This window comes from Gorilla gorilla, chromosome X, assembly GCF_029281585.2.
Source record: "Gorilla gorilla gorilla isolate KB3781 chromosome X, NHGRI_mGorGor1-v2.1_pri, whole genome shotgun sequence".
Classification (NCBI taxonomy): domain Eukaryota; kingdom Metazoa; phylum Chordata; class Mammalia; order Primates; family Hominidae; genus Gorilla; species Gorilla gorilla.
The window spans coordinates 170,828,300-170,972,478 of NC_073247.2; positions in this window are offsets into that span (position 1 = coordinate 170,828,300).

Consider the following 144,179-nt stretch of genomic DNA (forward strand, 5'->3'; position numbering starts at 1 on the left):
ATATATTTCCATCTTCAAACAGATAGCGGTGTAGATATTTCCGTGTTCATACAGATAGCGGTGTAGATATTTCCATGTTTATACAGATAGCGGTGAAGATTTATGCATGTTTACACAGATAGCGGTGTGGATATTTCCATGTTCATCCAGAGGGCTGTGTAGATATATCCATCTTCATACAGATAGCGGTGTAGATATTTCCATGTTCATACAGATAGCGGTGTAGATATTTCCATGTTCATACAGATTGCGGTGCTGATATTTCCATGTTCCCACAGATAGCGGTGTAGATATTTCAATGTGTAAAGAGATAGCTGTGTAGATATTTCCATTTATATGCAGATAGCTGTGTAGATATTTCCATTTCCATGCAGATAGCTGTGTATAAATTTCCATCTTCAAACACATAGCGGTGTAGATATTTCCATGTTCATAGAGATAGCGGTGTAGATATTTCCATGTTTATACAGATAGCGGTGAAGATGTATGCATGTTTTCACAGATAGCGGTGTAGAGATTTCCATGTTCATCCACAGGGCTGTGTAGATATATCCATGTTCATACAGGTAGCGGTGTAGATATTTCCATGTTCATACAGATAGCGGTGTAGATATTTCCATGTTCATACAGATAGCGGTGCTGATATTTCCATGTTTATACAGGTAGCGGTGTAGATATTTCCATGTTTATACAGATATCGGTGTAGATATTTCCATGTTTATACAGAGAGCGGTGTTGATATTTCCATGTTTATACAGATAGCGGTGTAGATATCTCCATCTTAATACAGATGGCGGTGTAGATATTTATATGTTCATACAGATGGCGGTGTAGATATTTCCATGTTCATCCAGATGGCTCTGTAGATATATCCATGTTCGTACAGATGGCGGTGAAGTTATTTCCATGTTCATACAGATAGCGGTGTAGATATTTCCATGTTCATACAGATAGCGGTGTAGATATTTCCATGTTCATACAGATAGCGGTGTAGCTATTTCCATGTTCATACAGATAGCCGTATGGATATTTCCATGTTCATCCAGATGGCTGTGTAGATATATCCATGTTCATACAGGTGGCGGTGTAGATATCTCCATGTTCATACAGATAGAGGGGCTGATATTTCCATGTTCATACAGATAGCGGTGCTGATATTTCCATGTTTATACAGATAGCGGTGTAGATATTTCCATGTTTATTCAGATAGCGGTGTAGATATCTCCATCTTAATACAGATGGCGGTGTAGATATTTATATGTTCATACAGATGGCGGTGCAGGTATTTCATGTTCATACAGATAGCGGTGTAGATATTTCCATGTTCATACAGATAGCGGTGCTGATATTTCCATGTTTATACAGGTAGCGGTGTAGATATTTCCATGTTTATACAGATAGCGGTGTAGATATTTCCATGCTTATACAGATAGCGGTGTAGATATTTCCATGTTTATACAGATAGCGGTGTGGATATCTCCATCTTAATACAGATGGCGGTGTAGATATTTACATGTTCATACAGATGGCGGTGCAGATATTTCCATCTTCATACAGATGGCGGTGTAGATATTTCCATGTTCATACAGATAGCGGTGTAGTTATTTCCATGTGTAAAGGGATAGCTGTGTAGATATTTCCATGTTTATACAGGTAGTGGTGTAGATATTTCCATGTATATACAGATAGCGGTGTAGATATTTCCATGTTTATACAGATAGCGGTGTAGATATTTCCATGTTTATACAGATAGCAGTGGAGATATCTCTATCTTAATACAGATGGCAGTGTAGATATTTATATTTTCATACAGATGGCGGTGCAGATATTTCCATGTTCATACAGATGGCGGTGTAGATATCTCCATGTTCATACAGATAACGGTGTAGTTATTTCCATGTGTAAAGAGATAGCTGTGTAGATATTTAAATGTATATGCAGATAGCAGTGTAGATATTTCCATTTTCATGTAGATAGCGGTGTAGATATCTCCATCTTAATATAGATGGTGGTGTAGATATTTATATGTTCATACAGATGGCATTGCAGATATTTCCATGTTCATACAGATGGCGGTGTAGATATTTGTATGTTTATAGATATAGCACTGTAGTTATTTCCATGTGTAAAGAGATAGTTTTGTAGATATTTCCATGTATATGCAGATCGCTGTGTAGATATTTCCATTTTCATGCAGATAGCGGTGTAGATATTTCCATGTTTGCACAGATAGCGGTGTAGATATTCCCATGTTCATACAGATCACGGTGTAGATTTTTCCATGTTCATCCAGATGGATGTGTAGACATATCCATGTTCATACAGATGGCGGTGAAGATATTTCCATGTTCATACAGATAGCGGTGTAGTTATTTCCACGTGTAAAGTGATAGCTGTGTAGATATTTCCATGTACATGCAGATAGCTGTGTAGATATTTCCATTTTCATGCAGATAGCGGTTTAGATATTTCCATGTTCAAACAGATAGCGGTGTAGATATTTCCATGTTCATACAGATAGCGGTGTAGATATTTCCATGGATATACAGATAGCGGTGAAGGTGTATGCATGTTTACACAGATGGCGGTGAAGATATTTCCATGTTCATACAGATAGCGGTGTAGATATTTCCATGTTCATACAGATAGCGGTGTAGATATTTCCATGTTCATACATATGGCTGTGTAGATATATCCATGTTCATACAGATGGCGGTGAAGATATTTCCATGTTCATACAGGTAGCGGTGTAGATATTTCCATGTTTATACAGATACCGGTGTAGATATTTCCATGTTTACACAGATATCGGTGTAGATATTTCCATCTTTATACAGATAGCGGTGTAGATATCTCCTTCTTAATACAGATGGCTTTGTAGACATTTATATGTTCATACAGATGGCGGTGCAGATATTTCCATGTCCATACAGATGGCGGTGTAGATATTTGTATGTTTATAGATATAGCACTGTAGTTATTTCCATGTGTAAAGAGATAGCTTTGTAGATATTTCCATGTATATGCAGATCGCTGTGTAGATATTTCCATTTTCATGCAGATAGCGGTGTAGATATTTCCATGTTTGCACAGATAGCGGTGTAGATATTCCCATGTTCATACAGATCACGGTGTAGATTTTTCCATGTTCATCCAGATGGATGTGTAGACATATCCATGTTCATACAGATGGCGGTGAAGATATTTCCATGTTCATACAGATAGCGGTGTAGTTATTTCCACGTGTAAAGAGATAGCTGTGTAGATATTTCCATGTACATGCAGATAGCTGTGTAGATATTTCCATTTTCATGCAGATAGCGGTTTAGATATTTCCATGTTCAAACAGATAGCGGTGTAGATATTTCCATGTTCATACAGATAGCGGTGTAGATATTTCCATGGATATACAGATAGCGGTGAAGGTGTATGCATGTTTACACAGATGGCGGTGAAGATATTTCCATGTTCATACAGATAGCGGTGTAGATATTTCCATGTTCATACAGATAGCGGTGTAGATATTTCCATGTTCATACAGATGGCTGTGTAGATATATCCATGTTCATACAGATGGCGGTGAAGATATTTCCATGTTCATACAGGTAGCGGTGTAGATATTTCCATGTTTATACAGATACCGGTGTAGATATTTCCATGTTTATACAGATATCGGTGTAGATATTTCCATCTTTATACAGATAGCGGTGTAGATATCTCCTTCTTAATACAGATGGCTTTGTAGATATTTATATGTACATACAGATGGCGGTGCAGATATTTCCATGTCCATACAGATGGCGGTGTAGATATTTCCATGTTTATAGAGATAGCGGTGTAGTTTTTTCCATGTGTAAAGGGATAGCTGTGTAGATATTTCCATGTATATGCAGATAGCTGTGTAGATATTTCCATTTTCATGCAGACAGCAGTGTACATATTTCCATGTTCAAACAGATAGCGGTGTAGATATTTCCATGTTCATACAGATAGCGGTGTAGATATTTCCATGTTCATACAGATAGCGGTGTAGGTATTTCCATGTTCATACAGATAGCGGTGTAGATATTTCCATGTTCATATAGATATCGGTGCTGATATTTCCATGTTTATACAGGTAGTGGTGTAGATATTTCCATGTATATACAGATAGCGGTGTAGATATTTCCATGTTTATACAGATAGCGGTGTAGATATTTCCATGTTTATACAGATAGCAGTGGAGATATCTCTATCTTAATACAGATGGCAGTGTAGATATTTATATTTTCATACAGATGGCGGTGCAGATATTTCCATGTTCATACAGATGGCGGTGTAGATATATCCATGTTCATACAGATGGCGGTGAAGATATTTCCATGTTCATACAGGTAGCGGTGTAGATATTTCCATGTTTATACAGATACCGGTGTAGATATTTCCATGTTTATACAGATATCGGTGTAGATATTTCCATCTTTATACAGATAGCGGTGTAGATATCTCCTTCTTAATACAGATGGCTTTGTAGATATTTATATGTTCATACAGATGGCGGTGCAGATATTTCCATGTCCATACAGATGGCGGTGTAGATATTTCCATGTTTATAGAGATAGTGGTGTAGTTATTTCCATGTGTAAAGGGATAGCTGTGTAGATATTTCCATGTATATGCAGATAGCTGTGTAGATATTTCCATTTTCATGCAGACAGCGGTGTACATATTTCCATGTTCAAACAGATAGCGGTGTAGATATTTCCATGTTCATACAGATAGCGGTGTAGATATTTCCATGTTCATACAGATAGCGGTGTAGATATTTCCATGTTCATACAGATAGCGGTGTAGATATTTCCATGTTCATATAGATATCGGTGCTGATATTTCCATGTTTATACAGGTAGTGGTGTAGATATTTCCATGTATATACAGATAGCGGTGTAGATATTTCCATGTTTATACAGATAGCGGTGTAGATATTTCCATGTTTATACAGATAGCAGTGGAGATATCTCTATCTTAATACAGATGGCAGTGTAGATATTTATATTTTCATACAGATGGCGGTGCAGATATTTCCATGTTCATACAGATGGCGGTGTAGATATCTCTATGTTCATACAGATATCGGTGTAGTTATTTCCATGTGTAAAGAGATAGCTGTGTAGATATTTAAATGTATATGCAGATAGCAGTGTAGACATTTCCATTTTCATGTAGATAGCGGTGTAGATATCTCCATCTTAATATAGATGGCGGTGTAGATATTTATATGTTCATACAGATGGCATTGCAGATATTTCCATGTTCATACAGATGGCGGTGTAGATATTTGTATGTTTACAGATATAGCACTGTAGTTATTTCCATGTGTAAAGAGATAGCTTTGTAGATATTTCCATGTATATGCAGATCGCTGTGTAGATATTTCCATTTTCATGCAGATAGCGGTGTAGATATTTCCATGTTTGCACAGATAGCGGTGTAGATATTCCCATGTTCATACAGATCACGGTGTAGATTTTTCCATGTTCATCCAGATGGATGTGTAGACATATACATGTTCATACAGATGGCGGTGAAGATATTTCCATGTTCATACAGATAGCGGTGTAGATATTTCCATGTTCATACAGATACCGGTGCTGATATTTCCATGTTTATACATTTAGCGGTGTAGATATTTCCATGTTCATACAGATAGCGGTGTAGATATTTCCATGTTCATCCAGATGGCTGTGTAGATATATCCATGTTCATACAGATAGCGGTGAAGATATTTCCATGTTCATACAGATAGCTGTGTAACTATTTCCATGTTCATACAGATAACGGTGTAGCTATTTCCATGTTCATACAGATAGCAGTGTAGATATTTCCATGTTAATACAGATAGCGGTGTAGATATCTCCATTTTCATACAGAGAGCGGTGCTGATATTTCCATGTTTATACAGGCAGCGGTGTAGATATTTCCACGTTTATACAGATAGCGGTTTTGATATTTCCTTCTTAATACAGATGGTGGTGTAGATATTTATATGTTCATACAGATGGCGGTGCAGATATTTCCATGTTCATACAGATGGCGGTGTAGATATTTATATGTTCATACTGATGGTCATGCAGATATTTCCATGTTCATACAGATGGAGGTGTAGATATGTCCATATTCATACAGATAGCGGTGTAGTTATTTCCATGTGTAAAGAGATTGCTGTGTAGATAATTCCATCTATATGCAGATAGCTGTGTACATATTTCCATTTTTATGCAGATAGCGATGTATATATTTCCATCTTCAAACAGATAGCGGTGTAGATGTTTCCATGTTCATACAGATAGCGGTGTAGATATTTCCATGTTTATACAGATAGCTGTGAAGATGTATGCATCTTTACACAGATAGCGGTGTGGATATTTCCATGTTCATCCAGAGGGCTGTGTAGATATATCCATGTTCATACAGATGGCGGTGAAGATATTTCCATGTTCATACAGGTAGCGGTGTAGATATTTCCATGTTTATACAGATACCGGTGTAGATATTTCCATGTTTATACAGATATCGGTGTAGATATTTCCATCTTTATACAGATAGCGGTGTAGATATCTCCTTCTTAATACAGATGGCTTTGTAGATATTTATATGTTCATACAGATGGCGGTTCAGATATTTCCATGTCCATACAGATGGCGGTGTAGATATTTCCATGTTTATAGAGATAGCGGTGTAGTTATTTCCATGTGTAAAGGGATAGCTGTGTAGATATTTCCATGTATATGCAGATAGCTGTGTAGATATTTCCATTTTCATGCAGACAGCGGTGTACATATTTCCATGTTCATACAGATAGCGGTGTAGTTATTTCCTTGTGTAAAGAGATAGCTCTGTAGATATTTCCATGTATATGCAGATAGCTGTGTAGATATTTCCATTTTCGTGCAGATAGCGGTGTAGATATTTCCATGTTCAAACAGATAGCGGTGTAGATATTTCCATGTTCATACAGATAGCGGTGTAGATATTTCCATGTTTATACAGATAGCGGTGAAGATGTATGCATGTTTACACAGATAGCGGTGTATATATTTCCATGTTCATACAGATAGCTGTGTAGATATTTCCATGTTCATCCCGATGGCTCTGTAGTTATATCCATGTTCATACAGATGGCGGTGAAGATATTTCCATGTTCATACAGATAGCGGTGTAGATATTTCCATGTTCATACAGATAGCGGTGTTGATATTTCCATGTTCATATAGATAGCGGTGTAGCTATTTCCATGTTCATACAGATAGCGGTGAAGATATTTCCATGTTCATCCAGATGGCTGTGTAGATATATCCATGTTCATACAGATGGCGGTGAAGATATTTCCATGTTCATACAGATAGCGGTGTAGATATCTCCATGTTCATACAGATAGAGGGGCAGATATTTCCATGTTCAAACAGATACCGGTGCTGATATTTCCTTGTTTATACAGGTAGCGGTGTAGATATATCCATGTTTATACAGATAGCGTTGTAGATATTTCCATGTTTATACAGATAGCGGTGTTGATATTTCCATGCTTATACAGATTGCGGTGAAGATATCTCCATCTTAATACAGTTGGCCGTCTAGATATGTATATGTTCATACTGATGTCGGTGCAGATATTTCCATGTTCATACAGATGGCGGTGTAGATATTTCCATGTTTATAGATATAGCGGTGTAGTTATTTCCATGTGTAAAGAGATAGCTGTGTAGATATTTCCATGTATATGCAGATAGTGTACATATGTCCATTTTCATGCAGATAGCGGTGTAGATATTTCCATGTTCAAACAGATAGCGGGGTAGATATTTCCATGTTTATACAGATAGCGGTGAAGATGTATGCAAGTTTACACAGAAAGCGGTGTAGATATTTCCATGTTCATACAGATGGCTGTGTAGATATATCCATGTTCATACAGATAGCGGTGTAGATATTTCCATGTTCATACAGATGGCGGTGAAGATATTTCCATGTTCATACAGGTAGCGGTGTAGATATTTCCATGTTTATACAGATAACGGTGTAGATATTTCAATGTTTATACAGATATCGGAGTAGATATTTCCATCTTTATACAGATAGCGGTGTAGATATATCCTTCTTAATACAGTTGGCTTTGTAGATATTTATATGTTCATACAGATGGCGGTGCAGATATTTCCATGTCCATACAGATGGCGGTGTAGATATTTCCATGTTTATAGAGATAGCGGTGTAGTTATTTCCCTTTGTAAAGGGATAGCTGTGTAGATATTTCCATGTATATGCAGATAGCTGTGTAGATATTTCCATTTTCATGCAGACAGCGGTGTACATATTTCCATGTTCAAACAGATAGCGGTGTAGATATTTCCATGTTCATACAGATAGCGGTGTAGATATTTCCGTGTTCATACAGATAGCGGTGTAGATATTTCCATGCTCATACAGATAGCGGTGTAGATATTTCCATGTTCATATAGATATCGGTGCTGATATTTCCATGTTTATAGAGGTAGCGGTGTAGATATTTCCATGTATATACAGATAGCGGTGTAGATATTTCCATGTTTATACAGATAGCGGTGTAGATATTTCCATGTTTATACAGATAGCAGTGGAGATATCTCTATCTTAAAACAGATGGCAGTGTAGATATTTATATTTTCATACAGATGGCGGTGTAGATATTTATATTTTCATACAGATGGCGGTGTAGATATTTCCATGTTCATACAGATAGCGGTGTAGTTATTTCCACGTGTAAAGAGATAGCTGTGTAGATATTTAAATGTATATGCAGATAGCAGTGTAGATATTTCCGTTTTCATGTAGATAGCGGTGTAGATATCTCCATCTTAATATAGATGGCGGTTTATATATTTATATGTTCATACAGATGGCATTGCAGATATTTCCATGTTCATACAGATGGCGGTGTAGATATTTGTATGTTTATAGAGATAGCGCTGTAGTTATTTCCATGTGTAAGGAGATAGCTTTGTAGATATTTCCATGTATATGCAGATCGCTGTGTAGATATTTCCATTTTCATGCAGATAGCGGTGTAGATATTTCCATGTTCAAACAGCGGTGTAGATATTTCCATTTTCATACAGATAGCAGTGTAGATATTTCCATGTTTATACAGATAGCGGTGAAGATGTATGCATATTTACACAGATAGCAGTGTAGATATTTCCATCTTCATACAGATAGCGGTGTAGATATTTCCATGTTCATCCAGATGGCTGTGTAGATATATCCATGTTCATACAGATGGCGGTGAAGATATTTCCATGTTCATACAGATAGCGATGTAGTTATTTCCATGTGTAAAGAGACAGCTGTGTAGATATTTCCATGTATATGCAGATAGCTGTGTAGATACATCCATTTCCATGCAGATAGCGGTTTAGATATTTCCATGTTCAAACAGATAGCGGTGTAGATATTTCCATGATCATACAGATAGCGGTGTAGATATTTCCATGTTTATCCAGATAGCGGTGAAGGTGTATGCATGTTTACACAGATAGCGGTGTAGATATTCCCATGTTCATACAGATTGCGGTGTAGATTTTTCCATGTTCATCCAGATGGATGTGTAGACATATCCATGTTCATACAGATGGCGGTGAAGATATTTCCATGTTCATACAGATAGCGGTGTAGATATATCCATGTTCATACAGATAGCGGTGTAGATATTTCCATGTTCATACAGATAGCGGTGTAGATATTTCCATGTTTATACAGATAGCGGTGAAGATATATGCATGTTTACACAGATAGCGGTGTGGATATTTCCATGTTCATCCAGAGGGCTGTGTAGATATATCCATGTTCATACAGATAGCGGTGTAGATATTTCCATGTTCATACAGATAGCGGTGTAGATATTTCCATGTTCATACAGATAGCGGTGTAGATATTTCCATGTTCATACAGATAGCGGTGCCGGTATTTCCATGTTTATACAGGTAGCGGTGTAGATATTTCCATGTTTATACAGATAGCGGTGTAGATATTTCCATGTTTATACAGATAGCGGTGTAGATATCTCCATCTTAATACAGATGGTGGTGTAGATATTTATATGTTCATACAGATGGCGGTGCAGGTATTTCCATGTTCATACAGATGCTGGTGTGGATATTTCCATGTTCATACAGATAGCGGTGTAGTTATTTCCATGTGTAATGATATAGCTGTGTAGATATTTCCATGTATATGCAGACAGCAGTGTAGATATTTCCATTTTCATGCAGATAGCGGTGTAGATATTTCCATGTTCAAACAGATAGCGGTGTAGATATTTCCATGTTCATACAGATAGCGGTGTAGATATTTCCATGTTCATACAGATAGCGGTGTAGATATTTCCATGTTTATACAGATAGCGGTGAAGATGTATGCATGTTTACACAGATAGCGGTGTAGATATTTCCATGTTCATACAGATAGTGGTGTATTTATTTCCATGTTCATCCAGATGGCTGTGTAGATATATCCATGTTCATACAGATAGTGGTGTAGATATTTCCGTGTTCATACAGATAGCGGTGCTGATATTTCCATGTTTATACAGGCAGCGGTGTAGCTATTTCCATGTTCCTACAGATAGCGGTGTAGATATTTCCATGTTCATACAGAGAGCGGTGCTGATATTTCCATGTTTATACAGGCAGCGGTGTAGATATTTCCATGTTTATACAGATAGCGGTTTATATATTTCCTTCTTAATACAGATGGCGGTGTATTTATATGTTCATACAGATGGCGGTGTAGATATTTCCATGTTTATACAGATAGCAGTGTAGATATCTCCATCTTAAAAGAGATTGCGGTGTAGATATTTATATGTTCATACAGATGGCGGTACAGATATTTCCATGTTCATACAGATGGCGGTGTAGATATTTCCATGTTCATACAGATAGCGGTGTAGTTATTTCCATGTGTAAAGAGATAGTTGTGTAGATATTTCCATCTATATGCAGATAGCTGTGTAGATATTTCCATTTCCATGCAGATAGCGGTGTATATATTTCCATCTTCAAACAGATAGCGGTGTAGATATCTCCATGATCATAGAGATAGCGGTGTAGATATTTCCATGTTTATACAGATAGCGGTGAAGATGTATGCATGTTTACACAGATAGCGGTGTGGATATTTCCATGTTCATCCAGAGGGCTGTGTAGGTATATCCATGTTCATACAGATAGCTGTGTAGATATTTCCATGTTCATACAGATAGCAGTGTAGATATTTCCATGTTCATAGAGATAGCGGTGCTGATATTTCCATGTTTATACAGGTAGCGGTGAAGATATTTCCATGTTTATACAGATAGCGGTGTAGATATTTCCATGTTTATAGAGGTAGCGGTGTAGATATTTCCATGTTTATACAGATAGCGGTGTAGATATCTCCATCTTAATACAGATGGCAGTGTAGATATTTATATGTTCATACAGATGGCGGTGCAGATATTTCCATGTTCAAACAGATGGCGGTGTAGATATATCCATGTTCATACAGATAGTGGTGTAGATATTTCCGTGTTCATACAGATAGCGGTGCTGATATTTCCATGTTTATACAGGCAGCGGTGTAGCTATTTCCATGTTCCTACAGATAGCGGTGTAGATATTTCCATGTTCATACAGAGAGCGGTGCTGATATTTCCATGTTTATACAGGCAGCGGTGTAGATATTTCCATGTTTATACAGATAGCGGTTTAGATATTTCCTTCTTAATACAGATGGCGGTGTATTTATATGTTCATACAGATGGCGGTGTAGATATTTCCATGTTTATACAGATAGCAGTGTAGATATCTCCATCTTAAAAGAGATGGCGGTGTAGATATTTATATGTTCATACAGATGGCGGTACAGATATTTCCATGTTCATACAGATGGCGGTGTAGATATTTCCATGTTCATACAGATAGCGGTGTAGTTATTTCCATGTGTAAAGAGATAGCTGTGTAGATATTTCCATCTATATGCAGATAGCTGTGTAGATATTTCCATTTCCATGCAGATAGCGGTGTATATATTTCCATCTTCAAACAGATAGCGGTGTAGATATCTCCATGATCATAGAGATAGCGGTGTAGATATTTCCATGTTTATACAGATAGCGGTGAAGATGTATGCATGTTTACACAGATAGCGGTGTGGATATTTCCATGTTCATCCAGAGGGCTGTGTAGGTATATCCATGTTCATACAGATAGCGGTGTAGATATTTCCATGTTCATACAGATAGCAGTGTAGATATTTCCATGTTCATAGAGATAGCGGTGCTGATATTTCCATGTTTATACAGGTAGCGGTGAAGATATTTCCATGTTTATACAGATAGCGGTGTAGATATTTCCATGTTTATAGAGGTAGCGGTGTAGATATTTCCATGTTTATACAGATAGCGGTGTAGATATCTCCATCTTAATACAGATGGCAGTGTAGATATTTATATGTTCATACAGATGGCGGTGCAGATATTTCCATGTTCAAACAGATGGCGGTGTAGATATTTCCATGTTCATACAGATAGCGGTGTAGTAATTTCTATGTGTAAAGAGATAGCTGTGTAGATATTTCCATGTATATGCAGATAGCTGTGTAGATATTTCCATTTTCATGCAGACAGCGGTGTACATATTTCCATGTTCAAACAGATAGCGGTGTAGATATTTCCATGTTCATACAGATAGCGGTGTAGATATTTCCATGTTCATACAGATAGCGGTGTAGATATTTCCATGTTCATACAGATAGCGGTGTAGATATTTCCATGTTCATATAGATATCGGTGCTGATATTTCCATGTTTATACAGGTAGTGGTGTAGATTTTTCCATGTATATACAGATAGCGGTGTAGATATTTCCATGTTTATACAGATAGCGGTGTAGATATTTCCATGTTTATACAGATAGCAGTGGAGATATCTCTATCTTAATACAGATGGCAGTGTAGATATTTATATTTTCATACAGATGGCGGTGCAGATATTTCCATGTTCATACAGATGGCGGTGTAGATATCTCCATGTTCATACAGATAACGGTGTAGTTATTTCCATGTGTAAAGAGATAGCTGTGTAGATATTTAAATGTATATGCAGATAGCAGTGTACATATTTCCATTTTCATGTAGATAGCGGTGTAGATATCTCCATCTTAATATAGATGGCGGTGTAGATATTTATATGTTCATACAGATGGCATTGCAGATATTTCCATGTTCATACAGATGGCGGTGTAGATATTTGTATGTTTATAGATATAGCACTGTAGTTATTTCCATGTGTAAAGAGATAGCTTTGTAGATATTTCCATGTATATGCAGATCGCTGTGTAGATATTTCCATTTTCATGCAGATAGCGGTGTAGATATTTCCATGTTTGCACAGATAGCGGTGTAGATATTCCCATGTTCATACAGATCACGGTGTAGATTTTTCCATGTTCATCCAGATGGATGTGTAGACATATCCATGTTCATACAGATGGCGGTGAAGATATTTCCATGTTCATACAGATAGCGGTGTAGTTATTTCCACGTGTAAAGTGATAGCTGTGTAGATATTTCCATGTACATGCAGATAGCTGTGTAGATATTTCCATTTTCATGCAGATAGCGGTTTAGATATTTCCATGTTCAAACAGATAGCGGTGTAGATATTTCCATGTTCATACAGATAGCGGTGTAGATATTTCCATGGATATACAGATAGCGGTGAAGGTGTATGCATGTTTACACATATGGCGGTGAAGATATTTCCATGTTCATACAGATAGCGGTGTAGATATTTCCATGTGCATACAGATAGCGGTGTAGATATTTCCATGTTCATACAGATGGCAGTGTAGATATATCCATGTTCATACAGATGGCGGTGAAGATATTTCCATGTTCATACAGGTAGCGGTGTAGATATTTCCATGTTTATACAGATACCGGTGTAGATATTTCCATGTTTATACAGATATCGGTGTAGATATTTCCATCTTTATACAGATAGCGGTGTAGATATCTCCTTCTTAATACAGATGGCTTTGTAGACATTTATATGTTCATACAGATGGCGGTGCAGATATTTCCATGTCCATACAGATGGCGGTGTAGATATTTGTATGTTTATAGATATAGCACTGTAGTTATTTCCATGTGTAAAGAGATAGCTTTGTAGATATTTCCATGTATATGCAGATAGCTGTGTAGATATTTCCATTTTCATGCAGACAGCGGTGTACATATTTCCATGTTCAAACAGATAGCGGTGTAGATATTTCCATGTTCATACAGATAGCGGTGTAGATATTTCCATGTTCATACAGATAGCGGTGTAGATATTTCCATGTTCATACAGATAGCGGTGTAGATATTTCCATGTTCATACAGATAGCGGTGTAGATATTTCCATGTTCATATAGATATCGGTGCTGATATTTCCATGTTTATACAGGTAGTGGTGTAGATATTTCCATGTATATACAGATAGCGGTGTAGATATTTCCATGTTTATACAGATAGCGGTGTAGTTATTTCCATGTTTATACAGATAGCAGTGGAGATATCTCTATCTTAATACAGATGGCAGTGTAGATATTTATATTTTCATACAGATGGCGGTGCAGATATTTCCATGTTCATACAGATGGCGGTGTAGATATATCCATGTTCATACAGATGGCGGTGAAGATATTTCCATGTTCATACAGGTAGCGGTGTAGATATTTCCATGTTTATACAGATACCGGTGTAGATATTTCCATGTTTATACAGATATCGGTGTAGATATTTCCATATTAATACAGATAGCGGTGTAGATATCTCCTTCTTAATTCAGATGGCTTTGTAGATATTTATATGTTCATACAGATGGCGGTGCAGATATTTCCATGTCCATACAGATGGCGGTGTAGATATTTCCATGTTTATAGAGATAGCGGTGTAGTTATTTCCATGTTTATACAGATAGCGGTGTAGATATTTCCATGTTTATACAGATAGCAGTGGAGATATCTCTATCTTAATACAGATGGCAGTGTAGATATTTATATTTTCATACAGATGGCGGTGCAGATATTTCCATGTTCATACAGATGGCGGTGTAGATATCTCCATGTTCATACAGATATCGGTGTAGTTATTTCCATGTGTAAAGAGATAGCTGTGTAGATATTTAAATGTATATGCAGATAGCAGTGTAGACATTTCCATTTTCATGTAGATAGCGGTGTAGATATCTCCATCTTAATATAGATGGCGGTGTAGATATTTATATGTTCATACAGATGGCATTGCAGATATTTCCATGTTCATACAGATGGCGGTGTAGATATTTGTATGTTTACAGATATAGCACTGTAGTTATTTCCATGTGTAAAGAGATAGCTTTGTAGATATTTCCATGTATATGCAGATCGCTGTGTAGATATTTCCATTTTCATGCAGATAGCGGTGTAGATATTTCCATGTTTGCACAGATAGCGGTGTAGATATTCCCATGTTCATACAGATCACGGTGTAGATTTTTCCATGTTCATCCAGATGGATGTGTAGACATATACATGTTCATACAGATGGCGGTGAAGATATTTCCATGTTCATACACATAGCGGTGTAGCTATTTCCATGTTCATACAGATAGCGGTGTAGATATTTCCATGTTCATACCGATAGCGGTGCTGATATTTCCATGTTTATACAGGTAGCGGTGAAGATGTATGCATGTTTACACAGATAGCTGTGTAGAGATTTCCATGTTCATCCAGAGGGCTGTGTAGATATATCCATGTTCATACAGATAGCGGTGTAGATATTTCCATGTTCATACAGATAGCGATGTAGATATTTCCATGTTCATACAGATAGCGGTGCTGATATTTCCATGTTTATACAGGTAGCGTTGTAGATATTTCCATGTTTATACAGATAGCGGTGTAGATATTTCCATGTTTATACAGATAGCCGTGTTGATATTTCCATGTTTATACAGATAGTGGTGTAGATATTTCCATGTTTATACAGATAGCCGTGTTGATATTTCCATGTTTATACAGATAGTGGTGTAGATATTTCCATGTTTATACAGATAGCGGTGTAGATATTTCCATGTTTATTCAGATAGCGGTGTAGATAACTCCATTTTAATACAGATGGCGGTGTAGATATTTATATGTTCATACAGATGGCGGTGCAGATATTTCCATGTTCATACAGATGGCGGTGTAGATATGTCCATGTTCATACAGATAGCGGTGTAGTTATTTCCATGTGTAAAGAGATTGCTGTGTAGATATTTCCATCTATATGCAGATAGCTGTGTAGATATTTCCATTTTCATGCAGATAGCGATGTATATATTTCCATCTTCAAACAGATAGCGGTGTAGATATTTCCGTGTTCATACAGATAGCGGTGTAGATATTTCCATGTTTATACAGATAGCGGTGAAGATTTATGCATGTTTACACAGATAGCGGTGTGGATATTTCCATGTTCATCCAGAGGGCTGTGTAGATATATCCATGTTCATACAGATAGCGGTGTAGATATTTCCATGTTCATACAGATAGCGGTGTAGATATTTCCATGTTCATACAGATTGCGGTGCTGATATTTCCATGTTCCCACAGATAGCGGTGTAGATATTTCAATGTGTAAAGAGATAGCTGTGTAGATATTTCCGTCTATATGCAGATAGCTGTGTAGATATTTCCATTTCCATGCAGATAGCTGGGTATAAATTTCCATCTTCAAACACATAGCGGTGTAGATATTTCCATGTTCATAGAGAGAGCGGTGTAGATATTTCCATGTTTATACAGATAGCGGTGAAGATGTATGCATGTTTTCACAGATAGCGGTGTAGAGATTTCCATGTTCATACAGATAGCGGTGCTGATATTTCCATGTTTATACAGGTAGCGGTGTAGATATTTCCATGTTTATACAGATAGCGGTGTAGATATTTCCATGTTTATACAGAGAGCGGTGTTGATATTTCCATGTTTATACAGATAGCGGTGTAGATATCTCCATCTTAATACAGATGGCGGTGTAGATATTTATATGTTCATACAGATGGCGTTGTAGATATTTCCATGTTCATCCAGATGGCTCTGTAGATATATCCATGTTCGTACAGATGGCGGTGAAGATATTTCCATGTTCATACAGATAGCGGTGTAGATATTTCCATGTTCATACAGATAGCGGTGTAGATATTTCCATGTTCATACAGATAGCGGTGTAGCTATTTCCATGTTCATACAGATAGCCGTGTGGATATTTCCATGTTCATCCAGATGGCTGTGTAGATATATCCATGTTCATACAGGTGGCGGTGTAGATATCTCCATGTTCATACAGATAGAGGGGCTGATATTTCCATGTTAATACAGATAGCGGTGCTGATATTTCCATGTTTATACAGATAGCGGTGTAGATATTTCCATGTTTATTCAGATAGCGGTGTAGATATCTCCCTCTTAATACAGATGGCGGTGTAGATATTTATATGTTCATACAGATGGCGGTGCAGGTATTTCATGTTCATACAGATAGCGGTGTAGATATTTCCATGTTCATACAGATAGCGGTGTAGATATTTCCATGTTCATACAGATAGCGGTGCTGATATTTCCATGTTTATACAGGTAGCGGTGTAGATATTTCCATGTTTATACAGATAGCGGTGTAGATATTTCCATGCTTATACAGATAGCGGTGTAGATATTTCCATGTTTATACAGATAGCGGTGTGGATATCTCCATCTTAATACAGATGGCGGTGTAGATATTTATATGTTCATACAGATGGCGGTGCAGATATTTCCATGTTCATACAGATGGCGGTGTAGATATTTCCATGTTCATACAGATAGCGGTGTAGTTATTTCCATGTGTAAAGAGATAGCTGTGTAGATATTTCCATGTATATGCAGATAGCAGTGTAGATATTTCCATTTTCATGCAGATAGCCGTGTAGATATTTCCATGTTCAAACAGATAGCGGTGTAGATATTTCCATGTTCATACAGATAGCGGTGCAGATATTTCCATTTTCATACAGATATCGGTGTAGATATTTCCATGTTTATACAGAAAGCGGTGAAGATGTATGCATGTTTACACAGATAGCGGTGTAGATATTTCCATGTTCATCCAGATGGCTGTGTAGATATATCTATGTTCATACAGATAGCGGTGTAGATATTTCCATGTTCATTCAGATAGTGGTGTAGATATTACCATGTTCATACAGATAGCGGTGTAGCTTTTTCCATGTTCATACAGATAGCGGTGTAGATATTTCCATGTTCGTACAGAGACCGTTGTAGATATTTCCATGTTCCTCCAGATGGCTGTGTAGATATATCCATGTTCATACAGATGGCGGTGTAGATATCTCCATGTTCCTACAGATAGCGGTGCTGATATTTCCATGTTTATACAGGTAGCAGTGTAGAAATTTCCATGTTTATCCAGATAGCGGTGAAGATATTTCCATGTTTATACAGATAGCGGAGTAGATATTTCCAGGTTTATACAGATAGCGGTGTAGATATCTCCATCTTAATACAGATGGCGGTGTAGATATTTATATGTTCATACAGATGGCGATGTAGATATTTCCATGTTCATCCAGATGGCTCTGTAGATATATCCATGTTCGTACAGATGGCGGTGAAGATATTTCCTTGTTCATACAGATAGCGGTGTAGATAATTCCATGTTCATACAGATAGCGGTGTAGATATTTCCATGTTCTTACAGATAGCGGTGTAGCTATTTCCATGTTCATACAGATAGCGGTGTAGATATTTCCATGTTCCTCCAGATGGCTGTGTAGATATATCCATGTTCATACAGATGGCGGTGTAGATATCTCCATGTTCATACAGATAGAGGGGCTGATATTTCCATGTTCATACAGATAGCAGTGCCGATATTTCCATGTTTATACAGATAGCGGTGTAGATATTTCCATGTTTATTCAGATAGCGGTGTAGATCTCTCCATCTTAATACAGATGGCAGTGTAGATGTTTATATGTTCATAAAGATTGTGGAGCAGATATTTCCATGTTCATACAGATGGCAGTGTAGATATTTCCATGTTCATACAGATAGCGGTGTAGTTATTTACATGTGTAAAGAGATAGCTGTGTAGATATTTCCATGTATATGCAGATAGCTGTGTAGATATTTCCATTTTCATGCAGATAGCTGTGTAGATATTTCCATTTTCATGCAGATAGCGGTGTATATATTTAAATCTTCAAACAGATAGCGGTGTAGATATTTCCATGTTCATACAGATATCGGTGTAGATATTTCCATGTTCATACAGATAGCGGTGCTGATATTTCCATGTTTATACAGGTAGCGGTGTAGATATTTCCATGTTTATACAGATAGCGGTGTAGATATTTCCATGTTTATACAGATAGCGGTGTAGATATTTCCATGTTTATACACATAGCGGTGTAGATAACTCCATCTTAATACAGATGGCGGTGTAGATATTTCCATGTTCATACAGATGGCGGTGTAGATATTTCCATGTTCATACAGATAGCGGTGTAGTTATTTCCTTGTGTAAAGAGATAGCTGTGTAGATATTTCCATGTATATGCAGATAGCTGTGTAGATATTTCCATTTTCGTGCAGATAGCGGTGTAGATATTTCCATGTTCAAACAGATAGCGGTGTAGATATTTCCATCTTCATACAGATAGCGGTGTAGATATTTCCATGTTTATACAGATAGCGGTGAAGATGTATGCATGTTTACACAGATAGCGGTGTATATATTTCCATGTTCATACAGATAGCTGTGTAGATATTTCCATGTTCATCCCGATGGCTCTGTAGTTATATCCATGTTCATACAGATGGCGGTGAAGATATTTCCATGTTCATACAGATAGCGGTGTAGATATTTCCATGTTCATACAGATAGCGGTGTTGATATTTCCATGTTCATATAGATAGCGGTGTTGCTATTTCCATGTTCATACAGATAGCGGTGAAGATATTTCCATGTTCTTCCAGATGGCTGTGTAGATATATCCATGTTCATACAGATGGCGGTGAAGATATTTCCATGTTCATACAGATAGCGGTGTAGATATCTCCATGTTCATTCAGATAGAGGGGCAGATATTTCCATGTTCAAACAGATACCGGTGCTGATATTTCCTTGTTTATACAGGTAGCGGTGTAGATATATCCATGTTTATACAGATAGCGTTGTAGATATTTCCATGTTTATACAGATAGCGGTGTTGATATTTCCATGCTTATACAGATTGCGGTGAAGATATCTCCATCTTAATACAGATGGCCGTCTAGATATGTATATGTTCATACTGATGTCGGTGCAGATATTTCCATGTTCATACAGATGGCGGTGTAGATATTTCCATGTTTATAGATATAGCGGTGTAGTTATTTCCATGTGTAAAGAGATAGCTGTGTAGATATTTCCATGTATATGCAGATAGTGTACATATTTCCATTTTCATGCAGATAGCGGTGTAGATATTTCCATGTTCACACAGATAGCGGGGTAGATATTTCCATGTTCATACAGATAGCGGTGTAGATATTTCCATGTTTATACAGATAGCGGTGAAGATGTATGCATGTTTACACAGATAGCGGTGTGGATATTTCCATGTTCATCCAGAGGGCTGTGTAGATATATCCATGTTCATACAGATAGCGGTGTAGATATTTCCATGTTCATACAGATAGCGGTGTAGATATTTCCATGTTCATACAGATAGCGGTGCTGATATTTCCATGTTCATACAGATAGCGGTGTAGATATTTCAAGGTGTATAGAGATAGCTGTGTAGATATTTCCATCTATAGGCAGATAGCTGTGTAAATATTTCCATTTTCATGCAGGTAGCTGTGTATATATTTCCATCTTCAAACAGATAGCGGTGTAGATATTTCCATGTTCATAGAGATAGCGGTGTAGATATTTCCATGTTTATTCAGATAGCGGTGAAGGTGCATGCATGTTTACACAGATAGCGGTGTAGATATTTCCATGTTCATCCAGATGGCTGTGTAGATATATCCATGTTCATACAGATAGCGGTGTAGATATTTCCATGTTCATACAGATAGCGGTGTAGATATTTCCATGTTCATCCAGATGGCTGTGTAGATATATCCATGTTCATACAGATAGCGGTGAAGATATTTCCATGTTCATACAGATAGCGGTGTAACTATTTCCATGTTCATACAGATAACGGTGTAGCTATTTCCATGTTCATACAGATAGCAGTGTAGATATTTCCATGTTCATACAGATAGCGGTGTAGATATCTCCATTTTCATACAGAGATCGGTGCTGATATTTCCATGTTTATACAGGCAGCGGTGTAGATATTTCCACGTTTATACAGATAGCGGTTTTGATATTTCCTTCTTAATACAGATGGCGGTGTAGATATTTATATGTTCATACAGATGGCGGTGCAGATATTTCCATGTTCATACAGATGGCGGTGTAGATATTTATATGTTCATACTGATGGTCATGCAGATATTTCCATGTTCATACAGATGGAGGTGTAGATATGTCCATGTTCATACAGATAGCGGTGTAGTTATTTCCATGTGTAAAGAGATTGCTGTGTAGATAATTCCATCTATATGCAGATAGCTGTGTAGATATTTCCATTTTTATGCAGATAGCGATGTATATATTTCCATCTTCAAACAGATAGCGGTGTAGATGTTTCCATGTTCATACCGATAGCGGTGTAGATATTTCCATGTTTATACAGATAGCTGTGAAGATGTATGCATGTTTACACAGATAGCGGTGTGGATATTTCCATGTTCATCCAGAGGGCTGTGTAGATATATCCATGTTCATACAGATAGCGGTGTAGATATTTCCATGTTCATACAGATAGCGGTGCTGATATTTCCATGTTTATACAGGCAGCGGTGTAGATATTTCCATGTTTATGCAGATAGCGGTGTAGATATTTCCATGTTTATACAGATAGCGGTGTTGATATTTCCATGTTTATACAGATAGCGGTGTAGATATCTCCATCTTAATACAGATGGCGGTGTAGATATTTATATGTTCATACAGATGGCATTGTAGATATTTCCATGTTCATCCAGATGGCTCTGTAGATATATCCATGTTCATACAGATGGCGGTGAAGATATTTCCATGTTCATACAGATAGCGGTGTAGATATTTCCATGTTCATACAGATAGCGGTGTAGATATTTCCATGTTCATACAGATAGCGGTGTAGCTATTTCCATGTTCATTCAGATAGCGGTGTAGATATTTCCATGTTCATCCAGATGGCTGTGAAGATATATCCATGTTCATACAGGTGGCGGTGTAGATATCTCCATGTTCATACAGATAGAGGGGCTGATATTTCCATGTTCATACAGATAGCGGTGCTGATATTTCCATGTTTATACAGATAGCGGTGTAGATATTTCCATGTTTATTCAGATAGCGGTGTAGATATCTCCATCTTAATACAGATGGCGGTGTAGATATTTATATGTTCATACAGATGGCGGTGCAGATATTTCCTTGTTCATACAGATGGCAGTGTAGATATTTCCATGTTCCTACAGATAGCGGTGTAGATATTACATGTTCATACAGATAGCGGTGCTGATATTTCCATGTTTATACAGGTAGCGGTGTAGATATTTCCATGTTTATACAGATAGCGGTGTAGATATTTCCATGTTTATACAGATAGCGGTGTAGATATTTCCATGTTTATACAGATAGCGGTGTAGATATCTCCATCTTAATACAGATGGCGGTGTAGATATTTATATGTTCATACAGATGGCGGTGCAGATATTTCCAGGTTCATACAGATGGCGGTGTAGATATTTCCATGTTCATACAGATAGCGGTGTAGTTATTTCCATGTGTAAAGAGATAGCTGTGTAGATATTTCCATGTATATGCAGATAGCTGTATAGATATTTCCATGTTCATACAGATAGCGGTGTAGATATTTCCATGTTCATACAGATAGCGGTGTTGATATTTCCATGTTCATATAGATAGCGGTGTTGCTATTTCCATGTTCATACAGATAGCGGTGAAGATATTTCCATGTTCTTCCAGATGGCTGTGTAGATATATCCATGTTCATACAGATGGCGGTGAAGATATTTCCATGTTCATACAGATAGCGGTGTAGATATCTCCATGTTCATTCAGATAGAGGGGCAGATATTTCCATGTTCAAACAGACACCGGTGCTGATATTTCCTTGTTTATACAGGTAGCGGTGTAGATATATCCATGTTTATACAGATAGCGTTGTAGATATTTCCATGTTTATACAGATAGCGGTGTTGATATTTCCATGCTTATACAGATTGCGGTGAAGATATCTCCATCTTAATACAGATGGCCGTCTAGATATGTATATGTTCATACTGATGTCGGTGCAGATATTTCCATGTTCATACAGATGGCGGTGTAGATATTTCCATGTTTATAGATATAGCGGTGTAGTTATTTCCATGTGTAAAGAGATAGCTGTGTAGATATTTCCATGTATATGCAGATAGTGTACATATTTCCATTTTCATGCAGATAGCGGTGTAGATATTTCCATGTTCACACAGATAGCGGGGTAGATATTTCCATGTTCATACAGATAGCGGTGTAGATATTTCCATGTTTATACAGATAGCGGTGAAGATGTATGCATGTTTACACAGATAGCGGTGTGGATATTTCCATGTTCATCCAGAGGGCTGTGTAGATATATCCATGTTCATACAGATAGCGGTGTAGATATTTCCATGTTCATACAGATAGCGGTGTAGATATTTCCATGTTCATACAGATAGCGGTGCTGATATTTCCATGTTCATACAGATAGCGGTGTAGATATTTCAAGGTGTATAGAGATAGCTGTGTAGATATTTCCATCTATAGGCAGATAGCTGTGTAAATATTTCCATTTTCATGCAGGTAGCTGTGTATATATTTCCATCTTCAAACAGATAGCGGTGTAGATATTTCCATGTTCATAGAGATAGCGGTGTAGATATTTCCATGTTTATTCAGATAGCGGTGAAGGTGCATGCATGTTTACACAGATAGCGGTGTAGATATTTCCATGTTCATCCAGATGGCTGTGTAGATATATCCATGTTCATACAGATAGCGGTGTAGATATTTCCATGTTCATACAGATAGCGGTGTAGATATTTCCATGTTCATCCAGATGGCTGTGTAGATATATCCATGTTCATACAGATAGCGGTGAAGATATTTCCATGTTCATACAGATAGCGGTGTAACTATTTCCATGTTCATACAGATAACGGTGTAGCTATTTCCATGTTCATACAGATAGCAGTGTAGATATTTCCATGTTCATACAGATAGCGGTGTAGATATCTCCATTTTCATACAGAGATCGGTGCTGATATTTCCATGTTTATACAGGCAGCGGTGTAGATATTTCCACGTTTATACAGATAGCGGTTTTGATATTTCCTTCTTAATACAGATGGCGGTGTAGATATTTATATGTTCATACAGATGGCGGTGCAGATATTTCCATGTTCATACAGATGGCGGTGTAGATATTTATATGTTCATACTGATGGTCATGCAGATATTTCCATGTTCATACAGATGGAGGTGTAGATATGTCCATGTTCATACAGATAGCGGTGTAGTTATTTCCATGTGTAAAGAGATTGCTGTGTAGATAATTCCATCTATATGCAGATAGCTGTGTAGATATTTCCATTTTTATGCAGATAGCGATGTATATATTTCCATCTTCAAACAGATAGCGGTGTAGATGTTTCCATGTTCATACCGATAGCGGTGTAGATATTTCCATGTTTATACAGATAGCTGTGAAGATGTATGCATGTTTACACAGATAGCGGTGTGGATATTTCCATGTTCATCCAGAGGGCTGTGTAGATATATCCATGTTCATACAGATAGCGGTGTAGATATTTCCATGTTCATACAGATAGCGGTGCTGATATTTCCATGTTTATACAGGCAGCGGTGTAGATATTTCCATGTTTATGCAGATAGCGGTGTAGATATTTCCATGTTTATACAGATAGCGGTGTTGATATTTCCATGTTTATACAGATAGCGGTGTAGATATCTCCATCTTAATACAGATGGCGGTGTAGATATTTATATGTTCATACAGATGGCATTGTAGATATTTCCATGTTCATCCAGATGGCTCTGTAGATATATCCATGTTCATACAGATGGCGGTGAAGATATTTCCATGTTCATACAGATAGCGGTGTAGATATTTCCATGTTCATACAGATAGCGGTGTAGATATTTCCATGTTCATACAGATAGCGGTGTAGCTATTTCCATGTTCATTCAGATAGCGGTGTAGATATTTCCATGTTCATCCAGATGGCTGTGAAGATATATCCATGTTCATACAGGTGGCGGTGTAGATATCTCCATGTTCATACAGATAGAGGGGCTGATATTTCCATGTTCATACAGATAGCGGTGCTGATATTTCCATGTTTATACAGATAGCGGTGTAGATATTTCCATGTTTATTCAGATAGCGGTGTAGATATCTCCATCTTAATACAGATGGCGGTGTAGATATTTATATGTTCATACAGATGGCGGTGCAGATATTTCCTTGTTCATACAGATGGCAGTGTAGATATTTCCATGTTCCTACAGATAGCGGTGTAGATATTACATGTTCATACAGATAGCGGTGCTGATATTTCCATGTTTATACAGGTAGCGGTGTAGATATTTCCATGTTTATACAGATAGCGGTGTAGATATTTCCATGTTTATACAGATAGCGGTGTAGATATTTCCATGTTTATACAGATAGCGGTGTAGATATCTCCATCTTAATACAGATGGCGGTGTAGATATTTATATGTTCATACAGATGGCGGTGCAGATATTTCCAGGTTCATACAGATGGCGGTGTAGATATTTCCATGTTCATACAGATAGCGGTGTAGTTATTTCCATGTGTAAAGAGATAGCTGTGTAGATATTTCCATGTATATGCAGATAGCTGTATAGATATTTCCATTTTCATGCAGATAGCCGTGTAGATATTTCCATGTTCAAACAGATAGCGGTGTAGATATTTCCATGTTCATACAGATAGCGGTTCAGATATTTCCATGTTCATACAGATAGCGGTGTAGATATTTCCATGTTTATACAGATAGCGGTGAAAATGTATGCATGTTTACACAGATAGCGGTGTAGATATTTCCATGTTCATCCAGATGGCGGTGTAGATATATCCATGTTCATACAGATAGCGGTGTAGATATTTCCATGTTCATACAGATAGCGGTGTAGCTATTTCCATGTTCATACAGATAGCGGAATAGATATTTCCATGTTTATACAGATAGCGGTGAAGATGTATGCATGTTTACACAGATAGCGGTGTAGATATTTCCATTTTCATACAGATAGCGGTGTAGATATTTCCAAGTTCATCCAGATGGCTGTGTAGAAATATCCATGTTCATACAGACAAGCGGTGTAGATATTTCCATGTTCATTCAGATAGTGGTGTAGATATTTCCATGTTCATACAGATAGCGGTGTAGCTATTTCCATGTTCATACAGATAGCGGTGTAGATATTTCCATGTTCGTACAGATAGCGTTGTAGATATTTCCATGTTCCTCCAGATGGCTGTGTAGATATATCCATGTTCATACAGATGGTGGTGTAGATATCTCCATGTTCCTACAGATAGCGGTGCTGATATTTCCATGTTTATACAGGTAGCGGTGTAGAAATTTCCATGTTTATCCAGATAGCGGTGTAGATATTTCCATGTTTATACAGATAGCGGTGTAGATATTTCCAGGTTTATACAGATAGTGGTGTAGATATCTCCATCTTAATACAGATGGCGGTGTAGATATTTATATGTTCATACAGATGGCGGTGTAGATATTTCCATGTTCATCCAGATGGCTCTGTAGATATATCCATGTTCGTACAGATGGCGGTGAAGATATTTCCTTGTTCATACAGATAGCGGTGTAGATATTTCCATGATCATACAGACAGCGGTGTAGATATTTCCATGTTCATACAGATAGCAGTGTAGCTATTTCCATGTTCATACAGATAGCGGTGTAGATATTTCCATGTTCCTCCAGATGGCTGTGTAGATATATCCATATTCATACAGATGGCGGTGTAGATATCTCCATGTTCATACAGATAGAGGGGCTGATATTTCCATGTTTATACAGATAGCGGTGTAGATATTCCCATGTTTATTCAGATAGCGGTGTAGATATCTCCATCTTAATACCGATGGCAGTGTAGATATTTATATGTTCATACAGATGGCGGAGCAGATATTTCCATGTACATACAGATGGCGGTGTAGATATTTCCATGTTCATACAGATAGCGGTGTAGTTATTTACATGTGTAAAGAGATAGCTGTGTAGATATTTCCATGTATATGCAGATAGCTGTGTAGATATTTCCATTTTCATGCAGATAGCTGTGTAGATATTTCCATTTTCATGCAGATAGCGGTGTATATATTTCCATCTTCAAACAGATGGCGGTGTAGATATTTCCATGTTCATACAGATAGCGGTGTAGATATTTCCATGTTTATACAGATAGCGGTGAAGATGTATGCATGTTTACACAGATAGAGGTGTGGATATTTCCATGTTCATCCAGAGGGCTGTGTAGAAATATCCATGTTCATCCACATGGCTGTGTAGATATATCCATGTTCATACAGATGGCGGTGAAGGTATTTCCATGTTCATTCAGATAGCGGTCCAGATATTTCCATGTTCATACAGATAGCGGTGTAGATATTTCCATGTTCATAGAGATAGTGGTGTAGATACTTCCATGTTCATACAGATAGCGGTGTAGTTATTTCCATGTGTAAAGAGATAGCTGTGTAGATATTTCCATGTATATGCAGATAGCAGTGTAGATATTTCCATTTTCATGCAGATAGCCGTGTAGATATTTCCATGTTCAAACAGATAGCAGTGTAGATATTTCCATGTTCATACAGATAGCGGTGCAGATATTTCCATGTTCATACAGATAGCGGTGTAGCTATTTCCATGTTCATACAGATAGCGGTGTAGATATTTCCATGTTCGTACAGATAGCGTTGTAGATATTTCCATGTTCCTCCAGATGGCTGTGTAGACATATCCATGTTCATACAGATGGCGGTGTAGATATCTCCATGTTCCTACTGATAGCGGTGCTGATATTTCCATGTTTATACAGGTAGCGGTGTAGAAATTTCCATGTTTATCCAGATAGCGGTGTAAATATTTCCATGTTTATACAGATAGCGGTGTAGATATTTCCAGGTTTATACAGATAGCGGTGTAGATATCTCCATCTTAATACAGATGGCGGTGTAGATATTTATATGTTCATACAGATGGCGGTGTAGATATTTCCATGTTCATCCAGATGGCTCTGTAGATATATCCATGTTCGTACAGATGGCGGTGAAGATATTTCCTTGTTCATACAGATTGCGGTGTAGATATTTCCATGTTCATACAGATAGCGGTGTAGATATTTCCATGTTCATACAGATAGCAGTGTAGCTATTTCCATTTTCATACAGATAGCGTTGTAGATATTTCCATGTTCCTCAGATGGCTGTGTAGATATATCCATGTTCATTCAGATGGCGGTGTAGATATCTCCATGTTCATACAGATAGAGGGGCTGATATTTCCATGTTCATACAGATAGCGGTGCTGATATTTCCATGTTTATACAGATAGCGGTGTAGATATTTCCATGTTTATTCAGATAGCAGTGTAGATATCTCCATCTTAATACCGATGGCAGTGTAGATATTTATATGTTCATACAGATGGCGGAGCAGATATTTCCATGTTCTTACAGATGGCGGTGTAGATATTTCCATGTTCATACAGATAGCGGTGTAGTTATTTACATGTGTAAAGAGATAGCTGTGTAGATATTTCCATGTATATGCAGATAGCTGTGTAGATATTTCCATTTTCATGCAGATAGCTGTGTAGATATTTCCATTTTCATGCAGATAGCGGTGTATATATTTCCATCTTCAAACAGATGGCGGTGTAGATATTTCCATGTTCATACAGATAGCGGTGTAGATATTTCCATGTTTATACAGATAGCGGTGAAGATGTATGCATGTTTACACAGATAGCGGTGTGGATATTTCCATGTTCATCCAGAGGGCTGTGTAGAAATATCCATGTTCATCCACATGGCTGTGTAGATATATCCATGTTCATACAGATGGCGGTGAAGGTATTTCCATGTTCATTCAGATAGTGGTCCAGATATTTCCATGTTCATACAGATAGCAGTGTAGATATTTCCATGTTCATAGAGATAGTGGTATAGACACTTCCATGTTCATACAGATAGCGGTGTAGTTATTTCCATGTGTAAAGAGATATCTGTGTAGATATTTCCATGTATATGCAGATAGCAGTGTAGATATTTCCATTTTCATGCAGATAGCCGTGTAGATATTTCCATGTTCAAACAGATAGCGGTGTAGATATTTCCATGTTCATACAGATAGCGGTGCAGATATTTCCATGTTCATACAGATAGCGGTGTAGATATTTCCATGTTTATACAGATAGCGGTGAAGATGTATGCATGTTTACACAGATAGCGGTGTAGATATATCCATGTTCATACAGATAGCGGTGTAGATATTTCCATGTTCATCCAGATGGCTGTGTAGAAATATCCATGTTCATACAGATAGCGGTGTAGATATTTCCATGTTCATTCAGATAGTGGTGTAGATATTTCCATGTTCTTACAGATAGCGGTGTAGCTATTTCCATGTTCCTACAGATAGCGGTGTAGATATTTCCATGTTCGTACAGATAGCGTTGTAGATATTTCCATGTTCCTCCAGATGGCTGTGTATACATATCCATGTTCATACAGATGGCGGTGAAGATATCTCCATGTTCCTACAGATAGCGGTGCTGATATTTCCATGTTTATACAGGTAGCGGTGTAGAAATTTCCATGTTTATCCAGATAGCGGTGTAGATATTTCCATGTTTATACAGATAGCGGTGCAGATATTTCCAGGTTTATACAGATAGCGGTGTAGATATCTCCATCTTAATACAGATGGCGGTGTAGATATTTATATGTTCATACAGATGGCGGTGTAGATATTTCCATGTTCATCCAGATGGCTCTGTAGATATATCCATGTTCGTACAGATGGCGGTGAAGATATTTCCTTGTTCATACAGATAGCGGTGTAGATATTTCCATGATCATACAGACAGCGGTGTAGATATTTCCATGTTCATACAGATAGCAGTGTAGCTATTTCCATGTTCATACAGATAGCGGTGTAGATATTTCCATGTTCCTCCAGATGGCTGTGTAGATATATCCATGTTCATACAGATGGCGGTGTAGATATCTCCATGTTCATACAGATAGAGGGGCTGATATTTCCATGTTCATACAGATAGCGGTGCTGATATTTCCATGTTTATACAGATAGCGGTGTAGATATTTCCATGTTTATTCAGATAGCGGTGTAGATATCTCCATCTTAATACCGATGGCAGTGTAGATATTTATATGTTCATACAGATGGCGGAGCAGATATTTCCATGTTCTTACAGATGGCGGTGTAGATATTTCCATGTTCATACAGATAGCGGTGTAGTTATTTACATGTGTAAAGAGATAGCTGTGTAGATATTTCCATGTATATGCAGATAGCTGTGTAGATATTTCCATTTTCATGCAGATAGCTGTGTAGATATTTCCATTTTCATGCAGATAGCGGTGTATATATTTCCATCTTCAAACAGATGGCGGTGTAGATATTTCCATGTTCATACAGATAGCGGTGTAGATATTTCCATGTTTATACAGATAGCGGTGAAGATGTATGCATGTTTACACAGATAGCGGTGTGGATATTTCCATGTTCATCCAGAGGGCTGTGTAGAAATATCCATGTTCATCCACATGGCTGTGTAGATATATCCATGTTCATACAGATGGCTGTGAAGGTATTTCAATGTTCATTCAGATAGCGGTCCAGATATTTCCATGTTCATACAGATAGCGGTGTAGATATTTCCATGTTCATAGAGATAGTGGTGTAGACACTTCCATGTTCATACAGATAGCGGTGTAGTTATTTCCATGTGTAAAGAGATAGCTGTGTAGATATTTCCATGTATATGCAGATAGCAGTGTAGATATTTCCATTTTCATGCAGATAGCCGTGTAGATATTTCCATGTTCAAACAGATAGCGGTGTAGATATTTCCATGTTCATACAGATAGCGGTGCAGATATTTCCATGTTCATACAGATAGCGGTGTAGATATTTCCATGTTTATACAGATAGCGGTGAAGATGTATGCATGTTTACACAGATACCGGTGTAGATATTTCCATGTTCATCCAGATGGCTGTGTAGATATATCCATGTTCATACAGATAGCGGTGTAGATATTTCCATGTTCATACAGATAGCGGTGTAGCTATTTCCATGTTCATACAGATAGCGGTGTAGATATTTCCATGTTTATACAGATAGCGGTGAAGATGTATGCATGTTTACACAGATAGCGGTGTAGATATTTCCATGTTCATACGGATAGCGGTGTAGATATTTCCATGTTCATCCAGATGGCTGTGTAGATATATCCATGTTCATACAGATAGCGGTGTAGATATTTCCATGTTCATTCAGATAGTGGTGTAGATATTTCCATGTTCTTACAGATAGCGGTGTAGCTATTTCCATGTTCCTACAGATAGCGGTGTAGATATTTCCATGTTCGTACAGATAGCGTTGTAGATATTTCCATGTTCCTCCAGATGGCTGTGTAGACATATCCATGTTCATACAGATGGCGGTGTAGATATCTCCATGTTCCTACAGATAGCGGTGCTGATATTTCCATGTTTATACAGGTAGCGGTTTAGAAATTTCCATGTTTATCCAGATAGCGGTGTAGATATTTCCATGTTTATACAGATAGCGGTGCAGATATTTCCAGGTTTATACAGATAGCAGTGTAGATATCTCCATCTTAATACAGATGGCGGTGTAGATATTTATATGTTCATACAGATGGCGGTGTAGATATTTCCATGTTCATCCAGATGGCTCTGTAGATATATCCATGTTCGTACAGATGGCGGTGAAGATATTTCCTTGTTCATACAGATTGCGGTGTAGATATTTCCATGTTCATACAGATAGCGGTGTAGATATTTCCATGTTCATACAGATAGCAGTGTAGCTATTTCCATGTTCATACAGATAGCGTTGTAGATATTTCCATGTTCCTCAGATGGCTGTGTAGATATATCCATGTTCATTCAGATGGCGGTGTAGATATCTCCATGTTCATACAGATAGAGGGGCTGATATTTCCATGTTCATACAGATAGCGGTGTAGATATCTCCATGTTCATACAGATAGAGGGGCTGATATTTCCATGTTTATACAGATAGCGGTGTAGATATTTCCATGTTTATTCAGATAGCAGTGTAGATATCTCCTTCTTAATACAGATGGCAGTGTAGATATTTATATGTTCATATAGATGGCGGTGCAGATATTTCCATGTTCATACAGATGGCGGTGTAGAGATTTCCATGTTCATACAGATAGCGGTGTAGTTATTTACATGTGTAAAGAGATAGCTGTGTAGATATTTCCATGTATATGCAGATAGCTGTGTAGATATTTCCATTTTCATGCAGATAGCTGTGTAGATATTTCCATTTTCATGCAGATAGCGGTGTATATATTTCCATCTTCAAACAGATGGCGGTGTAGATATTTCCATGTTCATACAGATAGCGGTGTAGATATTTCCATGTTTATACAGATAGCGGTGAAGATGTATGCATGTTTACACAGATAGCGGTGTGGATATTTCCATGTTCATCCAGAGGGCTTTGTAGAAATATCCATGTTCATCCACATGGCTGTGTAGATATATCCATGTTCATACAGATGGCGGTGAAGGTATTTCCATGTTCATTCAGATAGCGGTCCAGATATTTCCATGTTCATACAGATAGCGGTGTAGATATTTCCATGTTCATAGAGATAGTGGTGTAGATACTTCCATGTTCATACAGATAGCGGTGTAGTTATTTCCATGTGTAAAGAGATAGCAGTGTAGATATTTCCATTTTCATGCAGATAGCCGTGTAGATATTTCCATGTTCTAACCGATAGCGGTGTAGATATTTCCATGTTCATACAGATAGCGATTCAGATATTTCCATGTTCATACAGATAGCGGTGTAGATATTTCCATGTTTATACAGATAGCGGTGTAGATATTTCCATGTTTATACAGATAGCGGTGTAGATATTTCCATGTTTATACAGATAGCGGTGTAGATATCTCCATCTTAATACAGATGGCGGTGTAGATATTTATATGTTCATACAGATGGCGGTGCAGATATTTCCAGGTTCATACAGATGGCGGTGTAGATATTTCCATGTTCATACAGATAGCGGTGTAGTTATTTCCATGTGTAAAGAGATAGCTGTGTAGATATTTCCATGTATATGCAGATAGCAGTATAGATATTTCCATTTTCATGCAGATAGCCGTGTAGATATTTCCATGTTCAAACAGATAGCGGTGTAGATATTTCCATGTTCATACAGATAGCGGTTCAGATATTTCCATGTTCATACAGATAGCGGTGTAGATATTTCCATGTTTATACAGATAGCGGTGAAAATGTATGCATGTTTACACAGATAGCGGTGTAGATATTTCCATGTTCATCCAGATGGCGGTGTAGATATATCCATGTTCATACAGATAGCGGTGTAGATATTTCCATGTTCATACAGATAGCGGTGTAGCTATTTCCATGTTCATACAGATAGCGGAATAGATATTTCCATGTTTTTACAGATAGCGGTGAAGATGTATGCATGTTTACACATATAGCGGTGTAGATATTTCCATTTTCATTCAGATAGCGGTGTAGATATTTCCAAGTTCATCCAGATGGCTGTGTAGAAATATCCATGTTCATACAGATAGCGTTGTAGATATTTCCATGTTCATTCAGATAGTGGTGTAGATATTTCCATGTTCATACAGATAGCGGTGTAGCTATTTCCATGTTCATACAGATAGCGGTGTAGATATTTCCATGTTCGTACAGATAGCGTTGTAGATATTTCCATGTTCCTCCAGATGGCTGTGTAGATATATCCATGTTCATACAGATGGCGGTGTAGATATCTCCATGTTCCTACAGATAGCGGTGCTGATATTTCCATGTTTATACAGGTAGCGGTGTAGAAATTTCCATGTTTATCCAGATAGCGGTGTAGATATTTCCATGTTTATACAGATAGCGGTGTAGATATTTCCAGGTTTATACAGATAGTGGTGTAGATATCTCCATCTTAATACAGATGGCGGTGTAGATATTTATATGTTCATACAGATGGTGGTGTAGATATTTCCATGTTCATCCAGATGGCTCTGTAGATATATCCATGTTCGTACAGATGGCGGTGAAGATATTTCCTTGTTCATACAGATAGCGGTGTAGATATTTCCATGATCATACAGATAGCGGTGTAGATATTTCCATGTTCATACAGATAGCAGTGTAGCTATTTCCATGTTCATACAGATAGCGGTGTAGATATTTCCATGTTCCTCCAGATGGCTGTGTAGATATATCCATGTTCATACAGATGGCGGTGTAGATATCTCCATGTTCATACAGATAGAGGGGCTGATATTTCCATGTTCATACAGATAGCGGTGCTGATATTTCCATGTTTATACAGAGAGCGGTTTAGATATTTCCATGTTTATTCAGATAGCGGTGTAGATATCTCCATCTTAATACCGATGGCAGTGTAGATATTTATATGTTCATACAGATGGCGGAGCAGATATTTCCATGTTCATACAGATGGCGGTGTAGATATTTCCATGTTCATACAGATAGCGGTGTAGTTATTTACATGTGTAAAGAGATAGCTGTGTAGATATTTCCATGTATATGCAGATAGCTGTGTAGATATTTCCATTTTCATGCAGATAGCTGTGTAGATATTTCCATTTTCATGCAGATAGCGGTGTATATATTTCCATCTTCAAACAGATGGCGGTGTAGATATTTCCATGTTCATACAGATAGCGGTGTAGATATTTCCATGTTTATACAGATAGCGGTGAAGATGTATGCATGTTTACACAGATAGCGGTGTGGATATTTCCATGTTCATCCAGAGGGCTGTGTAGAAATATCCATGTTCATCCACATGGCTGTGTAGATATATCCATGTTCATACAGATGGCGGTGAAGGTATTTCCATGTTCATTCAGATAGCGGTCCAGATATTTCCATGTTCATACAGATAGCGGTGTAGATATTTCCATGTTCATAGAGATAGTGGTGTAGATACTTCCATGTTCATACAGATAGCGGTGTAGTTATTTCCATGTGTAAAGAGATAGCTGTGTAGATATTTCCATGTATATGCAGATAGCAGTGTACATATTTCCATTTTCATGCAGATAGCCGTGTAGATATTTCCATGTTCTAACAGATAGCGGTGTAGATATTTCCATGTTCATACAGATAGCGGTTCAGATATTTCCATGTTCATACAGATAGCGGTGTAGATATTTCCATGTTTATACAGATAGCGGTGAAAATGTATGCATGTTTACACAGATAGCGGTGTAGATATTTCCATGTTCATCCAGATGGCGGTGTAGATATATCCATGTTCATACAGATAGCGGTGTAGATATTTCCATGTTCATACAGATAGCGGTGTAGCTATTTCCATGTTCATACAGATAGCGGTGTAGATATTTCCATGTTTATACAGATAGCGGTGAAGATGTATGCATGTTTACACAGATAGCGGTGTAGATATATCCATGTTCATACAGATAGCGGTGTAGATATTTCCAAGTTCATCCAGATGGCTGTGTAGAAATATCCATGTTCATACAGATAGCGGTGTAGATATTTCCATATTCATTCAGATAGTGGTGTAGATATTTCCATGTTCTTACAGATAGCGGTGTAGCTATTTCCATGTTCATACAGATAGCGGTGTAGATATTTCCATGTTCGTACAGATAGCGTTGTAGATATTTCCATGTTCCTCCAGATGGCTGTGTAGACATATCCATGTTCATACAGTTGGCGGTGTAGATATCTCCATGTTTCTACAGATAGCGGTGCTGATATTTCCATGTTTATACAGGTAGCGGTGTAGAAATTTCCATGTTTATCCAGATATTGGTGTAGATATTTCCATGTTTATACAGATAGCGGTGTAGATATTTCCAGGTTTATACAGATAGCGGTGTAGATATCTCCATCTTAATACAGATGGCGGTGTAGATATTTATATGTTCATACAGATGGCGGTGTAGATATTTCCATGTTCATCCAGATGGCTCTGTAGATATATCCATGTTCGTACAGATGGCGGTGAAGATATTTCCCTGTTCATACAGATTGCGGTGTAGATATTTCCATGTTCATACAGATAGCGGTGTAGATATTTCCATGTTCATACAGATAGCAGTGTAGCTATTTCCATGTTCATACAGATAGCGTTGTAGATATTTCCATGTTCCTCAGATGGCTGTGTAGATATATCCATGTTCATTCAGATGGCGGTGTAGATATCTCCATGTTCATACAGATAGACGGGCTGATATTTCCATGTTCATACAGATAGCGGTGCTGATATTTCCATGTTTATACAGATAGCGGTGTAGATATTTCCATGTTTATTCAGATGGCAGTGTAGATATCTCCTTCTTAATACAGATGGCAGTGTAGATATTTATATGTTCATACAGATGGCGGTGCAGATATTTCCATGTTCATACAGATGGCGGTGTAGATATTTCCATGTTCATACAGATAGCGGTGTAGTTATTTACATGTGTAAAGAGATAGCTGTGTAGATATTTCCATGTATATGCAGATAGCTGTGTAGATATTTCCATTTTCATGCAGATAGCTGTGTAGATATTTCCATTTTCATGCAGATAGCGGTGTATATATTTCCATCTTCAAACAGATGGCGGTGTAGATATTTCCATGTTCATACAGATAGCGGTGTAGATATTTCCATGTTTATACAGATAGCGGTGAAGATGTATGCATGTTTACACAGATAGCGGTGTGGATATTTCCATGTTCATCCAGAGGGCTGTGTAGAAATATCCATGTTCATCCACATGGCTGTGTAGATATATTCATGTTCATACAGATGGCGGTGAAGGTATTTCCATGTTCATTCAGATAGCGGTCCAGATATTTCCATGTTCATACAGATAGCGGTGTAGATATTTCCATGTTCATAGAGATAGTGGTGTAGATACTTCCATGTTCATACAGATAGCGGTGTAGTTATTTCCATGTGTAAAGAGATAGCTGTGTAGATATTTCCATGTATATGCAGATAGCAGTGTAGATATTTCCATTTTCATGCAGATAGCCGTGTAGATATTTCCATGTTCTAACAGATAGCGTTGTAGATATTTCCATGTTCATACAGATAGCGGTTCAGATATTTCCATGTTCATACAGATAGCGGTGTAGATATTTCCATGTTTATACAGATAGCGGTGAAAATGTATGCATGTTTACACAGATAGCGGTGTAGATATTTCCATGTTCATCCAGATGGCGGTGTAGATATATCCATGTTCATACAGATAGCGGTGTAGATATTTCCATGTTCATACAGATAGCGGTGTAGCTATTTCCATGTTCATACAGATAGCGGAATAGATATTTCCATATTTATACAGATAGCGGTGAAGATGTATGCATGTTTACACAGATAGCGGTGTAGATATTTCCATTTTCATACAGATAGCGGTGTAGATATTTCCAAGTTCATCCAGATGGCTGTGTAGAAATATCCATGTTCATACAGATAGCGGTGTAGATATTTCCATGTTCATTCAGATAGTGGTGTAGATATTTCCATGTTCATACAGATAGCGGTGTAGCTATTTCCATGTTCATACAGATAGCGGTGTAGATATTTCCATGTTCGTACAGATAGCGTTGTAGATATTTCCATGTTCCTCCAGATGGCTGTGTAGATATATCCATGTTCATACAGATGGCGGTGTAGATATCTCCATGTTCCTACAGATAGCGGTGCTGATATTTCCATGTTTATACAGGTAGCGGTGTAGAAATTTCCATGTTTATCCAGATAGCGGTGTAGATATTTCCATGTTTATACAGATAGCGGTGTAGATATTTCCAGGTTTATACAGATAGTGGTGTAGATATCTCCATCTTAATACAGATGGCGGTGTAGATATTTATATGTTCATACAGATGGCGGTGTAGATATTTCCATGTTCATCCAGATGGCTCTGTAGATATATCCATGTTCGTACAGATGGCGGTGAAGATATTTCCTTGTTCATACAGATAGCGGTGTAGATATTTCCATGATCATACAGATAGCGGTGTAGATATTTCCATGTTCATACAGATAGCAGTGTAGCTATTTCCATGTTCATACAGATAGCGGTGTAGATATTTCCATGTTCCTCCAGATGGCTGTGTAGATATATCCATGTTCATACAGATGGCGGTGTAGATATCTCCATGTTCATACAGATAGAGGGGCTGATATTTCCATGTTCATACAGATAGCGGTGCTGATATTTCCATGTTTATACAGATAGCGGTGTAGATATTTCCATGTTTATTCAGATAGCGGTGTAGATATCTCCATCTTAATACCGATGGCAGTGTAGATATTTATATGTTCATACAGATGGCGGAGCAGATATTTCCATGTTCATACAGATGGCGGTGTAGATATTTCCATGTTCATACAGATAGCGGTGTAGTTATTTACATGTGTAAAGAGATAGCTGTGTAAATATTTCCATGTATATGCAGATAGCTGTGTAGATATTTCCATTTTCATGCAGACAGCGGTGTACATATTTCCATGTTCAAACAGATAGCGGTGTAGATATTTCCATGTTCATACAGATAGCGGTGTAGATATTTCCATGTTCATACAGATAGCGGTGTAGATATTTCCATGTTCATACAGATAGCGGTGTAGATATTTCCATGTTCATATAGATATCGGTGCTGATATTTCCATGTTTATACAGGTAGTGGTGTAGATATTTCCATGTATATACAGATAGCGGTGTAGATATTTCCATGTTTATACAGATAGCGGTGTAGATATTTCCATGTTTATACAGATAGCAGTGGAGATATCTCTATCTTAATACAGATGGCAGTGTAGATATTTATATTTTCATACAGATGGCGGTGCAGATATTTCCATGTTCATACAGATGGCGGTGTAGATATCTCCATGTTCATACAGATAACGGTGTAGTTATTTCCATGTGTAAAGAGATAGCTGTGTAGATATTTAAATGTATATGCAGATAGCAGTGTAGATATTTCCATTTTCATGTAGATAGCGGTGTAGATATCTCCATCTTAATATAGATGGTGGTGTAGATATTTATATGTTCATACAGATGGCATTGCAGATATTTCCATGTTCATACAGATGGCGGTGTAGATATTTGTATGTTTATAGATATAGCACTGTAGTTATTTCCATGTGTAAAGAGATAGTTTTGTAGATATTTCCATGTATATGCAGATCGCTGTGTAGATATTTCCATTTTCATGCAGATAGCTGTGTAGATATTTCCATTTTCATGCAGATAGCGGTATATATATTTCCATCTTCAAACAGATGGCGGTGTAGATATTTCCATGTTCATACAGATAGCGGTGTAGATATTTCCATGTTTATACAGATAGCGGTGAAGATGTATGCATGTTTACACAGATAGCGGTGTGGATATTTCCATGTTCATCCAGAGGGCTGTGTAGAAATATCCATGTTCATCCACATGGCTGTGTAGATATATCCATGTTCATACAGATGGCGGTGAAGGTATTTCCATGTTCATTCAGATAGCGGTCCAGATATTTCCATGTTCATACAGATAGCGGTGTAGATATTTCCATGTTCATAGAGATAGTGGTGTAGATACTTCCATGTTCATACAGATAGCGGTGTAGTTATTTCCATGTGTAAAGAGATAGCTGTGTAGATATTTCCATGTATATGCAGATAGCAGTGTAGATATTTCCATTTTCATGCAGATAGCCGTGTAGATATTTCCATGTTCTAACAGATAGCGGTGTAGATATTTCCATGTTCATACAGATAGCGGTTCAGATATTTCCATGTTCATACAGATAGCGGTGTAGATATTTCCATGTTTATACAGATAGCGGTGAAAATGTATGCATGTTTACACAGATAGCGGTGTAGATATTTCCATGTTCATCCAGATGGCGGTGTAGATATATCCATGTTCATACAGATAGCGGTGTAGATATTTCCATGTTCATACAGATAGCGGTGTAGCTATTTCCATGTTCATACAGATAGCGGAATAGATATTTCCATATTTATACAGATAGCGGTGAAGATGTATGCATGTTTACACAGATAGCGGTGTAGATATTTCCATTTTCATACAGATAGCGGTGTAGATATTTCCAAGTTCATCCAGATGGCTGTGTAGAAATATCCATGTTCATACAGATAGCGGTGTAGATATTTCCATGTTCATTCAGATAGTGGTGTAGATATTTCCATGTTCATACAGATAGTGGTGTAGCTATTTCCATGTTCATACAGATAGCGGTGTAGATATTTCCATGTTCGTACAGATAGCGTTGTGGATATTTCCATGTTCCTCCAGATGGCTGTGTAGATATATCCATGTTCATACAGATGGCGGTGTAGATATCTCCATGTTCCTACAGATAGCGGTGCTGATATTTCCATGTTTATACAGGTAGCGGTGTAGAAATTTCCATGTTTATCCAGATAGCGGTGTAGATATTTCCATGTTTATACAGATAGCGGTGTAGATATTTCCAGGTTTATACAGATAGTGGTGTAGATATCTCCATCTTAATACAGATGGCGGTGTAGATATTTATATGTTCATACAGATGGCGGTGTAGATATTTCCATGTTCATCCAGATGGCTCTGTAGATATATCCATGTTCGTACAGATGGCGGTGAAGATATTTCCTTGTTCATACAGATAGCGGTGTAGATATTTCCATGATCATACAGATAGCGGTGTAGATATTTCCATGTTCATACAGATAGCAGTGTAGCTATTTCCATGTTCATACAGATAGCGGTGTAGATATTTCCATGTTCCTCCAGATGGCTGTGTAGATATATCCATGTTCATACAGATGGCGGTGTAGATATCTCCATGTTCATACAGATAGAGGGGCTGATATTTCCATGTTCATACAGATAGCGGTGCTGATATTTCCATGTTTATACAGATAGCGGTGTAGATATTTCCATGTTTATTCAGATAGCGGTGTAGATATCTCCATCTTAATACCGATGGCAGTGTAGATATTTATATGTTCATACAGATGGCGGAGCAGATATTTCCATGTTCATACAGATGGCGGTGTAGATATTTCCATGTTCATACAGATAGCGGTGTAGTTATTTACATGTGTAAAGAGATAGCTGTGTAAATATTTCCATGTATATGCAGATAGCTGTGTAGATATTTCCATTTTCATGCAGACAGCGGTGTACATATTTCCATGTTCAAACAGATAGCGGTGTAGATATTTCCATGTTCATACAGATAGCGGTGTAGATATTTCCATGTTCATACAGATAGCGGTGTAGATATTTCCATGTTCATACAGATAGCGGTGTAGATATTTCCATGTTCATATAGATATCGGTGCTGATATTTCCATGTTTATACAGGTAGTGGTGTAGATATTTCCATGTATATACAGATAGCGGTGTAGATATTTCCATGTTTATACAGATAGCGGTGTAGATATTTCCATGTTTATACAGATAGCAGTGGAGATATCTCTATCTTAATACAGATGGCAGTGTAGATATTTATATTTTCATACAGATGGCGGTGCAGATATTTCCATGTTCATACAGATGGCGGTGTAGATATCTCCATGTTCATACAGATAACGGTGTAGTTATTTCCATGTGTAAAGAGATAGCTGTGTAGATATTTAAATGTATATGCAGATAGCAGTGTAGATATTTCCATTTTCATGTAGATAGCGGTGTAGATATCTCCATCTTAATATAGATGGTGGTGTAGATATTTATATGTTCATACAGATGGCATTGCAGATATTTCCATGTTCATACAGATGGCGGTGTAGATATTTGTATGTTTATAGATATAGCACTGTAGTTATTTCCATGTGTAAAGAGATAGTTTTGTAGATATTTCCATGTATATGCAGATCGCTGTGTAGATATTTCCATTTTCATGCAGATAGCGGTGTAGATATTTCCATGTTTGCACAGATAGCGGTGTAGATATTCCCATGTTCATACAGATCACGGTGTAGATTTTTCCATGTTCATCCAGATGGATGTGTAGACATATCCATGTTCATACAGATGGCGGTGAAGATATTTCCATGTTCATACAGATAGCGGTGTAGTTATTTCCACGTGTAAAGTGATAGCTGTGTAGATATTTCCATGTACATGCAGATAGCTGTGTAGATATTTCCATTTTCATGCAGATAGCGGTTTAGATATTTCCATGTTCAAACAGATAGCGGTGTAGATATTTCCATGTTCATACAGATAGCGGTGTAGATATTTCCATGGATATACAGATAGCGGTGAAGGTGTATGCATGTTTACACAGATGGCGGTGAAGATATTTCCATGTTCATACAGATAGCGGTGTAGATATTTCCATGTTCATACAAATAGCGGTGTAGATATTTCCATGTTCATACATATGGCTGTGTAGATATATCCATGTTCATACAGATGGCGGTGAAGATATTTCCATGTTCATACAGGTAGCGGTGTAGATACTTCCATGTTTATACAGATACCGGTGTAGATATTTCCATGTTTATACAGATATCGGTGTAGATATTTCCATCTTTATACAGATAGCGGTGTAGATATCTCCTTCTTAATACAGATGGCTTTGTAGACATTTATATGTTCATACAGATGGCGGTGCAGATATTTCCATGTCCATACAGATGGCGGTGTAGATATTTGTATGTTTATAGATATAGCACTGTAGTTATTTCCATGTGTAAAGAGATAGCTTTGTAGATATTTCCATGTATATGCAGATCGCTGTGTAGATATTTCCATTTTCATGCAGATAGCGGTGTAGATATTTCCTTGTTCAAACAGATAGCGGTGTAGATATTTCCATGTTCATACAGATAGCGGTGTAGATATTTCCATGGATATACAGATAGCGGTGAAGGTGTATGCATGTTTACACAGATGGCGGTGAAGATATTTCCATGTTCATACAGATAGCGGTGTAGATATTTCCATGTTCATACAGATAGCGGTGTAGATATTTCCATGTTCATACAGATGGCTGTGTAGATATATCCATGTTCATACAGATGGCGGTGAAGATATTTCCATGTTCATACAGGTAGCGGTGTAGATATTTCCATGTTTATACAGATACCGGTGTAGATATTTCCATGTTTATACAGATATCGGTGTAGATATTTCCATCTTTATACAGATAGCGGTGTAGATATCTCCTTCTTAATACAGATGGCTTTGTAGATATTTATATGTACATACAGATGGCGGTGCAGATATTTCCATGTCCATACAGATGGCGGTGTAGATATTTCCATGTTTATAGAGATAGCGGTGTAGTTATTTCCATGTGTAAAGGGATAGCTGTGTAGATATTTCCATGTATATGCAGATAGCTGTGTAGATATTTCCATTTTCATGCAGACAGCGGTGTACATATTTCCATGTTCAAACAGATAGCGGTGTAGATATTTCCATGTTCATACAGATAGCGGTGTAGATATTTCCATGTTCATACAGATAGCGGTGTAGATATTTCCATGTTCATACAGATAGCGGTGTAGATATTTCCATGTTCATATAGATATCGGTGCTGATATTTCCATGTTTGTACAGGTAGTGGTGTAGATATTTCCATGTATATACAGATAGCGGTGTAGATATTTCCATGTTTATACAGATAGCGGTGTAGATATTTCCATGTTTATACAGATAGCAGTGGAGATATCTCTATCTTAATACAGATGGCAGTGTAGATATTTATATTTTCATACAGATGGCGGTGCAGATATTTCCATGTTCATACAGATGGCGGTGTAGATATATCCATGTTCATACAGATGGCGGTGAAGATATTTCCATGTTCATACAGGTAGCGGTTTAGATATTTCCATGTTTATACAGATACCGGTATAGATATTTCCATGTTTATACAGATATCGGTGTAGATATTTCCATCTTTATACAGATAGCGGTGTAGATATCTCCTTCTTAATACAGATGGCTTTGTAGATATTTATATGTTCATACAGATGGCGGTGCAGATATTTCCATGTCCATACAGATGGCGGTGTAGATATTTCCATGTTTATAGAGATAGCGGTGTAGTTATTTCCATGTGTAAAGGGATAGCTGTGTAGATATTTCCATGTATATGCAGATAGCTGTGTAGATATTTCCATTTTCATGCAGACAGCGGTGTACATATTTCCATGTTCAAACAGATAGCGGTGTAGATATTTCCATGTTCATACAGATAGCGGTGTAGATATTTCCATGTTCATACAGATAGCGGTGTAGATATTTCCATGTTCATACAGATAGCGGTGTAGATATTTCCATGTTCATATAGATATCGGTGCTGATATTTCCATGTTTATACAGGTAGTGGTGTAGATATTTCCATGTATATACAGATAGCGGTGTAGATATTTCCATGTTTATACAGATAGCGGTGTAGATATTTCCATGTTTATACAGATAGCAGTGGAGATATCTCTATCTTAATACAGATGGCAGTGTAGATATTTATATTTTCATAAAGATGTCGGTGCAGATATTTCCATGTTCATACAGATGGCGGTGTAGATATCTCTATGTTCATACAGATATCGGTGTAGTTATTTCCATGTGTAAAGAGATAGCTGTGTAGATATTTAAATGTATATGCAGATACCAGTGTAGACATTTCCATTTTCATGTAGATAGCGGTGTAGATATCTCCATCTTAATATAGATGGCGGTGTAGATATTTATATGTTCATACAGATGGCATTGCAGATATTTCCATGTTCATACAGATGGCGGTGTAGATATTTGTATGTTTACAGATATAGCACTGTAGTTATTTCCATGTGTAAAGAGATAGCTTTGTAGATATTTCCATGTATATGCAGATCGCTGTGTAGATATTTCCATTTTCATGCAGATAGCGGTGTAGATATTTCCATGTTTGCACAGATAGCGGTGTAGATATTCCCATGTTCATACAGATCACGGTGTAGATTTTTCCATGTTCATCCAGATGGATGTGTAGACATATACATGTTCATACAGATGGCGGTGAAGATATTTCCATGTTCATACAGATAGCGGTGTAGATATTTCCATGTTCATACAGATACCGGTGCTGATATTTCCATGTTTATACATTTAGCGGTGTAGATATTTCCATGTTCATACAGATAGCGGTGTAGATATTTCCATGTTCATCCAGATGGCTGTGTAGATATATCCATGTTCATACAGATAGCGGTGAAGATATTTCCATGTTCATACAGATAGCTGTGTAACTATTTCCATGTTCATACAGATAACGGTGTAGCTATTTCCATGTTCATACAGATAGCAGTGTAGATATTTCCATGTTAATACAGATAGCGGTGTAGATATCTCCATTTTCATACAGAGAGCGGTGCTGATATTTCCATGTTTATACAGGCAGCGGTGTAGATATTTCCACGTTTATACAGATAGCGGTTTTGATATTTCCTTCTTAATACAGATGGTGGTGTAGATATTTATATGTTCATACAGATGGCGGTGCAGATATTTCCATGTTCATACAGATGGCGGTGTAGATATTTATATGTTCATACTGATGGTCATGCAGATATTTCCATGTTCATACAGATGGAGGTGTAGATATGTCCATGTTCATACAGATAGCGGTGTAGTTATTTCCATGTGTAAAGAGATTGCTGTGTAGATAATTCCATCTATATGCAGATAGCTGTGTAGATATTTCCATTTTTATGCAGATAGCGATGTATATATTTCCATCTTCAAACAGATAGCGGTGTAGATGTTTCCATGTTCATACAGATAGCGGTGTAGATATTTCCATGTTTATACAGATAGCTGTGAAGATGTATGCATGTTTACACAGATAGCGGTGTGGATATTTCCATGTTCATCCAGAGGGCTGTGTAGATATATCCATGTTCATACAGATGGCGGTGAAGATATTTCCATGTTCATACAGGTAGCGGTGTAGATATTTCCATGTTTATACAGATACCGGTGTAGATATTTCCATGTTTATACAGATATCGGTGTAGATATTTCCATCTTTATACAGATAGCGGTGTAGATATCTCCTTCTTAATACAGATGGCTTTGTAGATATTTATATGTTCATACAGATGGCGGTGCAGATATTTCCATGTCCATACAGATGGCGGTGTAGATATTTCCATGTTTATAGAGATAGCGGTGTAGTTATTTCCATGTGTAAAGGGATAGCTGTGTAGATATTTCCATGTATATGCAGATAGCTGTGTAGATATTTCCATTTTCATGCAGACAGCGGTGTACATATTTCCATGTTCATACAGATAGCGGTGTAGTTATTTCCTTGTGTAAAGAGATAGCTGTGTAGATATTTCCATGTATGTGCAGATAGCTGTGTAGATATTTCCATTTTCGTGCAGATAGCGGTGTAGATATTTCCATGTTCAAACAGATAGCGGTGAAGATATTTCCATGTTCATACAGATAGCGGTGTAGATATTTCCATGTTTATACAGATAGCGGTGAAGATGTATGCATGTTTACACAGATAGCGGTGTATATATTTCCATGTTCATACAGATAGCTGTGTAGATATTTCCATGTTCATCCCGATGGCTCTGTAGTTATATCCATGTTCATAGAGATGGCGGTGAAGATATTTCCATGTTCATACAGATAGCGGTGTAGATATTTCCATGTTCATACAGATAGCGGTGTTGATATTTCCATGTTCATATAGATAGCGGTGTAGCTATTTCCATGTTCATACAGATAGCGGTGAAGATATTTCCATGTTCATCCAGATGGCTGTGTAGATATATCCATGTTCATACAGATGGCGGTGAAGATATTTCCATGTTCATACAGATAGCGGTGTAGATATCTCCATGTTCATACAGATAGAGGGGCAGATATTTCCATGTTCAAACAGATACCGGTGCTGATATTTCCTTGTTTATACAGGTAGCGGTGTAGATATATCCATGTTTATACAGATAGCGTTGTAGATATTTCCATGTTTATACAGATAGCGGTGTTGATATTTCCATGCTTATACAGATTGCGGTGAAGATATCTCCATCTTAATACAGATGGCCGTCTAGATATGTATATGTTCATACTGATGTCGGTGCAGATATTTCCATGTTCATACAGATGGCGGTGTAGATATTTCCATGTTTATAGATATAGCGGTGTAGTTATTTCCATGTGTAAAGAGATAGCTGTGTAGATATTTCCATGTATATGCAGATAGTGTACATATTTCCATTTTCATGCAGATAGCGGTGTAGATATTTCCATGTTCAAACAGATAGCGGGGTAGATATTTCCATGTTTATACAGATAGCGGTGAAGATGTATGCAAGTTTACACAGATAGCGGTGTAGATATTTCCATGTTCATACAGATGGCTGTGTAGATATATCCATGTTCATACAGATAGCGGTGTAGATATTTCCATGTTCATACAGATGGCGGTGAAGATATTTCCATGTTCATACAGGTAGCGGTGTAGATATTTCCATGTTTATACAGATAACGGTGTAGATATTTCAATGTTTATACAGATATCGGTGTAGATATTTCCATCTTTATACAGATAGCGGTGTAGATATATCCTTCTTAATACAGTTGGCTTTGTAGATATTTATATGTTCATACAGATGGCGGTGCAGATATTTCCATGTCCATACAGATGGCGGTGTAGATATTTCCATGTTTATAGAGATAGCGGTGTAGTTATTTCCCTGTGTAAAGGGATAGCTGTGTAGATATTTCCATGTATATGCAGATAGCTGTGTATATATTTCCATTTTCATGCAGACAGCGGTGTACATATTTCCATGTTCAAACAGATAGCGGTGTAGATATTTCCATGTTCATACAGATAGCAGTGTAGATATTTCCATGTTCATACAGATAGCGGTGTAGATATTTCCATGCTCATACAGATAGCGGTGTAGATATTTCCATGTTCATATAGATATCGGTGCTAATATTTCCATGTTTATAGAGGTAGCGGTGTAGATATTTCCATGTATATACAGATAGCGGTGTAGATATTTCCATGTTTATACAGATAGCGGTGTAGATATTTCCATGTTTATACAGATAGCAGTGGAGATATCTCTATCTTAATACAGATGGCAGTGTAGATATTTATATTTTCATACAGATGGCGGTGTAGATATTTATATTTTCATACAGATGGCGGAGTAGATATTTCCATGTTCATACAGATAGCGGTGTAGTTATTTCCACGTGTAAAGAGATAGCTGTGTAGATATTTAAATGTATATGCAGATAGCAGTGTAGATATTTCCGTTTTCATGTAGATAGCGGTGTAGATATCTCCATCTTAATCTAGATGGCGGTTTATATATTTATATGTTCATACAGATGGCATTGCAGATATTTCCATGTTCATACAGATGGCGGTGTAGATATTTGTATGTTTATAGAGATAGCGCTGTAGTTATTTCCATGTGTAAGGAGATAGCTTTGTAGATATTTCCATGTATATGCAGATCGCTGTGTAGATATTTCCATTTTCATGCAGATAGCGGTGTAGATATTTCCATGTTCAAACAGATAGCGGTGTAGATATTTCCATTTTCATACAGATAGCAGTGTAGATATTTCCATGTTTATACAGATAGCGGTGAAGATGTATGCATGTTTACACAGATAGCAGTGTAGATATTTCCATCTTCATACAGATAGCGGTGTAGATATTTCCATGTTCATCCAGATGGCTGTGTAGATATATCCATGTTCATACAGATGGCGGTGAAGATATTTCCATGTTCATACAGATAGCGATGTAGTTATTTCCATGTGTAAAGAGACAGCTGTGTAGATATTTCCATGTATATGCAGATAGCTGTGTAGATACATCCATTTCCATGCAGATAGCGGTTTAGATATTTCCATGTTCAAACAGATAGCGGTGTAGATATTTCCATGTTCATACAGATAGCGGTGTAGATATTTCCATGTTTATCCAGATAGCGGTGAAGGTGTATGCATGTTTACACAGATAGCGGTGTAGATATTCCCATGTTCATACAGATTGCGGTGTAGATTTTTCCATGTTCATCCAGATGGATGTGTAGACATATCCATGTTCATACAGATGGCGGTGAAGATATTTCCATGTTCATACAGATAGCGGTGTAGATATATCCATGTTCATACAGATAGCGGTGTAGATATTTCCATGTTCATACAGATAGCGGTGTAGATATTTCCATGTTTATACAGATAGCGGTGAAGATGTATGCATGTTTACACAGATAGCGGTGTGGATATTTCCATGTTCATCCAGAGGGCTGTGTAGATATATCCAAGTTCATACAGATAGCGGTGTAGATATTTCCATGTTCATACAGATAGCGGTGTAGATATTTCCATGTTCATACAGATAGCGGTGTAGATATTTCCATGTTCATACAGATAGCGGTGCCGATATTTCCATGTTTATACAGGTAGCGGTGTAGATATTTCCATGTTTATACAGATAGCGGTGTAGATATTTCCATGTTTATACACATAGCGGTGTAGATATTTCCATGTTTATACAGATAGCGGTGTAGATATCTCCATCTTAATACAGATGGTGGTGTAGATATTTATATGTTCATACAGATGGCGGTGCAGGTATTTCCATGTTCATACAGATGCTGGTGTGGATATTTCCATGTTCATACAGATAGCGGTGTAGTTATTTCCATGTGTAATGATATAGCTGTGTAGATATTTCCATGTATATGCAGACAGCAGTGTAGATATTTCCATTTTCATGCAGATAGCGGTGTAGATATTTCCATGTTCAAACATATAGCGGTGTAGATATTTCCATGTTCATACAGATAGCGGTGTAGATATTTCCATGTTCATACAGATAGCGGTGTAGATATTTCCATGTTTATACAGATAGCGGTGAAGATGTATGCATGTTTACACAGATAGCGGTGTGGATATTTCCATGTTCATCCAGAGGGCTGTGTAGGTATATCCATGTTCATACAGATAGCGGTGTAGATATTTCCATGTTCATACAGATAGCAGTGTAGATATTTCCATGTTCATAGAGATAGCGGTGCTGATATTTCCATGTTTATACAGGTAGCGGTGAAGATATTTCCATGTTTATACAGATAGCGGTGTAGATATTTCCATGTTTATAGAGGTAGCGGTGTAGATATTTCCATGTTTATACAGATAGCGGTGTAGATATCTCCATCTTAATACAGATGGCAGTGTAGATATTTATATGTTCATACAGATGGCGGTGCAGATATTTCCATGTTCAAACAGATGGCGGTGTAGATATATCCATGTTCATACAGATAGTGGTGTAGATATTTCCGTGTTCATACAGATAGCGGTGCTGATATTTCCATGTTTATACAGGCAGCGGTGTTGCTATTTCCATGTTCCTACAGATAGCGGTGTAGATATTTCCATGTTCATACAGAGAGCGGTGCTGATATTTCCATGTTTATACAGGCAGCGGTGTAGATATTTCCATGTTTATTCAGATAGCGGTTTAGATATTTCCTTCTTAATACAGATGGCGGTGTATTTATATGTTCATACAGATGGCGGTGTAGATATTTCCATGTTTATAGAGATAGCAGTGTAGATATCTCCATCTTAAAAGAGATGGCGGTGTAGATATTTATATGTTCATACAGATGGCGGTACAGATATTTCCATGTTCATACAGATGGCGGTGTAGATATTTCCATGTTCATACAGATAGCAGTGTAGTTATTTCCATGTGTAAAGAGATAGCTGTGTAGATATTTCCATCTATATGCAGATAGCTGTGTAGATATTTCCATTTCCATGCAGATAGCGGTGTATATATTTCCATCTTCAAACAGATAGCGGTGTAGATATCTCCATGATCATAGAGATAGCGGTGTAGATATTTCCATGTTTATACAGATAGCGGTGAAGATGTATGCATGTTTACACAGATAGCGGTGTGGATATTTCCATGTTCATCCAGAGGGCTGTGTAGGTATATCCATGTTCATACAGATAGCGGTGTAGATATTTCCATGTTCATACAGATAGCAGTGTAGATATTTCCATGTTCATAGAGATAGCGGCGCTGATATTTCCATGTTTATACAGGTAGCGGTGAAGATATTTCCATGTTTATACAGATAGCGGTGTAGATATTTCCATCTTTATAGAGGTAGCGGTGTAGATATTTCCATGTTTATACAGATAGCGGTGTAGATATCTCCATCTTAATACAGATGGCAGTGTAGATATTTATATGTTCATACAGATGGCGGTGCAGATATTTCCATGTTCAAACAGATGGCGGTGTAGATATTTCCATGTTCATACAGATAGCGGTGTAGTAATTTCTATGTGTAAAGAGATAGCTGTGTAGATATTTCCATGTATATGCAGATAGCAGAGTAGATATTTCCATTTTCATGCAGATAGCGGTGTAGATATTTCCATGTTCAAACAGATAGCGGTGTAGATATTTCCATGTTCATACAGATAGCGGTGCAGATATTTCCATGTTCATACAGATAGCAGTGTAGATATTTCCATGTTTATACAGATAGCGGTGAAGATGTATGCATGTTTACACAGATAGTGGTGTAGATATTTCCATGTTCATCCAGATGGCTGTGTAGATATATCCATGTTCATACAGATAGCGGTGTAGATATTTCCATGTTCATACAGATAGCGGTGTAGATATTTCCATGTTCATCCAGATGGCTGTGTAGATATATCCATGTTCATACAGATAGCGGTGAAGATATTTCCATGTTCATACAGATAGCGGCGTAGCTATTTCCATGTTCATACAGATAACGGTGTAGCTATTTCCATGTTCATACAGATAGCAGTGTAGATATTTCCATGATCATACAGATAGCGGTGTAGATATCTCCATTTTCATACAGAGAGCGGTGCTGATATTTCCATGTTTATACAGGCAGCGGTGTAGATATTTCCACGTTTATACAGATAGCGGTTTTGATATTTCCTTCTTAATACAGATGGCGGTGTAGATATTTATATGTTCATAAAGATGGCGGTGCAGATATTTCCATGTTCATACAGATGGCAGTGTAGATATTTATAAGTTCATACAGATGGCCGTGCAGATATTTCCATGTTCATACAGATGGCGGTGTAGATATGTCCATGTTCATACAGATAGCGGTGTAGTTATTTCCATGTGTAAAGAGATTGCTGTGTAGATATTTCCATCTATATGCAGATTGCTGTGTAGATATATCCATTTTCATGCAGATAGCGATGTATATATTTCCATCTTCAAACAGATAGCTGTGTAGATATTTCCATGTTCATACAGATAGCGGTGTAGATATTTCCATGTTTATACAGATAGCGGTGAAGATGTATGCATGTTTACACAGATAGCGGTGTGGATATTTCCATGTTCATCCAGAGGGCTGTGTAGATATATCCATGTTCATACAGATAGCGGTGTAGATATTTCCATGTTCATACAGATAGCGGTGTAGATATTTCCATGTTCATAGAGATAGCGGTGCTGATATTTCCATGTTTATACAGGTAGCGGTGAAGATATTTCCATGTTTATACAGATAGCGGTGTAGATATTTCCATGTTTATAGAGGTAGCGGTGTAGCTATTTCCATGTTCATACAGATAGCGGTGTAGATATCTCCATCTTAATACAGATGGCAGTGTAGATATTTATATGTTCATACAGATGGCGGTGCAGATATTTCCATGTTCAAACAGATGGCGGTGTAGATATATCCATGTTCATACAGATAGTGGTGTAGATATTTCCGTGTTCATACAGATAGCGGTGCTGATATTTCCATGTTTATACAGGCAGCGGTGTAGCTATTTCCATGTTCCTACAGATAGCGGTGTAGATATTTCCATGTTCATACAGAGAGCGGTGCTGATATTTCCATGTTTATACAGGCAGCGGTGTAGATATTTCCATGTTTATACAGATAGCGGTTTAGATATTTCCTTCTTAATACAGATGGCGGTGTATTTATATGTTCATACAGATGGCGGTGTAGATATTTCCATGTTTATACAGATAGCAGTGTAGATATCTCCATCTTAAAAGAGATGGCGGTGTAGATATTTATATGTTCATACAGATGGCGGTACAGATATTTCCATGTTCATACAGATGGCGGTGTAGATATTTCCATGTTCATACAGATAGCGGTGTAGTTATTTCCATGTGTAAAGAGATAGCTGTGTAGATATTTCCATCTATATGCAGATAGCTGTGTAGATATTTCCATTTCCATGCAGATAGCGGTGTATATATTTCCATCTTCAAACAGATAGCGGTGTAGATATCTCCATGATCATAGAGATAGCGGTGTAGATATTTCCATGTTTATACAGATAGCGGTGAAGATGTATGCATGTTTACACAGATAGCGGTGTGGATATTTCCATGTTCATCCAGAGGGCTGTGAAGGTATATCCATGTTCATACAGATAGCGGTGTAGATATTTCCATGTTCATACAGATAGCAGTGTAGATATTTCCATGTTCATAGAGATAGCGGTGCTGATATTTCCATGTTTATACAGGTAGCGGTGAAGATATTTCCATGTTTATACAGATAGCGGTGTAGATATTTCCATGTTTATAGAGGTAGCGGTGTAGATATTTCCATGTTTATACAGATAGCGGTGTAGATATCTCCATCTTAATACAGATGGCAGTGTAGATATTTATATGTTCATACAGATGGCGGTGCAGATATTTCCATGTTCAAACAGATGGCGGTGTAGATATTTCCATGTTCATACAGATAGCGGTGTAGTAATTTCTATGTGTAAAGAGATAGCTGTGTAGATATTTCCATGTATATGCAGATAGCAGAGTAGATATTTCCATTTTCATGCAGATAGCGGTGTAGATATTTCCATGTTCAAACAGATAGCGGTGTAGATATTTCCATGTTCATACAGATAGCGGTGCAGATATTTCCATGTTCATACAGATAGCAGTGTAGATATTTCCATGTTTATACAGATAGCGGTGAAGATGTATGCATGTTTACACAGATAGTGGTGTAGATATTTCCATGTTCATCCAGATGGCTGTGTAGATATATCCATGTTCATACAGATAGCGGTGTAGATATTTCCCTGTTCATACAGATAGCGGTGTAGATATTTCCATGTTCATCCAGATGGCTGTGTAGATATATCCATGTTCATACAGATAGCGGTGAAGATATTTCCATGTTCATACAGATAGCGGCGTAGCTATTTCCATGTTCATACAGATAACGGTGTAGCTATTTCCATGTTCATACAGATAGCAGTGTAGATATTTCCATGATCATACAGATAGCGGTGTAGATATCTCCATTTTCATACAGAGAGCGGTGCTGATATTTCCATGTTTATACAGGCAGCGGTGTAGATATTTCCACGTTTATACAGATAGCGGTTTTGATATTTCCTTCTTAATACAGATGGCGGTGTAGATATTTATATGTTCATACAGATGGCGGTGCAGATATTTCCATGTTCATACAGATGGCGGTGTAGATATTTATAAGTTCATACAGATGGCCGTGCAGATATTTCCATGTTCATACAGATGGCGGTGTAGATATGTCCATGTTCATACAGATAGCGGTGTAGTTATTTCCATGTGTAAAGAGATTGCTGTGTAGATATTTCCATCTATATGCAGATTGCTGTGTAGATATATCCATTTTCATGCAGATAGCGATGTATATATTTCCATCTTCAAACAGATAGCTGTGTAGATATTTCCATGTTCATACAGATAGCGGTGTAGATATTTCCATGTTTATACAGATAGCGGTGAAGATGTATGCATGTTTACACAGATAGCGGTGTGGATATTTCCATGTTCATCCAGAGGGCTGTGTAGATATATCCATGTTCATACAGATAGCGGTGTAGATATTTCCATGTTCATACAGATAGCGGTGAAGATGTATGCATGTTTACACAGATAGCGGTGTGGATATTTCCATGTTCATCCAGAGGGCTGTGTAGGTATATCCATGTTCATACAGATAGCGGTGTAGATATTTCCATGTTCATACAGATAGCAGTGTAGATATTTCCATGTTCATAGAGATAGCGGTGCTGATATTTCCATGTTTATACAGGTAGCGGTGAAGATATTTCCATGTTTATACAGATAGCGGTGTAGATATTTCCATGTTTATAGAGGTAGCGGTGTAGATATTTCCATGTTTATACAGATAGCGGTGTAGATATCTCCATCTTAATACAGATGGCAGTGTAGATATTTATATGTTCATACAGATGGCGGTGCAGATATTTCCATGTTCAAACAGATGGCGGTGTAGATATTTCCATGTTCATACAGATAGCGGTGTAGTAATTTCTATGTGTAAAGAGATAGCTGTGTAGATATTTCCATGTATATGCAGATAGCAGAGTAGATATTTCCATTTTCATGCAGATAGCGGTGTAGATATTTCCATGTTCAAACAGATAGCGGTGTAGATATTTCCATGTTCATACAGATAGCGGTGCAGATATTTCCATGTTCATACAGATAGCAGTGTAGATATTTCCATGTTTATACAGATAGCGGTGAAGTTGTATGCATGTTTACACAGATAGTGGTGTAGATACTTCCATGTTCATCCAGATGGCTGTGTAGATATATCCATGTTCATACAGATAGCGGTGTAGATATTTCCATGTTCATACAGATAGCGGTGTAGATATTTCCATGTTCATCCAGATGGCTGTGTAGATATATCCATGTTCATACAGATAGCGGTGAAGATATTTCCATGTTCATACAGATAGCGGCGTAGCTATTTCCATGTTCATACAGATAACGGTGTAGCTATTTCCATGTTCATACAGATAGCAGTGTAGATATTTCCATGATCATACAGATAGCGGTGTAGATATCTCCATTTTCATACAGAGAGCGGTGCCGATATTTCCATGTTTATACAGGCAGCGGTGTAGATATTTCCACGTTTATACAGATAGCGGTTTTGATATTTCCTTCTTAATACAGATGGCGGTGTAGATATTTATATGTTCATACAGATGGCGGTGTAGATATGTCCATGTTCATACAGATAGCGGTGTAGTTATTTCCATGTGTAAAGAGATTGCTGTGTAGATATTTCCATCTATATGCAGATTGCTGTGTAGATATATCCATTTTCATGCAGATAGCGATGTATATATTTCCATCTTCAAACAGATAGCTGTGTAGATATTTCCATGTTCATACAGATAGCGGTGTAGATATTTCCATGTTTATACAGATAGCGGTGAAGATGTATGCATGTTTACACAGATAGCGGTGTGGATATTTCCATGTTCATCCAGAGGGCTGTGTAGATATATCCATGTTCATACAGATAGCGGTGTAGATATTTCCATGTTCATACAGATAGCGGTGTAGATATTTCCATGTTCATAGAGATAGCGGTGCTGATATTTCCATGTTTATACAGGTAGCGGTGAAGATATTTCCATGTTTATACAGATAGCGGTGTAGATATTTCCATGTTTATAGAGGTAGCGGTGTAGCTATTTCCATGTTCATACAGATAGCGGTGTAGATATCTCCATCTTAATACAGATGGCAGTGTAGATATTTATATGTTCATACAGATGGCGGTGCAGATATTTCCATGTTCAAACAGATGGCGGTGTAGATATATCCATGTTCATACAGATAGTGGTGTAGATATTTCCGTGTTCATACAGATAGCGGTGCTGATATTTCCATGTTTATACAGGCAGCGGTGTAGCTATTTCCATGTTCCTACAGATAGCGGTGTAGATATTTCCATGTTCATACAGAGAGCGGTGCTGATATTTCCATGTTTATACAGGCAGCGGTGTAGATATTTCCATGTTTATACAGATAGCGGTTTAGATATTTCCTTCTTAATACAGATGGCGGTGTATTTATATGTTCATACAGATGGCGGTGTAGATATTTCCATGTTTATACAGATAGCAGTGTAGATATCTCCATCTTAAAAGAGATGGCGGTGTAGATATTTATATGTTCATACAGATGGCGGTACAGATATTTCCATGTTCATACAGATGGCGGTGTAGATATTTCCATGTTCATACAGATAGCGGTGTAGTTATTTCCATGTGTAAAGAGATAGCTGTGTAGATATTTCCATCTATATGCAGATAGCTGTGTAGATATTTCCATTTCCATGCAGATAGCGGTGTATATATTTCCATCTTCAAACAGATAGCGGTGTAGATATCTCCATGATCATAGAGATAGCGGTGTAGATATTTCCATGTTTATACAGATAGCGGTGAAGATGTATGCATGTTTACACAGATAGCGGTGTGGATATTTCCATGTTCATCCAGAGGGCTGTGAAGGTATATCCATGTTCATACAGATAGCGGTGTAGATATTTCCATGTTCATACAGATAGCAGTGTAGATATTTCCATGTTCATAGAGATAGCGGTGCTGATATTTCCATGTTTATACAGGTAGCGGTGAAGATATTTCCATGTTTATACAGATAGCGGTGTAGATATTTCCATGTTTATAGAGGTAGCGGTGTAGATATTTCCATGTTTATACAGATAGCGGTGTAGATATCTCCATCTTAATACAGATGGCAGTGTAGATATTTATATGTTCATACAGATGGCGGTGCAGATATTTCCATGTTCAAACAGATGGCGGTGTAGATATTTCCATGTTCATACAGATAGCGGTGTAGTAATTTCTATGTGTAAAGAGATAGCTGTGTAGATATTTCCATGTATATGCAGATAGCAGAGTAGATATTTCCATTTTCATGCAGATAGCGGTGTAGATATTTCCATGTTCAAACAGATAGCGGTGTAGATATTTCCATGTTCATACAGATAGCGGTGCAGATATTTCCATGTTCATACAGATAGCAGTGTAGATATTTCCATGTTTATACAGATAGCGGTGAAGATGTATGCATGTTTACACAGATAGTGGTGTAGATATTTCCATGTTCATCCAGATGGCTGTGTAGATATATCCATGTTCATACAGATAGCGGTGTAGATATTTCCCTGTTCATACAGATAGCGGTGTAGATATTTCCATGTTCATCCAGATGGCTGTGTAGATATATCCATGTTCATACAGATAGCGGTGAAGATATTTCCATGTTCATACAGATAGCGGCGTAGCTATTTCCATGTTCATACAGATAACGGTGTAGCTATTTCCATGTTCATACAGATAGCAGTGTAGATATTTCCATGATCATACAGATAGCGGTGTAGATATCTCCATTTTCATACAGAGAGCGGTGCTGATATTTCCATGTTTATACAGGCAGCGGTGTAGATATTTCCACGTTTATACAGATAGCGGTTTTGATATTTCCTTCTTAATACAGATGGCGGTGTAGATATTTATATGTTCATACAGATGGCGGTGCAGATATTTCCATGTTCATACAGATGGCGGTGTAGATATTTATAAGTTCATACAGATGGCCGTGCAGATATTTCCATGTTCATACAGATGGCGGTGTAGATATGTCCATGTTCATACAGATAGCGGTGTAGTTATTTCCATGTGTAAAGAGATTGCTGTGTAGATATTTCCATCTATATGCAGATTGCTGTGTAGATATATCCATTTTCATGCAGATAGCGATGTATATATTTCCATCTTCAAACAGATAGCTGTGTAGATATTTCCATGTTCATACAGATAGCGGTGTAGATATTTCCATGTTTATACAGATAGCGGTGAAGATGTATGCATGTTTACACAGATAGCGGTGTGGATATTTCCATGTTCATCCAGAGGGCTGTGTAGATATATCCATGTTCATACAGATAGCGGTGTAGATATTTCCATGTTCATACAGATAGCGGTGAAGATGTATGCATGTTTACACAGATAGCGGTGTGGATATTTCCATGTTCATCCAGAGGGCTGTGTAGGTATATCCATGTTCATACAGATAGCGGTGTAGATATTTCCATGTTCATACAGATAGCAGTGTAGATATTTCCATGTTCATAGAGATAGCGGTGCTGATATTTCCATGTTTATACAGGTAGCGGTGAAGATATTTCCATGTTTATACAGATAGCGGTGTAGATATTTCCATGTTTATAGAGGTAGCGGTGTAGATATTTCCATGTTTATACAGATAGCGGTGTAGATATCTCCATCTTAATACAGATGGCAGTGTAGATATTTATATGTTCATACAGATGGCGGTGCAGATATTTCCATGTTCAAACAGATGGCGGTGTAGATATTTCCATGTTCATACAGATAGCGGTGTAGTAATTTCTATGTGTAAAGAGATAGCTGTGTAGATATTTCCATGTATATGCAGATAGCAGAGTAGATATTTCCATTTTCATGCAGATAGCGGTGTAGATATTTCCATGTTCAAACAGATAGCGGTGTAGATATTTCCATGTTCATACAGATAGCGGTGCAGATATTTCCATGTTCATACAGATAGCAGTGTAGATATTTCCATGTTTATACAGATAGCGGTGAAGTTGTATGCATGTTTACACAGATAGTGGTGTAGATATTTCCATGTTCATCCAGATGGCTGTGTAGATATATCCATGTTCATACAGATAGCGGTGTAGATATTTCCATGTTCATACAGATAGCGGTGTAGATATTTCCATGTTCATCCAGATGGCTGTGTAGATATATCCATGTTCATACAGATAGCGGTGAAGATATTTCCATGTTCATACAGATAGCGGCGTAGCTATTTCCATGTTCATACAGATAACGGTGTAGCTATTTCCATGTTCATACAGATAGCAGTGTAGATATTTCCATGATCATACAGATAGCGGTGTAGATATCTCCATTTTCATACAGAGAGCGGTGCCGATATTTCCATGTTTATACAGGCAGCGGTGTAGATATTTCCACGTTTATACAGATAGTGGTTTTGATATTTCCTTCTTAATACAGATGGCGGTGTAGATATTTATATGTTCATACAGATGGCGGTGCAGATATTTCCATGTTCATACAGATGGCGGTGTAGATATTTATAAGTTCATACAGATGGCCGTGCAGATATTTCCATGTTCATACAGATGGCGGTGTAGATATGTCCATGTTCATACAGATAGCGGTGTAGTTATTTCCATGTGTAAAGAGATTGCTGTGTAGATATTTCCATCTATATGCAGATTGCTGTGTAGATATATCCATTTTCATGCAGATAGCGATGTATATATTTCCATCTTCAAACAGATAGCTGTGTAGATATTTCCATGTTCATACAGATAGCGGTGTAGATATTTCCATGTTTATACAGATAGCGGTGAAGATGTATGCATGTTTACACAGATAGCGGTGTGGATATTTCCATGTTCATCCAGAGGGCTGTGTAGATATATCCATGTTCATACAGATAGCGGTGTAGATATTTCCATGTTCATACAGATAGCGGTGTAGATATTTCCATGTTCATAGAGATAGCGGTGCTGATATTTCCATGTTTATACAGGTAGCGGTGAAGATATTTCCATGTTTATACAGATAGCGGTGTAGATATTTCCATGTTTATAGAGGTAGCGGTGTAGATATTTCCATGTTTATACAGATAGCGGTGTAGATATCTCCATCTTAATACAGATGGCAGTGTAGATATTTATATGTTCATACAGATGGCGGTGCAGATATTTCCATGTTCAAACAGATGGCGGTGTAGATATATCCATGTTCATACAGATAGTGGTGTAGATATTTCCGTGTTCATACAGATAGCGGTGCTGATATTTCCATGTTTATACAGGCAGCGGTGTAGCTATTTCCATGTTCCTACAGATAGCGGTGTAGATATTTCCATGTTCATACAGAGAGCGGTGCTGATATTTCCATGTTTATACAGGCAGCGGTGTAGATATTTCCATGTTTATACAGATAGCGGTTTAGATATTTCCTTCTTAATACAGATGGCGGTGTATTTATATGTTCATACAGATGGCGGTGTAGATATTTCCATGTTTATACAGATAGCAGTGTAGATATCTCCATCTTAAAAGAGATGGCGGTGTAGATATTTATATGTTCATACAGATGGCGGTACAGATATTTCCATATTCATACAGATGGCGGTGTAGATATTTCCATGTTCATACAGATAGCGGTGTAGTTATTTCCATGTGTAAAGAGATTGCTGTGTAGATATTTCCATCTATATGCAGATTGCTGTGTAGATATATCCATTTTCATGCAGATAGCGATGTATATATTTCCATCTTCAAACAGATAGCTGTGTAGATATTTCCATGTTCATACAGATAGCGGTGTAGATATTTCCATGTTTATACAGATAGCGGTGAAGATGTATGCATGTTTACACAGATAGCGGTGTGGATATTTCCATGTTCATCCAGAGGGCTGTGTAGATATATCCATGTTCATACAGATAGCGGTGTAGATATTTCCATGTTCATACAGATAGCGGTGAAGATGTATGCATGTTTACACAGATAGCGGTGTGGATATTTCCATGTTCATCCAGAGGGCTGTGTAGGTATATCCATGTTCATACAGATAGCGGTGTAGATATTTCCATGTTCATACAGATAGCAGTGTAGATATTTCCATGTTCATAGAGATAGCGGTGCTGATATTTCCATGTTTATACAGGTAGCGGTGAAGATATTTCCATGTTTATACAGATAGCGGTGTAGATATTTCCATGTTTATAGAGGTAGCGGTGTAGATATTTCCATGTTTATACAGATAGCGGTGTAGATATCTCCATCTTAATACAGATGGCAGTGTAGATATTTATATGTTCATACAGATGGCGGTGCAGATATTTCCATGTTCAAACAGATGGCGGTGTAGATATTTCCATGTTCATACAGATAGCGGTGTAGTAATTTCTATGTGTAAAGAGATAGCTGTGTAGATATTTCCATGTATATGCAGATAGCAGAGTAGATATTTCCATTTTCATGCAGATAGCGGTGTAGATATTTCCATGTTCAAACAGATAGCGGTGTAGATATTTCCATGTTCATACAGATAGCGGTGCAGATATTTCCATGTTCATACAGATAGCAGTGTAGATATTTCCATGTTTATACAGATAGCGGTGAAGTTGTATGCATGTTTACACAGATAGTGGTGTAGATATTTCCATGTTCATCCAGATGGCTGTGTAGATATATCCATGTTCATACAGATAGCGGTGTAGATATTTCCATGTTCATACAGATAGCGGTGTAGATATTTCCATGTTCATCCAGATGGCTGTGTAGATATATCCATGTTCATACAGATAGCGGTGAAGATATTTCCATGTTCATACAGATAGCGGCGTAGCTATTTCCATGTTCATACAGATAACGGTGTAGCTATTTCCATGTTCATACAGATAGCAGTGTAGATATTTCCATGATCATACAGATAGCGGTGTAGATATCTCCATTTTCATACAGAGAGCGGTGCCGATATTTCCATGTTTATACAGGCAGCGGTGTAGATATTTCCACGTTTATACAGATAGTGGTTTTGATATTTCCTTCTTAATACAGATGGCGGTGTAGATATTTATATGTTCATACAGATGGCGGTGCAGATATTTCCATGTTCATACAGATGGCGGTGTAGATATTTATAAGTTCATACAGATGGCCGTGCAGATATTTCCATGTTCATACAGATGGCGGTGTAGATATGTCCATGTTCATACAGATAGCGGTGTAGTTATTTCCATGTGTAAAGAGATTGCTGTGTAGATATTTCCATCTATATGCAGATTGCTGTGTAGATATATCCATTTTCATGCAGATAGCGATGTATATATTTCCATCTTCAAACAGATAGCTGTGTAGATATTTCCATGTTCATACAGATAGCGGTGTAGATATTTCCATGTTTATACAGATAGCGGTGAAGATGTATGCATGTTTACACAGATAGCGGTGTGGATATTTCCATGTTCATCCAGAGGGCTGTGTAGATATATCCATGTTCATACAGATAGCGGTGTAGATATTTCCATGTTCATACAGATAGCGGTGTAGATATTTCCATGTTCATAGAGATAGCGGTGCTGATATTTCCATGTTTATACAGGTAGCGGTGAAGATATTTCCATGTTTATACAGATAGCGGTGTAGATATTTCCATGTTTATAGAGGTAGCGGTGTAGATATTTCCATGTTTATACAGATAGCGGTGTAGATATCTCCATCTTAATACAGATGGCAGTGTAGATATTTATATGTTCATACAGATGGCGGTGCAGATATTTCCATGTTCAAACAGATGGCGGTGTAGATATATCCATGTTCATACAGATAGTGGTGTAGATATTTCCGTGTTCATACAGATAGCGGTGCTGATATTTCCATGTTTATACAGGCAGCGGTGTAGCTATTTCCATGTTCCTACAGATAGCGGTGTAGATATTTCCATGTTCATACAGAGAGCGGTGCTGATATTTCCATGTTTATACAGGCAGCGGTGTAGATATTTCCATGTTTATACAGATAGCGGTTTAGATATTTCCTTCTTAATACAGATGGCGGTGTATTTATATGTTCATACAGATGGCGGTGTAGATATTTCCATGTTTATACAGATAGCAGTGTAGATATCTCCATCTTAAAAGAGATGGCGGTGTAGATATTTATATGTTCATACAGATGGCGGTACAGATATTTCCATGTTCATACAGATGGCGGTGTAGATATTTCCATGTTCATACAGATAGCGGTGTAGTTATTTCCATGTGTAAAGAGATAGCTGTGTAGATATTTCCATCTATATGCAGATAGCTGTGTAGATATTTCCATTTCCATGCAGATAGCGGTGTATATATTTCCATCTTCAAACAGATAGCGGTGTAGATATCTCCATGATCATAGAGATAGCGGTGTAGATATTTCCATGTTTATACAGATAGCGGTGAAGATGTATGCATGTTTACACAGATAGCGGTGTGGATATTTCCATGTTCATCCAGAGGGCTGTGTAGGTATATCCATGTTCATACAGATAGCGGTGTAGATATTTCCATGTTCATACAGATAGCAGTGTAGATATTTCCATGTTCATAGAGATAGCGGTGCTGATATTTCCATGTTTATACAGGTAGCGGTGAAGATATTTCCATGTTTATACAGATAGCGGTGTAGATATTTCCATGTTTATAGAGGTAGCGGTGTAGATATTTCCATGTTTATACAGATAGCGGTGTAGATATCTCCATCTTAATACAGATGGCAGTGTAGATATTTATATGTTCATACAGATGGCGGTGCAGATATTTCCATGTTCAAACAGATAGCGGTGTAGATATTTCCATGTTCATACAGATAGCGGTGTAGTAATTTCTATGTGTAAAGAGATAGCTGTGTAGATATTTCCATGTATATGCAGATAGCAGAGTAGATATTTCCATTTTCATGCAGATAGCGGTGTAGATATTTCCATGTTCAAACAGATAGCGGTGTAGATATTTCCATGTTCATACAGATAGCGGTGCAGATATTTCCATGTTCATACAGATAGCAGTGTAGATATTTCCATGTTTATACAGATAGCGGTGAAGATGTGTGCATGTTTACACAGATAGTGGTGTAGATATTTCCATGTTCATCCAGATGGCTGTGTAGATATATCCATGTTCATACAGATAGCGGTGTAGATATTTCCATGTTCATACAGATAGCGGTGTAGATATTTCCATGTTCATCCAGATGGCTGTGTAGATATATCCATGTTCATACAGATAGCGGTGAAGATATTTCCATGTTCATACAGATAGCGGCGTAGCTATTTCCATGTTCATACAGATAACGGTGTAGCTATTTCCATGTTCATACAGATAGCAGTGTAGATATTTCCATGATCATACAGATAGCGGTGTAGATATCTCCATTTTCATACAGAGAGCGGTGCTGATATTTCCATGTTTATACAGGCAGCGGTGTAGATATTTCCACGTTTATACAGATAGCGGTTTTGATATTTCCTTCTTAATACAGATGGCGGTGTAGATATTTATATGTTCATACAGATGGCGGTGCAGATATTTCCATGTTCATACAGATGGCGGTGTAGATATTTATAAGTTCATACAGATGGCCGTGCAGATATTTCCATGTTCATACAGATGGCGGTGTAGATATGTCCATGTTCATACAGATAGCGGTGTAGTTATTTCCATGTGTAAAGAGATTGCTGTGTAGATATTTCCATCTATATGCAGATTGCTGTGTAGATATATCCATTTTCATGCAGATAGCGATGTATATATTTCCATCTTCAAACAGATAGCTGCGTAGATATTTCCATGTTCATACAGATAGCGGTGTAGATATTTCCATGTTTATACAGATAGCGGTGAAGATGTATGCATGTTTACACAGATAGCGGTGTGGATATTTCCATGTTCATCCAGAGGGCTGTGTAGATATATCCATGTTCATACAGATAGCGGTGTAGATATTTCCATGTTCATACAGATAGCGGTGTAGATATTTCCATGTTCATACAGATAGCGGTGCTGATATTTCCATGTTCATGCAGATAGCGGTGTAGATATTTCAAGGTGTAAAGAGATAGCTGTGTATATATTTCCATCTATAGGCAGATAGCTGTGTAGATATTTCCATTTTCATGCAGGTAGCTGTGTATATATTTCCATCTTCAAACAGATAGCGGTGTAGATATTTCCATGTTCATAGAGATAGCGGTGTAGATATTTCCATGTTTATTCAGATAGCGGTGAAGGTGTATACATGTTTACACAGATAGCGGTGTAGATATTTCCATGTTCATCCAGATGGCTGTGTAGATATATCCATGTTCATACAGATAGCGGTGTAGATATTTCCATGTTCATACAGATAGCGGTGTAGATATTTCCATGTTCATCCAGATGGCTGTGTAGATATATCCATGTTCATACAGATAGCGTTGAAGATATTTCCATGTTCATACAGATAGCGGTGTAACTATTTCCATGTTCATACAGATAACGGTGTAGCTATTTCCATGTTCATACAGATAGCAGTGTAGATATTTCCATGTTCATACAGATAGCGGTGTAGATATCTCCATTTTCATACAGAGATCGGTGCTGATATTTCCATGTTTATACAGGCAGCGGTGCAGATATTTCCACGTTTATACAGATAGCGGTTTTGATATTTCCTTCTTAATACAGATGGCGGTGTAGATATTTCCATGTTCATACAGATGGCGGTGTAGATATTAATATGTTCATACTGATGGTCATGCAGATATTTCCATGTTCATACAGATGGAGGTGTAGATATGTCCATGTTCATACAGATAGCGGTGTAGTTATTTCCATGTGTAAAGAGATTGCTGTGTAGATAATTCCATCTATATGCAGATAGCTGTGTAGATATTTCCATTTTTATGTAGATAGCGATGTATATATTTCCATCTTCAAACAGATAGCGGTGTAGATGTTTCCATGTTCATACAGATAGCGGTGTAGATATTTCCATGTTTATACAGATAGCTGTGAAGATGTATGCATGTTTACACAGATAGCGGTGTGGATATTTCCATGTTCATCCAGAGGGCTGTGTAGATATATCCATGTTCATACAGATAGCGGTGTAGATATTTCCATGTTCATTCAGATAGCGGTGTAGATATTTCCATGTTCATACAGATAGCGGTGCTGATATTTCCATGTTCATACAGATAGCGGTGTAGATATTTCAAGGTGTAAAGAGATAGCTGTGTAGATATTTCCATCAATGTGCAGATAGCTGTGTAGATATTTCCATTTTCATGCAGGTAGCTGTGTATATATTTCCATCTTCAAACAGATAGCGGTGTAGATATTTCCATGTTCATAGAGATAGCGGTGTAGATATTTCCATGTTTATACAGATAGCGGTGAAGATGTATGCATGTTTACACAGATAGCGGTGTAGAGATTTCCATGTTCATCCAGAGGGCTGTGTAGATATATGCATATTCATACAGATAACGGTGTAGATATTTCCATGTTCATACAGATAGCGGTGTAGATATTTCCATGTTCATACAGATAGCGGTGCTGATATTTCCATGTTTATACAGGCAGCGGTGTAGATATTTCCATGTTTATGCAGATAGCGGTGTAGATATTTCCATGTTTATACAGATAGCGGTGTTGATATTTCCATGTTTATACAGATAGCGGTGTAGATATCTCCATCTTAATACAGATGGCGGTGTAGATATTTATATGTTCATACAGATGGCATTGTAGATATTTCCATGTTCATCCAGATGGCTCTGTAGATATATCCATGTTCATACAGATGGCGGTGAAGATATTTCCATGTTCATACAGATAGCGGTGTAGCTATTTCCATGTTCATTCAGATAGCGGTGTAGATATTTCCATGTTCATCCAGATGGCTGTGAAGATATATCCATGTTCATACAGGTGGCGGAGTAGATATCTCCATGTTCATACAGATAGAGGGGCTGATATTTCCATGTTCATACAGATAGCGGTACTGATATTTCCATGTTTATACAGATAGCGGTGTAGATATTTCCATGTTTATTCAGATAGCGGTGTAGATATCTCCATCTTAATACAGATGGCGGTGTAGATATTTATATGTTCATACAGATGGCGGTGCAGATATTTCCTTGTTCATACAGATGGCGGTGTAGATATTTCCATGTTCCTACAGATAGCGGTGTAGATATTCCATGTTCATACAGATAGGGGTGCTGATATTTCCATGTTTATACAGGTAGCGGTGTAGATATTTCCATGTTTATACAGATAGCGGTGTAGATATTTCCATGTTTATACAGATAGCGGTGTAGATATTTCCATGTTTATACAGATAGCGGTGTAGATATCTCCATCTTAATACAGATGGCGGTGTAGATATTTATATGTTCATACAGATGGCGGTGCAGATATTTCCAGGTTCATACAGATAGCGGTGTAGATATTTCCATGTTCATACAGATAGCGGTGTAGTTATTTCCATGTGTAAAGAGATAGCTGTGTAGATATTTCCATGTATATGCAGATAGCTGTATAGATATTTCCATTTTCATGCAGATAGCCGTGTAGATATTTCCATGTTCAAACAGATAGCGGTGTAGATATTTCCATGTTCATACAGATAGCGGTTCAGATATTTCCATGTTCATACAGATAGCAGTGTAGATATTTCCATGTTTATACAGATAGCGGTGAAAATGTATGCATGTTTACACAGATAGCGGTGTAGATATTTCCATGTTCATCCAGATGGCGGTGTAGATATATCCATGTTCATACAGATAGCGGTGTAGATATTTCCATGTTCATACAGATAGCGGTGTAGCTATTTCCATGTTCATACAGATAGCGGAATTGATATTTCCATGTTTATACAGATAGCAGTGAAGATGTATGCATGTTTACACAGATAGCGGTGTAGATATTTCCATTTTCATACAGATAGCGGTGTAGATATTTCCAAGTTCATCCAGATGGCTGTGTAGAAATATCCATGTTCATACAGACAAGCGGTGTAGATATTTCCATGTTCATTCAGATAGTGGTGTAGATATTTCCATGTTCATACAGATAGCGGTGTAGCTATTTCCATGTTCATACAGATAGCGGTGTAGATATTTCCATGTTCGTACAGATAGCGTTGTAGATATTTCCATGTTCCTCCAGATGGCTGTGTAGATATATCCATGTTCATACAGATGGCGGTGTAGATATCTCCATGTTCCTACAGATAGCGGTGCTGATATTTCCATGTTTATACAGGCAGCGGTGTAGAAATTTCCAAGTTTATCCAGATAGCGGTGTAGATATTTCCATGTTTATACAGATAGCGGTGTAGATATTTCCAGGTTTATACAGATAGTGGTGTAGATATCTCCATCTTAATACAGATGGCGGTGTAGATATTTATATGTTCATACAGATGGCGGTGTAGATATTTCCATGTTCATCCAGATGGCTCTGTAGATATATCCATGTTCGTACAGATGGCGGTGAAGATATTTCCTTGTTCATACAGATAGCGGTGTAGATATTTCCATGATCATACAGACAGCGGTGTAGATATTTCCATGTTCATACAGATAGCAGTGTAGCTATTTCCATGTTCATACAGATAGCGGTGTAGATATTTCCATGTTCCTCCAGATGGCTGTGTAGATATATCCATGTTCATACAGATAGAGGGGCTGATATTTCCATGTTCATACAGATAGCGGTGCTGATATTTCCATGTTTATACAGATAGCGGTGTAGATATTCCCATGTTTATTCAGATAGCGGTGTAGATATCTCCATCTTAATACCGATGGCAGTGTAGATATTTATATGTTCATACAGATGGCGGAGCAGATATTTCCATGTTCATACAGATGGCGGTGTAGATATTTCCATGTTCATACAGATAGCGGTGTAGTTATTTACATGTGTAAAGAGATAGCTGTGTAGATATTTCCATGTATATGCAGATAGCTGTGTAGATATTTCCATTTTCATGCAGATAGCTGTGTAGATATTTCCATTTTCATGCAGATAGCGGTGTATATATTTCCATCTTCAAACAGATGGCGGTGTAGATATTTCCATGTTCATACAGATAGCGGTGTAGATATTTCCATGTTTATACAGATAGCGGTGAATATGTATGCATGTTTACACAGATAGCGGTGTGGATATTTCCATGTTCATCCAGAGGGCTGTGTAGAAATATCCATGTTCATCCACATGGCTGTGTAGATATATCCATGTTCATACAGATGGCGGTGAAGGTATTTCCATGTTCATTCAGATAGCGGTCCAGATATTTCCATGTTCATACAGATAGCGGTGTAGATATTTCCATGTTCATAGAGATAGTGGTGTAGATACTTCCATGTTCATACAGATAGCGGTGTAGTTATTTCCATGTGTAAAGAGATAGCTGTGTAGATATTTCCATGTATATGCAGATAGCAGTGTAGATATTTCCATTTTCATGCAGATAGCCGTGTAGATATTTCCATGTTCTAACAGATAGCGGTGTAGATATTTCCATGTTCATACAGATAGCGGTTCAGATATTTCCATGTTCATACAGATAGCGGTGTAGATATTTCCATGTTTATACAGGTAGCGGTGTAGATATTTCCATGTTTATACAGATAGCGGTGTAGATATTTCCATGTTTATACAGATAGCGGTGTAGATATTTCCATGTTTATACAGATAGCCGTGTAGATATCTCCATCTTAATACAGATGGCGGTGTAGATATTTATATGTTCATACAGATGGCGGTGCAGATATTTCCAGGTTCATACAGATGGCGGTGTAGATATTTCCATGTTCATACAGATAGCGGTGTAGTTATTTCCATGTGTAAAGAGATAGCTGTGTAGATATTTCCATGTATATGCAGATAGCTGTATAGATATTTCCATTTTCATGCAGATAGCCGTGTAGATATTTCCATGTTCAAACAGATAGCGGTGTAGATATTTCCATGTTCATACAGATAGCGGTTCAGATATTTCCATGTTCATACAGATAGCGGTGTAGATATTTCCATGTTTATACAGATAGCGGTGAAAATGTATGCATGTTTACACAGATAGCGGTGTAGATATTTCCATGTTCATCCAGATGGCGGTGTAGATATATCCATGTTCATACAGATAGCGGTGTAGATATTTCCATGTTCATACAGATAGCGGTGTAGCTATTTCCATGTTCATACAGATAGCGGTGTAGATATTTCCATGTTTATACAGATAGCGGTGAAGATGTATGCATGTTTACACAGATAGCGGTGTAGATATTTCCATTTTCATACAGATAGCGGTGTAGATATTTCCAAGTTCATCCAGATGGCTGTGTAGAAATATCCATGTTCATACAGACAAGCGGTGTAGATATTTCCATGTTCATTCAGATAGTGGTGTAGATATTTCCATGTTCATACAGATAGCGGTGTAGCTGTTTCCATGTTCATACAGATAGCGGTGTAGATATTTCCATGTTCGTACAGATAGCGTTGTAGATATTTCCATGTTCCTCCAGATGGCTGTGTAGATATATCCATGTTCATACAGATGGCGGTGTAGATATCTCCATGTTCCTACAGATAGCGGTGCTGATATTTCCATGTTTATACAGGTAGCGGTGTAGAAATTTCCATGTTTATCCAGATAGCGGTGTAGATATTTCCATGTTTATACAGATAACGGTGTAGATATTTCCAGGTTTATACAGATAGTGGTGTAGATATCTCCATCTTAATACAGATGGCGGTGTATTTATATGTTCATACAGATGGCGGTGTAGATATTTCCATGTTCATCCAGATGGCTCTGTAGATATATCCATGTTCGTACAGATGGCGGTGAAGATATTTCCTTGTTCATACAGATAGCGGTGTAGATATTTCCATGATCATACAGACAGCGGTGTAGATATTTCCATGTTCATACAGATAGCGGTGTAGATATTTCCATGTTCCTCCAGATGGCTGTGTAGATATATCCATGTTCATACAGATGGCGGTGTAGATATCTCCATGTTCATACAGATAGAGGGGCTGATATTTCCATGTTCATTCAGATAGCGGTGCTGATATTTCCATGTTTATACAGATAGCGGTGTAGATATTCCCATGTTTATTCAGATAGCGGTGTAGATATCTCCATCTTAATACCGATGGCAGTGTAGATATTTATATGTTCATACAGATGGCGGAGCAGATATTTCCATGTTCATACAGATGGCGGTGTAGATATTTCCATGTTCATACAGATAGCGGTGTAGTTATTTACATGTGTAAAGAGATAGCTGTGTAGATATTTCCATGTATATGCAGATAGCTGTGTAGATATTTCCATTTTCATGCAGATAGCTGTGTAGATATTTCCATTTTCATGCAGATAGCGGTGTATATATTTCCATCTTCAAACAGATGGCGGTGTAGATATTTCCATGTTCATACAGATAGCGGTGTAGATATTTCCATGTTTATACAGATAGCGGTGAAGATGTATGCATGTTTACACAGATAGCGGTGTGGATATTTCCATGTTCATCCAGAGGGCTGTGTAGAAATATCCATGTTCATCCACATGGCTGTGTAGATATATCCATGTTCATACAGATGGCGGTGAAGGTATTTCCATGTTCATTCAGATAGTGGTCCAGATATTTCCATGTTCATACAGATAGCGGTGTAGATATTTCCATGTTCATAGAGATAGTGGTGTAGATACTTCCATGTTCATACAGATAGCGGTGTAGTTATTTCCATGTGTAAAGAGATAGCTGTGTAGATATTTCCATGTATATGCAGATAGCAGTGTAGATATTTCCATTTTCATGCAGATAGCCGTGTAGATATTTCCATGTTCAAACAGATAGCGGTGTAGATATTTCCATGTTCATACAGATAGCGGTGCAGATATTTCCATGTTCATACAGAGAGCGGTGTAGATATTTCCATGTTTATACAGATAGCGGTGAAGATGTATGCATGTTTACACAGATAGCGGTGTAGATATTTCCATGTTCATCCAGATGGCTGTGTAGATATATCCATGTTCATACAGATAGCGGTGTAGATATTTCCATGTTCATACAGATAGCGGTGTAGCTATTTCCATGTTCATACAGATAGCGGTGTAGATATTTCCATGTTTATACAGATAGCGGTGAAGATGTATGCATGTTTACACAGATAGCGGTGTAGATATATCCATGTTCATACAGATAGCGGTGTAGATATTTCCATGTTCATCCAGATGGCTGTGTAGAAATATCCATGTTCATACAGATAGCGGTGTAGATATTTCCATGTTCATTCAGATAGTGGTGTAGATATTTCCATGTTCTTACAGATAGCGGTGTAGCTATTTCCATGTTCATACAGATAACGGTGTAGATATTTCCATGTTCGTACAGATAGCGGTGTAGATATTTCCATGTTTATACAGATAGCGGTGTAGATATCTCCATCTTAATACAGATGGCGGTGTAGATATTTATATGTTCATACAGATGGCGGTGCAGATATTTCCAGGTTCATACAGATGGCGGTGTAGATATTTCCATGTTCATACAGATAGCGGTGTAGTTATTTCCATGTGTAAAGAGATAGCTGTGTAGATATTTCCATGTATATGCAGATAGCTGTATAGATATTTCCATTTTCATGCAGATAGCCGTGTAGATATTTCCATGTTCAAACAGATAGCGGTGTAGATATTTCCATGTTCATACAGATAGCGGTTCAGATATTTCCATGTTCATACAGATAGCGGTGTAGATATTTCCATGTTTATACAGATAGCGGTGAAAATGTATGCATGTTTACACAGATAGCGGTGTAGATATTTCCATGTTCATCCAGATGGCGGTGTAGATATATCCATGTTCATACAGATAGCGGTGTAGATATTTCCATGTTCATACAGATAGCGGTGTAGCTATTTCCATGTTCATACAGATAGCGGAATTGATATTTCCATGTTTATACAGATAGCAGTGAAGATGTATGCATGTTTACACAGATAGCGGTGTAGATATTTCCATTTTCATACAGATAGCGGTGTAGATATTTCCAAGTTCATCCAGATGGCTGTGTAGAAATATCCATGTTCATACAGACAAGCGGTGTAGATATTTCCATGTTCATTCAGATAGTGGTGTAGATATTTCCATGTTCATACAGATAGCGGTGTAGCTATTTCCATGTTCATACAGATAGCGGTGTAGATATTTCCATGTTCGTACAGATAGCGTTGTAGATATTTCCATGTTCCTCCAGATGGCTGTGTAGATATATCCATGTTCATACAGATGGCGGTGTAGATATCTCCATGTTCCTACAGATAGCGGTGCTGATATTTCCATGTTTATACAGGCAGCGGTGTAGAAATTTCCATGTTTATCCAGATAGCGGTGTAGATATTTCCATGTTTATACAGATAGCGGTGTAGATATTTCCAGGTTTATACAGATAGTGGTGTAGATATCTCCATCTTAATACAGATGGCGGTGTAGATATTTATATGTTCATACAGATGGCGGTGTAGATATTTCCATGTTCATCCAGATGGCTCTGTAGATATATCCATGTTCGTACAGATGGCGGTGAAGATATTTCCTTGTTCATACAGATAGCGGTGTAGATATTTCCATGATCATACAGACAGCGGTGTAGATATTTCCATGTTCATACAGATAGCAGTGTAGCTATTTCCATGTTCATACAGATAGCGGTGTAGATATTTCCATGTTCCTCCAGATGGCTGTGTAGATATATCCATGTTCATACAGATAGAGGGGCTGATATTTCCATGTTCATACAGATAGCGGTGCTGATATTTCCATGTTTATACAGATAGCGGTGTAGATATTCCCATGTTTATTCAGATAGCGGTGTAGATATCTCCATCTTAATACCGATGGCAGTGTAGATATTTATATGTTCATACAGATGGCGGAGCAGATATTTCCATGTTCATACAGATGGCGGTGTAGATATTTCCATGTTCATACAGATAGCGGTGTAGTTATTTACATGTGTAAAGAGATAGCTGTGTAGATATTTCCATGTATATGCAGATAGCTGTGTAGATATTTCCATTTTCATGCAGATAGCTGTGTAGATATTTCCATTTTCATGCAGATAGCGGTGTATATATTTCCATCTTCAAACAGATGGCGGTGTAGATATTTCCATGTTCATACAGATAGCGGTGTAGATATTTCCATGTTTATACAGATAGCGGTGAATATGTATGCATGTTTACACAGATAGCGGTGTGGATATTTCCATGTTCATCCAGAGGGCTGTGTAGAAATATCCATGTTCATCCACATGGCTGTGTAGATATATCCATGTTCATACAGATGGCGGTGAAGGTATTTCCATGTTCATTCAGATAGCGGTCCAGATATTTCCATGTTCATACAGATAGCGGTGTAGATATTTCCATGTTCATAGAGATAGTGGTGTAGATACTTCCATGTTCATACAGATAGCGGTGTAGTTATTTCCATGTGTAAAGAGATAGCTGTGTAGATATTTCCATGTATATGCAGATAGCAGTGTAGATATTTCCATTTTCATGCAGATAGCCGTGTAGATATTTCCATGTTCTAACAGATAGCGGTGTAGATATTTCCATGTTCATACAGATAGCGGTTCAGATATTTCCATGTTCATACAGATAGCGGTGTAGATATTTCCATGTTTATACAGGTAGCGGTGTAGATATTTCCATGTTTATACAGATAGCGGTGTAGATATTTCCATGTTTATACAGATAGCGGTGTAGATATTTCCATGTTTATACAGATAGCCGTGTAGATATCTCCATCTTAATACAGATGGCGGTGTAGATATTTATATGTTCATACAGATGGCGGTGCAGATATTTCCAGGTTCATACAGATGGCGGTGTAGATATTTCCATGTTCATACAGATAGCGGTGTAGTTATTTCCATGTGTAAAGAGATAGCTGTGTAGATATTTCCATGTATATGCAGATAGCTGTATAGATATTTCCATTTTCATGCAGATAGCCGTGTAGATATTTCCATGTTCAAACAGATAGCGGTGTAGATATTTCCATGTTCATACAGATAGCGGTTCAGATATTTCCATGTTCATACAGATAGCGGTGTAGATATTTCCATGTTTATACAGATAGCGGTGAAAATGTATGCATGTTTACACAGATAGCGGTGTAGATATTTCCATGTTCATCCAGATGGCGGTGTAGATATATCCATGTTCATACAGATAGCGGTGTAGATATTTCCATGTTCATACAGATAGCGGTGTAGCTATTTCCATGTTCATACAGATAGCGGTGTAGATATTTCCATGTTTATACAGATAGCGGTGAAGATGTATGCATGTTTACACAGATAGCGGTGTAGATATTTCCATTTTCATACAGATAGCGGTGTAGATATTTCCAAGTTCATCCAGATGGCTGTGTAGAAATATCCATGTTCATACAGACAAGCAGTGTAGATATTTCCATGTTCATTCAGATAGTGGTGTAGATATTTCCATGTTCATACAGATAGCGGTGTAGCTGTTTCCATGTTCATACAGATAGCGGTGTAGATATTTCCATGTTCGTACAGATAGCGTTGTAGATATTTCCATGTTCCTCCAGATGGCTGTGTAGATATATCCATGTTCATACAGATGGCGGTGTAGATATCTCCATGTTCCTACAGATAGCGGTGCTGATATTTCCATGTTTATACAGGTAGCGGTGTAGAAATTTCCATGTTTATCCAGATAGCGGTGTAGATATTTCCATGTTTATACAGATAACGGTGTAGATATTTCCAGGTTTATACAGATAGTGGTGTAGATATCTCCATCTTAATACAGATGGCGGTGTAGATATTTATATGTTCATACAGATGGCGGTGTAGATATTTCCATGTTCATCCAGATGGCTCTGTAGATATATCCATGTTCGTACAGATGGCGGTGAAGATATTTCCTTGTTCATACAGATAGCGGTGTAGATATTTCCATGATCATACAGACAGCGGTGTAGATATTTCCATGTTCATACAGATAGCGGTGTAGATATTTCCATGTTCCTCCAGATGGCTGTGTAGATATATCCATGTTCATACAGATGGCGGTGTAGATATCTCCATGTTCATACAGATAGAGGGGCTGATATTTCCATGTTCATTCAGATAGCGGTGCTGATATTTCCATGTTTATACAGATAGCGGTGTAGATATTCCCATGTTTATTCAGATAGCGGTGTAGATATCTCCATCTTAATACCTATGGCAGTGTAGATATTTATATGTTCATACAGATGGCGGAGCAGATATTTCCATGTTCATACAGATGGCGGTGTAGATATTTCCATGTTCATACAGATAGCGGTGTAGTTATTTACATGTGTAAAGAGATAGCTTTGTAGATATTTCCATGTATATGCAGATAGCTGTGTAGATATTTCCATTTTCATGCAGATAGCTGTGTAGATATTTCCATTTTCATGCAGATAGCGGTGTATATATTTCCATCTTCAAACAGATGGCGGTGTAGATATTTCCATGTTCATACAGATAGCGGTGTAGATATTTCCATGTTTATACAGATAGCGGTGTAGATGTATGCATGTTTACACAGATAGCGGTGTGGATATTTCCATGTTCCTCCAGAGGGCTGTGTAGAAATATCCATGTTCATCCACATGGCTGTGTAGATATATCCATGTTCATACAGATGGCGGTGAAGGTATTTCCATGTTCATTCAGATAGCGGTCCAGATATTTCCATGTTCATACAGATAGCGGTGTAGATATTTCCATGTTCATAGAGATAGTGGTGTAGATACTTCCATGTTCATACAGATAGCGGTGTAGTTATTTCCATGTGTAAAGAGATAGCTGTGTAGATATTTCCATGTATATGCAGATAGCAGTGTAGATATTTCCATTTTCATGCAGATAGCCGTGTAGATATTTCCATGTTCAAACAGATAGCGGTGTAGATATTTCCATGTTCATACAGATAGCGGTGCAGATATTTCCATGTTCATACAGAGAGCGGTGTAGATATTTCCATGTTTATACAGATAGCGGTGAAGATGTATGCATGTTTACACAGATAGCGGTGTAGATATTTCCATGTTCATCCAGATGGCTGTGTAGATATATCCATGTTCATACAGATAGCGGTGTAGATATTTCCATGTTTATACAGATAGCGGTGTAGCTATTTCCATGTTCATACAGATAGCGGTGTAGATATTTCCATGTTTATACAGATAGCGGTGAAGATGTATGCATGTTTACACAGATAGCGGTGTAGATATATCCATGTTCATACAGATAGCGGTGTAGATATTTCCATGTTCATCCAGATGGCTGTGTAGAAATATCCATGTTCATACAGATAGCGGTGTAGATATTTCCATGTTCATTCAGATAGTGGTGTAGATATTTCCATGTTCTTACAGATAGCGGTGTAGCTATTTCCATGTTCATACAGATAGCGGTGTAGATATTTCCATGTTCGTACAGATAGCGTTGTAGATATTTCCATGTTCCTCCAGATGGCTGTGTAGACATATCCATGTTCATACAGATGGCGGTGTAGATATCTCCATGTTCCTACAGATAGCGGTGCTGATATTTCCATGTTTATACAGGTAGCGGTGTAGAAATTTCCATGTTTATCCAGATAGCGGTGTAGATATTTCCAGGTTTATACAGATAGCGGTGTAGATATCTCCATCTTAATACAGATGGCGGTGTAGATATTTATATGTTCATACAGATGGCGGTGTAGATATTTCCATGTTCATCCAGATGGCTCTGTAGATATATCCATGTTCGTACAGATGGCGGTGAAGATATTTCCTTGTTCATACAGATTGCGGTGTAGATATTTCCATGTTCATACAGATAGCGGTGTAGATATTTCCATGTTCATACAGATAGCAGTGTAGCTATTTCCATTTTCATACAGATAGCGTTGAAGATATTTCCATGTTCATACAGATAGCGGTGTAGATATTTCCATGTTCATACAGATAGCAGTGTAGCTATTTCCATTTTCATACAGATAGCGTTGTAGATATTTCCATGTTCCTCAGATGGCTGTGTAGATATATCCATGTTCATTCAGATGGCGGTGTAGATATCTCCATGTTCATACAGATAGAGGGGCTGATATTTCCATGTTCATACAGATAGCGGTGATGATATTTGCATGTTTATACAGATAGCGGTGTAGATATTTCCATGTTTATTCAGATAGCAGTGTAGATATCTCCTTCTTAATACAGATGGCAGTGTAGATATTTATATGTTCATACAGATGGCGGTGCAGATATTTCCATGTTCATACAAATGGCGGTGTAGATATTTCCATGTTCATACAGATAGCGGTGTAGTTATTTACATGTGTAAAGAGATAGCTGTGTAGATATTTCCATGTATATGCAGATAGCTGTGTAGATATTTCCATTTTCATGCAGATAGCTGTGTAGATATTTCCATTTTCATGCAGATAGCGGTGTATATATTTCCATCTTCAAACAGATGGCGGTGTAGATATTTCCATGTTCATACAGATAGCGGTGTAGATATTTCCATGTTTATACAGATAGCGGTGAAGATGTATGCATGTTTACACAGATAGCGGTGTGGATATTTCCATGTTCATCCAGAGGGCTGTGTAGAAATATCCATGTTCATCCACATGGCTGTGTAGATATATCCATGTTCATACAGATGGCGGTGAAGGTATTTCCATGTTCATTCAGATAGCGGTCCAGATATTTCCATGTTCATACAGATAGCGGTGTAGATATTTACATGTTCATAGAGATAGTGGTGTAGATACTTCCATGTTCATACAGATAGCGGTGTAGTTATTTCCATGTGTAAAGAGATAGCTGTGTAGATATTTCCATGTATATGCAGATAGCAGTGTAGATATTTCCATTTTCATGCAGATAGCCGTGTAGATATTTCCATGTTCTAACAGATAGCGGTGTAGATATTTCCATGTTCATACAGATAGCGGTTCAGATATTTCCATGTTCATACAGATAGCGGTGTAGATATTTCCATGTTTATACAGATAGCGGTGTAGATATTTCCATGTTTATTCAGATAGCGGTGTAGATATTTCCATGTTTATACAGATAGCGGTGTAGATATCTCCATCTTAATACAGATGGCGGTGTAGATATTTATATGTTCATACAGATGGCGGTGCAGATATTTCCAGGTTCATACAGATGGCGGTGTAGATATTTCCATGTCCATACAGATAGCGGTGTAGTTATTTCCATGTGTAAAGAGATAGCTGTGTAGATATTTCCATGTATATGCAGATAGCAGTATAGATATTTCCATTTTCATGCAGATAGCCGTGTAGATATTTCCATGTTCAAACAGATAGCGGTGTAGATATTTCCATGTTCATACAGATAGCGGTTCAGTTATTTCCATGTTCATACAGATAGCGGTGTAGATATTTCCATGTTTATACAGATAGCGGTGAAAATGTATGCATGTTTACACAGATAGCGGTGTAGATATTTCCATGTTCATCCAGATGGCGGTGTAGATATATCCATGTTCATGCAGATAGCGGTGTAGATATTTCCATGTTCATACAGATAGCGGTGTAGCTATTTCCATGTTCATTCAGATAGCGGTGTAGATATTTCCATGTTCATCCAGATGGCTGTGAAGATATATCCATGTTCATACAGGTGGCGGTGTAGATATCTCCATGTTCATACAGATAGAGGGGCTGATATTTCCATGTTCATACAGATAGCGGTGCTGATATTTCCATGTTTATACAGATAGCGGTGTAGATATTTCCATGTTTATTCAGATAGCGGTGTAGATATCTCCATCTTAATACAGATGGCGGTGTAGATATTTATATGTTCATACAGATGGCGGTGCAGATATTTCCTTGTTCATACAGATGGCGGTGTAGATATTTCCATGTTCCTACAGATAGCGGTGTAGATATTCCATGTTCATACAGATAGCGGTGCTGATATTTCCATGTTTATACAGGTAGCGGTGTAGATATTTCCATGTTTATACAGATAGCGGTGTAGATATTTCCATGTTTATACAGATAGCGGTGTAGATATTTCCATGTTTATACAGATAGCGGTGTAGATATCTCCATCTTAATACAGATGGCGGTGTAGATATTTATATGTTCATACAGATGGCGGTGCAGATATTTCCAGGTACATACAGATGGCGGTGTAGATATTTCCATGTTCATACAGATAGCGGTGTAGTTATTTCCATGTGTAAAGAGATTACTGTGTAGATATTTCCATGTATATGCAGATAGCTGTATAGATATTTCCATTTTCATGCAGATAGCCGTGTAGATATTTCCATGTTCAAACAGATAGCGGTGTAGATATTTCCATGTTCATACAGATAGCGGTTCAGATATTTCCATGTTCATACAGATAGCGGTGTAGATATTTCCATGTTTATACAGATAGCGGTGAAAATGTATGCATGTTTACACAGATAGCGGTGTAGATATTTCCATGTTCATCCAGATGGCGGTGTAGATATATCCATGTTCATACAGATAGCGGTGTAGATATTTCCATGTTCATACAGATAGCGGTGTAGCTATTTCCATGTTCATACAGATAGCGGAATAGATATTTCCATGTTTATACAGATAGCGGTGAAGATGTATGCATGTTTACACAGATAGCGGTGTAGATATTTCCATTTTCATACAGATAGCGGTGTAGATATTTCCAAGTTCATCCAGATGGCTGTGTAGAAATATCCATGTTCATACAGATAGCGGTGTAGATATTTCCATGTTCATTCAGATAGTGGTGTAGATATTTCCATGTTCATACAGATAGCGGTGTAGCTATTTCCATGTTCATACAGATAGCGGTGTAGATATTTCCATGTTCGTACAGATAGCGTTGTAGATATTTCCATGTTCCTCCAGATGGCTGTGTAGATATATCCATGTTAATACAGATGGCGGTGTAGATATCTCCATGTTCCTACAGATAGCGGTGCTGATATTTCCATGTTTATACAGGTAGCGGTGTAGAAATTTCCATGTTTATCCAGATAGCGGTGTAGATATTTCCATGTTTATACAGATAGCGGTGTAGATATTTCCAGGTTTATACAGATAGTGGTGTAGATATCTCCATCTTAATACAGATGGCGGTGTAGATATTTATATGTTCATACAGATGGCGGTGTAGATATTTCCATGTTCATCCAGATGGCTCTGTAGATATATCCATGTTCGTACAGATGGCGGTGAAGATATTTCCTTGTTCATACAGATAGCGGTGTAGATATTTCCATGATCATACAGATAGCGGTGTAGATATTTCCATGTTCATACAGATAGCAGTGTAGCTATTTCCATGTTCATACAGATAGCGGTGTAGATATTTCCATGTTCCTCAAGATGGCTGTGTAGATATATCCATGTTTCTACAGATGGCGGTGTAGATATCTCCATGTTCATACAGATAGAGGGGCTGATATTTCCATGTTCATACAGATGGCGGTGCTGATATTTCCATGTTTATACAGATGGCGGTGTAGATATTTCCATGTTTATTCAGATAGCGGTGTAGATATCTCCATCTTAATACCGATGGCAGTGTAGATATTTATATGTTCATACAGATGGCGGAGCAGATATTTCCATGTTCATACAGATGGCGGTGTAGATATTTCCATGTTCATACAGATAGCGGTGTAGTTATTTACATGTGTAAAGAGATAGCTGTGTAGATATTTCCATGTATATGCAGATAGCTGTGTAGATATTTCCATTTTCATGCAGATAGCTGTGTAGATATTTCCATTTTCATGCAGATAGCGGTGTATATATTTCCATCTTCAAACAGATGGCGGTGTAGATATTTCCATGTTCATACAGATAGCCGTGTAGATATTTCCATGTTTATACAGATAGCGGTGAAGATGTATGCATGTTTACACAGATAGCGGTGTGGATATTTCCATGTTCATCCAGAGGGCTGTGTAGAAATATCCATGTTCATCCACATGGCTGTGTAGATATATCCATGTTCATACAGATGGCGGTGAAGGTATTTCCATGTTCATTCAGATAGTGGTCCAGATATTTCCATGTTCATACAGATAGCGGTGTAGATATTTCCATGTTCATAGAGATATTGGTGTAGACACTTCCATGTTCATACAGATAGCGGTGTAGTTATTTCCATGTGTAAAGAGATAGCTGTGTAGATATTTCCATGTATATGCAGATAGCAGTGTAGATATTTCCATTTTCATGCAGATAGCCGTGTAGATATTTCCATGTTCAAACAGATAGCGGTGTAGATATTTCCATGTTCATACAGATAGCGGTGCAGATATTTACATGTTCATACAGATAGCGGTGTAGCTATTTCCATGTTCATACAGATAGCGGTGTAGATATTTCCATGTTTATACAGATAGCGGTGAAGATGTATGCATGTTTACACAGATAGCGGTGTAGATATATCCATGTTAATACAGATAGCGGTGTAGATATTTCCATGTTCATCCAGATGGCTGTGTAGAAATATCCATGTTCATACATATAGCGGTGTAGATATTTCCATGTTCATTCAGATAGTGGTGTAGATATTTCCATGTTCTTACAGATAGCGGTGTAGCTATTTCCATGTTCCTGCAGATAGCGGTGTAGATATTTCCATGTTCGTACAGATAGCGTTGTAGATATTTCCATGTTCCTCCAGATGGCTGTGTAGACATATCCATGTTCATACAGATGGCGGTGTAGATATCTCCATGTTCCTACAGATAGCGGTGCTGATATTTCCATGTTTATACAGGTAGCGGTGTAGAAATTTCCATGTTTATCCAGATAGCGGTGTAGATATTTCCATGTTTATACAGATAGCGGTGCAGATATTTCCAGGTTTATACAGATAGCGGTGTAGATATCTCCATCTTAATACAGATGGCGGTGTAGATATTTGTATGTTCATACAGATGGCGGTGTAGATATTTCCATGTTCATCCAGATGGCTCTGTAGATATATCCATGTTCGTACAGATGGCGGTGAAGATATTTCCTTGTTCATACAGATAGCGGTGTAGATATTTCCATGATCATACAGACAGCGGTGTAGATATTTCCATGTTCATACAGAGAGCAGTGTAGCTATTTCCATGTTCATACAGATAGCGGTGTAGATATTTCCATGTTCCTCCAGATGGCTGTGTAGATATATCCATGTTCATACAGATGGCGGTGTAGATATCTCCATGTTCATACAGATAGAGGGGCTGATATTTCCATGTTCATACAGATAGCGGTGCTGATATTTCCATGTTTATACAGATAGCGGTGTAGATATTTCCATGTTTATTCAGATAGCGGTGTAGATATCTCCATCTTAATACCGATGGCAGTGTAGATATTTATATGTTCATACAGATGGCGGAGCAGATATTTCCATGTTCTTACAGATGGCGGTGTAGATATTTCCATGTTCATACAGATAGCGGTGTAGTTATTTACATGTGTAAAGAGATAGCTGTGTAGATATTTCCATGTATATGCAGATAGCTGTGTAGATATTTCCATTTTCATGCAGATAGCTGTGTAGATATTTCCATTTTCATGCAGATAGCGGTGTATATATTTCCATCTTCAAACAGATGGCGGTGTAGATATTTCCATGTTCATACAGATAGCGGTGTAGATATTTCCATGTTTATACAGATAGCGGTGAAGATGTATGCATGTTTACACAGATAGTGGTGTGGATATTTCCATGTTCATCCAGAGGGCTGTGTAGAAATATCCATGTTCATCCACATGGCTGTGTAGATATATCCATGTTCATACAGATGGCGGTGAAGGTATTTCCATGTTCATTCAGATAGCGGTCCAGATATTTCCATGTTCATACAGATAGCGGTGTAGATATTTCCATGTTCATAGAGATAGTGGTGTAGACACTTCCATGTTCATACAGATAGCGGTGTAGTTATTTCCATGTGTAAAGAGATAGCTGTGTAGATATTTCCATGTATATGCAGATAGCAGTGTAGATATTTCCATTTTCATGCAGATAGCCGTGTAGATATTTCCATGTTCAAACAGATAGCGGTGTAGATATTTCCATGTTCATACAGATAGCGGTGCAGATATTTCCATGTTCATACAGATAGCGGTGTAGATATTTCCATGTTTATACAGATAGCGGTGAAGATGTATGCATGTTTACACAGATACCGGTGTAGATATTTCCATGTTCATCCAGATGGCTGTGTAGATATATCCATGTTCATGCAGATAGCGGTGTAGATATTTCCATGTTCATACAGATAGCGGTGTAGCTATTTCCATGTTCATACAGATAGCGGTGTAGATATTTCCATGTTTATACAGATAGCGGTGAAGATGTATGCATGTTTACACAGATAGCGGTGTAGATATATCCATGTTCATACAGATAGCGGTGTAGATATTTCCATGTTCATCCAGATGGCTGTGTAGAAATATCCATGTTCATACAGATAGCGGTGTAGATATTTCCATGTTCATTCAGATAGTGGTGTAGATATTTCCATGTTCTTACAGATAGCGGTGTAGCTATTTCCATGTTCCTACAGATAGCGGTGTAGATATTTCCATGTTCGTACAGATAGCGTTGTAGATATTTCCATGTTCCTCCAGATGGCTGTGTAGACATATCCATGTTCATACAGATGGCGGTGTAGATATCTCCATGTTCCTACAGATAGCGGTGCTGATATTTCCATGTTTATACAGGTAGCGGTGTAGAAATTTCCATGTTTATCCAGATAGCGGTGTAGATATTTCCATGTTTATACAGATAGCGGTGCAGATATTTCCAGGTTTATACAGATAGCGGTGTAGATATCTCCATCTTAATACAGATGGCGGTGTAGATATTTATATGTTCATACAGATGGCGGCGTAGATATTTCCATGTTCATCCACATGGCTCTGTAGATATATCCATGTTCGTACAGATGGTGGTGAAGATATTTCCTTGTTCATACAGATTGCGGTGTAGATATTTCCATGTTCATACAGATAGCGGTGTAGATATTTCCATGTTCATACAGATAGCAGTGTAGCTATTTCCATGTTCATACAGATAGCGTTGTAGATATTTCCATGTTCCTCAGATGGCTGTGTAGATATATCCATGTTCATTCAGATGGCGGTGTAGATATCTCCATGTTCATACAGATAGAGGGGCTGATATTTCCATGTTCATACAGATAGCGGTGTAGATATCTCCATGTTCATACAGATAGAGGGGCTGATATTTCCATGTTTATACAGATAGCGGTGTAGATATTTCCATGTTTATTCAGATAGCAGTGTAGATATCTCCTTCTTAATACAGATGGCAGTGTAGATATTTATATGTTCATATAGATGGCGGTGCAGATATTTCCATGTTCATACAGATGGCGGTGTAGATATTTCCATGTTCATACAGATAGCGGTGTAGTTATTTACATGTGTAAAGAGATAGCTGTGTAGATATTTCCATGTATATGCAGATAGCTGTGTAGATATTTCCATTTTCATGCAGATAGCTGTGTAGATATTTCCATTTTCATGCAGATAGCGGTGTATATATTTCCATCTTCAAACAGATGGCGGTGTAGATATTTCCATGTTCATACAGATAGCGGTGTAGATATTTCCATGTTTATACAGATAGCGGTGAAGATGTATGCATGTTTACACAGATAGCGGTGTGGATATTTCCATGTTCATCCAGAGGGCTGTGTAGAAATATCCATGTTCATCCACATGGCTGTGTAGATATATCCATGTTCATACAGATGGCGGTGAAGGTATTTCCATGTTCATTCAGATAGCGGTCCAGATATTTCCATGTTCATACAGATAGCGGTGTAGATATTTCCATGTTCATAGAGATAGTGGTGTAGATATTCCATGTTCATACAGATAGCGGTGTAGTTATTTCCATGTGTAAAGAGATAGCTGTGTAGATATTTCCATGTATATGCAGATAGCAGTGTAGATATTTCCATTTTCATGCAGATAGCCGTGTAGATATTTCCATGTTCTAACAGATAGCGGTGTAGATATTTCCATGTTCATACAGATAGCGGTTCAGATATTTCCATGTTCATACAGATAGCGGTGTAGATATTTCCATGTTTATACAGATAGCGGTGTAGATATTTCCATGTTTATACAGATAGCGGTGTAGATATTTCCATGTTTATACAGATAGCGGTGTAGATATCTCCATCTTAATACAGATGGCGGTGTAGATATTTATATGTTCATACAGATGGCGGTGCAGATATTTCCAGGTTCATACAGATGGCGATGTAGATATTTCCATGTTCATACAGATAGCGGTGTAGTTATTTCCATGTGTAAAGAGATAGCTGTGTAGATATTTCCATGTATATGCAGATAGCAGTATAGATATTACCATTTTCATGCAGATAGCCGTGTAGATATTTCCATGTTCAAACAGATGGCGGTGTAGATATCTCCATGTTCCTACAGATAGCGGTGCTGATATTTCCATGTTTATACAGGTAGCGGTGTAGAAATTTCCATGTTTATCCAGATAGCGGTGTAGATATTTCCATGTTTATACAGATAGCGGTGTAGATATTTCCAGGTTTATAAAGATAGTGGTGTAGATATCTCCATCTTAATACAGATGGCGGTGTAGATATTTATATGTTCATACAGATGGCGGTGTAGATATTTCCATGTTCATCCAGATGGCTCTGTAGATATATCCATGTTCGTACAGATGGCGGTGAAGATATTTCCTTGTTCATACAGATAGCGGTGTAGATATTTCCATGATCATACAGATAGCGGTGTAGATATTTCCATGTTCATACAGATAGCAGTGTAGCTATTTCCATGTTCATACAGATAGCGGTGTAGATATTTCCATGTTCCTCCAGATGGCTGTGTAGATATATCCATGTTCATACAGATGGCGGTGTAGATATCTCCATGTTCATACAGATAGAGGGGCTGATATTTCCATGTTCATACAGATAGCGGTGCTGATATTTCCATGTTTATACAGATAGCGGTGTAGATATTTCCATGTTTATTCAGATAGCGGTGTAGATATCTCCATCTTAATACCGATGGCAGTGTAGATATTTATATGTTCATACAGATGGCGGAGCAGATATTTCCATGTTCATACAGATGGCGGTGTAGATATTTCCATGTTCATACAGATAGCGGTGTAGTTATTTACATGTGTAAAGAGATAGCTGTGTAGATATTTCCATGTATATGCAGATAGCTGTGTAGATATTTCCATTTTCATGCAGATAGCTGTGTAGATATTTCCATTTTCATGCAGATAGCGGTGTATATATTTCCATCTTCAAACAGATGGCGGTGTAGATATTTCCATGTTCATACAGATAGCGGTGTAGATATTTCCATGTTTATACAGATAGCGGTGAAGATGTATGCATGTTTACACAGATAGCGGTGTGGATATTTCCATGTTCATCCAGAGGGCTGTGTAGAAATATCCATGTTCATCCACATGGCTGTGTAGATATATCCATGTTCATACAGATGGCGGTGAAGGTATTTCCATGTTCATTCATATAGCGGTCCAGATATTTCCATGTTCATACAGATAGCGGTGTAGATATTTCCATGTTCATAGAGATAGTGGTGTAGATACTTCCATGTTCATACAGATAGCGGTGTAGTTATTTCCATGTGTAAAGAGATAGCTGTGTAGATATTTCCATGTATATGCAGATAGCAGTGTAGATATTTCCATTTTCATGCAGATAGCCGTGTAGATATTTCCATGTTCAAACAGATAGCGGTGTAGATATTTCCATGTTCATACAGATAGCGGTGCAGATATTTCCATGTTCATACAGATAGCGGTGTAGATATTTCCATGTTTATACAGATAGCGGTGAAGATGTATGCATGTTTACACAGATACCGGTGTAGATATTTCCATGTTCATCCAGATGGCTGTGTAGATATATCCATGTCCATACAGATAGCGGTGTAGATATTTCCATGTTCATACAGATAGCGGTGTAGCTATTTCCATGTTCATACAGATAGCGGTGTAGATATTTCCATGTTTATACAGATAGCGGTGAAGATGTATGCATGTTTACACAGATAGCGGTGTAGATATATCCATGTTCATACAGATACCGGTGTAGATATTTCCATGTTCATCCAGATGGCTGTGTAGAAATATCCATGTTCATACAGATAGCGGTGTAGATATTTCCATGTTCATTCAGATAGTGGTGTAGATATTTCCATGTTCTTACAGATAGCGGTGTAGCTATTTCCATGTTCATACAGATAGCGGTGTAGATATTTCCATGTTCGTACAGATAGCATTGTAGATATTTCCATGTTCCTCCAGATGGCTGTGTAGACATATCCATGTTCATACAGATGGCGGTGTAGATATCTCCATGTTCCTACAGATAGCGGTGCTGATATTTCCATGTTTATACAGGTAGCGGTGTAGAAATTTCCATGTTTATCCAGATAGCGGTGTAGATATTTCCATGTTTATACAGATAGCAGTGCAGATATTTCCAGGTTTATACAGATAGCGGTGTAGATATCTCCATCTTAATACAGATGGCGGTGTAGATATTTATATGTTCATACAGATGGCGGTGTAGATATTTCCATGTTCATCCAGATGGCTCTGTAGATATATCCATGTTCGTACAGATGGCGGTGAAGATATTTCCTTGTTCATACAGATTGCGGTGTAGATATTTCCATGTTCATACAGATAGCGGTGTAGATATTTCCATGTTCATACAGATAGCAGTGTAGCTATTTCCATGTTCATACAGATAGCGTTGTAGATATTTCCATGTTCCTCAGATGGCTGTGTAGATATATCCATGTTCATTCAGATGGCGGTGTAGATATCTCCATGTTCATACAGATAGAGGGGCTGATATTTCCATGTTCATACAGATAGCGGTGTAGATATCTCCATGTTCATACAGATAGAGGGGCTGATATTTCCATGTTTATACAGATAGCGGTGTAGATATTTCCATGTTTATTCAGATAGCAGTGTAGATATCTCCTTCTTAATACAGATGGCAGTGTAGATATTTATATGTTCATATAGATGGCGGTGCAGATATTTCCATGTTCATACAGATGGCGGTGTAGATATTTCCATGTTCATACAGATAGCGGTGTAGTTATTTACATGTGTAAAGAGATAGCTGTGTAGATATTTCCATGTATATGCAGATAGCTGTGTAGATATTTCCATTTTCATGCAGATAGCTGTGTAGATATTTCCATTTTCATGCAGATAGCGGTGTATATATTTCCATCTTCAAACAGATGGCGGTGTAGATATTTCCATGTTCATACAGATAGCGGTGTAGATATTTCCATGTTTATACAGATAGCGGTGAAGATGTATGCATGTTTACACAGATAGCGGTGTGGATATTTCCATGTTCATCCAGAGGGCTGTGTAGAAATATCCATGTTCATCCACATGGCTGTGTAGATATATCCATGTTCATACAGATGGCGGTGAAGGTATTTCCATGTTCATTCAGATAGCGGTCCAGATATTTCCATGTTCATACAGATAGCGGTGTAAATATTTCCATGTTCATAGAGATAGTGGTGTAGATATTCCATGTTCATACAGATAGCGGTGTAGTTATTTCCATGTGTAAAGAGATAGCTGTGTAGATATTTCCATGTATATGCAGATAGCAGTGTAGATATTTCCATTTTCATGCAGATAGCCGTGTAGATATTTCCATGTTCTAACAGATAGCGGTGTAGATATTTCCATGTTCATACAGATAGCGGTTCAGATATTTCCATGTTCATACAGATAGCGGTGTAGATATTTCCATGTTTATACAGATAGCGGTGTAGATATTTCCATGTTTATACAGATAGCGGTGTAGATATTTCCATGTTTATACAGATAGCGGTGTAGATATCTCCATCTTAATACAGATGGCGGTGTAGATATTTATATGTTCATACAGATGGCGGTGCAGATATTTCCAGGTTCATACAGATGGCGGTGTAGATATTTCCATGTTCATACAGATAGCGGTGTAGTTATTTCCATGTGTAAAGAGATACCTGTGTAGATATTTCCATGTATATGCAGATAGCAGTATAGATATTTCCATTTTCATGCAGATAGCCGTGTAGATATTTCCATGTTCAAACAGATAGCGGTGTAGATATTTCCATGTTCATACAGATAGCGGTTCAGATATTTCCATGTTCATACAGATAGCGGTGTAGATATTTCCATGTTTATACAGATAGCGGTGAAAATGTATGCATGTTTACACAGATAGCGGTGTAGATATTTCCATGTTCATCCAGATGGCGGTGTAGATATATCCATGTTCATACAGATAGCGGTGTAGATATTTCCATGTTCATACAGATAGCGGTGTAGCTATTTCCATGTTCATACAGATAGCGGAATAGATATTTCCATGTTTATACAGATAGCGGTGAAGATGTATGCATGTTTACACAGATAGCGGTGTAGATATTTCCAAGTTCATCCAGATGGCTGTGTAGAAATATCCATGTTCATACAGATAGCGGTGTAGATATTTCCATGTTCATTCAGATAGTGGTGTAGATATTTCCATGTTCATACAGATAGCGGTGTAGCTATTTCCATGTTCATACAGATAGCGGTGTAGATATTTCCATGTTCGTACAGATAGCGTTGTAGATATTTCCATGTTCCTCCAGATGGCTGTATAGATATATCCATGTTCATACAGATGGCGGTGTAGATATCTCCATGTTCCTACAGATAGCGGTGCTGATATTTCCATGTTTATACAGGTAGCGGTGTAGAAATTTCCATGTTTATCCAGATAGCGGTGTAGATATTTCCATGTTTATACAGATAGCGGTGTAGATATTTCCAGGTTTATACAGATAGTGGTGTAGATATCTCCATCTTAATACAGATGGCGGTGTAGATATTTATATGTTCATACAGATGGCGGTGTAGATATTTCCATGTTCATCCAGATGGCTCTGTAGATATATCCATGTTCGTACAGATGGCGGTGAAGATATTTCCTTGTTCATACAGATTGCGGTGTAGATATTTCCATGTTCATACAGATAGCGGTGTAGATATTTCCATGTTCATACAGATAGCAGTGTAGCTATTTCCATGTTCATACAGATAGCGTTGTAGATATTTCCATGTTCCTCAGATGGCTGTGTAGATATATCCATGTTCATTCAGATGGCGGTGTAGATATCTCCATGTTCATACAGATAGAGGGGCTGATATTTCCATGTTCATACAGATAGCGGTGTAGATATCTCCATGTTCATACAGATAGAGGGGCTGATATTTCCATGTTTATACAGATAGCGGTGTAGATATTTCCATGTTTATTCAGATAGCAGTGTAGATATCTCCTTCTTAATACAGATGGCAGTGTAGATATTTATATGTTCATATAGATGGCGGTGCAGATATTTCCATGTTGATACAGATGGCGGTGTAGATATTTCCATGTTCATACAGATAGCGGTGTAGTTATTTACATGTGTAAAGAGATAGATGTGTAGATATTTCCATGTATATGCAGATAGCTGTGTAGATATTTCCATTTTCATGCAGATAGCTGTGTAGATATTTCCATTTTCATGCAGATAGCGGTGTATATATTTCCATCTTCAAACAGATGGCGGTGTAGATATTTCCATGTTCATACAGATAGCGGTGTAGATATTTCCATGTTTATACAGATAGCGGTGAAGATGTATGCATGTTTACACAGATAGCGGTGTGGATATTTCCATGTTCATCCAGAGGGCTGTGTAGAAATATCCATGTTCATCCACATGGCTGTGTAGATATATCCATGTTCATACAGATGGCGGTGAAGGTATTTCCATGTTCATTCAGATAGCGGTCCAGATATTTCCATGTTCATACAGATAGCGGTGTAAATATTTCCATGTTCATAGAGATAGTGGTGTAGATATTCCATGTTCATACAGATAGCGGTGTAGTTATTTCCATGTGTAAAGAGATAGCTGTGTAGATATTTCCATGTATATGCAGATAGCAGTGTAGATATTTCCATTTTCATGCAGATAGCCGTGTAGATATTTCCATGTTCTAACAGATAGCGGTGTAGATATTTCCATGTTCATACAGATAGCGGTTCAGATATTTCCATGTTCATACAGATAGCGGTGTAGATATTTCCATGTTTATACAGATAGCGGTGTAGATATTTCCATGTTTATACAGATAGCGGTGTAGATATTTCCATGTTTATACAGATAGCGGTGTAGATATCTCCATCTTAATACAGATGGTGGTGTAGATATTTATATGTTCATACAGATGGCGGTGCAGATATTTCCAGGTTCATACAGATGGCGATGTAGATATTTCCATGTTCATACAGATAGCGGTGTAGTTATTTCCATGTGTAAAGAGATAGCTGTGTAGATATTTCCATGTATATGCAGATAGCAGTATAGATATTTCCATTTTCATGCAGATAGCCGTGTAGATATTTCCATGTTCAAACAGATAGCGGTGTAGATATTTCCATGTTCATACAGATAGCGGTTCAGATATTTCCATGTTCATACAGATAGCGGTGTAGATATTTCCATGTTTATACAGATAGCGGTGAAAATGTATGCATGTTTACACAGATAGCGGTGTAGATATTTCCGTGTTCATCCAGATGGCGGTGTAGATATATCCATGTTCATACAGATAGCGGTGTAGATATTTCCATGTTCATACAGATAGCGGTGTAGCTATTTCCATGTTCATACAGATAGCGGAATAGATATTTCCATGTTTATACAGATAGCGGTGAAGATGTATGCATGTTTACACAGATAGCGGTGTAGATATTTCCATTTTCATACAGATAGCGGTGTAGATATTTCCAAGTTCATCCAGATGGCTGTGTAGAAATATCCATGTTCATACAGATAGCGGTGTAGATATTTCCATGTTCATTCAGATAGTGGTGTAGATATTTCCATGTTCATACAGATAGCGGTGTAGCTATTTCCATGTTCATACAGATAGCGGTGTAGATATTTCCATGTTCGTACAGATAGCGTTGTAGATATTTCCATGTTCCTCCAGATGGCTGTGTAGATATATCCATGTTCATACAGATGGCGGTGTAGATATCTCCATGTTCCTACAGATAGCGGTGCTGATATTTCCATGTTTATACAGGTAGCGGTGTAGAAATTTCCATGTTTATCCAGATAGCGGTGTAGATATTTCCATGTTTATACAGATAGCGGTGTAGATATTTCCAGGTTTATACAGATAGTGGTGTAGATATCTCCATCTTAATACAGATGGCGGTGTAGATATTTATATGTTCATACAGATGGCGGTGTAGATATTTCCATGTTCATCCAGATGGCTCTGTAGATATATCCATGTTCGTACAGATGGCGGTGAAGATATTTCCTTGTTCATACAGATAGCGGTGTAGATATTTCCATGATCATACAGATAGCGGTGTAGATATTTCCATGTTCATACAGATAGCAGTGTAGCTATTTCCATGTTCATACAGATAGCGGTGTAGATATTTCCATGTTCCTCCAGATGGCTGTGTAGATATATCCATGTTCATACAGATGGCGGTGTAGATATCTCCATGTTCATACAGATAGAGGGGCTGATATTTCCATGTTCATACAGATAGCGGTGCTGATATTTCCATGTTTATACAGATAGCGGTTTAGATATTTCCATGTTTATTCAGATAGCGGTGTAGATATCTCCATCTTAATACCGATGGCAGTGTAGATATTTATATGTTCATACAGATGGCGGAGCAGATATTTCCATGTTCATACAGATGGCGGTGTAGATATTTCCATGTTCATACAGATAGCGGTGTAGTTATTTACATGTGTAAAGAGATAGCTGTGTAGATATTTCCATGTATATGCAGATAGCTGTGTAGATATTTCCATTTTCATGCAGATAGCTGTGTAGATATTTCCATTTTCATGCAGATAGCGGTGTATATATTTCCATCTTCAAACAGATGGCGGTGTAGATATTTCCATGTTCATACAGATAGCGGTGTAGATATTTCCATGTTTATACAGATAGCGGTGAAGATGTATGCATGTTTACACAGATAGCGGTGTGGATATTTCCATGTTCATCCAGAGGGCTGTGTAGAAATATCCATGTTCATCCACATGGCTGTGTAGATATATCCATGTTCATACAGATGGCGGTGAAGGTATTTCCATGTTCATTCAGATAGCGGTCCAGATATTTCCATGTTCATACAGATAGCGGTGTAGATATTTCCATGTTCATAGAGATAGTGGTGTAGATACTTCCATGTTCATACAGACAGCGGTGTAGTTATTTCCATGTGTAAAGAGATAGCTGTGTAGATATTTCCATGTATATGCAGATAGCAGTGTAGATATTTCCATTTTCATGCAGATAGCCGTGTAGATATTTCCATGTTCAAACAGATAACGGTGTAGATATTTCCATGTTCATACAGATAGCGGTGCAGATATTTCCATGTTCATACAGATAGCGGTGTAGATATTTCCATGTTTATACAGATAGCGGTGAAGATGTATGCATGTTTACACAGATAGCGGTGTAGATATTTCCATGTTCATCCAGATGGCTGTGTAGATATATCCATGTTCATACAGATAGCGGTGTAGATATTTCCATGTTCATACAGATAGCGGTGTAGCTATTTCCATGTTCATACAGATAGCGGTGTAGATATTTCCATGTTTATACAGATAGCGGTGAAGATGTATGCATGTTTACACAGATAGCGGTGTAGATATATCCATGTTCATACAGATAGCGGTGTAGATATTTCCATGTTCATCCAGATGGCTGTGTAGAAATATCCATGTTCATACAGATAGCGGTGTAGATATTTCCATATTCATTCAGATAGTGGTGTAGATATTTCCATGTTCTTACAGATAGCGGTGTAGCTATTTCCATGTTCATACAGATAGCGGTGTAGATATTTCCATGTTCGTACAGATAGCGTTGTAGATATTTCCATGTTCCTCCAGATGGCTGTGTAGACATATCCATGTTCATACAGTTGGCGGTGTAGATATCTCCATGTTCCTACAGATAGCGGTGCTGATATTTCCATGTTTATACAGGTAGCGGTGTAGAAATTTCCATGTTTATCCAGATAGTGGTGTAGATATTTCCATGTTTATACAGATAGCGGTGTAGATATTTCCAGGTTTATACAGATAGCGGTGTAGATATCTCCATCTTAATACAGATGGCGGTGTAGATATTTATATGTTCATACAGATGGCGGTGTAGATATTTCCATGTTCATCCAGATGGCTCTGTAGATATATCCATGTTCGTACAGATGGCGGTGAAGATATTTCCTTGTTCATACAGATTACGGTGTAGATATTTCCATGTTCATACAGATAGCGGTGTAGATATTTCCATGTTCATACAGATAGCGGTGTAGCTATTTCCATGTTCATACAGATAGCGTTGTAGATATTTCCATGTTCCTCAGATGGCTGTGTAGATATATCCATGTTCATTCAGATGGCGGTGTAGATATCTCCATGTTCATACAGATAGAGGGGCTGATATTTCCATGTTCATACAGATAGCGGTGCTGATATTTCCATGTTTATACAGATAGCGGTGTAGATATTTCCATGTTTATTCAGATGGCAGTGTAGATATCTCCTTCTTAATACAGATGGCAGTGTAGATATTTATATGTTCATACAGATGGCGGTGCAGATATTTCCATGTTCATACAGATGGCGGTGTAGATATTTCCATGTTCATACAGATAGCGGTGTAGTTATTTACATGTGTAAAGAGATAGCTGTGTAGATATTTCCATGTATATGCAGATAGCTGTGTAGATATTTCCATTTTCATGCAGATAGCTGTGTAGATATTTCCATTTTCATGCAGATAGCGGTGTATATATTTCCATCTTCAAACAGATGGCGGTGTAGATATTTCCATGTTCATACAGATAGCGGTGTAGATATTTCCATGTTTATACAGATAGCGGTGAAGATGTATGCATGTTTACACAGATAGCGGTGTGGATATTTCCATGTTCATCCAGAGGGCTGTGTAGAAATATCCATGTTCATCCACATGGCTGTGTAGATATATCCATGTTCATACAGATGGCGGTGAAGGTATTTCCATGTTCATTCAGATAGCGGTCCAGATATTTCCATGTTCATACAGATAGCGGTGTAGATATTTCCATGTTCATAGAGATAGTGGTGTAGATACTTCCATGTTCATACAGATAGCGGTGTAGTTATTTCCATGTGTAAAGAGATAGCTGTGTAGATATTTCCATGTATATGCAGATAGCAATGTAGATATTTCCATTTTCATGCAGATAGCCGTGTAGATATTTCCATGTTCTAACAGATAGCGGTGTAGATATTTCCATGTTCATACAGATAGCGGTTCAGATATTTCCATGTTCATACAGATAGCGGTGTAGATATTTCCATGTTTATACAGATAGCGGTGAAAATGTATGCATGTTTACACAGATAGCGGTGTAGATATTTCCATGTTCATCCAGATGGCGGTGTAGATATATCCATGTTCATACAGATAGCGGTGTAGATATTTCCATGTTCATACAGATAGCGGTGTAGCTATTTCCATGTTCATACAGATAGCGGAATAGATATTTCCATATTTATACAGATAGCGGTGAAGATGTATGCATGTTTACACAGATAGCGTTGTAGATATTTCCATTTTCATACAGATAGCGGTGTAGATATTTCCAAGTTCATCCAGATGGCTGTGTAGAAATATCCATGTTCATACAGATAGCGGTGTAGATATTTCCATGTTCATTCAGATAGTGGTGTAGATATTTCCATGTTCATACAGATAGCGGTGTAGCTATTTCCATGTTCATACAGATAGCGGTGTAGATATTTCCATGTTCGTACAGATAGCGTTGTAGATATTTCCATGTTCCTCCAGATGGCTGTGTAGATATATCCATGTTCATACAGATGGCGGTGTAGATATCTCCATGTTCCTACAGATAGCGGTGCTGATATTTCCATGTTTATACAGGTAGCGGTGTAGAAATTTCCATGTTTATCCAGATAGCGGTGTAGATATTTCCATGTTTATACAGATAGCGGTGTAGATATTTCCAGGTTTATACAGATAGTGGTGTAGATATCTCCATCTTAATACAGATGGCGGTGTAGATATTTATATGTTCATACAGATGGCGGTGTAGATATTTCCATGTTCATCCAGATGGCTCTGTAGATATATCCATGTTCGTACAGATGGCGGTGAAGATATTTCCTTGTTCATACAGATAGCAGTGTAGATATTTCCATGATCATACAGATAGCGGTGTAGATATTTCCATGTTCATACAGATAGCAGTGTAGCTATTTCCATGTTCATACAGATAGCGGTGTAGATATTTCCATGTTCCTCCAGATGGCTGTGTAGATATATCCATGTTCATACAGATGGCGGTGTAGATATCTCCATGTTCATACAGATAGAGGGGCTGATATTTCCATGTTCATACAGATAGCGGTGCTGATATTTCCATGTTTATACAGATAGCGGTGTAGATATTTCCATGTTTATTCAGATAGCGGTGTAGATATCTCCATCTTAATACCGATGGCAGTGTAGATATTTTTATGTTCATACAGATGGCGGAGCAGATATTTCCATGTTCATACAGATGGCGGTGTAGAAATTTCCATGTTCATACAGATAGCGGTGTAGTTATTTACATGTGTAAAGAGATAGCTGTGTAGATATTTCCATGTATATGCAGATAGCTGTGTAGATATTTCCATTTTCATGCAGATAGCTGTGTAGATATTTCCATTTTCATGCAGATAGCGGTGTATATATTTCCATCTTCAAACAGATGGCGGTGTAGATATTTCCATGTTCATACAGATAGCGGTGTAGATATTTCCATGTTTATACAGATAGCGGTGAAGATGTATGCATGTTTACACAGATAGCGGTGTGGATATTTCCATGTTCATCCAGAGGGCTGTGTAGAAATATCCATGTTCATCCACATGGCTGTGTAGATATATCCATGTTCATACAGATGGCGGTGAAGGTATTTCCATGTTCATTCAGATAGCGGTCCAGATATTTCCATGTTCATACAGATAGCGGTGTAGATATTTCCATGTTCATAGAGATAGTGGTGTAGATACTTCCATGTTCATACAGATAGCGGTGTAGTTATTTCCATGTGTAAAGAGATAGCTGTGTAGATATTTCCATGTATATGCAGATAGCAGTGTAGATATTTCCATTTTCATGCAGATAGCCGTGTAGATATTTCCATGTTCAAACAGATAGCGGTGTAGATATTTCCATGTTCATACAGATAGCGGTGCAGATATTTCCATGTTCATACAGATAGCGGTGTAGATATTTCCATGTTTATACAGATAGCGGTGAAGATGTATGCATGTTTACACAGATAGCGGTGTAGATATTTCCATGTTCATCCAGATGGCTGTGTAGATATATCCATGTTCATACAGATAGCGGTGTAGATATTTCCATGTTCATACAGATAGCGGTGTAGCTATTTCCATGTTCATACAGATAGCGGTGTAGATATTTCCATGTTTATACAGATAGCGGTGAAGATGTATGCATGTTTACACAGATAGCGGTGTAGATATATCCATGTTCATACAGATAGCGGTGTAGATATTTCCATGTTCATCCAGATGGCTGTGTAGAAATATCCATGTTCATACAGATAGCGGTGTAGATATTTCCATGTTCATCCAGATGGCTCTGTAGATATATCCATGTTCGTACAGATGGCGGTGAAGATATTTCCTTGTTCATACAGATTGCGGTGTAGATATTTCCATGTTCATACAGATAGCGGTGTAGATATTTCCATGTTCATACAGATAGCAGTGTAGCTATTTCCATGTTCATACAGATAGCGTTGTAGATATTTCCATGTTCCTCAGATGGCTGTGTAGATATATCCATGTTCATTCAGATGGCGGTGTAGATATCTCCATGTTCATACAGATAGAGGGGCTGATATTTCCATGTTCATACAGATAGCGGTGCTGATATTTCCATGTTTATACAGATAGCGGTGTAGATATTTCCATGTTTATTCAGATGGCAGTGTAGATATCTCCTTCTTAATACAGATGGCAGTGTAGATATTTATATGTTCATACAGATGGCGGTGCAGATATTTCCATGTTCATACAGATGGCGGTGTAGATATTTCCATGTTCATACAGATAGCGGTGTAGTTATTTACATGTGTAAAGAGATAGCTGTGTAGATATTTCCATGTATATGCAGATAGCTGTGTAGATATTTCCATTTTCATGCAGATAGCTGTGTAGATATTTCCATTTTCATGCAGATAGCGGTGTATATATTTCCATCTTCAAACAGATGGCGGTGTAGATATTTCCATGTTCATACAGATAGCGGTGTAGATATTTCCACGTTTATACAGATAGCGGTGAAGATGTATGCATGTTTACACAGATAGCGGTGTGGATATTTCCATGTTCATCCAGAGGGCTGTGTAGAAATATCCATGTTCATCCACATGGCTGTGTAGATATATCCATGTTCATACAGATGGCGGTGAAGGTATTTCCATGTTCATTCAGATAGCGGTCCAGATATTTCCATGTTCATACAGATAGCGGTGTAGATATTTCCATGTTCATAGAGATAGTGGTGTAGATACTTCCATGTTCATACAGATAGCAGTGTAGTTATTTCCATGTGTAAAGAGATAGCTGTGTAGATATTTCCATGTATATGCAGATAGCAGTGTAGATATTTCCATTTTCATGCAGATAGCCGTGTAGATATTTCCATGTTCAAACAGATAGCGGTGTAGATATTTCCATGTTCATACAGATAGCGGTGCAGGTATTTCCATGTTCATACAGATAGCGGTGTAGATATTTCCATGTTTATACAGATAGCGGTGAAGATGTATGCATGTTTACACAGATAGCGGTGTAGATATATCCATGTTCATACAGATAGCGGTGTAGATATTTCCATGTTCATCCAGATGGCTGTGTAGAAATATCCATGTTCATACAGATAGCGGTGTAGATATTTCCATGTTCATTCAGATAGTGGTGTAGATATTTCCATGTTCTTACAGATAGCGGTGTAGCTATTTCCATGTTCATACAGATAGCGGTGTAGATATTTCCATGTTCGTACAGATAGCGTTGTAGATATTTCCATGTTCCTCCAGATGGCTGTGTAGACATATCCATGTTCATACAGATGGTGGTGTAGATATCTCCATGTTCCTACAGATAGCGGTGCTGATATTTCCATGTTTATACAGGTAGCGGTGTAGAAATTTCCATGTTTATCCAGATAGCGGTGTAGATATTTCCATGTTTATACAGATATCGGTGTAGATATTTCCAGGTTTATACAGATAGCGGTGTAGATATCTCCATCTTAATACAGATGGCGGTGTAGATATTTATATGTTCATACAGATGGCGGTGTAGATATTTCCATGTTCATCCAGATGGCTCTGTAGATATATCCATGTTCGTACAGATGGTGGTGAAGATATTTCCTTGTTCATACAGATTGCGGTGTAGATATTTCCATGTTCATACAGATAGCGGTGTAGATATTTCCATGTTCATACAGATAGCAGTGTAGCTATTTCCATGTTCATACAGATAGCGTTGTAGATATTTCCATGTTCCTCAGATGGCTGTGTAGATATATCCATGTTCATTCAGATGGCGGTGTACATATCTCCATGTTCATACAGATAGAGGGGCTGATAATTCCATGTTCATACAGATAGCGGCGCTGATATTTCCATGTTTATACAGATAGCGGTGTAGATATTTCCAAGTTCATCCAGATGGCTGTGTAGAGATATCCATGTTCATACAGATAGCGGTGTAGATATTTCCATGTTCATTCAGATAGTGGTGTAGATATTTCCATGTTCATACAGATAGCGGTGTAGCTATTTCCATGTTCATACAGATAGCGGTGTAGATATTTCCATGTTCGTACAGATAGCGTTGTAGATATTTCCATGTTCCTCCAGATGGCTGTGTAGATATATCCATGTTCGTACAGATGGCGGTGTAGATATCTCCATGTTCCTACAGATAGCGGTGCTGATATTTCCATGTTTATACAGGTAGCGGTGTAGAAATTTCCATGTTTATCCAGATAGCGGTGTAGATATTTCCATGTTTATACAGATAGCGGTGTAGATATTTCCAGGTTTATACAGATAGTGGTGTAGATATCTCCATCTTAATACAGATGGCGGTGTAGATATTTATATGTTCATACAGATGGCGGTGTAGATATTTCCATGTTCATCCAGATGGCTCTGTAGATATATCCATGTTCGTACAGATGGCGGTGAAGATATTTCCTTGTTCATACAGATAGCGGTGTAGATATTTCCATGATCATACAGATAGCGGTGTAGATATTTCCATGTTCATACTGATAGCAGTGTAGCTATTTCCATGTTCATACAGATAGCGGTGTAGATATTTCCATGTTCCTCCAGATGGCTGTGTAGATATATCCATGTTCATACAGATGGCGGTGTAGATATCTCCATGTTCATACAGATAGAGGGGCTGATATTTCCATGTTCATACAGATAGCGGTGCTGATATTTCCATGTTTATACAGATAGCGGTGTAGATATTTCCATGTTTATTCAGATAGCGGTGTAGATATCTCCATCTTAATACCGATGGCAGTGTAGATATTTATATGTTCATACAGATGGCGGAGCAGATATTTCCATGTTCATACAGATGGCGGTGTAGATATTTCCATGTTCATACAGATAGCGGTGTAGTTATTTACATGTGTAAAGAGATAGCTGTGTAGATATTTCCATGTATATGCAGATAGCTGTGTAGATATTTCCATTTTCATGCAGATAGCTGTGTAGATATTTCCATTTTCTTGCAGATAGCGGTGTATATATTTCCATCTTCAAACAGATGGCGGTGTAGATATTTCCATGTTCATACAGATAGCGGTGTAGATATTTCCATGTTTATACAGATAGCGGTGAAGATGTATGCATGTTTACACAGATAGCGGTGTGGATATTTCCATGTTCATCCAGAGGGCTGTGTAGAAATATCCATGTTCATCCACATGGCTGTGTAGATATATCCATGTTCATACAGATGGCGGTGAAGGTATTTCCATGTTCATTCAGATAGCGGTCCAGATATTTCCATGTTCATACAGATAGCGGTGTAGGTATTTCCATGTTCATAGAGATAGTGGTGTAGATACTTCCATGTTCATACAGATAGCGATGTAGTTATTTCCATGTGTAAAGAGATAGCTGTGTAGATATTTCCATGTATATGCAGATAGCAGTGTAGATATTTCCATTTTCATGCAGATAGCCGTGTAGATATTTCCATGTTCAAACAGATAGCGGTGTAGATATTTCCATGTTCATACAGATAGCGGTGCAGATATTTCCATGTTCATACAGATAGCGGTGTAGATATTTCCATGTTTATACAGATAGCGGTGAAGATGTATGCATGTTTACACAGATAGCGGTGTAGATATTTCCATGTTCATCCAGATGGCTGTGTAGATATATCCATGTTCATACAGATAGCGGTGTAGATATTTCCATGTTCATACAGATAGCGGTGTAGCTATTTCCATGTTCATACAGATAGCGGTGTAGATATTTCCATGTTTATACAGATAGCGGTGAAGATGTATGCATGTTTACACAGATAGCGGTGTAGATATATCCATGTTCATACAGATAGCGGTGTAGATATTTCCATGTTCATCCAGATGGCTGTGTAGAAATATCCATGTTCATACAGATAGCGGTGTAGATATTTCCATGTTCATTCAGATAGTGGTGTAGATATTTCCATGTTCTTACAGATAGCGGTGTAGCTATTTCCATGTTCATACAGATAGCGGTGTAGATATTTCCATGTTCGTACAGATAGCGTTGTAGATATTTCCATGTTCCTCCAGATGGCTGTGTAGACATATCCATGTTCATACAGTTGGCGGTGTAGATATCTCCATGTTCCTACAGATAGCGGTGCTGATATTTCCATGTTTATACAGGTAGCGGTGTAGAAATTTCCATGTTTATCCAGATAGTGGTGTAGATATTTCCATCTTTATACAGATAGCGGTGTAGATATTTCCAGGTTTATACAGATAGCGGTGTAGATATCACCATCTTAATACAGATGGCGGTGTAGATATTTATATGTTCATACAGATGGCGGTGTAGATATTTCCATGTTCATCCAGATGGCTCTGTAGATATATCCATGTTCGTACAGATGGCGGTGAAGATATTTCCTTGTTCATACAGATTGCGGTGTAGATATTTCCATGTTCATACAGATAGCGGTGTAGATATTTCCATGTTCATACAGATAGCAGTGTAGCTATTTCCATTTTCATACAGATAGCGTTGTAGATATTTCCATGTTCCTCAGATGGCTGTGTAGATATATCCATGTTCATTCAGATGGCGGTGTAGATATCTCCATGTTCATACAGATAGAGGGGCTGATATTTCCATGTTCATACAGATAGCGGTGCTGATATTTCCATGTTTCTACAGATAGCGGTGTAGATATTTCCATGTTTATTCAGATAGCAGTGTAGATATCTCCTTCTTAATACAGATGGCAGTGTAGATATTCATATGTTCATACAGATGGCGGTGCAGATATTTCCATGTTCATACAGATGGCGGTGTAGATATTTCCATGTTCATACAGATAGCGGTGTAGTTATTTACATGTGTAAAGAGATAGCTGTGTAGATATTTCCATGTATATGCAGATAGCTGTGTAGATATTTCCATTTTCATGCAGATAGCTGTGTAGATATTTCCATTTTCATGCAGATAGCGGTGTATATATTTCCATCTTCAAACAGATGGCGGTGTAGATATTTCCATGTTCATACAGAGAGCGGTGTAGATATTACCATCTTTATACAGATTGCGGTGAAGATGTATGCATGTTTACACAGATAGCGGTGTAGATATTTCCATGTTCATACAGATAGTGGTGTAGATATTTCCATGTTCATCCAGATGACTGTGTAGATATATCCATGTTCATACAAATAGCGGTGTAGATATTTCCATGTTCATACACGTAGTGGTGTAGATATTTCCATGTTCATACAGATAGCGGTGTAGCTATTTCCATGTTCATACAGATAGCGGTGTAGAAATTTCCATGTTCATAGAGATAGCAGTGTAGACATTTCCAAGTTTATACAGATAGCAGTGTAGATATCCCCATTTTAATATAGATGGCGGTGTAGATATTTATATGTTCATACAGATGGCGGTGCAGATATTTCCATGTTCATACAGATGGCGGTGTAGCTATTTCCATGTTTATAGAGATAGCGCTGTACTTATTTCCACGTGTAAAGAGATAGCTTTGTAGACATTTCCATGTATATGCAGATCGCTGTGTAGATATTTCCATTTTCATGCAGATAGCGGTGTAGATATTTCCATGTTCAAACAGATAGCGGGGTAGATATTTCCATGTTCCTACAGATAGCGGTGTAGATATTTCCATGTTTATACAGATAGCGGTGAAGATGTATGCAAGTTTACACAGATAGCGGTGTAGATATTTCCATGTTCATACAGATAGCGTTGTAGATATTTCCATGTTCATCCAGATGGCTGTGTAGATATATCCATGTTCCTACAGATGGCGGTGAAGATATTTCCATGTTCATACAGATAGCGGTGTAGTTATTTCCATGTGTAAAGAGATAGCTGTGTAGATATTTCCATGTATATGCAGATAGCTGTTTATATATTTCTATTTTCATGCAGATAGCGGTTCAGATATTTCCATGTTCAAACAGATAGCGGTGTAGATATTTCCATGTTCATAGAGATAGCGGTGTAGATACTTCCATGTTCATACAGATAGAGAGGCTGATATTTCCATGTTCATACAGATAGCGGTGCTGATATTTCCATGTTTATACAGAGAGCGGTGTAGATATTTCCATGTTTATTCAGATAGCGGTGTAGTTATTTCCATGTTTATACAGATAGCGGTGTAGATATCTCCATCTTAATACAGATGGCGGTGTAGATATTTATATGTTCATACAGATGGCGGTGCAGACATTTCCATGTTCATACAGATAGCGGTGTAGTTATTTACAAGTGTAAAGAGATAGATGTGTAGATATTTCCATGTATATGCATATAGCTGTTTAGATATTTCCATTTTCATGCTGATAGTGGTTTAGATATTTCCATTTTCAAACAGATAGCGGTGTAGATATTTCCACGTTCATAGAGAGAGCGGTGTTGATATTTCCATGCTTATACAGATTGCGGTGAAGATGTATGCATGTTTACACAGATAGCGGTGTAGATATTTCCATGTTCATGCAGATAGCGGTGTAGATATTTCCATGTTCATCCAGATGGCTGTGTAGATATATCCATGTTCATGCTGATAGCGGTGTAGTTATTTCCATGTTCCCACAGATAGTGGTGTAGATATTTCCATGTTCATACAGATAGCAGTGTAGCTATTTCCATGTTCATACAGATAGCGGTGTAGATATTTCCATGTTCATAGAGATAGCGGTGTAGATATTTCCATGTTCATACAGATAGCGGTGCTGATATTTCCATGTTTATACAGGTAGCGGTGTAGGTAATTCCATGTTTATACAGATAGCGGTGTAGGTATTTCCATGTTTATGCAGATAGCGGTGTAGATACTTCCAAGTTTATACAGATAGCGGTGTAGATATCTCCATCTAAATACAGATGGCGGTGTAGATATTTATATGTTTATACAGATGGCGGTGCAGATATTTCCTTGTTCATACAGATAGCAGTGTAGATATTTCCGTGCTTATAGAGATAGCGGTGTAGTTATTTCCATGTGTAAAGAGATAGCTTTGTAGATATTTCCATGTATATGCAGATAGCTGTGTAGATATTTCTATTTTCATGCAGATAGCGGTTTAGATATTTCCATGTTCGTACAGATAGCGGTGTAGATATTTCCATGTTCATACAGATAGCGTTGTAGATATTTCCATGTTTATACAGATAGCGGTTAAGATATATGCAGGTTTACACAGATAGCGGTGTAGATATTTCCATGTTCATACAGATAGCGGTGTAGATATTTCAATGTTCATACAGATAGCGGTTTAGATTTTTCCTTCTTAATACAGATGGCGGTGTAGATATTTATATGTTCATACAGATGGTGGTGCAGATATTTCCATGTTCATACAGATGGCGGTGCAGATATTTCCATGTTTATAGATTTAGCGGTGTAGTTATTTCCATGTGTAAAGAGATAGCTGTGTAGATGTTTCCATGTATATGCAGATAGCTTTGTAGATATTTCCATTTTCATGCAGATAGCGGTGTAGATATTTCCATGTTCAAACAGATAGCGGTGTAGATATTTCAATGTTCAAACAGATAGCGGTGTAGATATTTCCATGTTAATCCAGATGGCTCTGTAGATATATCCATGTTCCTACAGATGGCGGTGAAGATATTTCCATGTTCATACTGATAGCGGTGTAGTTATTTCCATGTGTAAAGAGATAGCTGTGTGGATATTTCCATGTATATGCAGATAGCTGTGTATGTATTTCCATTTTCATGCAGATAGCGGTATAGATATTTCCATGTTCAAACAGATAGCGGTGTAGATATTTCCATGTTCATAGAGATAGCGGTGTAGATACTTCCATGTTCATACAGATAGAGGGGCTGATATTTCCATGTTCATACAGAGAGCGGTGCTGATATTTCCATGTTTATTCAGATAGCGGTGTAGGTATTTCCATGTTTATACAGATAGCGGTGTAGATATTTCCAAGTTTATACAGATAGCGGTGTAGATATCTCCATCATAAAACAGATGGCGGTGTAGATATTTATATGTTTATACAGATGGGGGTGCAGATATTTCCATGTTCATACAGATGGCGGTGTAGATATTTCCGTGTTTATAGAGATAGCGGTGTAGTTATTTCCATGTGTAAAGAGATAGCTTTGTAGATATTTCCATGTATATGCAGATAGCTGTGTAGGTATTTCTATTTTCATGCAGATAGCGGTTTAGATATTTCCATGTTCGTACAGATAGCGGTGTAGATATTTCCAAGTTCATACAGATAGCGTTGTAGATATTTCCATGTTTATACAGATAGCGGTGAAGATGTATGCATGTTTACACAGATAGCGGTGTAGATATTTCCATGTGCATACAGATAGTAGTGTAGATATTTCCATGTTCATACAGATAGCTGTGTAGATATTTCCATTTTCATAGAGATAGCAGTGCTGATATTTCCATGTTTATACAGATAGCGGTGTAGATATTTCCATGTTTATACAGATCGCGGTGTAGATATTTCCATGTTCATACAGATAGCGGTGTAGTTATTTACAAGTGTAAAGAGATAGCTGTGTAGATATTTATATGTATATGCAGATAGCTGTGTAGATATTTCCATTTTCATGCAGATAGCTGTGTAGATATTTCCATTTTCATGCAGATAGCGGTGTATATATTTCCATCTTCAAACAGATAGCGGTGTAGATATTTCCATGTTCATACAGATAGCAGTGTAGATATTTCCATGATTATACAGATAGCGGTGAAGATGTATGCATGTTTACACAGATAGCGGTGTGGATATTTCCATGTTCATCAAGAGGGCTGTGTAGATATATCCATGTTCATCCACATGGCTGTGTAGATATATCCATGTTCATACAGATGGCGGTGAAGGTATTTCCATGTTCATTCAGATAGCGGTCTAGATATTTCCATGTTCATACAGATAGCGGTGTAGATATCTCCATGTTCATACAGTTAGAGGGGCTGATATTTCCATGTTCATACAGATAGCGGTGCTGATATTTCCATGTATATACAGGCAGCGGTGTAGATATTTCCATGTTTATACAGATAGCGGTGTAGATATTGCCATGTTTATACAGATAGCGGTGTAGATATTTCCATGTTTATACAGATATCGGTGTAGATATCTCCATCTTAATACAGACGGCCGTGTAGATATGTATATGTTCATACAGATGTCGGTGCAGCTATTTCCATATTCATACAGATGGCGGTGAAGATATTTCCATATTCATACAGATAGCGGTGTAGTTATTTCCATGTGTAAAGAGATAGCTGTGTAGATATTTCCATGTATATGCAGATAGCTGTGTAGATATTTCCATTTTCATGCAGATAGCGTGGTAGATATTTCCATGTTCAAACGGATAGCGGTGTAGATATTTCCATGTTCATACAGAGAGCGGTGTAGATATTACCATCTTTATACAGATTGCGGTGAAGATGTATGCATATTTACACAGATAGCGGTGTAGATATCTCCATGTTCATACAGATAGTGGTGTAGATATTTCCGTGTTCATCCAGATGGCTGTGTAGATATATCCATGTTCATACAAATAGCGGTGTAGATATTTCCATGTTCATACAGGTAGTTGTGTAGATATTTCCATGTTCATAGAGATAGCGGTGTAGCTATTTCCATGTTCATACAGATAGCGGTGTAGAAATTTCCATGTTCATAGAGATAGCAGTGTAGATATTTCCAAGTTTATACAGATAGCGGTGTAGGTATCTGCATTTTAATATAGATGGCGGTGTATATATTTATATGTTCATACAGATGGCGGTGCAGATATTTCCATGTTCATACAGATGGCGGTGTAGCTATTTCCGTGTTTATAGAGATAGCGCTGTACTTATTTCCACGTGTAAAGAGATAGCTTTGTAGATATTTCCATGTATTTGCAGATCGCTTTGTAGATATTTCAATTTTCATGCAGATAGCGGTGTAGATATTTCCATGTTCAAACAGATAGCGGTGTAGATATTTCCATGTTTATACAGATAACGGTGAAGATGTATGCATGTTTACACAGATAGCGGTGTAGATATTTACATGTTCATACAGATAGCGGTGGAGATATTTCCATGTTCATCCAGATGGCTGTGTAGATATATCCATGTTCCTACAGATGGCGGTGAAGATATTTCCATGTTCCTACAGATAGCGGTGTAGATATTTCCATGTTCATAGAGATAGCGGTGTAGATACTTCCATGTTCATACAGATGGAGAGGCTGATATTTCCATGTTCATACAGATAGCGGTGCTGATATTTCCATGTTTATACAGAGAGCGGTGTAGATATTTCCATGTTTATTCAGATAGCGGTGTAGATATTTCCATGTTTATACAGATAGCGGTATAGATATCTCCATCTTAATACAGATGGCGGTGTAGATATTTATATGGTCATACAGATGGCAGTGCAGACATTTCCATGTTCATACAGATAGCGGTGTAGTTATTTACATGTGTAAAGAGATAGATGTGTAGATATGTCCATGTATATGCATATAGCTGTGTAGATATTTCCATTTTCATGCTGATAGCGTTCTAGATATTTCCATGTTCAAACAGATAGCGGTGTAGATATTTCCACGTTCATAGAGATTGCGGTGTTGATATTTCCATGCTTATACAGATTGCGGTGAAGATGTATGCATGTTTACACAGATAGTGTTGTAGATATTTCCATGTTCATGCAGATAGCGGTGTAGATATTTCCATGTTCATCCAGATGGCTGTGTAGATATATACATGTTCATGCTGATAGCGGTGTAGATATTTCCATGTTCCTACAGATAGCGGCGTAGATATTTCCATGTTCATACAGATAGCAGTGTAGCTATTTCCATGTTCATACAGATAGTGGTGTAGATATTTCCATGTTCTTAGAGATAGAGGTGTAGATATTTCCATGTTCATAAAGATAGCGGTGCTGATATTTCCATGTTTATACAGATAGCGGTGTAGATATTTCCATGTTTATACAGATAGCGGTGTAGATATTTCCATGTTTATACAGATAGCGGTGTAGATATTTCCATGTTTATTCAGATAGCGGTGTAGATATCTCCATCTTAATACCGATGGCAGTGTAGATATTTATATGTTCATACAGATGGCGGAGCAGATATTTCCATGTTCATACAGATGGCGGTGTAGATATTTCCATGTTCATACAGATAGCGGTGTAGTTATTTACATGTGTAAAGAGATAGCTGTGTAGATATTTCCATGTATATGCAGATAGCTGTGTAGATATTTCCATTTTCATGCAGATAGCTGTGTAGATATTTCCATTTTCATGCAGATAGCGGTGTATATATTTCCATCTTCAAACAGATGGCGGTGTAGATATTTCCATGTTCATACAGATAGCGGTGTAGATATTTCCATGTTTATACAGATAGCGGTGAAGATGTATGCATGTTTACACAGATAGCGGTGTGGATATTTCCATGTTCATCCAGAGGGCTGTGTAGAAATATCCATGTTCATCCACATGGCTGTGTAGATATATCCATGTTCATACAGATGGCGGTGAAGGTATTTCCATGTTCATTCAGATAGCGGTCCAGATATTTCCATGTTCATACAGATAGCGGTGTAGATATTTCCATGTTCATAGAGATAGTGGTGTAGATACTTCCATGTTCATACAGACAGCGGTGTAGTTATTTCCATGTGTAAAGAGATAGCTGTGTAGATATTTCCATGTATATGCAGATAGCAGTGTAGATATTTCCATTTTCATGCAGATAGCCGTGTAGATATTTCCATGTTCAAACAGATAGCGGTGTAGATATTTCCATGTTCATACAGATAGTGGTGCAGATATTTCCATGTTCATACAGATAGCGGTGTAGATATTTCCATGTTTATACAGATAGCGGTGAAGATGTATGCATGTTTACACAGATAGCGGTGTAGATATTTCCATGTTCATCCAGATGGCTGTGTAGATATATCCATGTTCATACAGATAGCGGTGTAGATATTTCCATGTTCATACAGATAGCGGTGTAGCTATTTCCATGTTCATACAGATAGCGGTGTAGATATTTCCATGTTTATACAGATAGCGGTGAAGATGTATGCATGTTTACACAGATAGCGGTGTAGATATATCCATGTTCATACAGATAGCGGTGTAGATATTTCCATGTTCATCCAGATGGCTGTGTAGAAATATCCATGTTCATACAGATAGCGGTGTAGATATTTCCATATTCATTCAGATAGTGGTGTAGATATTTCCATGTTCTTACAGATAGCGGTGTAGCTATTTCCATGTTCATACAGATAGCGGTGTAGATATTTCCATGTTCGTACAGATAGCGTTGTAGATATTTCCATGTTCTTCCAGATGGCTGTGTAGACATATCCATGTTCATACAGTTGGCGGTGTAGATATCTCCATGTTCCTACAGATAGCGGTGCTGATATTTCCATGTTTATACAGGTAGCGGTGTAGAAATTTCCATGTTTATCCAGATAGTGGTGTAGATATTTCCATGTTTATACAGATAGCGGTGTAGATATTTCCAGGTTTATACAGATAGCGGTGTAGATATCTCCATCTTAATACAGATGGTGGTGTAGATATTTATATGTTCAAACAGATGGCGGTGTAGATATTTCCATGTTCATCCAGATGGCTCTGTAGATATATCCATGTTCGTACAGATGGCGGTGAAGATATTTCCTTGTTCATACAGATTGCGGTGTAGATATTTCCATGTTCATACAGATAGCGGTGTAGATATTTCCATGTTCATACAGATAGCAGTGTAGCTATTTCCATGTTCATACAGATAGCGTTGTAGATATTTCCATGTTCCTCAGATGGCTGTGTAGATATATCCATGTTCATTCAGATGGCGGTGTAGATATCTCCATGTTCATACAGATAGAGGGGCTGATATTTCCATGTTCATACAGATAGCGGTGCTGATATTTCCATGTTTATACAGATAGCGGTGTAGATATTTCCATGTTTATTCAGATGGCAGTGTAGATATCTCCTTCTTAATACAGATGGCAGTGTAGATATTTATATGTTCATACAGATGGCGGTGCAGATATTTCCATGTTCATACAGATGGCGGTGTAGATATTTCCATGTTCATACAGATAGCGGTGTAGTTATTTACATGTGTAAAGAGATAGCTGTGTAGATATTTCCATGTATATGCAGATAGCTGTGTAGATATTTCCATTTTCATGCAGATAGCTGTGTAGATATTTCCATTTTCATGCAGATAGCGGTGTATATATTTCCATCTTCAAACAGATGGCGGTGTAGATATTTCCATGTTCATACAGATAGCGGTGTAGATATTTCCATGTTTATACAGATAGCGGTGAAGATGTATGCATGTTTACACAGATAGCGGTGTGGATATTTCCATGTTCATCCAGAGGGCTGTGTAGAAATATCCATGTTCATCCACATGGCTGTGTAGATATATCCATGTTCATACAGATGGCGGTGAAGGTATTTCCATGTTCATTCAGATAGCGGTCCAGATATTTCCATGTTCATGCAGATAGCGGTGTAGATATTTCCATGTTCATAGAGATAGTGGTGTAGATACTTCCATGTTCATACAGATAGCAGTGTAGTTATTTCCATGTGTAAAGAGATAGCTGTGTAGATATTTCCATGTATATGCAGATAGCAGTGTAGATATTTCCATTTTCATGCAGATAGCCGTGTAGATATTTCCATGTTCTAACAGATAGCGGTGTAGATATTTCCATGTTCATACAGATAGCGGTTCAGATATTTCCATGTTCATACAGATAGCGGTGTAGATATTTCCATGTTTATACAGATAGCGGTGAAAATGTATGCATGTTTACACAGATAGCGGTGTAGATATTTCCATGTTCATCCAGATGGCTGTGTAGATATATCCATGTTCATACAGATAGCGGTGTAGATATTTCCATGTTCATACAGATAGCGGTGTAGCTATTTCCATGTTCATACAGATAGCGGAATAGATATTTCCATATTTATACAGATAGCGGTGAAGATGTATGCATGTTTACACAGATAGCGTTGTAGATATTTCCATTTTCATACAGATAGCGGTGTAGATATTTCCAAGTTCATCCAGATGGCTGTGTAGAAATATCCATGTTCATACAGATAGCGGTGTAGATATTTCCATGTTCATTCAGATAGTGGTGTAGATATTTCCATGTTCATACAGATAGCGGTGTAGCTATTTCCATGTTCATACAGATAGCGGTGTAGATATTTCCATGTTCGTACAGATAGCGTTGTAGATATTTCCATGTTCCTCCAGATGGCTGTGTAGATATATCCATGTTCATACAGATGGCGGTGTAGATATCTCCATGTTCCTACAGATAGCGGTGCTGATATTTCCATGTTTATACAGGTAGCGGTGTAGAAATTTCCATGTTTATCCAGATAGCGGTGTAGATATTTCCATGTTTATACAGATAGCGGTGTAGATATTTCCAGGTTTATACAGATAGTGGTGTAGATATCTCCATCTTAATACAGATGGCGGTGTAGATATTTATATGTTCATACAGATGGCGGTGTAGATATTTCCATGTTCATCCAGATGGCTCTGTAGATATATCCATGTTCGTACAGATGGCGGTGAAGATATTTCCTTGTTCATACAGATAGCAGTGTAGATATTTCCATGATCATACAGATAGCGGTGTAGATATTTCCATGTTCATACAGATAGCAGTGTAGCTATTTCCATGTTCATACAGATAGCGGTGTAGATATTTCCATGTTCCTCCAGATGGCTGTGTAGATATTTCCATGTTCATACAGATGGCGGTGTAGATATTTCCATGTTCATACAGATAGCGGTGTAGTTATTTACATGTGTAAAGAGATAGCTGTGTAGATATTTCCATGTATATGCAGATAGCTGTGTAGATATTTCCATTTTCATGCAGATAGCTGTGTAGATATTTCCATTTTCATGCAGATAGCGGTGTATATATTTCCATCTTCAAACAGATGGCGGTGTAGATATTTCCATGTTCATACAGAGAGCGGTGTAGATATTACCATCTTTATACAGATTGCGGTGAAGATGTATGCATGTTTACACAGATAGCGGTGTAGATATTTCCATGTTCATACAGATAGTGGTGTAGATATTTCCATGTTCATCCAGATGACTGTGTAGATATATCCATGTTCACACAAATAGCGGTGTAGATATTTCCATGTTCATACACGTAGTGGTGTAGATATTTCCATGTTCATACAGATAGCGGTGTAGCTATTTCCATGTTCATACAGATAGCGGTGTAGAAATTTCCATGTTCATAGAGATAGCAGTGTAGACATTTCCAAGTTTATACAGATAGCAGTGTAGATATCCCCATTTTAATATAGATGGCGGTGTAGATATTTATATGTTCATACAGATGGCGGTGCAGATATTTCCATGTTCATACAGATGGCGGTGTAGCTATTTCCATGTTTATAGAGATAGCGCTGTACTTATTTCCACGTGTAAAGAGATAGCTTTGTAGACATTTCCATGTATATGCAGATCGCTGTGTAGATATTTCCATTTTCATGCAGATAGCGGTGTAGATATTTCCATGTTCAAACAGATAGCGGGGTAGATATTTCCATGTTCATACAGATAGCGGTGTAGATATTTCCATGTTTATACAGATAGCGGTGAAGATGTATGCAAGTTTACACAGATAGCGGTGTAGATATTTCCATGTTCATACAGATAGCGTTGTAGATATTTCCATGTTCATCCAGATGGCTGTGTAGATATATCCATGTTCCTACAGATGGCGGTGAAGATATTTCCATGTTCATACAGATAGCGGTGTAGTTATTTCCATGTGTAAAGAGATAGCTGTGTAGATATTTCCATGTATATGCAGATAGCTGTTTATATATTTCTATTTTCATGCAGATAGCGGTTCAGATATTTCCATGTTCAAACAGATAGCGGTGTAGATATTTCCATGTTCATAGAGATAGCGGTGTAGATACTTCCATGTTCATACAGATAGAGAGGCTGATATTTCCATGTTCATACAGATAGCGGTGCTGATATTTCCATGTTTATACAGAGAGCGGTGTAGATATTTCCATGTTTATTCAGATAGCGGTGTAGTTATTTCCATGTTTATACAGATAGCGGTGTAGATATCTCCATCTTAATACAGATGGCGGTGTAGATATTTATATGTTCATACAGATGGCGGTGCAGACATTTCCATGTTCATACAGATAGCGGTGTAGTTATTTACAAGTGTAAAGAGATAGATGTGTAGATATTTCCATGTATATGCATATAGCTGTTTAGATATTTCCATTTTCATGCTGATAGCGGTTTAGATATTTCCATTTTCAAACAGATAGCGGTGTAGATATTTCCACGTTCATAGAGAGAGCGGTGTTGATATTTCCATGCTTATACAGATTGCGGTGAAGATGTATGCATGTTTACACAGATAGCGGTGTAGATATTTCCATGTTCATGCAGATAGCGGTGTAGATATTTCCATGTTCATCCAGATGGCTGTGTAGATATATCCATGTTCATGCTCATAGCGGTGTAGTTATTTCCATGTTCCCACAGATAGTGGTGTAGATATTTCCATGTTCATACAGATAGCAGTGTAGCTATTTCCATGTTCATACAGATAGCGGTGTAGATATTTCCATGTTCATAGAGATAGCGGTGTAGATATTTCCATGTTCATACAGATAGCGGTGCTGATATTTCCATGTTTATACAGGTAGCGGTGTAGGTAATTCCATGTTTATACAGATAGCGGTGTAGGTATTTCCATGTTTATGCAGATAGCGGTGTAGATACTTCCAAGTTTATACAGATAGCGGTGTAGATATCTCCATCTAAATACAGATGGCGGTGTAGATATTTATATGTTTATACAGATGGCGGTGCAGATATTTCCTTGTTCATACAGATAGCAGTGTAGATATTTCCGTGCTTATGGAGATAGCGGTGTAGTTATTTCCATGTGTAAAGAGATAGCTTTGTAGATATTTCCATGTATATGCAGATAGCTGTGTAGATATTTCTATTTTCATGCAGATAGCGGTTTAGATATTTCCATGTTCGTACAGATAGCGGTGTAGATATTTCCATGTTCATACAGATAGCGTTGTAGATATTTCCATGTTTATACAGATAGCGGTTAAGATATATGCAGGTTTACACAGATAGCGGTGTAGATATTTCCATGTTCATACAGATAGCGGTGTAGATATTTCAATGTTCATACAGATAGCGGTTTAGATTTTTCCTTCTTAATACAGATGGCGGTGTAGATATTTATATGTTCATACAGATGGTGGTGCAGATATTTCCATGTTCATACAGATGGCGGTGCAGATATTTCCATGTTTATAGATTTAGCGGTGTAGTTATTTCCATGTGTAAAGAGATAGCTGTGTAGATGTTTCCATGTATATGCAGATAGCTTTGTAGATATTTCCATTTTCATGCAGATAGCGGTGTAGATATTTCCATGTTCAAACAGATAGCGGTGTAGATATTTCAATGTTCAAACAGATAGCGGTGTAGATATTTCCATGTTAATCCAGATGGCTCTGTAGATATATCCATGTTCCTACAGATGGCGGTGAAGATATTTCCATGTTCATACTGATAGCGGTGTAGTTATTTCCATGTGTAAAGAGATAGCTGTGTGGATATTTCCATGTATATGCAGATAGCTGTGTATGTATTTCCATTTTCATGCAGATAGCGGTATAGATATTTCCATGTTCAAACAGATAGCGGTGTAGATATTTCCATGTTCATAGAGGTAGCGGTGTAGATACTTCCATGTTCATACAGATAGAGGGGCTGATATTTCCATGTTCATACAGAGAGCGGTGCTGATATTTCCATGTTTATTCAGATAGCGGTGTAGGTATTTCCATGTTTATACAGATAGCGGTGTAGATATTTCCAAGTTTATACAGATAGCGGTGTAGATATCTCCATCATAAAACAGATGGCGGTGTAGATATTTATATGTTTATACAGATGGGGGTGCAGATATTTCCATGTTCATACAGATGGCGGTGTAGATATTTCCGTGTTTATAGAGATAGCGGTGTAGTTATTTCCATGTGTAAAGAGATAGCTTTGTAGATATTTCCATGTATATGCAGATAGCTGTGTAGGTATTTCTATTTTCATGCAGATAGCGGTTTAGATATTTCCATGTTCGTACAGATAGCGGTGTAGATATTTCCAAGTTCATACAGATAGCGTTGTAGATATTTCCATGTTTATACAGATAGCGGTGAAGATGTATGCATGTTTACACAGATAGCGGTGTAGATATTTCCATGTGCATACAGATAGTAGTGTAGATATTTCCATGTTCATACAGATAGCTGTGTAGATATTTCCATTTTCATAGAGATAGCAGTGCTGATATTTCCATGTTTATACAGATAGCGGTGTAGATATTTCCATGTTTATACAGATCGCGGTGTAGATATTTCCATGTTCATACAGATAGCGGTGTAGTTATTTACAAGTGTAAAGAGATAGCTGTGTAGATATTTATATGTATATGCAGATAGCTGTGTAGATATTTCCATTTTCATGCAGATAGCTGTGTAGATATTTCCATTTTCATGCAGATAGCGGTGTATATATTTCCATCTTCAAACAGATAGCGGTGTAGATATTTCCATGTTCATACAGATAGCAGTGTAGATATTTCCATGATTATACAGATAGCGGTGAAGATGTATGCATGTTTACACAGATAGCGGTGTGGATAATTCCATGTTCATCAAGAGGGCTGTGTAGATATATCCATGTTCATCCACATGGCTGTGTAGATATATCCATGTTCATACAGATGGCGGTGAAGGTATTTCCATGTTCATTCAGATAGCGGTCTAGATATTTCCATGTTCATACAGATAGCGGTGTAGATATCTCCATGTTCATACAGTTAGAGGGGCTGATATTTCCATGTTCATACAGATAGCGGTGCTGATATTTCCATGTATATACAGGCAGCGGTGTAGATATTTCCATGTTTATACAGATAGCGGTGTAGATATTGCCATGTTTATACAGATAGCGGTGTAGATATTTCCATGTTTATACAGATATCGGTGTAGATATCTCCATCTTAATACAGACGGCCGTGTAGATATGTATATGTTCATACAGATGTCGGTGCAGCTATTTCCATATTCATACAGATGGCGGTGAAGATATTTCCATGTTCATACAGATAGCGGTGTAGTTATTTCCATGTGTAAAGAGATAGCTGTGTAGATATTTCCATGTATATGCAGATAGCTGTGTAGATATTTCCATTTTCATGCAGATAGCGTGGTAGATATTTCCATGTTCAAACGGATAGCGGTGTAGATATTTCCATGTTCATACAGAGAGCGGTGTAGATATTACCATCTTTATACAGATTGCGGTGAAGATGTATGCATATTTACACAGATAGCGGTGTAGATATCTCCATGTTCATACAGATAGTGGTGTAGATATTTCCGTGTTCATCCAGATGGCTGTGTAGATATATCCATGTTCATACAAATAGCGGTGTAGATATTTCCATGTTCATACAGGTAGTTGTGTAGATATTTCCATGTTCATAGAGATAGCGGTGTAGCTATTTCCATGTTCATACAGATAGCGGTGTAGAAATTTCCATGTTCATAGAGATAGCAGTGTAGATATTTCCAAGTTTATACAGATAGCGGTGTAGGTATCTGCATTTTAATATAGATGGCGGTGTAGATATTTATATGTTCATACAGATGGCGGTGCAGATATTTCCATGTTCATACAGATGGCGGTGTAGCTATTTCCGTGTTTATAGAGATAGCGCTGTACTTATTTCCACGTGTAAAGAGATAGCTTTGTAGATATTTCCATGTATTTGCAGATCGCTGTGTAGATATTTCAATTTTCATGCAGATAGCGGTGTAGATATTTCCATGTTCAAACAGATAGCGGTGTAGATATTTCCATGTTTATACAGATAGCGGTGAAGATGTATGCATGTTTACACAGATAGCGTTGTAGATATTTACATGTTCATACAGATAGCGGTGGAGATATTTCCATGTTCATCCAGATGGCTGTGTAGATATATCCATGTTCCTACAGATGGCGGTGAAGATATTTCCATGTTCCTACAGATAGCGGTGTAGTTATTTCCATGTTCATAGAGATAGCGGTGTAGATACTTCCATGTTCATACAGATGGAGGGGCTGATATTTCCATGTTCATACAGATAGCGGTGCTGATATTTCCATGTTTATACAGAGAGCGGTGTAGATATTTCCATGTTTATTCAGATAGCGGTGTAGATATTTCCATGTTTATACAGATAGCGGTATAGATATCTCCATCTTAATACAGATGGCGGTGTAGATATTTATATGGTCATACAGATGGCAGTGCAGACATTTCCATGTTCATACAGATAGCGGTGTAGTTATTTACATGTGTAAAGAGATAGATGTGTAGATATGTCCATGTATATGCATATAGCTGTGTAGATATTTCCATTTTCATGCTGATAGCGTTCTAGATATTTCCATGTTCAAACAGATAGCGGTGTAGATATTTCCACGTTCATAGAGATTGCGGTGTTGATATTTCCATGCTTATACAGATTGCGGTGAAGATGTATGCATGTTTACACAGATAGTGTTGTAGATATTTCCATCTTCATGCAGATAGCGGTGTAGATATTTCCATGTTCATCCAGATGGCTGTGTAGATATATACATGTTCATGCTGATAGCGGTGTAGATATTTCCATGTTCCTACAGATAGCGGCGTAGATATTTCCATGTTCATACAGATAGCAGTGTAGCTATTTCCATGTTCATACAGATAGTGGTGTAGATATTTCCATGTTCATAGAGATAGAGGTGTAGATATTTCCATGTTCATAAAGATAGCGGTGCTGATATTTCCATGTTTATACAGATAGCGGTGTAGATATTTCCATGTTTATACAGATAGCGGTGTAGATATTTCCATGTTTATACAGATAGCGGTGTAGATATTTCCATGTTTATTCAGATAGCGGTGTAGATATCTCCATCTTAATACCGATGGCAGTGTAGATATTTATATGTTCATACAGATGGCGGAGCAGATATTTCCATGTTCATACAGATGGCGGTGTAGATATTTCCATGTTCATACAGATAGCGGTGTAGTTATTTACATGTGTAAAGAGATAGCTGTGTAGATATTTCCATGTATATGCAGATAGCTGTGTAGATATTTCCATTTTCATGCAGATAGCTGTGTAGATATTTCCATTTTCATGCAGATAGCGGTGTATATATTTCCATCTTCAAACAGATGGCGGTGTAGATATTTCCATGTTCATACAGATAGCGGTGTAGATATTTCCATGTTTATACAGATAGCGGTGAAGATGTACGCATGTTTACACAGATAGCGGTGTGGATATTTCCATGTTCATCCAGAAGGCTGTGTAGAAATATCCATGTTCATCCACATGGCTGTGTAGATATATCCATGTTCATACAGATGGCGGTGAAGGTATTTCCATGTTCATTCAGATAGCGGTCCAGATATTTCCATGTTCATACAGATAGCGGTGTAGATATTTCCATGTTCATAGAGATAGTGGTGTAGATACTTCCATGTTCATACAGATAGCGGTGTAGTTATTTCCATGTGTAAAGAGATAGCTGTGTAGATATTTCCATGTATATGCAGATAGCAGTGTAGATATTTCCATTTTCATGCAGATAGCCGTGTAGATATTTCCATGTTCTAACAGATAGCGGTGTAGATATTTCCATGTTCATACAGATAGCGGTGCAGATATTTCCATGTTCATACAGATAGCGGTGTAGATATTTCCATGTTTATACAGATAGCGGTGAAGATGTATGCATGTTTACACAGATAGCGGTGTAGATATTTCCATGTTCATCCAGATGGCTGTGTAGATATATCCATGTTCATACAGATAGCGGTGTAGATATTTCCATGTTCATACAGATAGCGGTGTAGCTATTTCCATGTTCATACAGATAGCGGTGTAGATATTTCCATGTTTATACAGATAGCGGTGAAGATGTATGCATGTTTACACAGATAGCGGTGTAGATATATCCATGTTCATACAGATAGCGGTGTAGATATTTCCACGTTCATCCAGATGGCTGTGTAGAAATATCCATGTTCATACAGATAGCGGTGTAGATATTTCCATGTTCATTCAGATAGTGGTGTAGATATTTCCATGTTCTTACAGATAGCGGTGTAGCTATTTCCATGTTCATACAGATAGCGGTGTAGATATTTCCATGTTCGTACAGATAGCATTGTAGATATTTCCATGTTCCTCCAGATGGCTGTGTAGACATATCCAAGTTCATACAGATGGCGGTGTAGATATCTCCATGTTCCTACAGATAGAGGTGCTGATATTTCCATGTTTATACAGGTAGCGGTGTAGAAATTTCCATGTTTATCCAGATAGCGGTGTAGATATTTCCATGTTTATACAGATAGCGGTGTAGATATTTCCAGGTTTATACAGATAGCGGTGTAGATATCTCCATCTTAATACAGATGGCGGTGTAGATATTTATATGTTCATACAGATGGCGGTGTAGATATTTCCATGTTCATCCAGATGGCTCTGTAGATATATCAATGTTCGTAGAGATGGCGGTGAAGATATTTCCTTGTTCATACAGATTGCGGTGTAGATATTTCCATGTTCATACAGATAGCGGTGTAGATATTTCCATGTTCATACAGATAGCAGTGTAGCTATTTCCATGTTCATACAGATAGCGTTGTAGATATTTCCATGTTCCTCAGATGGCTGTGTAGATATATCCATGTTCATTCAGATGGCGGTGTAGATATCTCCATGTTCATACAGATAGAGGGGCTGATATTTCCATGTTCATACAGATAGCGGTGCTGATATTTCCATGTTTATACAGATAGCGGTGTAGATATTTCCATGTTTATTCAGATAGCAGTGTAGATATCTCCTTCTTAATACAGATGGCAGTGTAGATATTTATATGTTCATACAGATGGCGGTGCAGATATTTCCATGTTCATACAGATGGCGGTGTAGATATTTCCATGTTCATACAGATAGCGGTGTAGTTATTTACATGTGTAAAGAGATAGCTGTGTAGATATTTCCATGTATATGCAGATAGCTGTGTAGATATTTCCATTTTCATGCAGATAGCTGTGTAGATATTTCCATTTTCATGCAGATAGCGGTGTATATATTTCCATCTTCAAACAGATGGCGGTGTAGATATTTCCATGTTCATACAGATAGCGGTGTAGATATTTCCATGTTTATACAGATAGCGGTGAAGATGTATGCATGTTTACACAGATAGCGGTGTGGATATTTCCATGTTCATCCAGAGGGCTGTGTAGAAATATCCATGTTCATCCACATGGCTGTGTAGATATATCCATGTTCATACAGATGGCGGTGAAGGTATTTCCATGTTCATTCAGATAGCGGTCCAGATATTTCCATGTTCATACAGATAGCGGTGTAGATATTTCCATGTTCATAGAGATAGTGGTGTAGATACTTCCATGTTCATACAGATAGCGGTGTAGTTATTTCCATGTGTAAAGAGATAGCTGTGTAGATATTTCCATGTATATGCAGATAGCAGTGTAGATATTTCCATTTTCATGCAGATAGCCGTGTAGATATTTCCATGTTCTAACAGATAGCGGTGTAGATATTTCCATGTTCATACAGATAGCGGTTCAGATATTTCCATGTTCATACAGATAGCGGTGTAGATATTTCCATGTTTATACAGATAGCGGTGTAGATATTTCCATGTTTATACAGATAGCGGTGTAGATATTTCCATGTTTATACAGATAGCGGTGTAGATATCTCCATCTTAATACAGATGGCGGTGTAGATATTTATATGTTCATACAGATGGCGGTGCAGATATTTCCAGGTTCATACAGATGGCGGTGTAGATATTTCCATGTTCATACAGATAGCGGTGTAGTTATTTCCATGTGTAAAGAGATAGCTGTGTAGATATTTCCATGTATATGCAGAAAGCAGTATAGATATTTCCATTTTCATGCAGATAGCCGTGTAGATATTTCCATGTTCAAACAGATAGCGGTGTAGATATTTCCATGTTCATACAGATAGCGGTTCAGATATTTCCATGTTCATACAGATAGCGGTGTAGATATATCCATGTTTATACAGATAGCGGTGGAAATGTATGCATGTTTACACAGATAGCGGTGTAGATATTTCCATGTTCATCCAGATGGCGGTGTAGATATATCCATGTTCATACAGATAGCGGTGTAGATATTTCCATGTTCATACAGATAGCGGTGTAGCTATTTCCATGTTCATACAGATAGCGGAATAGATATTTCCATGTTTATACAGATAGCGGTGAAGATGTATGCATGTTTACACAGATAGCGGTGTAGATATTTCCGTTTTCATACAGATAGCGGTGTAGATATTTCCAAGTTCATCCAGATGGCTCTGTAGAAATATCCATGTTCATACAGATAGCGGTGTAGATATTTCCATGTTCATTCAGATAGTGGTGTAGATATTTCCATGTTCATACAGATAGCGGTGTAGCTATTTCCATGTTCATACAGATAGCGGTGTAGATATTTCCATGTTCGTACAGATAGCGTTGTAGATATTTCCATGTTTATCCAGATAGCGGTGTAGATATTTCCATGTTTATACAGATAGCGGTGTAGATATTTCCAGGTTTATACAGATAGTGGTGTAGATATCTCCATCTTAATACAGATGGCGGTGTAGATATTTATATGTTCATATAGATGGCGGTGTAGATATTTCCATGTTCATCCAGATGGCTCTGTAGATATATCCATGTTCGTACAGATGGCGGTGAAGATATTTCCTTGTTCATACAGATAGCGGTGTAGATATTTCCATGATCATACAGATAGCGGTGTAGATATTTCCATGTTCATACAGATAGCAGTGTAGCTATTTCCATGTTCATACAGATAGCGGTGTAGATATTTCCATGTTCCTCCAGATGGCTGTGTAGATATATCCATGTTCATACAGATGGCGGTGTAGATATCTCCATGTTCATACAGATAGAGGGGCTGATATTTCCATGTTCATACAGATAGCGGTGCTGATATTTCCATGTTTATACAGATAGCGGTTTAGATATTTCCATGTTTATTCAGATAGCGGTGTAGATATCTCCATCTTAATACCGATGGCAGTGTAGATATTTATATGTTCATACAGATGGCGGAGCAGATATTTCCATGTTCATACAGATGGCGGTGTAGATATTTCCATGTTCATACAGATAGCGGTGTAGTTATTTACATGTGTAAAGAGATAGCTGTGTAGATATTTCCATGTATATGCAGATAGCTGTGTAGATATTTCCATTTTCATGCAGATAGCTGTGTAGATATTTCCATTTTCATGCAGATAGCGGTGTATATATTTCCATCTTCAAACAGATGGCGGTGTAGATATTTCCATGTTCATACAGATAGCGGTGTAGATATTTCCATGTTTATACAGATAGCGGTGAAGATGTATGCATGTTTACACAGATAGCGGTGTGGATATTTCCATGTTCATCCAGAGGGCTGTGTAGAAATATCCATGTTCATCCACATGGCTGTGTAGATATATCCATGTTCATACAGATGGCGGTGAAGGTATTTCCATGTTCATTCAGATAGCGGTCCAGATATTTCCATGTTCATACAGATAGCGGTGTAGATATTTCCATGTTCATAGAGATAGTGGTGTAGATACTTCCATGTTCATACAGATAGCGGTGTAGTTATTTCCATGTGTAAAGAGATAGCTGTGTAGATATTTCCATGTATATGCAGATAGCAGTGTAGATATTTCCATTTTCATGCAGATAGCCGTGTAGATATTTCCATGTTCTAACAGATAGCGGTGTAGATATTTCCATGTTTATAGATATAGCGGTGTAGTTATTTCCATGTGTAAAGAGATAGCTGTGTAGATATTTCCATGTATATGCAGATAGTGTACATATTTCCATTTTCATGCAGATAGCGTTGTAGATATTTCCATGTTCAAACAGATAGCGGGGTAGATATTTCCATGTTTATACAGATAGCGGTGAAGATGTATGCAAGTTTACACAGATAGCGGTGTAGATATTTCCATGTTCATACACATGGCTGTGTAGATATATCCATGTTCATACAGATAGCGGTGTAGATATTTCCATGTTCATACAGATGGCGGTGAAGATATTTCCATGTTCATACAGGTAGCGGTGTAGATATTTCCATGTTTATACAGATAACGGTGTAGATATTTCAATGTTTATACAGATATCGGTGTAGATATTTCCATCTTTATACAGATAGCGGTGTAGATATATCCTTCTTAATACAGTTGGCTTTGTAGATATTTATATGTTCATACAGATGGCGGTGCAGATATTTCCATGTCCATACAGATGGCGGTGTAGATATTTCCATGTTTATAGAGATAGCGGTGTAGTTATTTCCCTGTGTAAAGGGATAGCTGTGTAGATATTTCCATGTATATGCAGATAGCTGTGTAGATATTTCCATTTTCATGCAGACAGCGGTGTACATATTTCCATGTTCAAACAGATAGCGGTGTAGATATTTCCATGTTCATACAGATAGCGGTGTAGATATTTCCATGTTCATACAGATAGCGGTGTAGATATTTCCATGCTCATACAGATAGCGGTGTAGATATTTCCATGTTCATATAGATATCGGTGCTAATATTTCCATGTTTATAGAGGTAGCGGTGTAGATATTTCCATGTATATACAGATAGCGGTGTAGATATTTCCATGTTTATACAGATAGCGGTGTAGATATTTCCATGTTTATACAGATAGCAGTGGAGATATCTCTATCTTAATACAGATGGCAGTGTAGATATTTATATTTTCATACAGATGGCGGTGTAGATATTTATATTTTCATACAGATGGCGGTGTAGATATTTCCATGTTCATACAGATAGCGGTGTAGTTATTTCCACGTGTAAAGAGATAGCTGTGTAGATATTTAAATGTATATGCAGATAGCAGTGTAGATATTTCCGTTTTCATGTAGATAGCGGTGTAGATATCTCCATCTTAATATAGATGGCGGTTTATATATTTATATGTTCATACAGATGGCATTGCAGATATTTCCATGTTCATACAGATGGCGGTGTAGATATTTGTATGTTTATAGAGATAGCGCTGTAGTTATTTCCATGTGTAAGGAGATAGCTTTGTAGATATTTCCATGTATATGCAGATCGCTGTGTAGATATTTCCATTTTCATGCAGATAGCGGTGTAGATATTTCCATGTTCAAACAGATAGCGGTGTAGATATTTCCATTTTCATACAGATAGCAGTGTAGATATTTCCATGTTTATACAGATAGCGGTGAAGATGTATGCATGTTTACACAGATAGCAGTGTAGATATTTCCATCTTCATACAGATAGCGGTGTAGATATTTCCATGTTCATCCAGATGGCTGTGTAGATATATCCATGTTCATACAGATGGCGGTGAAGATATTTCCATGTTCATACAGATAGCGATGTAGTTATTTCCATGTGTAAAGAGACAGCTGTGTAGATATTTCCATGTATATGCAGATAGCTGTGTAGATACATCCATTTACATGCAGATAGCGGTTTAGATATTTCCATGTTCAAACAGATAGCGGTGTAGATATTTCCATGTTCATACAGATAGCGGTGCAGATATTTCCATGTTTATCCAGATAGCGGTGAAGGTGTATGCATGTTTACACAGATAGCGGTGTAGATATTCCCATGTTCATACAGATTGCGGTGTAGATTTTTCCATGTTCATCCAGATGGATGTGTAGACATATCCATGTTCATACAGATGGCGGTGAAGATATTTCCATGTTCATACAGATAGCGGTGTAGATATATCCATGTTCATACAGATAGCGGTGTAGATATTTCCATGTTCATACAGATAGCGGTGTAGATATTTCCATGTTTATACAGATAGCGGTGAAGATGTATGCATGTTTACACAGATAGCGGTGTGGATATTTCCATGTTCATCCAGAGGGCTGTGTAGATATATCCATGTTCATACAGATAGCGGTGTAGATATTTCCATGTTCATACAGATAGCGGTGTAGATATTTCCATGTTCATACAGATAGCGGTGTAGATATTTCCATGTTCATACAGATAGCGGTGCCGATATTTCCATGTTTATACAGGTAGCGGTGTAGATATTTCCATGTTTATACAGATAGCGGTGTAGATATTTCCATGTTTATACAGATAGCGGTGTAGATATTTCCATGTTTATACAGATAGCGGTGTAGATATCTCCATCTTAATACAGATGGTGGTGTAGATATTTATATGTTCATACAGATGGCGGTGCAGGTATTTCCATGTTCATACAGATGCTGGTGTGGATATTTCCATGTTCATACAGATAGCGGTGTAGTTATTTCCATGTGTAATGATATAGCTGTGTAGATATTTCCATGTATATGCAGACAGCAGTGTAGATATTTCCATTTTCATGCAGATAGCGGTGTAGATATTTCCATGTTCAAACATATAGCGGTGTAGATATTTCCATGTTCATACAGATAGCGGTGTAGATATTTCCATGTACATACTGATAGCGGTGTAGATATTTCCATGTTTATACAGATAGCGGTGAAGATGTATGCATGTTTACACAGATAGCGGTGTAGATATTTCCATGTTCATACAGATAGTGGTGTATTTATTTCCATGTTCATCCAGATGGCTGTGTAGATATATCCATGTTCATACAGATAGTGGTGTAGATATTTCCGTGTTCATACAGATAGCGGTGCTGATATTTCCATGTTTATACAGGCAGCGGTGTAGCTATTTCCATGTTCCTACAGATAGCGGTGTAGATATTTCCATGTTCATACAGAGAGCGGTGCTGATATTTCCATGTTTATACAGGCAGCGGTGTAGATATTTCCATGTTTATACAGATAGCGGTTTAGATATTTCCTTCTTAATACAGATGGCGGTGTATTTATATGTTCATACAGATGGCGGTGTAGATATTTCCATGTTTATACAGATAGCAGTGTAGATATCTCCATCTTAAAAGAGATGGCGGTGTAGATATTTATATGTTCATACAGATGGCGGTACAGATATTTCCATGTTCATACAGATTCCGGTGTAGATATTTCCATGTTCATACAGATAGCGGTGTAGTTATTTCCATGTGTAAAGAGATAGCTGTGTAGATATTTCCATCTATATGCAGATAGCTGTGTAGATATTTCCATTTCCATGCAGATAGCGGTGTATATATTTCCATCTTCAAACAGATAGCGGTGTAGATATCTCCATGATCATAGAGATAGCGGTGTAGATATTTCCATGTTTACACAGATAGCGGTGAAGATGTATGCATGTTTACACAGATAGCGGTGTGGATATTTCCATGTTCATCCAGAGGGCTGTGAAGGTATATCCATGTTCATACAGATAGCGGTGTAGATATTTCCATGTTCATACAGATAGCAGTGTAGATATTTCCATGTTCATAGAGATAGCGGTGCTGATATTTCCATGTTTATACAGGTAGCGGTGAAGATATTTCCATGTTTATACAGATAGCGGTGTAGATATTTCCATGTTTATAGAGGTAGCGGTGTAGATATTTCCATGTTTATACAGATAGCGGTGTAGATATCTCTATCTTAATACAGATGGCAGTGTAGATATTTACATGTTCATACAGATGGCGGTGCAGATATTTCCATGTTCAAACAGATGGCGGTGTAGATATATCCATGTTCATACAGATAGTGGTGTAGATATTTCCGTGTTCATACAGATAGCGGTGCTGATATTTCCATGTTTATACAGCCAGCGGTGTAGCTATTTCCATGTTCCTACAGATAGCGGTGTAGATATTTCCATGTTCATACAGAGAGCGGTGCTGATATTTCCATGTTTATACAGACAGCGGTGTAGATATTTCCATGTTTATACAGATAGCGGTTTAGATATTTCCTTCTTAATACAGATGGCGGTGTATTTATATGTTCATACAGATGGCGGTGTAGATATTTCCATGTTTATACAGATAGCAGTGTAGATATCTCCATCTTAAAAGAGATGGCGGTGTAGATATTTATATGTTCATACAGATGGCGGTACAGATATTTCCATGTTCATACAGATGGCGGTGTAGATATTTCCATGTTCATACAGATAGCTGTGTAGTTATTTCCATGTGTAAAGAGATAGATGTGTAGATATTTCCATCTATATGCAGATAGCTGTGTAGATATTTCCATTTCCATGCAGATAGCGGTGTATATATTTCCATCTTCAAACAGATAGCGGTGTAGATATCTCCATGATCATAGAGATAGCGGTGTAGATATTTCCATGTTTATACAGATAGCGGTGAAGATGTATGCATGTTTACACAGATAGCGGTGTGGATATTTCCATGTTCATCCAGAGGGCTGTGTAGGTATATCCATGTTCATACAGATAGCGGTGTAGATATTTCCATGTTCATACAGATAGCAGTGTAGATATTTCCATGTTCATAGAGATAGCGGTGCTGATATTTTCATGTTTATACAGGTAGCGGTGAAGATATTTCCATGTTTATACAGATAGCGGTGTAGATATTTCCATGTTTATAGAGGTAGCGGTGTAGATATTTCCATGTTTATACAGATAGCGGTGTAGATATCTCCATCTTAATACAGATGGCAGTGTAGATATTTATATGTTCATACAGATGGCGGTGCAGATATTTCCATGTTCAAACAGATGGCGGTGTAGATATTTCCATGTTCATACAGATAGCGGTGTAGTAATTTCTATGTGTAAAGAGATAGCTGTGTAGATATTTCCATGTATATGCAGATAGCAGAGTAGATATTTCCATTTTCATGCAGATAGCGGTGTAGATATTTCCATGTTCAAACAGATAGCGGTGTGGATATTTCCATGTTCATACAGATAGCGGTGCAGATATTTCCATGTTCATACAGATAGCAGTGTAGATATTTCCATGTTTATACAGATAGCGGTGAAGATGTATGCATGTTTACACAGATAGTGGTGTAGATATTTCCATGTTCATCCACATGGCTGTGTAGATATATCCATGTTCATACAGATAGCGGTGTAGATATTTCCATGTTCATACAGATAGCGGTGTACATATTTCCATGTTCATCCAGATGGCTGTGTAGATATATCCATGTTCATACAGATAGCGGTGAAGATATTTCCATGTTCATACAGATAGCGGCGTAGCTATTTCCATGTTCACACAGATAACGGTGTAGCTATTTCCATGTTCATACAGATAGCAGTGTAGATATTTCCATGATCATACAGATAGCGGTGTAGATATCTCCATTTTCATACAGAGAGCGGTGCTGATATTTCCACGTTTATACAGGCAGCGGTGTAGATATTTCCACGTTTATACAGATAGCGGTTTTGATATTTCCTTCTTAATACAGATGGCGGTGTAGATATTTATATGTTCATACAGATGGCGGTGCAGATATTTCCATGTTCATACAGATGGCGGTGTAGATATTTATAAGTTCATACAGATGGCCGTGCAGATATTTCCATGTTCATACAGATGGCGGTGTAGATATGTCCATGTTCATACAGATAGCGGTGTAGTTATTTCCATGTGTAAAGAGATTGCTGTGTAGATATTTCCATCTATATGCAGATTGCTGTGTAGATATATCCATTTTCATGCAGATAGCGATGTATAAATTTCCATCTTCAAACAGATAGCTGTGTAGATATTTCCATGTTCATACAGATAGAGGTGTAGATATTTCCATGTTTATACAGATAGCGGTGAAGATGTATGCATGTTTACACAGATAGCGGTGTGGATATTTCCATGTTCATCCAGAGGGCTGTGTAGATATATCCATGTTCATACAGATAGCGGTGTAGATATTTCCATGTTCATACAGATAGCGGTGTAGATATTTCCATGTTCATACAGATAGCGGTGCTGATATTTCCATGTTCATGCAGATAGCGGTGTAGATATTTCAAGGTGTAAAGAGATAGCTGTGTAGATATTTCCATCTATAGGCAGATAGCTGTGTAGATATTTCCATTTTCATGCAGGTAGCTGTGTATATATTTCCATCTTCAAACAGATAGCGGTGTAGATATTTCCATGTTCATAGAGATAGCGGTGTAGATATTTCCATGTTTATTCAGATAGCGGTGAAGGTGTATGCATGTTTACACAGATAGCGGTGTAGATATTTCCATGTTCATCCAGATGGCTGTGTAGATATATCCATGTTCATACAGATAGCGGTGTAGATATTTCCATGTTCATACAGATAGCGGTGTAGATATTTCCATGTTCATCCAGATGGCTGTGTAGATATATCCATGTTCATACAGATAGCGGTGAAGATATTTCCATGTTCATACAGATAGCGGTGTAACTATTTCCATGTTCATACAGATAACGGTGTAGCTATTTCCATGTTCATACAGATAGCAGTGTAGATATTTCCATGTTCATACAGATAGCGGTGTAGATATCTCCATTTTCATACAGAGATCGGTGCTGATATTTCCATGTTTATACAGGCAGCGGTGTAGATATTTCCACGTTTATACAGATAGCGGTTTTGATATTTCCTTCTTAATACAGATGGCGGTGTAGATATTTATATGTTCATACAGATGGCGGTGCAGATATTTCCATGTTCATACAGATGGCGGTGTAGATATTTATACGTTCATACTGATGGTCATGCAGATATTTCCATGTTCATACAGATGGAGGTGTAGATATGTCCATGTTCATACAGATAGCGGTGTAGTTATTTCCATGTGTAAAGAGATTGCTGTGTAGATAATTCCATCTATATGCAGATAGCTGTGTAGATATTTCCATTTTTATGCAGATAGCGATGTATATATTTCCATCTTCAAACAGATAGCGGTGTAGATGTTTCCATGTTCATACAGATAGCGGTGTAGATATTTCCATGTTTATACAGATAGCTGTGAAGATGTATGCATGTTTACACAGATAGCGGTGTGGATATTTCCATGTTCATCCAGAGGGCTGTGTAGATATATCCATGTTCATACAGATAGCGGTGTAGATATTTCCATGTTCATTCAGATAGCGGTGTTGATATTTCCATGTTCATACAGATAGCGGTGCTGATATTTCCATGTTCATACAGATAGCGGTGTAGATATTTCAAGGTGTAAAGAGATAGATGTGTAGATATTTCCATCAATGTGCAGATAGCTGTGTAGATATTTCCATTTTCATGCAGGTAGCTGTGTATATATTTCCATCTTCAAACAGATAGCGGTGTAGATATTTCCATGTTCATAGAGATAGCGGTGTAGATATTTCCATGTTTATACAGATAGCGGTGAAGATGTATGCATGTTTACACAGATAGCGGTGTAGAGATTTCCATGTTCATCCAGAGGGCTGTGTAGATATATGCATATTCATACAGATAACGGTGTAGATATTTCCATGTTCATACAGATAGCAGTGAAGATATTTCCATGTTCATACAGATATCGGTGCTGATATTTCCATGTTTATACAGGCAGCGGTGTAGATATTTCCATGTTTATGCAGATAGCGGTGTAGATATCTCCATCTTAATACAGATGGCGGTGTAGATATTTATATGTTCATACAGATGGCATTGTAGATATTTCCATGTTCATCCAGATGGCTCTGTAGATATATCCATGTTCATACAGATGGCGGTGAAGATATTTCCATGTTCATACAGATAGCGGTGTAGATATTTCCATGTTCATACAGATAGCGGTGTAGATATTTCCATGTTCATACAGATAGCGGTGTAGCTATTTCCATGTTCATTCAGATAGCGGTGTAGATATTTCCATGTTCATCCAGATGGCTGTGAAGATATATCCATGTTCATACAGGTGGCGGAGTAGATATCTCCATGTTCATACAGATAGAGGGGCTGATATTTCCAAGTTCATACAGATAGCGGTGCTGATATTTCCATGTTTATACAGATAGCGGTGTAGATATTTCCATGTTTATTCAGATAGCGGTGTAGATATCTCCATCTTAATACAGATGGCGGTGTAGATATTTATATGTTCATACAGATGGCGGTGCAGATATTTCCTTGTTCATACAGATGGCGCTGTAGATATTTCCATGTTCCTACAGATAGCGGTGTAGATATTCCATGTTCATACAGATAGGGGTGCTGATATTTCCATGTTTATACAGGTAGCGGTGTAGATATTTCCATGTTTATACAGATAGCGGTGTAGATATTTCCATGTTCATACAGATAGCGGTGTAGATATTTCCATGTTCATACAGATAGCAGTGTAGCTATTTCCATTTTCATACAGATAGCGTTGTAGATATTTCCATGTTCCTCAGATGGCTGTGTAGATATATCCATGTTCATTCAGATGGCGGTGTGGATATCTCCATGTTCATACAGATAGAGGGGCTGATATTTCCATGTTCATACAGATAGCGGTGCTGATATTTCCATGTTTATACAGATAGCGGTGTAGATATTTCCATGTTTATTCAGATAGCAGTGTAGATATCTCCTTCTTAATACAGATGGCAGTGTAGATATTTATATGTTCATACAGATGGCGGTGCAGATATTTCCATGTTCATACAAATGGCGGTGTAGATATTTCCATGTTCATACAGATAGCGGTGTAGTTATTTACATGTGTAAAGAGATAGCTGTGTAGATATTTCCATGTATATGCAGATAGCTGTGTAGATATTTCCATTTTCATGCAGATAGCTGTGTAGATATTTCCATTTTCATGCAGATAGCGGTGTATATATTTCCATCTTCAAACAGATGGCGGTGTAGATATTTCCATGTTCATACAGATAGCGGTGTAGATATTTCCATGTTTATACAGATAGCGGTGAAGATGTATGCATGTTTACACAGATAGCGGTGTGGATATTTCCATGTTCATCCAGAGGGCTGTGTAGAAATATCCATGTTCATCCACATGGCTGTGTAGATATATCCATGTTCATACAGATGGCGGTGAAGGTATTTCCATGTTCATTCAGATAGCGGTCCAGATATTTCCATGTTCATACAGATAGCGGTGTAGATATTTCCATGTTCATAGAGATAGTGGTGTAGATACTTCCATGTTCATACAGATAGTGGTGTAGTTATTTCCATGTGTAAAGAGATAGCTGTGTAGATATTTCCATGTATATGCAGATAGCAGTGTAGATATTTCCATTTTCATGCAGATAGCCGTGTAGATATCTCCATGTTCTAACAGATAGCGGTGTAGATATTTCCATGTTCATACAGATAGCGGTTCAGATATTTCCATGTTCATACAGATAGCGGTGTAGATATTTCCATGTTTATACAGATAGCGGTGTAGATATTTCCATGTTTATACAGATAGCGGTGTAGATATTTCCATGTTTATACAGATAGCGGTGTAGATATCTCCATCTTAATACAGATGGCGGTGTAGATATTTATATGTTCATACAGATGGCGGTGCAGATATTTCCAGGTTCATACAGATGGCGGTGTAGATATTTCCATGTCCATACAGATAGCGGTGTAGTTATTTCCATGTGTAAAGAGATAGCTGTGTAGATATTTCCATGTATATGCAGATAGCAGTATAGATATTTCCATTTTCATGCAGATAGCCGTGTAGATATTTCCATGTTCAAACAGATAGCGGTGTAGATATTTCCATGTTCATACAGATAGCGGTTCAGATATTTCCATGTTCATACAGATAGCGGTGTAGATATTTCCATGTTTATACAGATAGCGGTGAAAATGTATGCATGTTTACACAGATAGCGGTGTAGATATTTCCATGTTCATCCAGATGGCGGTGTAGATATATCCATGTTCATACAGATAGCGGTGTAGATATTTCCATGTTCATACAGATAGCGGTGTAGCTATTTCCATGTTCATTCAGATAGCGGTGTAGATATTTCCATGTTCATCCAGATGGCTGTGAAGATATATCCATGTTCATACAGGTGGCGGTGTAGATATCTCCATGTTCATACAGATAGAGGGGCTGATATTTCCATGTTCATACAGATAGCGGTGCTGATATTTCCATGTTTATACAGATAGCGGTGTAGATATTTCCATGTTTATTCAGATAGCGGTGTAGATATCTCCATCTTAATACAGATGGCGGTGTAGATATTTATATGTTCATACAGATGGCGGTGCAGATATTTCCTTGTTCATACAGATGGCGGTGTAGATATTTCCATGTTCCTACAGATAGCGGTGTAGATATTCCATGTTCATACAGATAGCGGTGCTGAGATTTCCATGTTTATACAGGTAGCGGTGTAGATATTTCCATGTTTATACAGATAGCGGTGTAGATATTTCCATGTTTATACAGATAGCGGTGTAGATATTTCCATGTTTATACAGATAGCGGTGTAGATATCTCCATCTTAATACAGATGGCGGTGTAGATATTTATATGTTCATACAGATGGCGGTGCAGATATTTCCAGGTTCATACAGATGGCGGTGTAGATATTTCCATGTTCATACAGATAGCGGTGTAGTTATTTCCATGTGTAAAGAGATAGCTGTGTAGATATTTCCATGTATATGCAGATAGCTGTATAGATATTTCCATTTTCATGCAGATAGCCGTGTAGATATTTCCATGTTCAAACAGATAGCGGTGTAGATATTTCCATGTTCATACAGATAGCGGTTCAGATATTTCCATGTTCATACAGATAGCGGTGTAGATATTTCCATGTTTATACAGATAGCGGTGAAAATGTATGCATGTTTACACAGATAGCGGTGTAGATATTTCCATGTTCATCCAGATGGCGGTGTAGATATATCCATGTTCATACAGATAGCGGTGTAGATATTTCCATGTTCATACAGATAGCGGTGTAGCTATTTCCATGTTCATACAGATAGCGGAATAGATATTTCCATGTTTATACAGATAGCGGTGAAGATGTATGCATGTTTACACAGATAGCGGTGTAGATATTTCCATTTTCATACAGATAGCGGTGTAGATATTTCCAAGTTCATCCAGATGGCTGTGTAGAAATATCCATGTTCATACAGATAGCGGTGTAGATATTTCCATGTTCATTCAGATAGTGGTGTAGATATTTCCATGTTCATACAGATAGCGGTGTAGCTATTTCCATGTTCATACAGATAGCGGTGTAGATATTTCCATGTTCGTACAGATAGCGTTGTAGATATTTCCATGTTCCTCCAGATGGCTGTGTAGATATATCCATGTTCATACAGATGGCGGTGTAGATATCTCCATGTTCCTACAGATAGCGGTGCTGATATTTCCATGTTTATACAGGTAGCGGTGTAGAAATTTCCATGTTTATCCAGATAGCGGTGTAGATATTTCCATGTTTATACAGATAGTGGTGTAGATATTTCCAGGTTTATACAGATAGTGGTGTAGATATCTCCATCTTAATACAGATGGCGGTGTAGATATTTATATGTTCATACAGATGGCGGTGTAGATATTTCCATGTTCATCCAGATGGCTCTGTAGATATATCCATGTTCGTACAGATGGCGGTGAAGATATTTCCTTGTTCATACAGATAGCGGTGTAGATATTTCCATGATCATACAGATAGCGGTGTAGATATTTCCATGTTCATACAGATAGCAGTGTAGCTATTTCCATGTTCATACAGATAGCGGTGTAGATATTTCCATGTTCCTCCAGATGGCTGTGTAGATATATCCATGTTCATACAGATGGCGGTGTAGATATCTCCATGTTCATACAGATAGAGGGGCTGATATTTCCATGTTCATACAGATAGCGGTGCTGATATTTCCATGTTTATACAGATAGCGGTGTAGATATTTCCATGTTTATTCAGATAGCGGTGTAGATATCTCCATCTTAATACCGATGGCAGTGTAGATATTTATATGTTCATACAGATGGCGGAGCAGATATTTCCATGTTCATACAGATGGCGGTGTAGATATTTCCATGTTCATACAGATAGCGGTGTAGTTATTTACATGTGTAAAGAGATAGCTGTGTAGATATTTCCATGTATATGCAGATAGCTGTGTAGATATTTCCATTTTCATGCAGATAGCTGTGTAGATATTTCCATTTTCATGCAGATAGCGGTGTATATATTTCCATCTTCAAACAGATGGCGGTGTAGATATTTCCATGTTCATACAGATAGCGGTGTAGATATTTCCATGTTTATACAGATAGCGGTGAAGATGTATGCATGTTTACACAGATAGCGGTGTGGATATTTCCATGTTCATCCAGAGGGCTGTGTACAAATATCCATGTTCATCCACATGGCTGTGTAGATATATCCATGTTCATACAGATGGCGGTGAAGGTATTTCCATGTTCATTCAGGTAGTGGTCCAGATATTTCCATGTTCATACAGATAGCGGTGTAGATATTTCCATGTTCATAGAGATAGTGGTGTAGACACTTCCATGTTCATACAGATAGCGGTGTAGTTATTTCCATGTGTAAAGAGATAGCTGTGTAGATATTTCCATGTATATGCAGATAGCAGTGTAGATATTTCCATTTTCATGCAGATAGCCGTGTAGATATTTCCATGTTCAAACAGATAGCGGTGTAGATATTTCCATGTTCATACAGATAGCGGTGCAGATATTTCCATGTTCATACAGATAGCGGTGTAGCTATTTCCATGTTCATACAGATAGCGGTGTAGATATTTCCATGTTTATACAGATAGCGGTGAAGATGTATGCATGTTTACACAGATAGCGGTGTAGATATTTCCATGTTCATAGAGATAGTGGTGTAGACACTTCCATGTTCATACAGATAGCGGTGTAGTTATTTCCATGTGTAAAGAGATAGCTGTGTAGATATTTCCATGTATATGCAGATAGCAGTGTACATATTTCCATGTTCATCCAGATGGCTGTGTAGAAATATCCATGTTCATACAGATAGCGGTGTAGATATTTCCATGTTCATTCAGATAGTGGTGTAGATATTTCCATGTTCTTACAGATAGCGGTGTAGCTATTTCCATGTTCCTACAGATAGCGGTGTAGATATTTCCATGTTCGTACAGATAGCGTTGTAGATATTTCCATGTTCCTCCAGATGGCTGTGTAGACATATCCATGTTCATACAGATGGCGGTGTAGATATCTCCATGTTCCTACAGATAGCGGTGCTGATATTTCCATATTTATACAGGTAGCGGTGTAGAAATTTCCATGTTTATCCAGATAACGGTGTAGATATTTCCATGTTTATACAGATAGCGGTGCAGATATTTCCAGGTTTATACAGATAGCGGTGTAGATATCTCCATCTTAATACAGATGGCGGTGTAGATATTTATATGTTCATACAGATGGCGGTGTAGATATTTCCATGTTCATCCAGATGGCTCTGTAGATATATCCATGTTCGTACAGATGGCGGTGAAGATATTTCCTTGTTCATACAGATAGCGGTTTAGATATTTCCATGATCATACAGACAGCGGTGTAGATATTTCCATGTTCATACAGAGAGCAGTGTAGCTATTTCCATGTTCATACAGATAGCGGTGTAGATATTTCCATGTTCCTCCAGATGGCTGTGTAGATATATCCATGTTCATACAGATGGCGGTGTAGATATCTCCATGTTCATACAGATAGAGGGGCTGATATTTCCATGTTCATACAGATAGCGGTGCTGATATTTCCATGTTTATACAGATAGCGGTGTAGATATTTCCATGTTTATTCAGATAGCGGTGTAGATATCTCCATCTTAATACCGATGGCAGTGTAGATATTTATATGTTCATACAGATGGCGGAGCAGATATTTCCATGTTCTTACAGATGGCGGTGTAGATATTTCCATGTTCATACAGATAGCGGTGTAGTTATTTACATGTGTAAAGAGATAGCTGTGTAGATATTTCCATGTATATGCAGATAGCTGTGTAGATATTTCCATTTTCATGCAGATAGCTGTGTAGATATTTCCATTTTCATGCAGATAGCGGTGTATATATTTCCATCTTCAAACAGATGGCGGGGTAGATATTTCCATGTTCATACAGATAGCGGTGTAGATATTTCCATGTTTATACAGATAGCGGTGAAGATGTATGCATGTTTACACAGATAGCGGTGTGGATATTTCCATGTTCATCCAGAGGGCTGTGTAGAAATATCCATGTTCATCCACATGGCTGTGTAGATATATCCATGTTCATACAGATGGCGGTGAAGGTATTTCCATGTTCATTCAGATAGCGGTCCAGATATTTCCATGTTCATACAGATAGCGGTGTAGATATTTCCATGTTCATAGAGATAGTGGTGTAGACACTTCCATGTTCATACAGATAGCGGTGTAGTTATTTCCATGTGTAAAGAGATAGCTGTGTAGATATTTCCATGTATATGCAGATAGCAGTGTAGATATTTCCATTTTCATGCAGATAGCCGTGTTGATATTTCCATGTTCAAACAGATAGCGGTGTAGATATTTCCATGTTCATACAGATAGCGGTGCAGATATTTCCATGTTCATACAGATAGCGGTGTAGATATTTCCATGTTTATACAGATAGCGGTGAAGATGTATGCATGTTTACACAGATACCGGTGTAGATATTTCCATGTTCATCCAGATGGCTGTGTAGATATATCCATGTTCATACAGATAGCGGTGTAGATATTTCCATGTTCATACAGATAGCGGTGTAGCTATTTCCATGTTCATACAGATAGCGGTGTAGATATTTCCATGTTTATACAGATAGCGGTGAAGATGTATGCATGTTTACACAGATAGCGGTGTAGATATATCCATGTTCATACAGATAGCGGTGTAGATATTTCCATGTTCATCCAGATGGCTGTGTAGTAATATCCATGTTCATACAGATAACGGTGTAGATATTTCCATGTTCATTCAGATAGTGGTGTAGATATTTCCATGTTCTTACAGATAGCGGTGTAGCTATTTCCATGTTCCTACAGATAGCGGTGTAGATATTTCCATGTTCGTACAGATAGCGTTGTAGATATTTCCATGTTCCTCCAGATGGCTGTGTAGACATATCCATGTTCATACAGATGGCGGTGTAGATATCTCCATGTTCCTACAGATAGCGGTGCTGATATTTCCATGTTTATACTGGTAGCGGTGTAGAAATTTCCATGTTTATCCAGATAGCGGTGTAGATATTTCCATGTTTATACAGATAGCGGTGCAGATATTTCCAGGTTTATACAGATAGCGGTGTAGATATCTCCATCTTAATACAGATGGCGGTGTAGATATTTATATGTTCATACAGATGGCGGTGTAGATATTTCCATGTTCATCCAGATGGCTCTGTAGATATATCCATGTTCGTACAGATGGCGGTGAAGATATTTCCTTGTTCATACAGATTGCGGTGTAGATATTTCCATGTTCATAAAGATAGCGGTGTAGATATTTCCATGTTCATACAGATAGCAGTGTAGCTATTTCCATGTTCATACAGATAGCGTTGTAGGTATTTCCATGTTCCTCAGATGGCTGTGTAGATATATCCATGTTCATTCAGATGGCGGTGTAGATATCTCCATGTTCATACAGATAGAGGGGCTGATATTTCCATGTTCATACAGATAGCGGTGTAGATATCTCCATGTTCATACAGATAGAGGGGCTGATATTTCCATGTTTATACAGATAGCGGTGTAGATATTTCCATGTTTATTCAGATAGCAGTGTAGATATCTCCTTCTTAATACAGATGGCAGTGTAGATATTTATATGTTCATATAGATGGCGGTGCAGATATTTCCATGTTCATACAGATGGCGGTGTAGATATTTCCATGTTCATACAGATAGCGGTGTAGTTATTTACATGTGTAAAGAGATAGCTGTGTAGATATTTCCATGTATATGCAGATAGCTGTGTAGATATTTCCATTTTCATGCAGATAGCTGTGTAGATATTTCCATTTTCATGCAGATAGCGGTGTATATATTTCCATCTTCAAACAGATGGCGGTGTAGATATTTCCATGTTCATACAGATAGCGGTGTAGATATTTCCATGTTTATACAGATAGCGGTGAAGATGTATGCATGTTTACACAGATAGCGGTGTGGATATTTCCATGTTCATCCAGAGGGCTGTGTAGAAATATCCATGTTCATCCACATGGCTGTGTAGATATATCCATGTTCATACAGATGGCGGTGAAGGTATTTCCATGTTCATTCAGATAGCGGTCCAGATATTTCCATGTTCATACAGATAGCGGTGTAGATATTTCCATGTTCATAGAGATAGTGGTGTAGATATTCCATGTTCATACAGATAGCGGTGTAGTTATTTCCATGTGTAAAGAGATAGCTGTGTAGATATTTCCATGTATATGCAGATAGCAGTGTAGATATTTCCATTTTCATGCAGATAGCCGTGTAGATATTTCCATGTTCTAACAGATAGCGGTGTAGATATTTCCATGTTCATACAGATAGCGGTTCAGATATTTCCATGTTCATACAGATAGCCGTGTAGATATTTCCATGTTTATACAGATAGCGGTGTAGATATTTCCATGTTTATACAGATAGCGGTGTAGATATTTCCATGTTTATACAGATAGCGGTGTAGATATCTCCATCTTAATACAGATGGCGGTGTAGATATTTATATGTTCATACAGATGGCGGTGCAGATATTTCCAGGTTCATACAGATGGCGATGTAGATATTTCCATGTTCATACAGATAGCGGTGTAGTTATTTCCATGTGTAAAGAGATAGCTGTGTAGATATTTCCATGTATATGCAGATAGCAGTATAGATATTTCCATTTTCATGCAGATAGCCGTGTAGATATTTCCATGTTCAAACAGATAGCGTTGTAGATATTTCCATGTTCGTACAGATAGCGGTTCAGATATTTCCATGTTCATACAGATAGCGGTGTAGATATTTCCATGTTTATACAGATAGCGGTGAAAATGTATGCATGTTTACACAGATAGCGGTGTAGATATTTCCATGTTCATCCAGATGGCGGTGTAGATATATCCATGTTCATACAGATAGCGGTGTAGATATTTCCATGTTCATACAGATAGCGGTGTAGCTATTTCCATGTTCATACAGATAGCGGAATAGATATTTCCATGTTTATACAGATAGCGGTGAAGATTTATGCATGTTTACACAGATAGCGGTGTAGATATTTCCATTTTCATACAGATAGCGGTGTAGATATTTCCAAGTTCATCCAGATGGCTGTGTAGAAATATCCATGTTCATACAGATAGCGGTGTAGATATTTCCATGTTCATTCAGATAGTGGTGTAGTTATTTACATGTGTAAAGAGATAGCTGTGTAGATATTTCCATGTATATGCAGATAGCTGTGTAGATATTTCCATTTTCATGCAGATAGCTGTGTAGATATTTCCATTTTCATGCAGATAGCGGTGTATATATTTCCATCTTCAAACAGATGGCGGTGTAGATATTTCCATGTTCATACAGATAGCGGTGTAGATATTTCCATGTTTATACAGATAGCGGTGAAGAT